We start from the raw sequence: 144179 nt of genomic DNA on the forward strand, positions 1-144179 counted from the left end.
TTTGAAAATTCATCTCAATTGCAGCATCTGATGTTAGTGAGTTCTTACAACAGGATTAGCCACGATGCTTCTCAGGGGGAACTCAGGACATGTATGAAAGTGTCCATGTAGTGGATCTCTAGTGTGTTTCAACATCTGCTCACTGGGGGTTCAGAGGGCTTACACTGAAGGGTCTGTGAGGTTAAATAAGTTTTAACCCCCTCGCAATTGGAAAGCTAGTAGAATTCAGATATAAAATTGTCATAATTTGGAAAGTGAGTGGAGATAATTTTCCTACTTGGAAAACTCAAATATCATTACCATAAATAATTTTAAAACTAAAATTCCTATATAACAAATACTTTCCAAACTAAAAGTTCATAATCTGGTATTTTATCTACTTTATTAACACATTAACATAAGAAACAAACACCTATCAGGCACATATACATATATATGCTTACATATATGTTTATTATATGCATATATATATATTTGTGCCTATATGTGTGTATGTATATATAGATATGATATACATACTATATGTATATGTTATATATGTACACATATATATATATCTCCTAAACTGTATCATATCAATACAATTTAAGTGGAAAATCTTAGGTTACAGAAATTAATTCCATCCAGCAGCTTTAAAGGGAACTGCTTGACTAAGGAGACGTTTGCTTTAGGTTTTGAAACATGATAATGTGGAGAGAGAGCAAAAAAGATACGAGAGATACATGGAGAGAATACAATATATAGTAGATTACAGAATAGTTAAAAAAACAAAAGCAAAAACCTTTCAGCAATGTATTGATGCCAATATCATTGAAGCATTTAATGACCAGGTCAAAAACCTTGTACTTTATTCTCTATGCAGAGAACATTTTTTTTTCCATAAGGAATTAATATGATCAGAAGTACTCTGCAAGAATACTGTTGTGAAAGGATCTTGTAATTAGATTAACGTTATTAATATAATAAGAAAGAGGAAAGAAATGGATTCATAGAGATCAGTTAAAGGAGTTGAAAGGTTTAAAGGACTTGGCTTGAGTAATAGTTTTGAGTGGTGATAATGAGTTAGATTTTTAACAAGATGGAATGGCTTAAAATGGGAAACCTGGGTGTTGTTAGGGGCAAGAGTAATGAGTAAATCTCAGTTATTTGGAAAGCTAAATGGAACAATAAAAGAAGCAGAGCAAGGGTGAGGTCAGCTTGCAAGGGCATACCATCAGCAACATGCATGTAATGAATTTAAAGTACTGATGGGACAAGTTGAAAGTGGAATGCTGAAATTCAGGGTGGATTCGATTTTTGTTATCTGTTTTGATTTTGTTTTCTTGCTGTTGTTCAGGTGCCCAGTCATGTCCGACTCTTTTTGACCCCATGGACTGTAATACGCCAGGCCTCCCTGTCTCTTATCATCTTCCCAAGTTTGCACTAGTCCATGTCCATCGCATTGGTGACTTTGTTTACATGATGGTAATTGCTGAGTCCTTGGTTTTGCCACACTGCGAAAGGCAGGTTTAAAAGCTCAGTTTTTAAGACTGAACGAATATGAGGCAGCAAATGAGATGGATAAAGCTGATCAAAAAAGTAGGGAAGAAAAAAAGGGGAACCAGGATCAATGGGACAAAGTAAGAGACAGATTCTAATATCAAGATGATAGTATACAAGAAAAAGTTCTGAAGTTATAATCAGGAAGAGTTATAGTACAAGCAGACATTAGATTTCAGAAGTCATAGACAAACTGCACTAATGTTTTGCCTGGATCTGTGAAGTCAAAAGATAGTTGACAGAAAATTGACCTATTTATAGGTTAAAAAAAAAGGAGTGTAAAATATAATTTTAAGAAGTTTGTTGGGAGAAGATTTCTTGAAAATGAAAAAGAATAAATGAAATAATTCTACGAATGAGATTTTGTGAGCTTTTAAAATTTGTTGTTTTTCTTCATTTTATCAATAATGATTGTAAAAATTATTTTAATGCTGTGTCATTCAGGAGATATTTATATATACATTTATAATAATATACATTTCGCAAAGATCAGAAACCACAGCAGAATGAAGTAGCTGATATTAAATGTATTGTGGGTTAGAAAAATATAAAAAATATTTTAAAGGATGTTATTCGGGTCAATTGACAAAATTGTAATAAAATGGTAAATTAGGTAAATATCATGTCAATTTTAACTGTTATTGAAACTGATAAGTATATTGTGTAATGTAAGAGTAATTTCTTATTCTTAAGAAATACCTCAGAAATAGTTAGGGGTAAATAAGGGTGGCTCAGTGGTAAAGAATTCGCCTGCCATGCAAGAGACTTGGGTTCAACCCCTGGGTCAGGAATACCAGTTGGAGAAAGAAATAGCAACATGCTCCAGTATCTTTGCCTTGAAAATGCCATGGACAGAGGGAGCCTGGCAGGCTACAGTCCATGGGGTCCCAAAAGAGTTGAACACAACTTAGTGACTAAAGAATGACAACAAAAGGGGCACGATGTATAGAATTTTACTCCAACATGTCTCTGAAAGAAAAACATTTTATATTTTATATATTTTACATATTTATTCCATGTATTTATTTCATTTGAGAGAGAAAGAGAGGGAGATTGAGAGCAAATAAATTAAGAGATGCTTGCTCCTTGGAAGAAAGCTATGACAAACCTAGACAAGTATTAGAAAGCAGAGATATAACTTTGCCAACAAAATGTCTGTCTAGTCAAAGCTATGGGTTTTTCTAGTAGTCATGTACAGATATTGAGAGTTGGACCATAAAGAAGGCTGAGCACTGAAGAATTGATGCTTTCAAACTGTGGTGCTAGAGAAGACTTTTGAGAGTCCTTTGGACAGCAAGGAGAATGAATCAGTCAATCCTAAAGGAAATCAACCCTGAATATCCATTGCAAGGACTGATGCTGAAGCTGGAGCTCCAATATTTTGGCCACCTGAGTCGAAGAGCTGACTCATTGGAAAAGACCTTGATGCTGGAAAAGATTGAAGGCAGGAGGAGAAGGGGATGACAGAGGATGAGGTGATTGGATGGCATCACTGATTCAATGGACATGAATTTGAGCAAATAGGAGATGGAGAAGGACAGGGAAGCCTGGTGTGCTGCAATTCATGGGGTTGCAAAGAGTTGGACATGGCTAAGTGACTGAACAACAAAGTAGAGCAAATGGAGTAAAATATTTATAATAGGTCATTAGTAAAGGTCTTCTTTGTACTTTTTTTATTCTTGCACTTTTGCTGCAAATTGAAATTATTTTCAAATGAAATAATAAAACATACAAAAGAACCCAAATTGTGTAGTTGAAATTCAAGACTCAAAGCTGAAGTGATATAGAAGTGATCTCTTGTGTCCTTAAAACACTTCTTCTTTCAGGCAGTACTGCTAAATGGTTCATTCTTCCTCAAAAAGTCATTTGTTCCTGAAAAATCACTTGAATAACATATACTTTTAAGTAAACAATGTCATTATAATTTTTACAATGAAGACAGTTTTTAATATGTTCTGGAATTTACAAATTGACATCCATTATAGTAAGGGACATACATGAGAGCAACTTGGCAATTAATAAGAGTTATAGTATTTTAATGAAGTCATTTTTTTCTAATTAATTTTGTTATGTCTCTTTATCAGTTCTCTTAAAACTTGTTATTGTTTATTGCACATAAATTTGATTGACAAGTTAACATAATAAAGGATATGATGCCATCTATTACCGCTGCTGCAAAAATTGCAATTCATGAGTTCTCTAAGGTAATTGAATGCAATATATGCAGCTACTCTAGAGTAAGGCAACTATATTGTGACTCTAGATTCAAGGAGTTCAATTGCTCCATTAGGTGTGATGAAATTCCCAGTAGGAAGTGCAAGTGATATATGGAAATTCTTGTTAAGTCAGATTCTTTTTACTCCAGTAGATATGCTGTGGAATCTGACTATATGCATTTATTTTCATGTTCTAAAATAATTTACATTAATACATCCAGTGTATTTTCCAAAAGCAAGATAAAGAAGATATCAATTTACTATGAGTATATATGAACATATCCCATGTTAATTTTGAAAACAAGAAAAATAACAAGGAATGGCCTCATCAGGTAAAATGTTTTTCTTTTTTCTTTGTTCATCTCACTTTCTTATTAATAATGGTTAGAACATATGTTTTCAATTGTTTCTCACAGGTTTTCCCTTACACATTAGCTGTGAGCTACCCAGTTTACTTAAAAATGGATGAGTGAGGTAAAGTGTGAGAACATTTAGTGTATAATCTTATAAAACAAATTAACTGCAATTTATGATAATAAAATCATTAACACTACATAATTTATGTGTTTCTATATGAATGAGTACTTTTGACTCACAGACTCAGAATGCAAAGTGGTTAGAATGTAGAGTGTACTCTTGTACATTTCTAACAACTCACTGATTCAGAAGGCAAAATATGTTCTTATTGTATAACTGAATGATCTTGCAGGTTTACCTAACAATCAAAATATTTCTGATTGTAACTTCCCCAATTGCATTTAATTTTACACTTAAGATTTACTTAAAGTTATTCTACTCAATCATCCACTTGTCAAAGTCTTACATATTTCATTACAACTTTTTAGTTCAGTTCATTTCAGTTGCTCAGTTGTGTCTGACTCTTTGAGACCCCATGAATCGGAGCACGCCAGGCCTCCCTGTCCATCACCAAGACCTGGAGTTCTCTCAGACTCACGTCCATCGAGTCCGTGATGCCATCCAGCCATCTCATCCTCTGTCGTCCCCTTCTCCTCCTGCCCCTAATCCCTCCCAGCATCAGACTCTTTTCCAATGAGTCAACTCTTCGCATGAGGTGGCCAAAGTGCTGGAGGTTCAGCTTTAGCATCATTCCTTCCAAAGAAATCCCAGGGCTGATATCCTTCAGAATGGACTAGTTGGATCTCCTTGCAGTCCAAGGGACTCTCAAGAGTCTTCTCCAACACCACAGTTCAAAGGCATCAATTCTTTGGCACTCAGCTTTCTTCACAGTCCAACTCTCACATCCATACATAACCACTGGAAAAACCATAGCCTTGACTAGACGCACCTTTGTTGGCAAAATAATGTCTCTGATTTTCAATATGCTATCTAGGTTGGTCATAACTTTTCTTCCAAGGAGTAAGCATCTCTTAATTTCATGGCTGCAGTCACCATCTGCAGTGATTTTGAAGCGCAAAAAATAAAGTCTGACACTGTTTCCACTGTTTCCCCATCTATTTCCTATGAAGTGATGGGACCAGATGCCATGATCTTCGTTTTCTGAATGTTGAGCTTTAAGCCAACCTTTTCACTCTCCTCTTTCACTTTCATCAAGAGGCTTTTTAGTTCCTCTTCATTTTCTGCCATAAGGGTGGTGTCATCTGCATATCTGAGGTTTTTTATATTTCTCACAGCAATCTTGATTCCAGCTTGTGCTTCTTCCAGCCCAGCATTTCTCATGATGTACTCTCCATATAAGTTAAATAAGCAGGGTGACAATATACAGCCTTGATGTACTCCTTTTCCTATTTGGAACCAGTCTTTTGTTTCATGTCCAGTTTTAACTGTTGCTTCTTGACCTGCATACAGATTTCTCAAGAGGCAGGTCAGATGGTCTGGTATTCCCATCTCTTTCAGAATTTTCCACAGTTTATTGTGATCCACACAGTCAAAGGCTTTGGCATGGTCAATAAAGCAGAAATAAATGTTTTTTTCTGGAACTCTCTTGCTTTTTCCATGATCCAGCAGATGTTGGCAATTTGATCTCTGGTTCCTCTGCCTTTTCTAAACCAGCTTGAACATCTGGAAGTTCACAGTTCACGTATTGCTGAAGCCTGGCTTGGAGAACTTAGCATTTACCAGCATCTTTTTTTTTTTTCCAATTTAGAGTAATTATTGTATAAACTATAATAAATTTAATTTAGACATATTTATGAAATATTTCAGATCTATAGAAAAGTTCAAAAAATTTAATGAATACTTGTATAGCTACCATCTAGATTTAACAAATGTTACATATTCTTACACATGGACATCACCAGATGACAGATGGTCAATACAGAAATCAGGTTGATTATATTCTTTGCAGCAAAAGATGGAGAAGCTCTATACAGTCAACAAGAACAAGACCAGGAGCTGACTGTGGCTCATATCATGAACTCCTTATTGCCAAATTCAGACTTAATTTAAGAAAGTAGGGAAAACCACTAGACCATTCAGGTATGACCTAAATCAAATCCCTTATGGTTACACAGAAAGTGAGAAATAGATTTAAGGCCCTAGATCTGATAGATAGAGTGCCTGATGAACTATGGACTGAGGTTTGTGACACTGTACAGGAGACAGGGATCAAGACCATCCCCATGGAAAAGAAATGCAAAAAAGCAAAATGGCTGTCTGGGGAGGCCTTACACATAGCTATGAAAAGAAGAGAAGTGAAACAAACTGGTTTCAAATAGGGAAAGGAGTACGTCAAGGCTGTATATTGTCACCCTGCTTATTTAACCTATACGCAGAGTACATCATGAGAAACGCTGGGCTAGAAGAAGCACAAGCTGGAAACAAGATTGCCGGGAGAAATATCAATAACCTCAGATATGCAGATGACACCACCCTTATGGCAGAAAGTGAAGAGGAACTAAAAAGCCTCTTGATGAAAGTGAAAGAGGAGAGTGAAAAAGTTGGCTTAAAGCTCAACATTCAGAAAACGAAGATCATGGCATCTGGTCCCATCACTCCATAGGAAATAGATGGGGTAAAAGTAGAAACAGTGTCAGACTTTATTTTGGGGGGCTTCAAAATCACTGCAGATGGTGACTGCAGCCATGAAATTAAGAGACATTTACTCCTTGGAAGAAAAGTTATGACCAACCTAGATAGCATATTGAAAAGTAGAGACATTACTTTGCCAACAAAGGTCTGTCTAGTCAAGGCTATGGTTTTTCCAGTAGTCATGTATGGATGTGAGAGTTGGACTGTGAAGAAGGCTGAGCACTGAAGAATTGATGGTTTTGAAGTGTGGTGTTGGAGAAGACTCTTGAGAGTCCCTTGGACTGCAAGGAGATCCAGCCAGTGCATTCTGAAGGAGATCAACCCTGGGATTTCTTTGGAGGGAATGATGCTAAAGCTGAACCTCCAGTACTTTGGCCACCTCATGCGAAGAGTTGACTCATTGGAAAAGAGTCTGATGCTGGGAGGGATTGGGGCAGGTGCAGAAGGGGACGACCGAGGATGAGATGGCTGGATGGCATCACAGACTCGATGGACGTGAGTCTGAGTGAACTCCAGGAGTTGGTGATGGACAGGGCAGCCTGGCATCCTGCAATTCATGGGGTCGCAAAGAGTCAGACACGACTGAGCGAGTGAATTGAACGAACTGAACTGAACTGAAATGTTCTTATGTTCTTCTGAAAATGAAACAACACAGTATAAGAGAAGCCCCTTTTTAACCTTTTCTAATTCTATTGTCTTTCTTCTCTCCTTTGCTACATGAGGTAATCACTATCCTTCTGTGTTGTTAAGCTTTTACCACACACACTTAGGTCTATATATAGTAAACGATACCTATGTTGTCTTAGCTAATATTTTTAGTTCCCCTCGTATCATTGGACCATTGACAAAGTTTTCTTTCTCATCTTTCTTTTTCAGATTCTTCTTTTAAAATGGACATGTTGATGCAGGGAGAAAGGGAAACATGGGAGGAATTGGGAGATTGGGATATATACGTGCATGTGTATATATATATATATATATACACACATATATATATACGTACATATATATGTGATTCATATACACTACCATGTGTAAAATAGATAGCTAGTGGGAAGAAAGCTGCTATAAATCACAGTAAGCTCAGTGCATTGCTGTGTGATGACCTAGAAGGGTGGGATGAGGGTGAGGTGAGAGGGAGGTCCAAGAGGGAGGGGTTATATTATGCATATGACTGATTCACTTGATTGTACAGCAGAAACTAACACAACATTGTAAAGCAATTATATTCCAATTTAAAAAATGGAATTTCTTCTCAATTTTGTCAGATGCAATATAAACCTTAATAACAAAAAATGATGATTACCAATGACTAGGTTCTATCCATGCCTGTGTATCTATATGCCTATTTCTCCATGGAAAGTGTTTTGTTGAGTGTACTGAATGGCAGGGAGTGACTCATTTATTTCTGTCTCTTTTATTTAACACAGATTAGGTAGTTTGAAATGTTGATTTGAAGTGCAATTTATAGTACAACCTTTGCTGTACTAAGAACTGATCTAAGGTCCAGTACTATTTGTCACAGTAAACTGCAAACATAATTTCTTTGTATAGTGGAGAAAGACTACAGTCTAATGCTAAAGATAATTCAAAAATCTGATATGGAATGAAAGGAATTTGGTCTTTTCTGTGTTTGTTCCGTAGTGGTGTCTACTTTGGTAACTGGATGTGTAGGCTACTCTTTAACAAACAGCAGCGGCTTCCACATTTAGACATTAGATTGCATGTGAACCCCTTTGACAATGGCTAGCTGATGCAAGTGTCATATCTGACATTTGTGGCAGATATCCATTTCTCTTCCATTTGATTTGTTCAGTTTTCATAATATACCTCATGTTAAAATTTATGTAAAATATTAATTATAGGTCTGGCAAGGAAGGTAGAGAAAAGAATCATGTGTAAAGAAGATAAGTCAGGATGAGAAAAAGAGGAAATGGATAAGGTAATGAGGACAAAATTTAATAAAAAAGAGGACTGATATTTCTCTGGAAAATTGGTCTGAGCCAGTTTCGTAAAAAGTCTTGTGAAGTTTGCTGGGCTGCCTCTGTCCTTCTTTAGAGGGTAACTACCTTTCATTTTTTATTTAATTGTTCAGAACATAGCAGTGTGATAAAACTTTTTTATGGAAATTTCTCACAGCAACACAATCAATCATATTTCCAACTCATGTGCTGTCTTGAGCCCCTGAGCCTCAAAGACTTTTTTTTTTTCTGGGGAGCTTACTTGTTAAATTAGCACTGATCAAAGGCTAAAACATTTATCATGCTTATTAGTGAATAAACCTAGCAGCAGGTATCCCAAGTGAGGAAGCAAATCCTCATTTCCTGCAAGAATGAATTGGAAATTATCCAAACTGCTTGCAAACATTTTTCAGGAGTGACGAATTGTCAAAAAGAAAGCAGCTGCTAGATGTGGCAGCAACCAGGGTTAAGGGGAAAAAAAGAGCGTCTTTCCAAGGTATCTTCAAACCAGCCCAAGGGGATGTTCTGCGGTTTGATTTACTCTAATTGCCTTTGAAATCCTGCATCAGCTGACCTTACCAATGAGCTCCAAAATAACACTCCAACTAAGGCAATTTTGAAATCGCAATTTTTTCACCTTTGCTCTTCTTACTCCTTGTTGTTGTTATTGTTGTTCACGAGAACACAAACTGACAAGTACCAAATTGATAGACTTTTGTTTCTGTTTATTGCAAAATGATGCCCAGTGCTGGTTTTACAGGGACTACTATCTTATTAGTATAATTTAATCCATTGTCATATGTAACAAGGAAAAGAAATATGCACTACAGATCCTTTTCTCCAGGTTTCAACTTTGTTAATGAAAGCTAAAACTTATTAAAATCATTGGCACACTCAGCCGTTACATCATAATTTGACAAGTTGTATGTTGATTGCTCAGCTGTGTCTGACTCTTTGCGACACATGGACTCCTCTGTCCATAGAATTCTCCAGGCAAGAATACTGGAGTGAGTAGCCATACCCTTCTCCAGGGAATCTTCCAGACTCAGGTATCGAACTTGGGTCTCCTGCATTGCAGGCAGATTCTTTACTGTCTGAGCCTACCCGGAATGAATTGTATGGTATTGTGAAGATTACCCAAGAATAAGATTGAATTTTTCCTTTATAAATACAACCAGATTGCATTTAGGAAAGGAGGTAGTACCTTATAATGTATTTTTGACAGACAAAATATCAGATCTAATATGACTATTTTGAGTCAGGTAAATGTGATGATAACATGGATTGGTATCATACTGTAACTACATGATAGGAAACAATGTGGAATGGTGAGGAGACACTTAAAAAGAATTATAAATGATCAGGTACCATTTACACTTGCTTGATTTAAGTTGCAGTGAAAAGGAAATTTATTGCTTCCCACACTTTTTCTTCCAATGAAACAGTCTAACCATCCTTTGACTAATTATAGGCAACCCAGTTTACAAAGGGCATGTACCTCAGTTTTTCATCTGCTTGGAAAAGCCAATTAGAGCCTTCTGTTAATCCTAGAGCCTGTGATCCCTTTTCAGTCTGGATTCAGGCACACTGTGTGTCTTTCTTTCCCTGTTTGGTTATAATTGCACTCATAATATTAAAACTAGTTGGAAGCAAAGAGGAGTGAGAAAATAAACTAGTTCTATTCCTGGTCCAGAGAACTCCCTTTCTTTCCCCCCTCTAAACAGGATTTCACATTTCACAGCTAAGAAAAATACCCAGAACTATTTATCTGATTTTCTTATGAATTAATACATTATCATTTTCCCCAGAGTTTTAGACTAAGGTCATAAAAAAGACTTTCTAGTGAAGATAAAAGCTTATTCTACAAGCATAAGCTCTACGCCCTTTGTAGAAAGTCTCTTGATCCTGTTAAGTGTCTCTCAGATTTACCCTCTCTTTTCTATATCTACTGCTGCCCTTCTAATCTAGGTCTTCCTTGCTTTATACCTGCATTCCTGTTGTAGCCTTTCTGGTGTTTATTCCATATCTAGTTTCTCCCCTCTGGGATAATATTACTAAATAATTTTTAATGTAAGATCTAATTTAGGAACACAAGAGGGTTTTCTCTTTCTGCTGCTTATGCATCTGTAAGTTCATTTTCACCTCTCATGATCTAGGTCACATCTGTTTTTCCTCATCATGGGTTCTATGTTCCAGCCTTAAATTATTCCCTCCCTCTCCTCTGAACGTGTCCCTTGACTCATTTAGCAAGTACACACTGAGCACACACTACATGTATATCTATGCAGTTGTTTACTTACACTGTTTCCCTTTCAGATCTTCTATATCCCTTAAATCAAAACTCTTACCCAATATGAGGCATCTCCATTTACTGCAGACCGTCAAAATTTCTCTCTTCACTAATATTCTTTCATCTCTCAAGTCAGTACATTTGGCTGAAGCAAATATTTTTAACTGCTTGCTTAATATATTATTCTCTAAAACTTAAATGAAAACTATGAAATGGTAAGGGTTATATATAGGCAGATAATTTTGAGATATTTTGTTGATGTTTATGTATCTGTTATTATTTTTCACTTTGCTAAGTGCCCAGGTGCTCAATAAAGTCATGCTAATTTATTCATCACCAATAATTTATGGCATCACTGACTCAATGGACATGAGTTTGAGTAAACTCCAGGAGTTGGTGATGGACAGGGAGGCCTGGCATGCTGCAGTCCAGGTGGTGGCAAAGAGTCAGACACAACTGAGTGACTGAACTGAACTGAACTGAACTGAATTTATTTATGAATATGAAGACTATCAAAAAGTCCACTGAACATATTACGCTTAGAATCACTCATTAATATAGCTGGAAGAAATATTAAGGTTGTCTAGTCTATATTCTCATCGAATTCTTGAATTCTTGAATAACACCTCTGAATAGCCATGCAACTTATCGTTTTCATCTATATAAGCTGTGAAGTTCCAAATCTCCATTAATGGTAATACTGGCATTTTTCTCTCTGTCTTCTTCATCCCTATTCTGTTTCTCAGCTGGTACAAAACAAAGGCCAAAGTGGAAGTACTGTTAATTTGACCCCTCAAATCTGGAAATTACCTACCTTTGAGAATTTACATTAACAACAGAAGTACTAAGTACAATAGGATTTTAAATCCTGTATTTTATAAAGCCTGTGGTTATACTACTTTTACATGTATTCATTAGACCCAAGCATTTTGTGGTTCTCACAGTAATAGCTATAATAAATTAAGGATTGCATTTGAAATGCAACAACTATTGGTTTTTCCAGTAAAAATGTGACAATGTAAGACAAATAATGTTTACATTTGTTTCCCATATACACTTAGTGTTCAGCTCTTCTTTGACTATGAAATAAAATTGTAGATTATTAGGTTTGGATATAGCTTAATTTATTCAAAAGTCACTGTTTTGACTCACTATAGTTTGCACATTAAAAATGGAGACAAGAGCAAGGTCATACAGGATAAGTATGTCCTCTGAAATCAGAACAAGGAAAATAAATCAAATGCATTTACCCTCTCCCCAAGTCTGAGTGTCCACCTGGGTATTCTCATTGTGCTTAGTGTTTATGCCTGGGAAGTAACTTCTAATGCTATATTTTAATTGTCTGTTGTATATTGGAATAAGACGTTTTAATGGTTAGAAATCTGCAATATTCCTTTTCATCTGTAACTGGTCAAGCCCTTGGAAGTCATCAATATGTAATTATTCAATTGGTTAATGTGTATTTGAAAATTCTATGATGGTGCAGGAGTATCTTTCCTCAAACAAATGTGTTTCCTTTCCTGAGCTCTTGAGCACTCAAACTTTTGCTATTTCTTCTGCTCAACTGCTCAAGCCCTTAGTTTTATAGCTGGAAGGTTGAGAGGTCCTTAGTATCTGGACTAACTTTCATTTTTACAGATATGAAAATGTGAAACAGGAGCTGTTTAGTAATTGAATGAAAGCTAAACAAATTGGCACATGGTATAGAACGGCTAAGATGCCATATAATAGTGGATAATAGCAAGGTCTCCACATCAGACTGGACTTCCCTGGTGGCTCAGATGGTAAAGTATCTGCCTACAATGTGGGAGACCCGGGTTCAATCCCTGGGTTGGGAAGATCTCCTAGAGAAGGAAATGGCAACCCACTCCAGTATTCTTGCCTGGAAAATTCCATGGACAGAGAAACCTGGTAGTCTACAGTCCATGGGGTTGCAAAGAGTCGGACACGACTGAGCGACTTCACTTTCCTTTCACTTTCCACATCAGACTATGTTCAAATCCCAGGGTTTCTACTTATTAACTATGTGCTTCCCAGCATCTCAGTTCCCTGAATATAAAATATATATGATGTCAGCATCAAATAATTTAATGTACATACAAGAAACCATTCTAGAATGGTATGTGGTATTTACATAGTAAATACCAGTAAGTAATCACTCAGATTACACATATTAAATGAAGAAGATTATCCTTGGATAACTGATTTTTCAAGATAAAAGTCAGATAGGATTTACACACTATTGATTTACAATTTTCTTTATCATTCAAAGAAGATCTATAATATACTTTGAGACATTTCACATGTAGATATGTACATATTTAAATTTTTCAAAGGAACCTTTGGGAGGCCTTTTTTCTTTCCTGTAATAATAAAAATAATCAAATTAATGTTTTCTGTTAATAATAATATTATGTGTCCAAAACATAATAAATATCAAAAATTTAGCAATAGAAACAAGCAGTGGATTTAAAATACAGGATGTGAAATACAGTAAAAATGAAGAAAATGCATTTCTTAAATTTAATTAAATCCTTTCTCTGTGTGAAGTTAAGTAAGATGTTTGAGGTTAGCGTTTGGATATAAGCTGAAAGCTGACATTGGTACAAGGAAGGAGTGGTAGGCGGGAAGAAAGTCAGTCTCCATGAAAGAAAGGCCATTTCCTGGCTGCCAAGTTGGTCCACTGGTGACCTCTTTAAAGAGCTTGTTCTCGATAATTAAATTCCCATTGAAGATGAACTATCTTTCCTGCTGTAAAATCTCTCTCTCACATACACACAGTCCTTGAGAATTTTTGCAATCTTGGTTGTGGTTTAGCTATTTTAGCAATTTCTTCATTTGCTACATTTTCTTATAACCAAGGGTACCAACACTGGGGAACTTGAATTTTTTTTTTTTTACAATATTTTTATTGAGAAATATTTTTAACCAAATTCATCCTAATGCAGACTTTGAGTTATCAAACACATAGGTCTAAGAGTGAAAAGACAGCAGTGATATGCATGTTAAAGCATATTTACCAAGTGAGTTTTATTTATATTTATGTTATTTTTCTTTAAAATTTCATTCTAAATCCTTTATGCCTAAAAGAAAAGCTCTTTCCTTTTTATTAAAAAAAGTGGCAAGAGCCATCCATTTAGTCTATCCCTGGCCCAACATGAAGTGTTGTACCACATGCAGCATATGCTGAAGAGAAACACACCATGATGTCCATCCCAGTTATTTACTGCCAGAGAATTATCCCTGAACTGAGAGACAAACAAACAAAGGCATTAAAAGTCCAAGTCAAGTGGTGGTCGGGAAATGAAAGTGATTTGGTAAGTATAGTGAATTTGTCATGTGGATAGATACATTGATTTGAAATACTAATAACTAAAATACAAGTGTTCTGTTTAATGCTAGTGTCTAGTAAGCTCTCCACTTTGGCATATTTATTCCTTCCCTACAGTTTCAAATACTGGTAAAAAATATATATATAACATATTATCTCTACAGTCTCTTTTGAGTGGTAATAAACACATGAGCTATCCTCCAGTTTCACTGATCACTTAGTTTAAATACAAGGAACTAGAATAAAGTAATTTTTTAAAGTATAGGATAACTTTAAATAAACTCAAGCTGTGAACTAAATTACTTAAGTGGCAAAAGTGGCCAAATTTTAGATTATGTCTCATTCATTGCCTGGTCCCATATTTGATTCCACAAAACTAAATCTAAAACACCACTAATTGGAAATCTCACCATTATTTCATATACCGCTAACAAAGGAGAACAACCACTAATTAGATTTCACATAGTACTTTCTTATAACGCAGATTTTTTACTTTATACTAAGTGAAGGAATCATTTTATATTAAATTTGACTTAGGTATTTATTTTGGGTGTATATAAAAGAGGTGAGCAAAATAAATTGGTTAAGGAATTTAACTTCACATTTAGAATCTCTTTTCTGTTGAGAATTCTGCTGTCCACTTTTTTCCATATAATGTAGTCTTCTGTCCCATCAAGGTCCTTTTCGGAAATATTTCAGAAAGAACTAAGTGCCATCATGGCATGACTTAAACCAACTTTGTAGTTATCTAAAACTGGGTAACTTTCAAGTCCATCTTCATCATTAATGACAAATACCTCTGATTCACCCATTGCCAACCCTCTCTCCCAACTGTCTTATTTCTAGGGGATAAAACAGTGTTTCATATTGTCTCTGAGATTTTCTTTTAAGTCACTGACATTTATTCTGCCAATTTTGAAGTGGCTATTTTTATTTTTACTGAAGGACAATGACAGTCAATAATACCAATGGTACGTTATGTCCAGATATTAGAAACATTAAAATGTTAAAAAGAGATGTAGCTTAGAATTAATGGGTGTATGGGTATGTTCCAGTTGAAAATGACTGTAGTTAGTGGGATGTGAAGGTAAAACCTCATAAAGCATTTATTCCTTGGCCAACTGGATATGATATAATAAGTTCAGGATATGCCATCATTATTTCATCTAATCAAGAACCATTTAATGATCACCTGCTATATTTCTATGTTATGAAAGAGATAATAAAAGTCAAAGTCTCTCTTCTTGAAGAGTTCCATCATAGTGGTGGAGAAAGACAATATTAACAAAATCACAACTCAAAGAATAAACACTTTTCCAGGAAAATTCAGATTTATTATGATCGCCACTTTGAGTGACATCTAATCCAGCCTGTGGAGAAGAGGGTCAGAGGAAATTAATAAAAATTTCTTCATTAATCAAAAGGTGAGGAATCTGTGAATTGAGCTGTTTAAGAAGAAACATCAGCATGTATGAACATATATAAAGGTATGAAGATGAATAAAAAGCTTGGTGAGTTCCAGGAATTATAAGTACAGTAGCTTGAACAGGTTGGAGAGTGTGTCCTTTGTGAGGCTTGATGGATATTAAGGTTAGAAAGGCAGGACCCAGGTCACAACATGTCTTTTTGCTTTGCCATGGAGTATAAATTTTACCAAAGGGTAACTAAAATAACCAAAGTAGTTTCTGAAAGATTTTAAAGAGAAATTTGATTTAAATTTTCTAAAAATTCACTTCATAAGCCCACTAGGTTAACAAAGTAACGGAGATAACAAATGATGTCAAGAATTTGCTAATGTTCCCAGGTTCCTTAGCCTCAGTTTTACTCAATTAGTTCACTATTTTCCAGCTTGTATATCAAAATGTTGCCTTGTACATAACTATGATTTTGCCTGATTAGAGAACTAGAGAACATTCACACCCACTAGTTAAGGAAACTTTTCCTAAGCGTGGTGATTTTCAAACTCACTGGACTAGATTCATTATTCGAGTGAAATCCTACCTAAAGGCAAATATGTTAATACAATTTTGGTTTTGGTTTTGAGTTTAAAGCTTGATATCATAGTTGTTGTAGAGGTGAAAATCTCAAACCTAGCTATTCAAGAGAGTTTTTGCACCAGTTTGAAAACTGCTGCTCCAACCATTATTGCAACTCATGTGTGTATGTGTGTGTTTATGTGTGTGTGTTAGTTGCTCAGTCATGTCTGGCTCTTTGCAACCCCATGGACTGTAGCCCACCAGGTTTCTCTGTCCATGGAATTCTCCAGGTAAGAATACTAGAGTGGGTAGCCATACCCTTCTCCAGGGGATCTTCCTGACCTGAGGATCAAAGCCAAGTTTCCCTCCTTACAGGCAGATTCTTTAACATCTGAGTCACCAGCGAAGCCCTGTTCCAACTCTTACTGGTAAGAAAATTGAAAATCAAAATGGTCAGTGGGTTCAGATGATATTTGAGGGCTAACACCAGTGTTTAAATCCCATCTTCAAATCCTGGATTTAGCCTGCTCTCTCTTCACCAGAGATTTGTTCAGGCCTGCTGGAGTTCATGTCTATATTTGAAAATCTAAATGAAAGAATCTCACAACGTGTTTCTCCTGAAAATGAAATCCTTGAGATTCTTCCTGTGTAAATGCAGAATACAGGCTTTCCAGGTGGCTCAGTGGGTAAAGAATCCACCTGAAATCCAAGACACAGAAGATGTGGGTTTGATCGCTGGGTTGGGAACCTCTCCTGGAGGCAGGATGGCCGCCCGCTCGAGTATTCTCGCCTGGAGAATCCTTCGGACGGAGGAGCCTGGTGGGCTGAAGGGTCGACATGACTGAAGCGGCCGAGCCCAAATGCAGAATGCATCAACCCTGTTACTGTTTCGGTTTTGCTTTTGTTTCTAGTGACTTTCTGGGTTTTAGTCTACTGCTCAAATAATTGGAATTTGCTTTTTTGTATCTCATCTTTCCCTGGATGTAATGAAGGAGAGTGTTTACAAGACACAGAAAAGGGCTGTCAAATTTGCCCCTTTCTCTGTGTGTTTGTTCATGTACACATGTTTGGTTGCTGAATGGGAACGGTGGTAAGAGGTATTGATGGATGATGAGGAGATTAAAGAAAGCTAGTCTATTTTTCCCAAATCACCTAGGAAATTGCACTAACATGGCTGTATTCATGATCCCCAGTGTAATGGCTCAACTAAATGAAAAAGCCCAACTGTACCCATGTCTAATCCATTTGGTTTAGACACAATAAACATCTACTTATTTGAATATTGGCAGAAAAAAATTTATTTTATTTATCCAGATATGTTCTAATTAAAGCAGTTAAATATTAACATTAAAAGCCAATTGAACACTTTTTTTTTCTTTTTTAAAAAGTAAGCCCCACTGAAAATTACTTGGTTTATATGAAGTTTACCCTAGTGCTAAAGGGATTCTTTTAAATATAGTTAAGTAAAATAGAATTATGGTTGAAGATAAGCTGGAGGCAAAGAATTAATGAAAAAACTATCCTGTTCTGAGACCTAGAAAATCAGGAGCTATAATATGGGTATTATATTTAGCAGTATTAAAAATTATTTAGGGTTTGTGGGCTTGGGGATTTCCATAGGTCTTAATATATCTAGCTTAGTATTAACCTTGAAAATCAATGCACAAGAATGAAAAAAGCACATATTTTAAAATTAAATAGTGCATGTGAAAATATCTAGTAAAGTTTTAGTGTGTGTCATAGAGACTAATTTTAGTAATAATTGTATCTTATGTCATGGCCTTTTAAGCAGAAACTTTTTAGAATGGAAAACTTAAGAACACATGTTACTGAAAACACTCCGTGAAGTGGGAAGATAAGCCTGAAGAATTTGACTTTAAAAATATCAGATAACATGCTAAATTCAGTAGCTTTCTATTTTCACTCATTTGTGCTTAGTGTTTTCTGGGTAAAAACACACCGTTCCCTAAAGACACAGACAATTCCATTGGTATTTCAATATATTCAATTTTAACTATCTTGGAGGTGAGATTAGACTGATTTTCAGTGCTGCTGCTACACGAAACCGGAAGCACTGCTTCCCGAGTTGATAGTAGTACTCAGGAGAAGATAGAGGTTGCCTGCTTCTAGAGCTCTCAGCTCTAACACCTGTCAGCTTAGGACTCAAAAACGACCATTGAAGAAACTTTCGAATATTTTTTCTGACTACAGTAACTGAATATAACCCAACTGTTACGTTTATGATCCATGCATAAACAGGACATTATGCAGCTGTAAAAAAAGTGTTTGAAGACACTCTTCAAGATACATAATTATGTGAAGAAAGCAAGCTGATGAATGAAGTCAAAACAATCCTATACGTAGAAAATGAAAGTAAAATAGTTCATATTGTATTTACTCCTAGTGTATTAAATATTCTGTGAAAGATGCATGGAGGAATTGCAAACACTCTGCTCCCCCAGCCCAAACCTTAAAGGAGGATGGATGCTGGGTGACAGGAACAGAGGGGAACTCTTTACTTTATACTCTTTTACACTTAAAAACAATTTTAAAAATACCATTCTAATATCACTGTAAATAACTAATGGCCCATAATTAATGAAAAAATGACTTTAAGCTTAATTATGATGGTTTGCATGGACACTTGCTTTCCCTGGGGATAACTGTCATAGCTTACTTAAGGAACTCTGACTGCTAAGTAATCAGGCAGGTCATTGTATATTTAAAATAGAAGGTCTTAGTTGTACTAAGAATGGTGGTATCTTACCAGCAGCAAATGATGACCATGACAATGATAGTGATTAAAGGTGTTGATCTGAGAAAGAAGTGAGGAGGTCTCAAAGTTACACATAAAGAAGTCAGCCTGACAGCAGAAGAAAGAAGGGCTAGGGAAAAAACTAAGATAATGAGTGTACTGTTAAAGGATTGGAGAACCAGTGACAAGAGTCGCAAAGGATGGAAAATAAGACTAGTAAGAGAAAAAGTGATTCAGGATTCCGTGTATCTATACTATATGAGTCTAACAAGGACATTAAAAGCATAACAAAACAAAAACTAGTATGAGCCATGTATTTTGTATATTATTAGATTTATCCCTCAGACCAATTCCTTTGAGGTTATGCATTGTTTCCTTTGCAGGTATTTTAATGAAAAAGTTTGATAAGCAGTTTTCTACATTATCATGCCAGGTTAAAACAAACAAATAAACACTTCACCCTTTTTCTTAACCCTTGTGTTGCCATGAGCAAGATGTGACTAAGGCTTTCATCTTACTGTTTATTATTGAATTCATAGCATTTATCTGGCATATTTAGCAAGTGGTTAATACACATTTATTTAATAAACAAATGGCATTATATTTGTGTCCACTTTCTCCTAAACCTTCTTTTCTGATTTACTACCATCAAAATTAGCTTTTGAAAATACAGTTCTAACCAGGGCATTTCTATGCATTAAAGCCATGTTACATATACTAACTTTGTGCTGGGAAATGTGTTAGATGATCTAGCTGTCTTTATCTCACTTAAATATCACACTTATTTTTGGAGATATATACTATGGTGAGAGCCTAAGAGAAAGCCTGTGAGAGATTATTTTTACCAAATTCACATGCCTAATGGCAAACAAAAGGTCAGTTCTCATTCCAATCCTAAAGAAAGGCAATGACAAGGAATGTTCAAACTACCGCATGATTGTACTTATCTCACACAATAGCAAAGTAATGCTCAAAATTCTCCAGGCAGTCTTCAACAGACATGAACCATGAACTTCCAGATGTTCAAGCTGGATGTAGAAAAGGCAGAGGAACCAGAGATCAAATTGCCAATATCCATTGGATCATAGAAAAAGCAAGAGAGTTCCTGAAAAACATCTACTTCTGCTTTATTGACTACGCAAAAGCCTTTGACTGTGTGTATCACAACAAACTGGAAAATTCTTCAAGAGATGGGAATACCAGACCACCTGACCTGCCTCCTAAGAAATCTGTATGCAGGTCAAGAAGCAACAGTTAGAACTGGATGTGCAACAGCCTGGTTCCAAATTGGGAAAGGAGTATGTAAAGACTGCATATTGTCACCCTGCTTATTTAACTTATATGCAGAGTTTGTCATGTGAAATGCCAGGCTGGATGAAGCACAAGCTGGAATCAAGATTACAGGGAGAAATGTCAATAACCTCAAATATGCAGATGACACCACCCTTATGGCAGAAAGCCAGGTTAAACAAGAACTAAAGAGCCTCTTGATGAAAGTGAAAGAGGAGAGTGAAAAAGTTGGCTTAAAACTCAACATTCAGAAAACTAAGATCCTGGCATCTGGGCCTATCACTTCATGGCAAATAGATGGGGAAACAGTGGAAACAGTAGCACACTTTATTTGGGGGCTCCAAAATCACTGCAGATGTTGACTGCAGCCATGAAATTAAAAGACGCTTGTTCCTTGGAAAAAAAGTTATGACCAACCTAGACAGCATATTAAAAAGCAGAGACATTGCTTTGCCAGCAAAGATCTGTCTAGTCAAGACTTGTTTTTCCAGTGGTCATGTATGGATGTGAGAGTTGGACTGTAAAGAAAGATGAGCACCAAAGAATTGATGCTTTAGAACTGTGGTGTTGGAGAAGACTCTGGAGAGTCCTTTGGACTGCAAGGAGTTCCAAGCAGTCCATCCTAAAGGAAATCAGTCCTGAGTATTCATTGGAAGGGCTGATGCTGAAGCTGAAGCTCCAATACTTTGGCCACCTGATGCAAACTGACTCACTAGAAAAGACCATGATGCTGGGAAAGATCGAAGCAGGAGGAGAAGGGGACAACAGGATGAGATGGTTGGATGGCATCACTGACTCAATGGACATGAGTTTGAGTAAGCTCTGGGAGTTGGTGATGGAGAGGGAATCCTGGTGTGCTCAGTCCATGGGGTTGCCAAGAGTTGGACATGACTGAGCAACTGAACTGAACTGAATGGAAAGATGGGGCTTCCAGGTGGCTCAGTGGTAAAGAATCCACCTGCCAGTGCAGGAGATGCAGCAGATGTGGGTTCAGTCCCTGGGCTGGAGAAGGATGGCAACCCACTCCAATATTCTCACCTGGGAAACCTCATGGACAAAGGAACCTGATGGTCTACAGTCTATAGATTTGCAAAAAATTTGTCACTACTTAGCAACAAAATAACTACAGCATCAGTTCAGCTCAGTTCAGCTCAGTCATGTCCGACTCTACATTTCTTTGACTAAAGCTGATTCATTCCTCTGATTTGCAAGTCTTCCTTTTATTTTTAAAGCTACCATTTGAAGAGTGCAAGTTGTGATAAAGACTCTCACTGTGCTAGGCACTTTTCATATGCAATATCCTTTAAACCTTGCAATATGCTTTTATTCTATGATGAAAGATGATAGCATTCACCTGGTTAGATAATTTGCCTATGTTTACGTAGCTAATAATAATTTGCCCTTGTTTACATAAGCTTTGACTGTGTGGATCACAATAAACTGTGGAAAATTCTGAAGGAGATGGGAATACTATATCACCTGACCTGCCTCTTGAGAAACCAGTATGCAGGTCAGAAAGCAACAGTTAGAACTGGACATGGAACAACAGACTGGTTCCAAATAGGAAAAGGAGTACGTCAAGGCTGTATATTGTCACCCTACTTATTTAATGTATATGCAGAGTACATCATGAAAAATGCTTGGCTGGAGGAAGCACAAAGTGGAATCAAGATTGCTGGGAATAATATCAATAACCTCAGATACACAGATGATACCACCCATATGGCAGAAAGTGAAGAAGAACTAAAGAGCCTCTTGATGAAAGTGAAAGAGGAGAGTGAAAAAGTTGGCTTAAAGCTCAACATTCAGAAAACTAAGATCATGGCATTTGGTCCCATCACTTCATGGCAAATAGATGGGGAAACAGTGTCAGACTTTATTTTGGGAGGCTCCAAAATCACTGCAGCCATGAAATTAAAGACGCTTACTCCTTGGAAGGAAAGTTATGACCAACCTATGCAACATATTAAAAAGAAGAGACATTACTTTGTCAACAAAGGGCCATCTAGTCAAGGCTATGGTTTTTCCAGTGGTCATGTATGGATGTAAGAGTTGGACTGTAAAGAACGTTGAGTGAGATAATTGATGCTTTTGAACTGTGGTGTTGGAGAAGACTCTTGAGAGTCCCTTGGACTGCAAGGAGATCCAACCAGTCCATCCTAAGGGATATCAGTCCTGGGTGTCATTGGAGGGACTGATGATGCTGAAACTCCAATACTTTGGCCACCTCATACAAAGAGCTGACTCATTTGAAAAGACACTGATGCTGGGAAAGATTGAGGGCAGGAGGAGAAGGGGACAACAGAGGATAAGATGGTTGGATGGCATCACCAACTCAGTGGACATGGGTTAGGGTAGACTCCGGCAGTTGATGATGGACAGGGAGGCTTGGTGTGCTGCGGTTCATTGAGTTGCAGTGTTGGACACGACTGAGGAACTGAACTAACTGACTGACATAGCTAATAAGTGATCAGAGTCACATAGATCTGACCCTTTATTTTATTGTATTTTAAAGTGATTTTAAAGTGATTTATTATTTTATCACTTTATTGTAGCAATAATAGTTGGTGAAAAATAAATGGATGGGTATATGACTGAATGTCAGATTGTCTATTTTTACAAACGCCTACTAGCCAAAAGCACTGTGTCCTCCTTAGTGGAGAAGTCAGAGAGAGGAAAACAAAGGGAGTGTGTATAAGTCCTGTAGCTGTGCCAGGTGGAAAAGAAAGAAAGATATGCAGAATCAGACATTTCCTCCAAGTCCTTTAAGCTCACCAATGTGTATTTGTCAAGAGGATCCCTCAGTAAGAGAAGGAGAGCCATATCACCAGAGAGGTTAGTTTTCTTGACTTTAGTCTCTTGAATAAACTTTGGAGACTTTGAATCAGTATTCCTAACTTCTCGGCTACTATGATTTGTTTTTTCTCTGTAACCCTTTAACTTGAAGAATTCAGAGATGGGGGCACAGAGCTAGGTTTTAGTGGAACTTTAGGTTCGTTTTAATTTTGTTCAGCCCAGTATATCCAATACAATCTCAGGGCACAGAGTTTGCTTATGGTTGGAGGTTCTTTTTTCTTGAAGTAAAAAGAATAAACAGACTCAGAGAGTATTTAAATATATATCCATATGGGAAGGTCCAATGGCTTTCTATAAATTTTGGCCCAACAACGTTGAATACATTCTTAAGTCATTCCAGAAAGTGAAAATATCTCTTCCTTGCTTTTTTATAATCAGAAAATCAAGGAGAGATTTTAAATAAGCTTTAGGCATATTATTTACATATTGTATTTTCTGTAATTCTTCAGTTAGATCCCAACATTAAAGGACTTTATGCAGGTGAGGGTACAGTACCTGCTGACAGGTAGATGTCACAATATTGTAGCTTTCATATGCAAATTGGAACTACTGAGCTGGTTTCTCATCAACGATTCACAACCTGAAATGCACACTTAGAAGAAATTAAAATGTTTTAACAATAAAATATGAGAATATTAATATCCAGTTCACTTTGATGTGATAGATATAAAATCAGCAGCAATTTCCCTAATAGGGCTGTTGCTCCCCCTTTTCCCAATAATTGATTTTAATGTCAAATAAAAGATCAACATTTTGTCAGCCAGGACTTGAGGCTGGATATTGCACTTGAGCATGTTTTGAGCTAAGGTGTAAATCTTAGATTGGGTTGAATGGTCATGTTTTCCAGATAGTCATGGACTGCAAGTCAGATGCTTCACTTAGAAAAAGATTTATTTGAACCATGTAGCAAGTAGACATTGATAAATAAACTTATCTTCCTAAGGGAGAATAATTGCTAGGAACATGAGTTTCCACATGAGGCATGAGCTCAATTACTGCATTTATTTATGTAATCAGGGAAAGTTCTTGATGTATTCCAGCTAGAGACAGCATATATATACTAACTGTGTGCTTTACTATCCCTCAATGGCAACAGAGGGGTTTTAAATAAGTGTTGATGAACAAAGTTGATATATATATATATATATGTATATATGTACTTTTTTTTGCATCAAGCTTTCATCTAAGATTGTGTATTAGTCTCTAGTCCTTTCCATAATTCAGAAAGTAGGATTAGTCAAGACCCTCTCATCCTGAACAGAAAATTTGGTCTTATGAAATCATTCAAAAGCAAACTTACTCTTCAGAAACTTGAATGTATATTTAGGTGAGAGAGAGGTGCTATCCTAACTCTATCACTTGCTGTGTGAAGCTCGGAAAATTACTTGTGATTTCTCAGTATCTCATTTTCACCACTTAAGAAAATTGAGATAATAATAGGATCCACCTCATAAATTAATTGTGGTGATTAAATATGTTAATCTTAGAATCTTTCTGGCACATGATAGGTACTATTGGTGTATATTGTCTTTATTTACCCAATAGTATATTTAAAAGAAAGTAGATTTCTGAGTTATAAGTTCTCTCTGAAAAGTAAAACTTTTAGAATTAAGATTAAAAATTTACAAATTGACTTTTGAAAATAATCAAATCTGACATACAAGGGATTGGTAGTTATTCACTCGTCAATTATTGATATGTACTGAACTATCAGTGAATAAATATAGATCTACAGTTTATAAATAAATCAAAAATTGAAAAAGCTAAAATACTTGGATATTAACAAACATTTTATCATCAAATGATAATTTTTGATATAAAGAAAGTTAGTTTAGTTATAATTCAAGCCTAAATTAATAATTAACAAAAATACTAGAAGCTTCAAATATGCAAACTAAATTTCCAGGATTTAAAATTCCAGAAATAGTGTTCTGGTCCATGATCCTAAGCCTTGAGTTTTTAAATCAACTTAACTTCCCCAACGTTACTGCCATGGACTGGGGAGTAGGGAGAGGGCTGTTGTACAGTGCTTTTTGAAATTGAGGTATCTCGCAGTTGAACAATGTTTTATTACTAAGGAGGGATGTGGTGGACTTGGTCAGCCCCCCAGGATGGTAGAATGTGCCTTTGCAAATGGCTCCCCCCGCGATGGTGGGCACCGAGGGGATACTGGACCACCAGTATATATTCACTGAGAGGTGGGGTGGGACGCTGAGCACTGATCCTGACAAAACCACCTCTTGAGAGGGGAAAGGGTCACCTTCTTGGCATTTAGGCTAAGTGTGTGGAACCTAAACCACTCACAGAGGAAGAAAAGCCTAAAACCATCTTTCACAGCATCAAGTTGAATGTGGCCTAATGCCATTCCACCCTCAAACATTTGTCATTGGGCCCGCAAGGCACCGTGCTCAACTGCCATCCTAGAAGGAAGGCTGAGGCTCATGTGGGGGACCCCCAGGGCCGTGGGCAGTGGAACCCCTGGAATCTCCGGGGTCCTGGGGAGGAAGAGGAGGTTGTGGGTCTGAAGTGTGATGGATGTGAACATGGATCTACTCAGGATTCCCTGCTGAGCCAGAAGGGTCAGTGACGCGGCAAGTAGTGTAATGCACTCTGGGTACAGAAATCAGACATTCATAGTACCAGACACAGCGAGCCAGGAGGGCAGTCTTCCACTTACACTCAGCACTCCTAAGCCACATGTTTCTCTGTGGCTTCCACCAAATCCCACGTCTGAGAGACCTGTGACTCCAATACCTCTCCTGGTCTCCAAACAGCACAGCCAAGTTCACGGTCTTGGCTGTTTCAAATACAGGAAAACTGGACCATACAGGGAAGGTTGATAAAAACCTCAGGATACTGAATACACCACTGAGATGAGCTAGTTTACAGTGTGACTCAAGGAACAAAAAGGGCAATCAAAAAAAAAAAACCACACAAAAAAAACCCTCTAAAATATAAGTTATAGACATTCAGTGCCTTCTAGCAGAGTCTAAATCAAATTGGAAAAAAAAAAGGCAAAAACTGCTAAAATGTTAGGAAAAAATTTATTAAGGAGTGGAGACAGTTATCTTATACTTCTTTGAAAAAGTGTTTTTTTCCTCTCTTATATTAAAAAGCAAAAGGTCAGCTTTATATTCTTAAAAGTCTCCTTTCCTGATTTGGGGAGACAGATAGGTGTGTTTCTAAGGCAGCTGCCCCCTGACACCCAGGGGTATCATAAAGGCAGCAGCTCAATGCCCTGAAGGTGAACAAGAACAAAGTCCAGTGCAGAAGCTGTCCATCTGATGCAGTTTGGAGAATCCATGGCAGGGCAGCTGGGGAGGAGTGGGGCGTGATAGGGTCAGGAAGACTGGGGGCAGAGGTGGAGGGCAGTAGGGGGACCACAGGGTGAAGGACAGAGAGCGTCAAGTCACTTCAGATCTCAGCTGCCTGAACATTTCACAACATCAGTTTGTACAATCTGCACACCTGAAAATGGAGTCTTTTAAAGCCCCCTCACTGAGAAAAGGAAGTGAAGCATCTTCCCTCTTTCCCAAACACTCAGCTTTCCTGACACGCCCAGTTTAATGCACACACGCCCACGAGGGGGCATGCATGCATGCACCAGGGGAGTATGTGTGTGCACGTGTGTGTAACACTTCAGGAGCCACAGAGCTGCCCGTGCACACACATGCACACACACACTGAGAAAAAGCACTTAAGTTTCCAGGGGGCATTTATAATGAGGTCCACAGTGTTTAGAACTTAAATTCCTTTTCTTTGTTTGCGACAGTGCTGTGTGGGATTTTTTCCTTCTTCTTTGAGCGTTCTCTTTTCTTTACCTCTTTCTTTTGTTTTTTTTCAATCTGGAAGTCTTAAAGCATATTGGATTTCAGAAACATGAGTTTGTTCATATCTTCTGGACTGAGCAGTCGCCTCCTTTTCATGAGAAGCGCTTGTTCACACATATTTACACACCTGCTCCTGGCCCCCACGGCCGGCACCGCGAGGAGCCAGAAGGCGAGCTTGGCCAGTTTTGTGTGCTTTTGGGTCACGCACGACCAGTACTGGAAGAGATCGGGGATGGCCTGGAAGAGGGGCTCCTGCAGGTAATCGTACACTTCGTTCTTCCCGAGCTGGTCATCCTCCTGGGTGGCAGGGTTTTCTCCGGGGACTGTGGGACTCTACAGCTCAAGGCAGAGTCTGCCTTGCTGACTTGGACACAGTTTGCCAGAAGTGTGTGTTTCCCAGGACAGAAGGGGCCTTGCTGCTGACATGCACGGACCCCAGCGAGGATGCGGAGAAAACACACGTCCACTCTGCAGGGTTTCCTGCCTCCTCTGAGGCCAGTCAGCTTCGCCACCAAAGCCCAAGCCAAGGACCATAGCTTCATGGATGGTGCCACAGGTGTGGAGTAGCCGAGGGGTCTCTGCTTCACCAAGAGCAGGCGTGCCATCCCAGTTGTCATGAACGGATGCCTGGACTTGTGCCAACATTGTTCTTCCCTCTGCCCAGGTCCACCAGCCAGGCCTCCCTCCAGATGGTAGCTAGAAACCAGGAAACAGAGGGGCCGTCAGATGAAGCTCCTTGTGGCTACTCTTTATTTCAGGGTTCATGGCATAGAAAACCACCTCCTGTGTCTGTGAGCGAGGACACTGCCATCACCCAGCCTGGCAGCTTCATGGTTGGCATCCAGGCTTCGGCTCTTAGCTGGGAAAAGGGTGCTGAGGTTTCCTGGTGAGGAGAGAGCAGTCCAGTGATGCAGTTGAGAAGCTATACATCTCCCGATTTCTGGGAAGGACTCTCTCAGATGTCAGCTCTATAGCCTGGTGAGCCTTCTGTCCTTCAGCTTGCTCTTTTCTCTCCTGCACTTTCAAGATGCACCAGAGAAAAACTCTGCAAGGCATGTTTTCCGCCGTGAAGCTGACCCTCTGCCCTTAGGGGTCACCCAGGCTTGTGCTTGAACTTGGACTAAACTCCCTGGAAAGTGGGCACCTGAAGAGCTGTCGGGGATGCTGCAGGCACTCTGGGAGGCCACAGCTTCACAGGGAAGGTTTGGAACGAACCTGGGCTGCTAACGGAAAAGGGAGGTCCCGTGAGGAATGACCCAGAAGGGGACAGTACTGGGATGTTGCCATGACGACGGGTGTGCTGGCAAAGATGGAGTGAGGAGCATCCAGGGCACAGCTGGAAGTCTCCTTCTGCCCCCATGGAGCTGGGGCAAGTTCATAGCTCTGCCCTTGCCTGGGGAAAAGCGGCAGCACCTCTGTGGCTGGGATGTACCTAGAGGAGGGCTTCTAGAAAGGTTGCTGGCTTAGATGAAACCAAGAGGCTAAGGAAGGCTCAGGCTGTCCCCTGGAGACAGTAGGTGGGGAGGGGGGCTCCTGTCTGGGCCCTGCCGGCCCCGCCTCAGCCCCCTCTATCCAGTCGGGAAGGGGCCTGCCCCCTCGTCACTGTGGCTAATGTTTGCTCGGCCAGTTATGGTGAACCAATGATACAGTGTTTTCCCTCTTGCATTTCCCCTCCCAGTTCTCCCTTCTCGGGGTTTTCTGGAGGACCTTGTTGAGTTGTTGTTTTCCTTCCTCTCTCTCTTGGGTTTGAGGATCGTAGTCCATGGAGCCCCATCGTTCTCTAGAGGGGCCCTGTGGTTCTGTGCAAAGAGGCACCTGCTCCCGCTTTGATGAGGGTGAAGGGCATCGGGTTGCTGTTTGTATATTCATGGCCCCACCGCCGCCGCCACCATGGGCGTTGCTTTAAAGATTCGACTCCGGTACTGAGAAGGATGTGCTAGGTCTGCAGTTGGGTGTCTGCATCAGGACCCACCGGGGGCTTCCCCACCCACACGTCTCACCGGGCACCTTCGTCTCTTTGAACCAAAGTTCCTTTTAAGGGAACAGCCCAGCCTTGTCCGCAACCTCAGGGGCCTGGGATCCCTGTGGCGCTTCCTGAAGTCCAGATTGGCAGAGACCATGGAGTCTGAGGCCAACCAGAAGGGGGGCTCCTCCCACAACCCAGGTGCCAGCTGGTCCCCTACTAGTACCCTTCCCTCTCACCCAAACAGGGTCCCAGACGGGGTAGCCGGGTTCCAAAGCAGTCAGTGAGCTCGTGGACTGGCACAGGGCTGGAACTCGCCAGCCAGGAGACAGAGGGCCCCACGGGGCTGGAACCTCCCAGACCCACTGGGCAGTATGTCCAGGGCCATTCAGACTCCAAGCATCAGGAGGTCATTTTGTACAACCACCTGAAGCAGAGAGATTTTTAAAAGAGCATAAATTATTTTCGGTTGTTCTCTGATGACCCTACCTTCCCCCCCCACCCCCCCCGACCCCAATAACTTCATGTCGGTGATTCTTTCACATCAGGTAAATCTTATGAAAGCCTCCCTCCCAGGCCCCACTCAGTAACCACATGTGTGCACCCCCATCCTTTCTCAGTAGTTAAAGACATTCTAGGCAATACCATGGGCACATCTGACTGTGTCTCTCTCTTAGAGTGCAAGAAACTCAAGTCATCTTAAAAAAAAAAAATTTACAAAAAAAAAGAAACACACAAAAAAATATCTTTTTTAGGCCAGAGTTTTCTACAGGTATTAATTAATATTTTTCTTAATCCTTATAAGTTTTATGTGTTTAATATTTCTTAATACGGTAGCATTAATTTACACTTTTGTAGCAACACAATATTTTTATAAGCAGCCAGTTGCTTGGCTCAAGTCTCCACAAAGGGTTTCTGCAGGGTTTTCCTGGGACCCTGTGTACCATGTACTGTATTAAAAAAAAAAAAAAAGTTACCTAGTGTCACCCTTGCTGTGTTAATTAACAAAAGATGTTGTTTGCGGTCTCCTGTGTCGTTGATGTGAATCCAGCAGCTCTACAAGGAGTCACGTTGCATGGGGGTTGAGTTGATGGTTCTTGTGATTTGTAAACCCCCGAGACCAAACATGAGGGTTTATTTAGGGTTTTCTGTTTGTCCTCTGGGTTTTCGGTTTCATTTTGGTTTGGGTACCGTTTCTCCATTTATAGCCAAATCAGTTTTGTGGTGTTTAAAACTTTTAATGATGTCAAATGGAGGAAAGGAACAGAAAAAAAAAAATTTTTTTACAAAGTAATAAAATTTAAAACTGAAAAAAAAATTCCAGAAATATTAAGTATTTCAAGTGTGCATAGTTTTCAAATTCATTTTTATTGAAATATAGTTGACTTACAGTATTGCGTTAGCTTCATGTGTACAGTAAATGATTCAGTTATACATATTTGTATACATAGATATGTATTCTATCTATGTATCTACCTATGAAAGAGGGATAAATTAGGACTTTGGGATTAAAGCATATATACTACTATATATAAAATAGATAACCAAAGGACCTACTATATATCACAGAGAACTATACTCAATATCTTATAATAATTTATAATGGCAGAGAAATCAAGTGTGCATAGTTTTAATTCAAGTTTTTTGTCTTCTTTACCTCTTGTTCTTCAGGAAACCAACTTTATTTAACACAGAATAAGTTTCAGAAATTGAGATAAAATTTTTTACCTAGGTTATCCAAGCTAATTATCACAAAACCCTATAAAGTAAACATTATCTTTTTTATCATATAGGTAAGGACGGGCTTCCCTGGGGGCCTGCACTGCAGGAGCTGCAAGAGACTTGGGTTCGATCTCTGGATGGGGAAGACCCTCTGGAAGAGTACAAGACTACCCATTCCAGAATTCTTGCCTGGAGAATCCCCTGGATAGAGGAGCCTGGCAGGCTACAGTCCATGGGGTGACAAAGAGTCAGACATGACTGAAGTGACTTTACAGGCACAGGCAGGCAGGTAAGGACATTGAGAATTGAGAAGATTAAGTAGTTTCCAAAATGTATAGAGTTTAGTAAGTGGTGGATTTGAGGCATGCTTCAAACCCATTTTCTTTGCAGACACCACTTTGCATATTAAGGAGATAATAGGAGTAGAAAGAAATGGTTATTTTTCTAGTCCAGTCAAATCCAGGCAGGTTCTAGGAAGCAATAGGGGTAATTCTTAGAAAACTAGGATGTGTGAAACATCGTGATTTAAAAGTCAGCTCTTTACTAAATGGGATTAGTTATCACATTCAGCCAGTATATAAGGTTTGCAGTCATCCATGTGTATGCTTAGCTATCTTTGTGTGTGCAGGTAGCAGGGATTGTTGTAAAAGTAGATCTAAGGGAAGACCTGTTTTGCTCTAGAAAGCAACAGCCAAATATAGCCCTCACTTCTGCCTAGAATACGGAAAGGATTCAGAGTGAGGTTTACTGACGTGGTCATTCCCATAACCTAGAACAAAATAGTTGACCAGTGTTTTCCTTAGAAAGGGCAACATACTTGCTAACAGAAATAAACTGTCAGTGGCTTGAAAATGGAAGGGAGGTAAATTCTTTATTATTACCATCAAATTCATTGGAATTACTGCAGATGAATACTTTGGAAGGTGTGTATGGTATATGGACATATTGATTTAGCCTTCAACAAGATTTGTTCAGATACTAAGAATTAAAACTATACATGTGAACCTTATTGTCTATCATTATAATTTTATAAATTTTGGCTTAGAGGTTGTCTAAAGATTTATTGGTTTTTCTTTCTAAAGAACTTTACCTAGTAATTTTATAGGGAGATTCAAAGAATCTTATCTGCTTATGGCTGTCAGATTGTTGCTCAGAGTGGGAAAACACCCTTGTAAAATGCTGGGAATATTTTTTTCCCCCTTCAGTTGTTTGTTTGTTTTTTCTTCATTCAGATATAGTTTTGCCTAGGTGTTCTGTGTCTTAAAATTAAGTCTACTTAATTTGGGTCATAACTAATTGATGAAATTTCTTTTATGTTATACTCAACGCAATTCTCATTATGGAAAGACGTCAAGGTAAATGAAGGAATTCCATCTCTACTTTCCTCAGAAATAGTTGAAATGAAAAATAACAGACAAATTTAGAGGAGGTTTGTATAAATATTGAACTCTCTAGTTTGACCTCATTTGCTACCACTTTTAAAGATAGTTGTAGGTGTAATTCTAAATGCAAACATAGCCAAAATGAATGCATAGTCAAAGATCGCTTTATTTTGACTGTGATGCACATTTCTGAGAATTTTATGAGCCGTCATGACACGAGATGCGCTTCTCTAATCCATCACTAAAATAAATAAAGAATCCGGATCTGATCACTTGAATAGAAGTCAGGACACAGAAAACTGGTTGCAAAGATTGGCCCTAATATAGAAGTTGGATAGTATTCAAAAGAATATCTGCAATCTATATGTTTCCTTTCACTTGAGAGCTGATGGGTCATTTGAAAGTAACATGAAAGCTTATCATCTGGCCATCGAAGTTTAAATTTTAGATGAGAATTTTAGTATCTCATAGTTGATCATAAAGTCAAGATCCACAGAAGTATTTACTCCTTGTTTTGTACAAGTTAAATACCAAGAGATAGTTGTCTCATTTTAGGATGAATGATTAGAATATAGAAGAATGGGATCTATGGTGGCTCAGATGGTAAAGACTCTGCTCGCAGTGCAGGAGACCTGGGTTCAATCCCTGGAGAAGGAAGATCCCTGGAAAAGGAAATGGCAACCCATTCCAGTATTCTTGCATGGAAAATTCCATGGATGGAGGAGTCTGGCAGGCTACAGTCCATGGTGTCACAAAGAGTCAGACATCACTGAGCGACTTCATTTTAATTCTTCATGGAAAAAGTACAATATAAAAGATGTGAATAAATGTAGCAGTCAAAATATAAGGAACAGAAATGTTCAAATAGGATTTGTTATATATAAATGAGGTTTTTCAGATGGTGTTATGCATTTTGTTTTCTTAATTAAGTTAAACAAAAGACAAAGTAGATTATAGGATGAAACTAAAAGGGATCATCAGGAAGAGTTTAAGAAAGAGCCTAGAGAAATGGCAACCCACTCCAGTGTTCTTGCCTAGAGAATCCCAGGGACTTGCCGTCTATGGGATCACAGAGTTGGACACGACTGAAGCGACTTAGCAGCAGCAGAGAAATAGGTATAACCACACTAGAATTAGGAGGACGTTACTCAAAATTAAGAATTTGCATTGAAGAAAACTGAGTCAGAGAGTAGGGACCAAGCAAGAAGTTATTCCAAAATGTAAAGCTGACAGAGAGACTAAAACCTAACACCCAACGAAAAAACAAATACATCTAATGTTATACCTAACAATGTTCCTAGAACAATTGGACATGAATCCATGATTAGTTATAATGGGAGAAAACGTTTCTGTCTTACAGAATAATAGAACTGCCTGTAAAATAGGTTCCTGGTGATCAGAGAAGAGATAAACAAGTGATAAATACTATGACATAACCTAATGATAAATTTGAATTTAAAGAATGAATTAAAAATTCCTTAAACATTCAGAGGAAAATGGAACAACAGTGTTTAAAAAAGAGTAAGAAGAGACAGCTTTGTACCTAGTAACAAATAATGAGTGAACTTTACAGAATTTGAACAAAACCAAGATGGTAATTTTGAAATATTTTACTTATGAAAGTTGATGATTCTCATTTGACTCTCATATATGTAAAGAACATAGCCTAGGTAATTAAAAATATATTTCATTCAAGGGAAAAGAGAGTACAAATTAAAGTTAAAATGAAGAATTATATGAAAGATAGAAAAATTGTAAAAGAAACAGAGAGAAACATTTAAATATGGAATAAAATGGAAATAACTTATACATGTAAGTAACAAAACAATAAAAATGTCAACAATAATTTCTGGAAATTAAGGTGTGCCAGGAGCCAGCCTGAGGAATCCTACCCATGACAAGGTCATGCGGAGAGGCCTGATGGGCAAGGTGAGTCAGGCCTCAGGGTGTCTGCCTAAAATTTCCTAAGCATGTACCCCAAAACCCAAAATCTGCCAGCCTTATTGTTCTGTGCTTTTCCACTCTTCTGACACTCTCTGGAAAAAGTTAATTTAGGGCTTTAGTCTTCTGCATTTAAAAGAAATGTTTCAGTTCAAACCCCCTCTGATAACTCCCTAACTTGCCTAACAGGTTCCCCCGAAATTTTTACAGCTTGTGAATTGCTTACAGCCCCCCAGCTGCAAAAGGCACAAAGCTTAAAGCATCTTAAAGATACAGAGCCTTTTCTAAAGAGCTAAAAATCATATTGGTGACGGATTTCACTGTTGACTCAATGATTGCTGCCAGGCCTCCATATTCTTTATTTTTAGACACCTGGGAGGATATTAATCAATGTAATTGGGATATGGAAAAAGGTATATAGTAGTTTTGATGTTAGCAACACTAGAATTTTGAGTTAATTACTTTTCTTTTGTTATAAATCACTGTACTCCTTTTACTTGTTATAAATTGCTCTATCTTTGCTATGTAAAAATGTAACTTTACTTAATGTTTTTCTGAGAGTGGCACCAGACTTTGGGAAGATCAACACAAATAAGTCTTCTGGTTGACAAACCCTTATCAGAAAAAGGGCTGTAAAATGTTAATTGGCCCTTTTGGTTGGAAGATGATGTAAATCACCTAAGACTTGTGTATACAACTAGGTATGCAGAAAAAAAAAAAGCCTGGTTTTGATAAGAGTCTGGGCTGTTAACACTGCATAATTTTGTATTACCCATTGATCTCTACTTACAATCCTAAAGGTATAAAAGGCCTTTCTAGACAATAGAGGCCGGGCCAGTCCTGAGAAGACTGGTTGGTTCCCCGTGTCTTACTCCTTTTCTGGCTAAATTCCCATCTGGGGCGTGGAGGCTCGCCATGTCTATTTACTTGCCCCGGCTTCTAAGATCCATGAGAGAGAGAGCCCAAGGCAGGACACTCTCCAATATTCAAACAGACGCCACTGGCCTAACGTAGATGGTGCAAGTTCCTTGTCTGGAACTTTATTAGTTCTCCACATAAACCAAGTTATTCAGCCTCTTTTCTCCACTCATTTTCCTACTACACTATATTTTCCTGATCTAATCATGTATTTCTAATTAAAAATTAGACTCTGTCCACTGTTCAAATTACCCTACATCCACCAGAGCAAAACCCCAACAAAGATGTATATAAACAATAATTTAACAATAAAATTGAAGATAAAAGTATGAGATATATCAATAAAAACTACGCAGTCAAGGTTAAAAAGTAAGAGGAAAACAACAGGATGGGAAAGACTAGAGATCCCTTCAAGAAAATTAGAGATACCAAGGGAACATTTCATGCAAAGATGGGCTTGATAAAGGACAGAAATGTTCTGGACCTAACAGAAGCAGAAGATATTAAGAAGTGGCAAGAATACATGGAAGAACTGTACCAAAAAAGATCTTCACGACCCAGATAATCATGATGATGTGATCACTAAGCTAGAGCCAGACATCTTGGAATGTGAAGTCAAGTGGGCCTTAGAAAGTATCACTATGAACAAAGCTAATGGAGGTGATGGAATTCCAGTTGAGCTATTTCAAATCCTGAAAGATGATGCTGTGAAACTGCTGCACTCAATATGCCAGCAAATTGGGAAAACTCAGCAGTGGCCACAGGACTGGAAAAGTTCAGTTTTCATTCCAATTCCAAAGAAAGGCAATGCAAAAGAATGCTCAAACTACTGCACAATTGCAGTCATCTCACATGCTAGTAAAGTAATGCTCAAAATTCTCCAAGCCAGACTTCAGCAATACGTGAACCATGAACTCCCTGATGTTCAAGCTAGTTTTAGAAAGGCAGAGGAATGAGAGATCAAATTGCCAACATCCGCTGGATCATCGAAAAAGCAAGAGAGTTCCAGAAAAACATCTATTTCTGCTTGATTAACTATGCCAAAGCCTTTGACTGTGTGCATAACAATAAACTGTGAAAAATTCTGAAAGAGATGGGAATACCAGACCACCTAACCTGACTCTTGAGAAATCTGTATACAGGTCAGAAAGCATCAGTTAGAATTGGACATGGAACAACAGACTGGTTCCAAATAGGAAAAGGAGTACGTCAAGGCTGTATATTGTCACCCTGCTTATCTAACTTATATGAAGAGTTCATCATGAGAATCGCTGGACTGGAAGAAACACAGGCTGGAATCAAGATTGCTGGGAGAAACATCAATAACCTCAGATATGCAGATGACACCACCTTTATGGCAAAAAGTGAAGAAAAGCTATAAAGCCTCTTGATGAAAGTGAAAGAGGAGAGTGAAAAAGTTGACTTAAAGCTCAACATTCAGAAAATGAAGATCATGGTATCCGGTCCCATCACGTCATGGGAAATAGATGGGGAAACAGTGGAAACAGTGTCAGACTTAATTTTTTGGGCTCCAAAATCACTGCAGATGGTGACTGCAGTCATGAAATTAAAAGACACTTACTCCTTGGAAGAAAAGTTATGAGCAACCTAGATAGCATATTCAAAAGCAGAGACATTATTTTGCTGACTAAGGTCCATCTAGTCAAGGCTATGGTTTTTCCTGTGGTCATGTATGGATGTGAGAGTTGGACTGTGAAGAAGGCTGAGTGCCGAAGAATTTATACTTTTGAACTGTGGTGCTGGAGAAGACTCTTGAGGGTCACTTGGACTGCAAGGAGATCCAACCAGTCCATTCTGAAGGAGATCAACCCTGGGATTTCTTTGGAAGAAATGATGCTAAAGCTGAAGCTCCAGTACTTTGGCCACCTCATGCGAAGAGTTGACTCATTGGAAAAGACTCCGATGCTGGGAGAGATTGGGGGCCGGAGGAGAAGGGGACGACAGAGGATGAGATGGCTGGATGGCATTACTGACTCGATGGACGTGAGTCTGAGTGAACTTCGGGAGATGGCGATGGACAGGGAGGCCTGGCGTGCTGCGATTCATAGGGTCGCAAAGAGTCGGACACGACTGAGCAACTGAACTGAACTGAACTGAAAAGTGATTTACTTGCCTAACTTTGCATAGACCAGCATTGAAAGCAGTTTACTTGACATTTATGTTGATGAAAATAGAACAATTTTAGTCCAGTGATTCTGTTTTTTAAATTTACAAGTCTTTATTACTAGAATTTAAAGTATGTTGCATACCTTGCAAATGACTTGCTTAAGAACAGAAAACCAGAGTTTGTGTTGCACAACATAAAAAGCATAGGAAAAAGTTGAAGCAAAAGAAAATATGTGTATATATATATATATATATATATATATATATATATATAAAGATAGATACATGATAACCGTCAAAAGAGAATGATAAAAATAAAACTAGTGTATTCAATGTAACAATACAAAAATGAACTTGCTTTTCTGAAAGGCTAAGAATATCAAATTGGGTCAGAAATAATATCCAGCTCTACCAATTAGAGGATAGTTACTTAAAATTAAGGTTAAGAATTTTTTTAAAGTGTGGACAAAAATATTGGATAAAGGAAAACAAGATTGGTAATGTTAATATCAGAGAAAGATTATAAGCAAAAGCCTTGTATCAAGAATAAATAACATGAGATTTTTATAATAACATGCAGATTTTATCTATCCTAAAATATGCATACATTTTAAAGAAGCAGTTTTATTTCTAATAATGTGCCCTTTTGAGTTCTATATCCATTTAGAACAATAAATGGTGAATATGTATGTCTGTGTATATCATCATACATTTATAATTTTAAAAAAATGTTACTGTTATAAATACCTAACAGTAGAGAATTGATTGGAGAAGGCAATGGCACTCCACTCCAGTACTCTTGACTGGAAAATCCCATGGATGGAGGAGCCTGGTAGGCTGCAGTCCATGGGGTTGCTAAGAGTCGGGCACGACTGAGTGACTTCACTTTCGCTTTTCACTTTCATGCATTGGAGAAGGAAATGGCAACCCACTCCAGTGTTCTTGCCTGGAGACTCCCAGAGACAGTGGGCCCCCGTCTATGGGGTTGCACAGAGTCAGACACGACTGAAGCGACTTAGCAGCAGCAGCAGCAGCATTGTTACTGAAAATGTGAGAAAGGAAATATTTAATGTTGCTTTACATTTTTATTACTTATTTTTAATACAGTAAAGAATCTGCCTGTAATGTGGGAGACCCAAGTTTGATCCCTGGGTCAGGAAGATCCCCTGGTGAAGGGAATGGCAACCCACTGCAGTATTCTTGCCTGGAGAATTCAGTGGACAGAGGAGCCTGGTGGGCTACAGTTCATGAGGTCACAAAGAATCGTACAAAACTGAGTGACTAACACACAAGCAATCAAGACACCAAGCAGTATATACATATATACATGTGTGTGTGTGTGTGTGTGTGTGTGTACACATAGCCATGTGTATTTTAAAATAGACTGGGAGCATAGAATATACTATAAATACTGTAAGTACTGTAAGTGATAAGAACCATGTGTGAAGCTGATTGGTCAGACTTGGGTAACATATTCTACCCCTGAAGTGGAGAACTGAGCCCCACGTGTAACATGAGTTAACTGTTGGAAAAATTTGCCCCCTCTACACATACTCTGAAGTTGGTAAAAATAAAAGTAGACAAGAATGTTAAAAGGCAAAGAAATAGAATACTCTATCTTATCTAATTTAATTTGTTCCTTGGTGATGTTTTTCAGTGTTTTTTAAAATGTTTCACTATAAAACTATATTAAAAATACATATTATAGAATATTTTCATGTGTATAATATCTTGTTAACTCTTGTTTAGTTCTAGAGGTTGTATCTTAAGGAAACAGTTTAAAAGAAAGGAAAATCTTTTATGGCAGTAGATATTCATTTCAACTGTATTTATACTGTTTGTAAAAAAAATACATTTAAATGTAAAATAAATAATGGGAAAATCAAAATCAGTTTCAGTAAGCTGTTCAGCTGTATGTTGTGCAGCTACATAGGTAAATTATTGTAAAAACTAGTAACTGAATGAAATATATTTGTAATATAGTATCATACTAAAAATAACAATATAAATATATATCAGACTACATTTTACTGACTTTGTAAAAATATTGGGATAATTATTATAAGTGAACATGTAAAGGCAAGTATGATTATCATGCTAGAGTGTTATTTTTGTCTAAGTTATAAACCTTTAAACAAAAAAGTAAAAAATAATTGAAGATGTTATTTGATGGTTTAAAAATTATAGAAGCTTCAGAAGAGATTAGGCTTTTTGTATGTATTTAGCATTCTGATGTAGCAAGCACTATAGCCTCTAATAATGAAACAAATCACAATGAAAGGGAACCACTATCGTTTTTCCTTCCTATGTGTTAGAATGTTTGGCTAGTTCCCTAAAATAACAATATCCTTAAAGAAATAAACACTCCCAATTTTAGCTTTTACAAATTCAGAATCTTATCCATCCTGAGGGTGTGGAGAAAAGGGAACCCTCTTGCACTACTGGTGGTAATGTAAATTTATACAACTGCTATGGAAGATGGTATGGAGATTCCTTAAAAAACTAGGAATAAAACCACAATATGACCCAGCAATTCCATTTCTAGGCATTTACCCTTAGGAAACCAAAAGTGAAACATTCACATATACCCCAATGTTCATTGCAGTGCTATTTCCAATAACTAGGACATGGAAGCAACCTAAATGTCCACTGACAGATGAGTGAATAAAGAAGCTGTGGTACATATATATATAAAACAATGGAATACTACTCAGTCATAACCTATTATACAGAGCGAAGTAAGTCAGAAAGAGAAAAGCAAGTATTGTATAATAGCACGTATATGGAGAAGGAAATGGCAAACTACTTCAGTATTCTTGCCTGAAAAATCCCATGGACCGAGGAGCCTGGCACGCTACAATCCATGGGGTCACAAGAGATGGACACAACTTAGCAACTAAACCACCACAACACATATGTATGGAATCTAGAAGATGGTACTGATGGACCTATTTGCAGGGCAGCAATGGAGATGCTGATATAGACAACAGAGTAAGGACAAGGCTGGAGGAAAGGGAGGAGAAGGTGAGCAAATGGAGAGAGTAGCATGAAAGCATATACACTTCCTTGTGAAAAACAGATAGCCAATGGAAATTTGCTGTATGACTTAGGGAACTCAAACCTGGGCTCTATAACAACCTAGAGGGGTGGGAAAGGGTGGGAAGTGGGAAGGAGCTTTAAGAGGGAGGCACATATGTACACCTATGGCTAATTCATACTGATGTATGACAGAAATCAAACCAATATTATAAAGCAATCATCAATCAATTAAAAATAAATATAGCTAAAATAATGTTATCCATCCATTTTATTCATTGTATATAATCCTAGAATTATGGGTAGAAAACTCTTTAATTAGCTGTTGAGTTTTTTTTTTTTTTATTCTATATTCCTATCAATGAAAAAGACCTGTATTATGCTAGGCAGTAAGAGGTTCTAAACTGTCTCCACTATTTTCTGTTGATACAGCCTTGGGAAAGTTTCTAAATTTCTTTGCAAGTCAGATTCAACATCTGTAACATGCTACATTTTCCTACCTTGCTAGGCATTGTGTATATAAAATAAGTTGTTGTTCAATTGCTAAGTTGTGTCCAACTTTTTGCAACCCCATGGACCACAGCATGCCAGGCTTCCTTGTCCTTCACTATCTCCCAGAGTTTTCTCAAACTCATGTCCACTGAGGCAGTGATGCCATCCAACCATCTCATTCTCTGTAGTCCCCTTCTCCTCCTTTTCTCAATCTTTCCCAGCATCAGGATCTTTTCCAATGAGTTGGCTCTTCCCATCAGGTGGCCAAAGTATTTGAGTTTCAGCTTTAGCATCAGTCCTTTCAATGAATATTCAGGGTTGATTTCTTTTTGGACTGACTGGTTTGATCTCCTTGTAGTCCAAGGGACTCTCAAGAGTCTTCTCCAGCACCACAGTTCAAAAGCATCAATTTTTTGGTGTTTAGCCTTCTTTTGGGGCTTCTCTGGTGGCTCAGACGGTAAAGCCCCTGCCTGCAATGCAGGAAACCTGGGTTCGATTCCTGGGTCGGGAAGATCCCCTGGAGAAGGAAATGGCAATCCACTCCAGCACTTTGCCTGGAGAATCCCATGGACGGAGGAGCCTGATAGGCTACAGTTCATGGGGTCGCAAAGAGTCGGACACGACTGAGTGACTTCACTTCACTTCGCTTCATTTAGCCTTCTTTATGGTCCAGCTCTCACATCCATACATGATGTTCATCTTCTGTGAGAACACCAAAATCGCCACTAACTGCTGAACAACCGTTGATAGGAGGATGTTGGAACCGACCAAAGAAAGATACCATATATCTAAGAACAAAGGAAAAGCTGCAACAAAATGGTAGGATGGGCACAATCATGTTAAAATCAAATCCCACACCCACCAGAGACTCTTGGAGGGCAAAAACAAAATCTTCTTCACACCAGGACCCAGGGGAAAGTAGCAGTGACCCCCACAAGAGACTGAGCCAGACCTGCTTGTGAAAGTTTAAGGGTCTCCTGAGGAGGTGTGGGTCATCAGTGGCCAGCCACAGGGACAGGGGCACTTACAGCAGCAAACTGGGAGGTGCAGCTTGTGGCGTTAAGTCTTCTTGAAGGCGGTCACCATTAGCTCTACCATAGAGCCTATAGCCTTACCATAGAGCTGCTGCAACTGGAGAACAATCATATCAAAGAAGTTACCACATTGTTGTGAAGGTTCTTGGCCCCATATAAGATTTCCCTACCTGGAGATCTGGAAACTGACTGGGAATCCCCAGAGAATATGACTCTGAAGGTCATCAAGATTTGAATACAGAACTTCCACAGGACTGAGGGAGGCAGAGATACTTGGAGGGCATAAAAAAACCTTGTGCACACCAAGGTAAAGGAGCAGTGACTCCACAAGAGACTGAGCTAGACCTTCCCATGAGTGTTTGGGGGTCTCCTGTGTAGGCATGGGTCAACAGTTGCCTGCCTGCTGTGGGGTCAGGGACACTGGCAGCAGCAGTCTAGGGAGGCACAGCTTGTTGGCATAAGTCCTCGTAGAGGAGGTCACCATTAGCCCTACCATAGATACTGAAGACTCCAGAACTGGGCCACTTCAGGCCAAACAACTAACAGGGAGGGAGCACAGCCTCACCCATTCACAGAAAATTTGATTACAGATTTGCTGAGCATGGCCCTGCCCACCAGAGCAAGGCTCAGTTTTCTTCACAGCTAGTCCCTCCCATCAGGAAGCTTGCACAAGCTTCTTATCCTCATCCATCCTCATCCTTGCACAAGCTTCTTATCCTCATCCATCAGAGGGCAGACAGAAGAAGCAAGAACTACAATCTCACGGCCTCCAGAATGAAAATCACAATCACAGAAAACTAACCAAAATGATCTTACGGATCATAGCCTTGTGTAACTCAATGAAGCTATGAACCAGGCCATGTGGGGCCACCCAAGATGGATGGGTCGTGGTGGAGAGTTCTGTCAAAGCACAGTCCGCTGGAGAAGGGAGTGACAAACCTCTGCAATATTCTTGCCTTGAGAACCCCATGAACAGTATGAAAAGACAAAAAGATATGACACCGGAGGATAAGCCTCCCAGGTCTGTAGGTGTCTAATATGCTACTGGGGAAGAGCAGAGAAATATAAAATAAGTACTTTATGTAAAAGTGTCTAGTATGCTGCAGGATCCATGATAGTTCCTTTGAAACATTAACAGCTTTAATGGTCAAACGTAAGCGAATGCTGCAAACAGTTATCTTTCGCTGTCGCTTTTTACTTTTTCCATTAAACTGTATGGGAATCAGTTGAGTCCTTGCCCCTCTGACAATATAGAAATGGCTGAGGTGGGAGATCATTTCTGGGAACAGACATATTTCCCTGCTGGGATAAACTGACAAGGAGGATGAAAGGTCATTCTAGAAAAATGATCCAAGTGAGTTTTTACTACCTAAGATGTCCCAAAAGGATTCTATAGGAAATGAAAGTAAAAGTGACAGAAAGAACAATGATGTTAATATGTTTCTAAAGTAAAAGGCATATGCAATTCCTAATGTGTGCAAAATGGATACTTGGTATGTAATGTCTAGCCCTCTGGTGGCATTCAATCAGTGCTCAATAATGGCAAAGATAATGTGATTATATTTCCCACTCTGCCCTTTCAAGAGCCCTCTGAAGTAAGAGCAGTCTATAATCTATTAATACCTCCAGGTGACTGTGTCAAGTAGCATTACCTGGACTAAAGAAAGACATGCTAGCAAGATCAAGGTCACGGATGGTTATCATTTATGCTTAGGTATTTTGTCCTACAATTTCTGAATGCAGCGAGGTCTCTTGTCACACAGTCATCTAGAGAAAAAGGCACTGGAGAAATACAAGTGAGCAATTAAAATTCCATTTGCTGCCCTAGGCTTGTTTTGAGTTCATTGTTCAACATATGAGTTAGTTCAAGAGTTTCACTTTCAGCAGTTCATTTGATTGAACTTGGGGCCAATAAAAGCAAGAGGCCAGATAAAACAGTAGGAAATATCTGTGGCTTGAGAATGTAGCTAAGACTGGTAATGATAGAAAATACGAAGCAACAGCTATTAGACTGCTTTATTTTCAAATTTTTTATATTGTAGTAAGGTAATGTTTAACTTTATCCCCTCTTCATTACCTGAACTATTTTAATGAGTAAGTTCTCAGAACATGGTAGTCCCAAGAGTCAGCACTGTCTTTTTTTTATATTCTTTCAATGAGTGGTCCTGATAAATTGTCCCTAGATGAGTATTCTGAAAATCCTTCGTGTTTGATTTTGTACCCAATAAACATGGTGATCTCCTAACTTTCAGATGTGCCATTTATTTAAAAAAAGGAATAAATAAATCTGATTAGAGATAGTTATAAAGGACTAAGACACATAGAAATCACACTTGTGATCATCACTTTATGATAGTTAAGAAGACCTATCTATAGTGCTTAAAATTTGGTGAGATAGAAAATATGGAAGACTATGTATATAAAAGAGAAGAAAACTTTAGCTATTTCTATTTTCATGCTATTGGGTGAGTTTTTGACAATAGATATCCTTGTTAGATAGCATTTTACTATGATTCCTGACTTCGTTTCTTGATTTCTTATACTAATACGTTCTTTAAGTAGGGTGTATGAATTTACTTTAAGTATAAAGGATGGCTATGGCAGCCAACTTTGTGAATATCCCCAGTGATGCTTCACTTCTTGGCATTCCCATCTTAATAAACTCCCTTCCCACAATTAATAGGGATGACCTGCATGACCACCAGAATTTTAAAGAAATGACAATACATGACTTCCAAATTTTGTCTTTCTTGAGTCATTCACTCTTGGGGGAGCTAGCTGCCATGTGATCAGGACACTTAAGCAGTCCAAGGCAGAGGTCCATGTCAAGAGATTGAGGCATCCTGATAACAAGTGAGTAGATCAATTGGAAGTATATCCTCTAGTCCCAGTCAAGCTTTGAAGAGCATAGCGCCAGCCAACATCTTGACAGCAACCTTCTGAGAGATCCTCACCTCAAAAAACCCAACTAAGCCTCTCTAAAATTCCTGACCTGCAGGAAAAGTGAAGCAATAAACATTTATTGCTTCAAGCTAGTAGTTTCTGGATTACACAGAAACAGATAAATACAGTTGCTAATAGGAATTATACTATCATCTACTGAGAATAATTGTAATCTTAGTTACTTAAAAATACTTACATGCATTCAAGTGTCCTAGATTTATTTTTAATATGCTCTATACTTTATACTTTTTTTTTCAAGATCCCTTTTCCTGCTGTTCCTTTCTCCAGGGATGCTCTTGCATCCTTTTTACTTGTCAAAATTCTGCCTATCCTTCTAAGCTTGCTGAAATTCCAAAAGTTCCTTCTCCATGTAACCATCTGCTCCATTCAGAAGCAAACTCATTCCTCAGAACTGGCACAATACTTCATTTTTATATATCTTATAACACATCACGCATTACAGTGGTCTTCCTTCTTGTCCTAACAATATCCAGGTTAATATTCTTGAGGCCTTGAGCTTATATCTTTTTGGTCTTTTATGCATCATGGTCACTAGTCTTAAGACTGTCATAGGTAAAGCCTAGACTCTGAGATGAGAACAAGTCAAGAAAAGTAGAATTAAAATCCTTATTTACATCTTGAAATGTGATTTGCTTCACCTATGGAATGAGAATGAGTGTAAGAACGATGAGGTCTCAGAGTCATCATGAAGACATAAAAGCGTAATTTAGAAAAAGTACCAGGAATAGCATTAGCATAATGCTCAAAATAATTATAACATGATGCCATTTTTATTTTCTGTTCACATAGTATATAATAATACTATTCCTTACGTGTCCATCTGTGTTTTAAGCTTTTCATATTGGTTACCTTATAAAATCCTCCTGTAGACCTTATGCACTGTCACACTCCTAAGTGAAGAAACTGAAGCACAGAGAAGATGGAAAGCTTACCTAGTGTCGTAAAACTGGTTAAGTGGCAGTCTGGATTAGTAATAACTCTTCTCAGCCTAGAGTTCAGTGCCAAACCAATTTAATATATTTCTTTGTCCATAAATATGAGTTGAATATGTGAACTTAGTGGATACATCCAGGAAGTATGATTTACGTGGATATTTTTGTGTGTGTGAATCTTTTACACTCCATATGAAAACAAAACACATGAGGATGGGGTATAGACACCTCTTATGCATTTCTCTTCAGATAGCTCACCCCTTTGAACATTTAAAGCAGACAGAGACAGGGAACAAGGATGGTCCTTGATTATGTAGAAAATTGATACTTATTACAAAGTATGAAACTACACCATCTACTTTATCAATGGAACTCATCAGAAATGGAGTTGAGAGGTGTGCCACAGCAATTAATGGCATGTGAGAAAATTGTGTTGAGAACCCATTTGTAAAACAAGAATACTAATAACAACCCTATACGGATTGTTTTAAAGAATAATTGACTAATCTTTCAAAAACTTCTAGCACATTCCTATGAAAGTGAAAGTTTTAGTCACTCAGTCATGTCTGACTCTTTGTAACCCCATGGCCTGTAGCCCACCTGGCTCCTCTGTCCATGGGATTCTCTAGGCAAGAACACTGGAGCAGGTTGCCATTTCCTACTCCAGGGGATCTTCCCAACCCAAGGATTGAACTTGAGTCTCCTGCATTGCAGGTGGATTCTTTACAGTCTGAGCCACCAAGGAAACACATTCCTAGGCTCACTCAGTAAATGTTAATCCTCTTATTTCCACAGCACCAATGGGCTTAGTCAGCATAGGGTAGGTTATGCTTTCCTAACAAGAAACTCCAAAAGCCCAGTGACATAAAAATGATAAAGGCTTTTTTTTGCTTCCCACAAAGTCCCTTACAAATTTAAGTGATTTACTAAGTCAGCTGTCTATATGATGATTTAGTGTTGACCTTCCTATCAATATATGCTTTCAAGATTTCTAGGCTAAAAGAAGTGAAGTCTAAGACTAACAATGAAATGCGTCCACATGACACCTTCCATGTGTCACTTTCACTTTAATTCTATTAGTCAAAACAAGGCATATGACCATAGTTCACTTACAAGGATCAGGCATCCTTGAAAGTACAATACTTTCAAGTACCATGAAGGAAGAGAACCAAAAATAATGGTAAGCAGCTTTATCACTACCATATAATTATTGTTTTATTTGTATTTTTAGGATGATTTGCTTTATCATTGACTCAAGATCATATGATTAAGCTCTAGCTAATACTGATTTAAGTCATTAAATCATTTTTTACCATATAGAAGAAAAATAATTGTTGATTGTGTATTTTGTTAATTAGAATGTGGATCATTTACTATGTTATTGGTTTCATGAGTGAAAATTTACTTTTAGGTTGTGTGTAAATATGTGTGTGTGCATGCACACGTGCAATTCTTTTTTATTTCATAAAGAAAAATGTCAAATTGATACATGAGCTTCTAAGGTCTCTGCTTCTAGCTCCATAGTATTAATAGCTGTCCTTTCAGAAAAAGAAAAATCTTTCAAAGTTATACAGAGATTTTCTTGCCAAATATTCATGGAAATCAGTTGAGATATCACAGATACTCCTTTTACATTGGACCAAATCTTTGCTCTTCTGTTTTGCTTTATTGTATGAGACTAGCTGGAGAAGAAATTTGATACATTATGTAATTGTCATATAAAATAAAAATGAAAACATGATCTTCCATAGAGTTTAAACTTTCAAACACAAGTTGGCTTCATTATGGCTTAAAATAAACAAACATATAAACTACATATTAATAAACTGACATATTTAGAGCAGGGCTTCATGGGATCTTTCATATCTTATTTTACTTCTAAGAGCCAAAGGTTGCATTGGAATACAGGGAAAGAATATCATATAACCAACTAGTATATCCCCAACTAGTACAATATGTAAGATGATTTGAGTCTTTTGGACTCTGTGGGAGAGGGAGAGGGTGGGATGATTTGGAGGAATGGCATGGAAACATGTATAATATCATATAAGAAATGAATCACCAGTCCAGGTTAGATGCAGGATCCTTGCGGCTGGTGCACTTGGATGACCCAGAGGGATGGTGGAGGAGGGAGGTGGGAGGTGGGTTCAGGATGGGGAACACATGTAGGCCCGTGGCAGATTTATGTTGATGTGTGGCAGAACCAATACAATATTGTAAAGTAATTAGCCTCCAATTAAAATAAATTTAAATAAAAAAAGATGATTTGAATGTGTTTATATATCTAGATAAAAAATCATATTTTATTTAGCTATATTTTTTCTTTAAATAATATTAATGTCTTTTAAGAAGTCCAAGGAAATGTATTTTTTCATTTTTTAAGTAATAAGTATAGTAAATAGCTGTGGATATATTATATATTATGTATTTTCACATATTAGTAATTATATCAAATAATGACCTTATTAAAAACACACAGTGGATAAATTATAGCTATAAAAGAGATCAGTATACTGTACATCCATTATGCACAAATTACTAGCTTCTAAGTAATATATAGTCATTAGCAGCAATGTGAAAACTTGACAAGTTAAACTCTACTAATAGATATTAATGGCAATGCATTGTGAGTCACTGATGCTAATTTTAAAATGTTGCGGCTTTGGAACAGATTTTTTTAAAAGAATATTTTCAACACCCTGGTGTAAAGCTTCTGTGGGGTTATTTGACAGATGTCCTGTGAGTTCCTTCGAAGCAGGGGATAAAAGTATAGTGCTCCAAACAAGAAAGTGTGAGCAGAATGGCTTTTGGGCATGTGGGTGGAGAGGCTGGCACATTCTCAGTTCAATTAAATGGAATTTTAAATTGTGAATTTGCACAGAGCTGAAAAAAGACAGCCATGTGGAAGTTTGTTTTCATTCTTAAAGTGAATCCTCCTGTGCCCTTGATACACTCGTGGAGTGCTCAGAACTGCTAATGTCAAGTCTTCCTGTAATGTGAGATGTTGGGACACATATGTTTACGTGGAGGAAACTGAGGTATAGAGTAGCTAAAACCAATTTGTTTTAGCATGATAGGCTTGACTTTCTAAAATGCATGAATTTTCTCATGTTGCAAGATAATTCAATATAAATGGTCATAACTGATTATTTTAATTCTAGACAAGATGGAGTAAGCACATTCCACCAGCTCACTTCCACTAATTGCAGCTAAAACTGAACACAATGCATAAATCAACTCTCAGAAGACTCTACTTGGTGGAAAGGAGAAAATGGACGGGGTGCTGTAGTGAAGAGTGCCTAAGGAAGGACATATATGTCCTGGTCTGGATACTAAAGCAGACCACAATTTAGAAATGTCAGTGAGCATAGACTAGAACAAAATAAAACAGTCCTAAGAAAAGCCCAGTCTCTCTGGCCTGAGGACTAAAAACAGGATAGTCCTGAAAAGAACTTTTTGACTATATAGCTATTCTGGGGAAAAGTTGGGCAGTTCCATATGAAACTAAACGTACTTCTATTATATAGTTATGCATTATTACTTCTAAACATTTACTCTAAAGTAGTGAAGGCTGTTCATACATCAAAAAACTCAACACTAACCAAATACTTTACTTTACCAAATACTTTGGTAACTTTATTTGTAATCAGTAAAAAATACCTACCTATAGCTAAAAATATAAATGGTTCTATGATGTTAATTCATGCGGTTTTACATTTTATATTTTGCCTTTACTTTTTCATGGATCATTGGCTACAACCACTGGATGCATCTGAAATCTCATAGAAGATGATTTTATTTTGCTGGCATTTTAATAAGGAACATAATTAGAAAATCAGTGCTCAAGCCACTAACTAAAAATGAGGGAAGGAAAACATTGAAACTAAGATATTAGAATGTAACTAAAGTTAAATCCATCTTTTATATTTAGGCCATCGATATCAATGTCCAGGATTAAACTTTGGATGATGATATAAAATGAATGATACCATAAAAATGTATTTTTTCACATATATCGTTTTAATGGAGTTCAGGGAATATGCCAACTTAAAAGGCTAATTGTAAGTTGTTTATCCAAAGCTTCAATACTAGCAGCTTTATCGAAACCCTGGCAAAAACATGGCTAAAAGAAACTCAGCCATAAGGAACATTGTTACAAGGAATTCTTTCTTTATAAAATAGCACTTAAATGTTTTCTAAAAGTATCAGCTAACTATTTATAAAATAATATCACCTCTTTCATTTTCTCAGTGTTGCTGGTTTTGCACTGATAAGATCATTTAGTTACTATATCAAAGGGATGAGTCTAGGTCCTTCCAGACATACTAAAAAATAACAGCTACTCTTGGGTAGGTAGTTGCTCAAGGATTCTTGCATTTTGAATGGATAGATTAGCCCCTACTAAAATTATTAGTACTAACCAAATTCTTAAGTGTGTTAGTCACTCAGTTGTGTCCGACTCTTTGTGACCCCATAGACTGTAGTCCACCAGGGTCCTCTGTCCATGGAATTTTTCAGACAAGAATACTGGAGTGGGTAGCCATTCCTTCTCTAGGGGATCTTTCCAACTCAGGGATCGAACCCAGGTCTCCTGCATTGCAGGTTGATTCTTTACCATCTGAGCCAGCAGGGAAGCTAGGATCAAATGCTTATATATATATATATAATTTACCTTATTTTTTTAAGCATTTAGTAAGAAGTTTGGTGCATTGTAGTTGTTCAACATGAATTTTTAACTGTACTATAAAAGCAGGGTGGTCCCATAATTAAAACAACTATATCAAGGAAGAATTGGATTATTTTAGAGTGTTAAATAATAAAAACATTGCAATCAAAGATATTTTAAAAGGGGCTTCCCAGGTGGCACCAGTGGGAACCATCTGCCTACCAATGTACAAGATGCAAGAGACATGGGTTCAATCCCTGGGTCAGAAAGATCCCCTGGAGTAGGAAGTGGTAACCCACTCCAGTATTCTTACCTAGAAAACCCGATGAACAACACAACAAAGAAAAATGATACTTTGGGGGGAATAGTTTTGAAACCTTTAATTTTGAACATTTTAATGACACCGTCTCTTGTGTTTGAGAAAATAAATATATTATTTTAAAGAGAGAATTCTTTGAAACGAATGTCCTAATATGTCATTTCTATATTAAAAGGTCAACTTTCTTTGTAATACATCAAAATAAATGCATTTCTTGTATTTGGAGGACTAATCTGTGGTAGCATAAATGGTTTTTAATTGATAGATGCTTTTCACCCAGCAAGACCATTTTCCTTCATTTCAAAACATTTTACACTTTGCAACATAGAAAATGAAGTGTGGTTTAACTATGTCTAGATTTTTATATTATGATCTCTCTTAATTGTCTTTTCTCAACAGATTAATTTCCCTGGCCTCAAGGGTCACTTCCATATGATTAACAAGAAGATATATTGCAATTTCTCTTTCAAGTCCCACTTCCAACTTTTCACCTTCACATAGGATATTTCCAATCAGTATTCCCACCTCTGCCTCAGATTTAGTATTTATTTTTCTTCTTTGTCAAATCAGCACAAACTGTTCTCATAATTTCTACTAATAACAACTGTTAGTCATTAGTGATCTAAGACTGAAAACTTGAAACAACTTTTCCTCCATCTCTGATCGCTCTGAATTCCTTGTTGATCTTCCCTACCCTTTGTTTTTCAGGCTGATTTCTTACTTTCTAATCTAAGGGCTATCAGGTCACTCTGATTCCTCAACCCGTATCAGAATTTCATACTATCATTTCTATTATCTATCTATACATCACTACGGTATTAAAATCCTCTGTCTTATGTTCCATTCCACATGAAGAAACTTTTGAGGAACCCCATAACTTAATGGGAAGAAACCAAATACTTTACTTTGGAAGTTATAGCCTGTGTGTCCCTTACACACACTTCCCACATTATCTCTTATTTCTCTCTACTGACAAACTTTCTACCACAAGGAAGGCTGATTTTCTCACTGTCTCCTAGTTTTGCTAACCACTACATAGTTTCCACCATTTCTCTTTTTCTTTTCATCTATTTCCACCCTACTTTCCAATAAGAATAGAAGTATGTAAATTATGTTAATATTCTTTTAAAAAATCACCGTGTTATTTTGTTCTTGATTTACAAATTTTATCCTGGTAATAGGGCTTCCCTGGTGGCTCAGACAACAAGGAATCTGCCTGTAATGTAGGAGATCCGGGTTAGATCCCTAGGTTGGGAAGATCCCCTGGAGAAGGGACTGGCTACCCACTCCAGTATTCTTACCTGGAGAATTCCATGGACAGAAGAGGCTGGAGAGCTACAATCCAGGCAGTTGCAAAGAATCGGGCATGACTGAGCAACACTTTCATTTTTTATCCAGTAATAAATAATAACTACTTTCAGCATTTCACTTAATTAGATTCTAGGAGATAAGAGATATTTATCCATTTTATATATAAAAACAAATGAAGATCAATGATGTTCAGTAAATTTCCCAAAGTCACAAACCAGGAAACATTTCTTTACCTCATGGCTCATTCTTTTCAAATATGTTCCCACTATCATATCAGTTACCTTTAAAAACATTCATATCTGTCGTTATTTGGGGGTGTGTATGGGTTCAGTCACTCAGTCGTATCCGACTCTTTGTGACCCCATGGACTGCAGCACACCAGGCTTCCCTGTCCTTCACAACTTAACTGGTGTGGGACAGGAGAAATGTGTTTTTCCATACAACTAATTTAGAAAAGAATTCACACAGAATTGTGGTTAAGAACTAAGGTTTTGGTACAAAATAGTCCTGGATTTAAATCTCAGCTTTATCTACTCACCAGGTAAACAGGTAAGTTACTCAATATTGTGAAGCTTTGATTTCTTTGTCTTTAAAATGGTCATGGTGATGGTGTGTACTTCATAGCACTGACTACATATGAAAGCACTTATTGTAGTGTTTGCCATTTAACAACTACTATTTTTATTACTGTTTTCATCTGGCAATGGGGATAGTGATTCAGAGAGTGAAATATATTCTCAAGAGATATCTGTGATCCAGAGACATTTAGATTTTTAAAACCACATATGATGTCTAATACAGTGGAACAAATACATAATGATGAAATTTTAGTCACTCTGGTCAACCAGGGTGGCAAGTTTTGATAAAGCTGTCTTTTTGTTAGCTTTAAATTCTATCTGAGTTAAGTGTATTATGCTAACTGAGTTAACCATACTTTCATTGTATATACCCAGTTAGGCCCCGTGTGATGGTTTGTTTTATGTGTCAGCTTGATTGTGCCATAAATTGATGTGAATGATGTGATATTGTCAGATATTATGCTGGGTGTGACTCTGAGGATGTTTCTGAATGACGTTAACATTTGAATGAGTAAACTGAGTAAAGGAGATTGTTTCTCCCTAATGTGAGTAGGCCTCATCCTGTGACAGATGACCTAAACTGAAAACCTGCATACAGCAAGTGAAGACAGAAACAAAAAGTTTGAGTAAGAGGGAGCTTTGCCTGCCTGCCTGTTTGAACCAAGACGTTGGTCTCCTGTCCTCAAATTGCAATTCACATTGCCAGCTTTCCTGGGTCTCCAACTTGCCAATTGCAGATCTGGGAACTTCTTCAGCCTCCATAATTGTGTGAACCAATTCTTTCCCTCCTCTTTCTCTATTTCATATTAGACATAGCACTAAGTATTACTGAAAAAGAATCTGTAGGAGAGTATGTGAACCTAAGATATACCTATCACATATGAGGTACTGAAAAGACTCTGATGCTGGGAGGGATTGGGGGCAGGAGGAGAAGGGGGTGACAGAGGATGAAATGGTTTGATGGCATCACTGACGTGATAGTCGTGAGTCTGAGTGAACTTCGGGAGTTGGTGATGGACAGGGAGGCCTGGCGTGCTGCGATTCATGGGGTTGCAAAGAGTCGGACACAACTGAGTGACTGAACTGAACTGACTACATTAATACGTTCTGTTACATGCAAAACGGCCTCACATGAGCAGATACTAAAATAGAAACAAAACACCTGAGCACCAAGAACAGAGCCACTTTCTGAATCATCAGTACCAGAGGTGAAAGTATAGGAAAAAAACAAGACCAAAACTGTGGCTCAACACAGAAGTCCAGATGACTCTTTTTTGATGTTTGGAGCCTTCATCCATATGACAACTATAGGAGAAAAGAACTATAATAGGAAAAGGAAAGGGGACATTTTGAAACTCTAAAAATCATTCTCTGCTTTGAATGATTATTTTTCTAAAGGCATCTCTTGTTACAGCTCTATCATGAACTTCTTTAGAAATGGCTCATGTGTCAAAATGAACTCTTTTATTTCTTGGTTATTTTGTATTTTTATTTAATATTAACTTCATTTCATAAATTCTATAGGTTCAAATAAAATATGACTTTCAAAACTCATGAAAACATGGCCTAAATATCAGCATTTTCCGAAAGTAATGGGCAATTAGTAAGAGCACTTAGCTTGAAATCTTAAGTTTTGATATAAGGTCTGTTTATAGGATATCTATTTTTGAGTGGATTCACTTAAAACTTTTCCTCTTAACCTCCAGAAGGGAAAGCTTCAGTTCCGAAGGTTAAAATAATGCAAAGAGTATTCTCTTGATATTTCCAAGGAAATATTGGGTTATTCTGATGTCACTTTGGAGTTGTGTATGAATACTCCATTGAGCAATTCATGAAGTGATCCTAAATCCAGATAAATCAGTTCAGGCAACCTGCCTGCCAGATGCTTAAGTAGCTTATGTGGCCTTGACTTGTCTATCCAATCAGAAGAAAAACAGCAACAAAGTGGTCAAAATCCTATCTCAAAACAGCCAAGAACATTCCATTCATTAGAGGCCAAAACTTGGGAGGCCTTTTGTTTTAGTACTTGTAAATTGTCTTACAGTGCTGAGGTCATTTTTTTTTTTTTTTCGGTTTAGCTGTTCAGGACACTGCGCTTGTTTTATCTCATTTTAAAATAAACAAGTGACCCTGTCTTAACATAATAAAGAACAAAATTCTAAGAGATTTTTGTGTTGGTATTGCCTTTTCACATTGTGCCTTTATAAACTTTTATTGGCCAAGTAAATTCATCTAAGCTCACTTATTTCCTATATATCAAATATTATTACTGTATCTTATGTGCATGTGACCCTTGGGGTTTGCTTTCTTTGGATTCAAAATGAATCGTTAATTTTGGACACCTTTCCTCCTTATATTAATATTTCCTATGAATACCTTTAGAAAACTAAGAAGTGGTTCTCAACCTTCCCAGCCCCAATGCAGAAAACATTTTTATTAGGGACAGATTTTTAATGGCAGCATTGGCAGACTTTGAAAGTTTCTTCTGGATTTATATAGAAACCATAGGAAGGTGGATGCTCTCCTAAACACTCATGAGGTCATTCCTTTCAAATAACTTATATACTGACTTTTCAACCAAGAATTAAAAAGAAAAAAAATATGTATATATACATATATGTGTATGTGTATGTATGCACACACACACACACATAACTATTTTATAGCTGATTTTAATGCATTAAAAGTATATGAGAAATCTTGGGAATAGTTTCTAAAATGATAATGGTAGGAATAAGAAGATGAACTGTAAGTGTGTGCTCTAGACCCTAACTATGTTCTTGTGACAAGATTAAGTATTTTCCTTATAACTGGACATTTTCTTCTTTCATGATGACTTGTTCCAGATAAAAATACAAAGGTCTATAATCAGAAAAGAGTAATTAAGTCAGTTTATTACTTTTTCTCTGGAAGTAGGATGTCTTCTTTATATACAAGCAGATAATGAAGTGGAAAAGGAAGAGTGAAATTATGAGTAAGAATTTTCAGTCAGTAGCTCTTTAGAAAGGCACAGTTTTAAGGAAACAATTCCATTCACCATTGCAACAAAAAGAATAAAATACTTAGGAATATATCTACCTAAAGGAACAAAAGACATATATATAGAAAACTATAAAACACTGATGAAAGAAATCAAAGAGGATACAAATAGATGGAGAAATATACTGGGGTCCAGCCCCAGTGGATCCAGGGTAATTTGAAGTGGGGGCGGTGTGGCAAGAGAGAGATATAGATTTAGGGATATAAAGAGAGATTAGGAAAGAATAGTGTAGTGGGAAATTTAGAGGAGGAAAGAAGCTGTATTCCTTGGTTTACGTAGATAGCCAATAAAGCCCTGAGACAAGGAACTTGAACTATCTACGTAGGGCCACAGGCGCCCACTTGAATAGTGGAGGGTGCCCTGCCTTGGGCTCCCTCTCGCGTGGGTCTTAGAAGCCCAGGCAAATAAGTAGACATGGATAGCCTTTATGCGCCAGACGGGAATCAGCCAGAAAATAGAGTAAGAAAGAAAGGAAGACACGGGGGAACCAGTCTTTCTTTCCAGGAACTGGCCCGAGAAACTGGTCCATCCTTTATTGTCCAGGAAAGCTTTTTATACTTTTGGTTGTACATAGACATCAATGGATAATACAAAGTTATGCAGCGTCAGCAGCCCTGACTCTTATCGAGACCAGGCTTTCTCTCTGCATACCTAGCTGTATACACAAGTCTTAGGTGATTTACATCATCTTCTGGCCAGGAGGCCTATTAGCATTTTACGGCCCTTTTCTGATAAGGGTCCATCAACCAGAAAACTTATTTGCCTTAAAAGTATTGTTCTTACTAAAGTCTGATGCCACTCTCAGAAAGCACTAATTAAGGTTACGTTCTTATATAGCAAGGACACAACAATTTATAACAAGGAAAGAGGAGTACAGTGATTTATAACAAAGAGAAAGTTCACTAACTCAAAAGTCTAGTGTTGCTAACATGAAAACTACCATATTCCTTTTTCTATATCCCAATTACATTGATTAATATCCTCCAGATGCCTAAAAGATAAAGAATATGGAGGCCTGGCAGCAGCCATTGACTCAACAGTGAAACCCATCACCAATATAACTTTTAGCTTTTTAGAAAAGGCTCTATATCTTTAAGATGTTTTAAGCTTCGTGCCTCTCGCAGTTGGGGGGCTGTAAACAATCACAAGTTGTAAAAGTCTCTGTCAGGCAAGTTAGAGAGCCATCAGAGGGATTTAAGCTGAGACACTCCATTCATATGCAGGAGACCAGTTGGAGCTCTAAGTTAACTTTTTCCAGAGAAAGGTGGAAGGGGATAGCCCCTTGTAATGTCAGAAGAGTATAGTAGAGCAGACAGTAAACAGACAGATTTTGGTTTTGGAGTAGGTGCTCAGGCAGATGCCCCCTTGAGACCTGACTCACCTTGCCCCATCAGGTCTCTCCGCATGACCTTGTCATGGGTGGGATCTCCTGTGCTGGCTCGTGACAGAAATATACCATGTTCACGGATTGGAAGAATCAATATAGTGAAAATGAGTATACTACACAAAGAAATCTTTGATTCAATGCAATCCCTATCAAGCTACCAACAGTATTTTTCACAGAACTAGAACAAATAATTTCACAATTCGTATGGAAATTAAAAAAAAAAAAAACTTGATTAGCCAAAACAATCTTGAGAAAGAATGGAACTAGAGGAATCAACCTGCCTGACTTCAAGCTATACTACAAAGCTTCAGTCATCAAGACAGTGTGGTACTGGCACAAAGACATAAATATAGATCAATCGAACAAAATAGAAACCCCAGAGATAAATCCATGCACCTGTGGACACCTTATCTTTGACAAAGGAGGCAAGAATATACAATGGAGAAAAGACAATCTCTTTAACAAGTGGTTCTTTGAAAACTGGTCAACCACTTGCAAAAGAATGAAACTAGAACAGTTTCTAACACCATACACAATAATAAACTCAAAATGGATTAAAAATCTAAATGTAAGACCAGAAACTATAAAACTCCTAGAGGAAAAAAAAAGGCAAAACATTCTCTGACATAAATCATAGCAGGATCCCCTATGACCCACTTCCCAGATTAATGGAAATAAAAGCAAAAATAAACAAATGGGATATAATTAAACTTAGAAACTTTTGCACAATGAAGGAAACTATAAGCAAGGTGAAAAGACAGCCTTCAGAATGGGAAAAAATAATAGCAAATGAAGCAACTGACACAAAATTAATCTCAAAAATATACAAGCAACTCCTGCAGCTCAATTCCAGAAAAATAAATGACCCAATCAAAAAATGGGCCAAAAAACTAAACAGACATTTCTCCAAAGAAGACATACAGATGACTAACAAACACATGAAAAAATGCTCAACATCACTCATTATCAGAGAAACACAAATCAAAACCACAATGAGGTACCATTTTACACAAGTCAGAATGGCTGTTATCCAAAAGTCTACAAGCAATAAATGCTGGAGAGGGTGTGGGGAAAAGGGAACCCCATTGCACTGTTGGTGGGAATGCAAACTAGTACAGCACTATGGAGAACAGTGTGGAGATTCCTTAAAAAAACAGAAAATAGAACTGCCATATGACCCGTCAATCCCACTGCTGGGCATACATACCGAGGAAACCAGAATTGAAAGAGACACGTGTACCCCAATGTTCATTGCAGCACTGTTTATAATAGCCAGGACATGGAAGCAACCTAGATGTCCATCAGCAGATGAATGGATAAGAAAGCTGTGGTACATATACACAATGGTATATTACACAGCCATTAAAAAGAATCCATTTGAATCAGTTCTAACGAGGTGGATGTAAATGGAGCCTATTATACAGAGTGAAGTGAGCCAGAAAGAAAAATACCAATACAGTATGCTGCTGCTGCTGCTAAGTCACTTCAGTCATGTCCGACTCTGTATGACCCCATAGACGGCAGCTCACCAGGCTCCCTAATCCCTGGGATTCTCCAGGCAAGAACACTGGAGTGGGTTGCCATTTCCTTCTACAATGTAGGAAAGTGAAAAGCGAAAGAAGTCGCTCAGTTGTGTCTGACTCTTAGTGACCCCATGGACTGCAGCCTGCCAAGCTCCTCCAACCATGGGATTTTCCAGGCAAGAGTACTGGACTGGGGTGCCATTGCCGCCTCCCCCAACACAGTATGCTGCTGCTGCTAAGTCGCTTCAGTCATGTCCAACTCTGTAAGACCCCAGAGACGGCAGCCCATCAGGCTCCCCCGTCCCTGGGGTTCTCCAGGCAAGAACACTGGAGTGGGTTGCCATTTCCTTCTCCAATGTAGGAAAGTGAAAAGTGAAAGTGAAGTCGCTCAGTCGTGTCTGACTCCTAGTGACCCCATGGACTGCAGCCCACCAGGCTCCTCTGTTCATGGGATTTTCCAGGCAAGAGTACTGGAGTCGGGTGCCATTGTGCCTTCTCCCCAACACAGTATACTAATGCATATATATGGAATTTAGAAAGATGGTAACAATGACCCTATATCAGTTCAGTTCAGTCACTCAGTCGTGTCTGATTCTTTGCGACCCCATGAATCGCAGCACGCCAGGCCTCCCTGTCCATCATCAACTCCCAGAGTTCACTCAGACTCACGTCCATCATGTCAGTGATGCCATCCAGCCGTCTAATCATCTGTCGTCTCCATCTCCTCCTGCCCCCAATCCCTCCCAGCATCAGAGTCTTTTCCAATGAGTCAAATGTTTGCATGAGGTAGCCAAAGTACTGGAGTTTCAGCTTTAGCATCATTCCTTCCAAAGAACACCCAGGGCTGATCTCCTTCAGAATGGACTGGCTGGATCTCCTTGCAGTCCAACGGACTCTCAAGAGTCTTCTCCAACACCACAGTTCTAAAGCATCAATTCTTCAGCACTCGGCTTTCTTCACAGTCCAATTCTCACATCCATACATGACCACAGGAAAAACCATAGCCTTGACTAGATGGACCTTTGTTGGCAAAGTAATGTCTCTGCTTTTCAATATGCTATCTAGGTTGGACATAACTTTTCTTCCAAGGAGTAAGCGTCTCTTAATTTCATGGCTGCAGTCACCATCTGCAGTGATTTTGGAGCCCCAGAAAATAAAGTCTGACACTGTTTCCACTGTTTCCCCATCTATTTCCCATGAAGTGATGGGACTGGATGCCATGATCTTCGTTTTCTGAATGTTGAGCTTTAAGCCAACTTTTTCACTCTCCACTTTCACTTTCATCAAGAGGCTTTTTAGTTCCTCTTCACTTTCTGCCATAAGGGTGGTGTCATCTGCATATCTGAGGTTATTGATATTTCTCCTGTCAATCTTGATTCCAGCTTGTGTTTCTTCCAGCCCAGCATTTCTCATGATGTACTCTGCATATAAGTTAAATAAGCAGGATGACAATATACAGCCTTGATGTACTCCTTTCCTATTTGAAACCAGTATGTTTTTCCATGTCCAGTTCTAACTGTTGCTTCCTGACTTGCATACAAATTTCTCAAGAGGCAGGTCAGATGGTCTGGTATTCCCATCTCTTTCAGAATTTTCCACAGTTTATGTGATCCACACAGTCAAAGGCTTTGGCATAGTCAATCAAGATTAAATAGATGTTTTTCTGGAACTCTCTTGCTTTTTCGATGATCCAGCGGATGTTGGCAATTTGATCTCTTGTTCCTCTGCCTTTTCTAAACCAGCTTGAACATCTGGAAGTTCACAGTTCACGTATTGCTGCAGCCTGGCTTGGATAATTTTGAGCATTACTTTACTATGCAAGACAGCAAAAGAGACACGGATGTATAGAACTGTCTTTTGGACTCTGTGGGAGAGGGCGAGGGGGGGATGATTTGGGAAAATGACATTGAAACATGTATATTATCACATGTGAAATGAATTGCCAGTCCAGGTTCGATGCATGAGACAGGGTGCTCAGGGCTAGTGCACTGGGATGACCCAGAGGGATGGGATGGGGAGGGATGTGGGAGGGGATGGAAAACACATGTACACCTGTGGATGATTCATGTCAATATATGGTAAAACCACTAAAATATTGTAAAGTAATTAGCCTCCAATTAAAATAAATAAATTTAGAAAAAGAAAATTTAAAAAAAAAGGTGCAGTTTGGTAACCCAATGAAGTATCATAGCATTATTCATCTGATAAATATATATTGGGAAATCAGTATGTGTTGGTATTGAGAATACAAACATAGTTCTTTCAAGTCCTATTTTAGGTATGGGTTTCAGACAACCTAACATAATAGTAACTTAAGATAGCTCTTTCTTCTATTTCATGTAAAAATCTCAGCTTCTTCTATCTTGCTATTCTTTTATTCTCAGTATATGACTCCTGGCAAAGGCTTCACCCAGGATAGTAGTATTTTGTCCAGCATGAAGAAGGGAAAAATGAAGGAAGGACAACCCTCCTCCCCTACCCTAATCTTTAGGAACACCTTTCATATACAAAGAGTTCAGCAGTAACAAGTCTAAGGAGAGCTGGGTAATGTTGTCATTTCTGAGTGTTTTTGTTTATAGCTAGTATTTTATAAAACCTTTGAAGAGGTCACACTTTCACAGATACTTGTGTAAATAAGGCAAATCATTTTGTTGATATATGAGCAAGAAATCTAAAGAGAAAAGAGAACACTGGCTGACTATTGTATATTTTGGCAATTGAGAAGTAATTGTAAGAGAATGAGTGATGCTAACACAGTAGCATTCTCTTTCCAGCTGTTCATCTTCGGGAGCTTATATTTTCTCTGCCTAAAACTGGGTGAATTTTTGGAGGTGTAAATTTAGTTGGAAAGCATATTTTTGACTGATGATAACATCATGCTCCACAAAAAGACTGAGGTGAATATATGCAAGAAGGGAGATCTAAGAAGCTTACTGACATAGAGATAGATCAGTTAGCTAAACAGAATAGGGCTTCCAGTGCTTTTAGTCTACACATTGGAGATTTTTTTGATGTAGCTAGCTAGTACTTCAGGTCGTACTAAGTAATATTCCATCTCTTGTATTTCAAAATGGGTATGAATTAAAGATACACAAAATTAGGAGTTCTAAGTTGAGATATTATTTACATAAATCACAATTTAAAACCAAGTTCAAATGTGTCTTGGTAGGTCGGGAACCTTGCCATTTAAAAATGAAACCAGCCCCACTTAAGTGATAATGTATATATAGAAATATCAAAGTTCTGGTACATATTTAAATTTTTATTTCACATTTTCTCCAGGTGAACAGAGAAAATATTTTTTACTCATCAAATCTGTATTTAAATAACATTAAATGTTACAGAATATTAAAGAAATATTGCAGAATTTAAACACTGTTTTACCTAGCTATATGAATATGGTACATTGAGAGTTACAGGCATAAGTAGAAATAAACCATACACTCTGCCCTAACAAAGCTTACAATTAAGTTGAACAGAAGGTAAGATCCAGGAAACTAATAATATAATGCACTACAAGTTAAAAGCTAAACTAATGAAATATATAATGAATGAGGTCTGTAGGAATCCAGAGGAACAAAAATGAAACTGAGGTAGTGGAGCTTCAGACAGAAAGTTTACCTCATAGAATTAAAATAATTTTTTTAAAGTATGTGATCATTTGAAAGCAGAAAAAAATCATTTTTTAAGCGCTTTGGATTTAATTATTCTCTAAGTACTATACTTGAAATCATGTTTATTTCTGAAGTGAATTTACATTCTGAATCTTTTGCAAGTATATAATGATGTGGAAGTTATAAAACTCAGGATCAATTGAATGTACAGTTTCCATTTGACTGTTGCTGCAACAAAGGGCTCAGGTTATTATCCCCATAAAGAGACCATGGTTTGTGGGTATATGATACACTGGGGGTGTCTTTATCACTGCGCCAGGTTCTTAGTACTGAGTGCATAATATCTAGCAAACATTTTTGGGTCAAAGTTTTATTATGAAGCTTAATTATTAGAAAAGAAGATATAAGAAATAATAAATCACTGGCTAAATTAATGGAACTGGAAAATGCACCTGATGAACTGAGATCCGTAAATCTACGAGATTCCTATTGTTTTACCCTCTGTCTTACCTCGCTCAAACTGGCTGAATATAGCCTGGTTTATTTCTTCTGGACCTACTGCAAGAAAATGAAGATATTCTGCTTACTATCCGTGCAGTCTGTAACCTGTTCTTTAGTCTCAGCAGTGATCCCAGATGCGTGTTTTTCTCTTTGGATTACTTTTGCTGCATGTTGATCATAGGTAGAAGAACAAGAACAACTTTTTCAAATAGAATTTCTTACTTTTGATCCCATGCTGTTGTCCTATCTCTTCATCTCAAGCCCTATTAAAATCTCTTATTCTATAATTAAACCATGAAACTCCAGTACTTTGGCTACCACATGCAAAGAGTTGACTCATTGGAAAAGACTTTGATGCTGGGAGGGATTGGGGGCAGGAGGCGAAGGGGATGACAGAGGATGAGATGGCTGGGTAGCATCACCGACTAGATGGACAAGAGTTTGAGTGAACTCCGGGAGATGGTGATGGACAGGGAGGTGCTGCGATTCATGGGGTCACAAAGAGTCAGACACGACTGAGTGACTGAACTGAACTGAACTGAAGCTTCCCTTTATAGTACTTATGGTGTCACATTAAGTCTACATGATCAGTTCTACCATGATTAAATTGTGTGCTGAGTCATACCAAGTATATAAATATTATCTACTAAGAAACCAAATTAAAATTTTAAGGCTTTTCGTTGTTAGATCCTAGATAAGCAGAGATCGCTTTCTATAGTAATAAATTTGGTCTAGGCAAAAATTTTACGTTTTCACAATTAGCACACCTGATTTGCCAAAATGGAGCGATTCTTATTGATCAGGAAAATGAAAGGTATTTTGTTTTGTTTTCCTTTTTACTTAGAAACATACATACTGTCGTTATGCAGTAATTTCAGCATGTGAAATGTCAAATTACATGGAAATATCCAATAACAAATAGACTAAAGATTACTGTGGGAGGCTTAATACAGTTCTTAATATATAAAATTAAAATAATTATGTTAAATTCATAAGTGAGTTCTGATATAACTTTATTTTGACCACTCAACCTGGTGCATATATCTTCAGAGCATAAAATCTTCTTAGTGATCACAAGCAAAGCATTGAAATAAACAAGACCTTTTTCTAACTGTGTATTCACTTTTAACAAAGCAAAGTTTATATAATTAACTACTGAAATGAAGAAACAAGCTAATATTTGAAGTATGAAACTTGAATGTTGAATTATGCATTTGTATTTTGAAATTCTCATAATTCATTTTATTCATTTTACCAGCAGAATCATCTCTTTTACTTTCAACTTCTGACTGACCTTATCAGTCATCTTAATTTAAATTTTAACTTCAGTTTGTTATTAATGATAATGAAGAAGGGGAGAAAAAAGTGAAGTTGCAAAACACCCCAGGATCTAAAACAGCATGTGCATTTTCATGGCTTGGTAAAAACTAAGTTATGAAGATATTTACATATACCTCATTGCATATGGTTGAATTTGTGAACTGACTGGGTACTTGATCTGTAAGTAGCAGACTGAGATTTAGGCTTCTACTGTGTAAAAGAAGTAAATGGCAACCCACTTCATTTTTTCTTTTTTTCTCCTGGGAGATTCCATGGACAGAGGAGTTTGGCGGGTTATAGTCCACAGGGTCGCAAGGAGTCAAACCTTCCCATCATGCTATTGTGGGTTAATATTTTAGTTTTATGTTTTACATTAAGCATATAGAATAAAGTTATCAATACTTTCATAATCAATATTTAATTACTTTAAATAATAATTACATATTCATAGAAAAATGTACTGGTATTGATGAGGAGTTAAAAATTATTCTAAAATCTTAAAATTTTATAAGGGGAAGTAGAAAAATAGCTATGCATGGTAAATAATCTATGAGAGAATAGTTACAGAAACAAATAATAAATTTATAAAAGAATAACAATACTTTGGAAGTTTCAGATTTCACTAAAAATAACTAGTAAGGGATCACTATAAGACAAACATTCTGGAGCCCCCAACTTTCCTGAAAGTGACTTACAATTTGACTTTACATGTAAATTTCTGACAACTGTAAAACCATGTGTAGAATAATGGATAAGACTTATAAGCATATGTAGACATAAAATAAACCTAATATCTTTGAATTGCTAAGATTAATCATAGGAAAAAACAAAGGAATCAACAAGAAGTCAGTAAAAAACAAAAGCATGGAGAAATATGATAGAAGTTGTCAGTTATGATAATAAACATAATTGGTTTAAACTTATCTACTAAAACAGAATGTCTTGCCAATTGTCTTATAAGACAAAATCTAATTACATGCTGATTGCAATAGATACCTAAAACAAAATGAAGTTGAAATTTAAAACTAGGCAAAAAAAAATAGTTGAAAATTAAACACTAGGCAAAATTACATTGGGCAAAGTAAAACATCCTGAAATGGAATATGAATATTAGTTGAAGTTAAAACAAAACAGCCTTAAATAATATAAAAAAGTATCATCATATATTAATACAACTTATAATTCCTAATAAAGGTATGGTAGATTTTCATGTTAGAGACACCACTTTATTTTTGACACCAGGAGTATAAAATGTATAAGCTTCACAAGTCCTTGCTCTTAATCAAAATAATATTCTAATAAAAAGGATAAAATTTAATAATCAATACATAATTAAATTTTTCTGTAAGATAATATCTATAAGCAGAATAAAACATGTGAGTCAAGGACAAAATGAAGGGGGATACTGAATTAGGAAAGATAATCAGATGGCCTCTCTGAGAAAGTCCCATTTTTGGTGAGATCTAAGCAATGAGATTCCAGTTGAGCTATTTCAAATCCTAAAAGATAATGCTGTGAAAGTGTTGAACTTAATATGCCAGCAATTTGGAAAACTCAGCAGTGGCCACAGGACTGGAAAAGGTCAGTTTTCATTCCAATCACAAAGTAAGGCAATGCCAAAGAATGCTGAAACTATTGTACAATTGCTCTCATCTCACGTGCTAGCAAAGTAATGCTCAAAATTCTCCAAGCCAGGCTTCAACAGTACTTGAACTGTGAACTTCCTGATGTTCAAGCTGGATTTAGAAAAGGCAGAGGAACTAGAGATCAAATTGTCAATATCTGTTGGAGAGTTCCAGGAAAACATCTACTTCTGCTTTATTGACTATGCCAAAGCTTTTGACTGTGTATATCACAACAAACTGTGGAAAATTCTTCGAGAGATGGGAATATCAAACCACTTGACCTGAGCCTCCTGAGAAATCTGTATGCATGTCAAGAAGCAACAATTAGAACTGGACATGGAATAATAGCCTGGTTCCGAATCGGGAAAGGAGTATGTCAAGGCTGTATACTGTCACCCTGCTTATTTAACTTATATGCAGAGTACATCATGACAAATGCTGGACTGGATGAAGCACAAGCTGGAATCAAGATTGCTGGGAGAAATGTCAATAACCTCAGATATGCAGATGACACCACCCTTATGGCAGAAAGTGAACTAAAGAGTCTCTTGAAAGTGAAAAAGGAGAGTGAAAAAGTTGACTTAAAACTCAATGTTCAGAAAACTAAGATCGTGTCATCTGGTCCCATCACTTCATGGCAAATAGGTAGGGAAACAATGGAAACAGTAAAATACTTTGTTTTGGGGGGCTCCAAAATCACTGCCGATAGTGATTGCAGCCATGAAATTAAAAGACACTTGCTTCTTGGAAGAAAAGTTATGACCAACCTAGCCAGCGTATTAAAAAGCAGAGACATTACCTTGCCAACAAAGGTCCATCTAATTAAAACTATGGTTTTCCCAATAGCCATGTATGGATGTGAGAGTTGGACTATAAAGAAAGCTAAGCACCGAAGAATTGATCCTTTTGAACTGTGGTGTTGGAGAAGACTCTTGAGAGTCCCTTGTTCTGCAAGGTGATACAACCAGTCATCCTACAGGAAATCAGTCCTGAATGTTCATTAGAAGGACTGAGGCTGAAGTGGAATACTTTGGCCACCTGCTGTGAAGAACTGACTCATTTGAAAAGACCCTGATGCTGGGAAAGATTGAAGGTGGAAGGAGACGGGGATGACAGAGGATGAGATGGTTGTATGGCATCAGCAACTCAATGGATATAAGTTTGGGTATGCTCTGGGAGTTGGTGATAGACAGGGAGGCCTGGCATGCTGCAGTCCATGGGGTCACAAAGAGTCGCACAGTACTGAGCAACTGAGCTGAACTGAACTGAACTGAAGTAATGAGAGGGGATTTCCCTGGTAAAGAACTCACCTACCAGTGCAAGAGATAGTGGTTTGATCTCTAGGGTAAGAAGATCCCCTGGTGAAGGAACTGGCAATCTACTCAAGTATTCTTTCCTAGGAAATCCCATGGCACATGGGCTTGACAGGCTTCAGTCCATGGGGTCACGAAGAGTCAGATAGGACTGAGCAACTAAACACATGAAGAAAAGAAAGCAATTGTGCAAAGATTAGGGAAAGAATTGTCAGAGTGGGAAGGTTAAAAAGTGAAAACTCCCTACGAGAGAATAAAGGTGGGAGTGCTAAAAGATAACACAAAATGAATAAACAGGTTCTAGAAATAACACGAGTGTGTGTGTTAGTCAATCAGTCCTGTCCTGCTCTTTGCTGCCCCATGGACTGTAGCTCACCAGACTCCTCTATCCATGTAACTCTCTAGGCAAGAATACTGGAGTGGGTTGCCATTCCCATCTCCAGGGGATCTTCTCAACCCAGGGATTGAATGCCAGTTTCCCGCATTGGTAGGCAGATTCTTTAACCTCTAAGTCACCAAAGAAGACCAGATATAACACAGGACAAGACAAAACATTAGGTTGTATACTAAATGTAATGGGAAACCGTTGAAGGGTGTTTGGTAGAAGTGGTGTATAAAACATAAAAAAAAATCTAAATGAAGGAAAACTGGGATATCATATAGGAGGATTTTTCAGAGGTGCTGGAGAGAGAGAATGGTGACTTGGTTCAAGTTAACTTACTGTAATGGCTGAAAAAGGAATATTAGAGAAAGGTATATTCTGAAAGCTGGGAATATTATCTGGTGATAGAACTGACAGTGTAATGTTGATTCACAGAATGTAGATGGTGAAAAAAGATGGGGAAAAAGGACAGGAATTTAAAATGACATTTAAGTTGAATGAAGAAGGATTCTCTTCTCAACATGTACATTGAAGTTTGCTGATTGATAATCCCAATAAAGATGTCAAATAGATTTGAGAGGCTCAGTGAAGAGATCAAGACCAAAGATAAAAATGTTGTGGTCATATCCATACTGATTTTAGCAATTCAGGTAGGAACAGAGTGTGAGAGAGCAAGAGAGAGACAGAAAAAAACAGGACTTAACCATGAAATAAATATGAAGAGATTTGGCTAAAGAGAATACGTTGCAATGAGTTTATCAAGAAAGAAATTAATACATAGTTGGAAAAAATCAATAATATCAATAAAATAAATTGTGCTTGTGGCACACAATAGCCAGAAAATGCCTAGAGAAAAATTATAATTTTGTGTGAAAGTGGACAGAACTAATTGTCCATGTCATTTTCTGTGATCATAATCATTGCTTAGCTACAGATGTAGCAACAAAATATAAGCAAATTGGCTAAAAATACAAATAATCCCAAATAAATTCTACTGGTTGACTAAAATTATTGTTTTAGCTCATAAAAAGTGAAATAATCCAACTTATCAGAATTCAAGGACTACCACAAAAGGTGTACTTAAGAGGTGTTTACATTTTGTACAGACTCTTTTATGAAATAGAATGAATAAAAATGTAGACTTATGCTTTTAATTAAATGACAAAAAAACAAAGAGAGCAAAAGTGAAATATGCATATATTTAATGGTGCTGAAGCTAAAAAATATCAAAAATCAGTCCATTATGTGACTTTTAAAAATATCAATAACAAAACTATATTAGATAACATTCTGGAATCTATTCTTAAAAAATTAAAAACTTTTATAAACATAATTTATATTAAAATATTTGGGAAATAGTAAGTGGTTATTTGAAATATGAAGAGAACACTTATTATAAATAGCTGAATAAAATAGATTAAGCATAATATGTAAAACTCATTTATTAAATATATAAATATTGTTAATGATGGTATTTAGCATTCTTAAGGCAAGTTCTCTCAAAATATTGATAGTCATGTGAATAAATAAGGTTTTTCTGGACTATAACTTTATAATATATACAAAAACTCTACATTTTTAATGTGATAAGCTTTGATTCAAAAATCTTATTTATCTAGGCAACAGAAATATTCAAATAAGTCTATTACCATTATTGTATCATTCATCATGCTGACACACTAAAACACCACTTAAAGTTACCACAGTTAAGTGATTAATTTCACTATGCTATATCTGTATTATTAGTTAACAAAAAGTTTTGAAAACTATTTAAATAAATAAGCTATAAAAACATAGCATTGTTTTATAATATTGTTTTAGCTAAGTGAAAATAACTTATAGGATATTCTACATCAAATATTAACTGAGTCATGTAAAGTTCATAGACCATGCATATATTAATAGTACACCAATACTCAAATCTTCATATGTCCTAATTAGAAGGAAATAGGCCAAAAATTCAGTGATTGTTTTCTCTGCATAATAAGTTTGTGGGTAATATTTATGTAGTTCTTTTTATCCCTCTATATTTTCTAAACATTTCACAAAAAGTGTACCTTTAAATTCAGGAATGCATAACAAACATAATGTTTAAAGGTTTTCAACAGAAGAGATATGAGTTGGATTTTGGAAGAGTGAACTAGTATGTGAAGTTCAATAACTTTATGAGGGAGAAAATGAATTTAATGTGATTTCAGTAAGGTTTTAAATGGGTTGAAGCTCATTTCAGTGAATCTTTGAAGGTAAAATGTTGGAGCAGTGTTTTAACATTTTCTCCCACGACACTGGTAATGATCTCACAAAGTTGTTTATAATCATTTTATTGCATTCATCAGCTGAGACTAATTATAACTCAGATGAAAATCATCCTTGCAGAGTGCATTCTAAATATTAATAAACATAAATAATGCAAGTTTACTATTAAAGCAATTCAAAACAACAAACAGAACCCACAGGGAGTTCCTTAAAATTAATCTGGTTCCACATAAATTCTGTCTTAAAATGTTCAAAGCAACAATATCCCATATAACAGGATATATTAGCTTTCTCCTTTCTTTTTGTTCTGTTTTCTAATTTTATAGGACAAAGTAATAGATGTGAGTTCAAGAAAATTTTAGTGCTAACTTCTAATAAGGAAAATGGAGCTAATGGAACTAATTTAAATATGAATTGGCTAAGAAAAATAAAACTGAGAATCAGCTGATCCTGATATTAGTTTCATAAAATTCTAGAATATTGTTCTTACCCTTTTTCTTTATTTTTTGGACTGTCAAAAATTGACAAGTATCAAGGATATGAAACATATTTGTAACTTCAAATATCTACTTGAAATGAATGGTTTTCAAATCTCAGATAAACTGACATGTTCATGTTTAAAACTTGGACCTCCTATTATATTTTAAGCATCTTCATTTTGATTGGTTTGGAGTTGAAAATATTATGTCACACAACCAAAATGATTGGGTTGACTTTGGAAAATTAATGACTTTGGGAAAATTAATTAACATTTTAGAGTCCCCATCTGGTAATTGGTGATAAGTTTTTCTCCCTCACAGTTATTATTAGCATGAAGGGAGATATGATATATAAAGCACAGGACACAAACTTTATTAATATCTATTCCTATTATTGGGGCTTCCCCTGGTGGCTCATCGGTAGTGAATCCGCCTGCAACGCAGGAGCCACAGCAGATGCGGATTTGATCCCTGGGTTGGGAAGATCCCCTGGTGGAGAAAAATGGCAACCCACTCCAGTATTCTTTTCTGGAGACTCTCATGGAAGAGGAGGCTGGTGGGCTACAGTCCATAGTTTTGAAAAGAGTTGTACAAGACTGAAGTGACTTAGCAGCAGCAGCAGCATTCCTATTATTACTGTCATATTCCTTTCTGACTCTGCATGCCATTATAGTGCATTACCATTGCTTACAGTCTTATAGAAATCATTGAATTCGAAGAAACGTGATGATAATACCAGTCTAAACTCTGCCACTTAATATGTGATTTACCTTTCTCAATCTTACTCTCTTCATTTGTTGAAAACCATTAGAAATACTTGATATGACATGTATCAATAGTTATAGATAGCTACTACAGATATATTGTAGAGGATCAAGTAAAACAAAGAAAATGAAAATCATAGAAAACTCTCAAGTAGTATTCAAAGGATAACTCAGATTATAATTTCTATATGTTCATGTTACTATCAAAGTTATAAAATGTCAAATCAGTTACAGTCTGACATGCAACGAGCAAATTTCTAAACATCTGAATAGCACAGTATTTACTGTTGCTTCCACATATTATAAAGATAATATCTTAGAATTTTATAGCACTTAATTGTAATTACATTAAAAAAGCACAAACTGAAAAAAATCATGATAACTTTCTCAAAGTTTCTTTTTTGTCATCTAGAAAATGTTGATGTTATTTTTCCTTGGATAATGTCAAAAAGTTTATTTTTATTAAGAAAATTCTAACCAACAAAATACCAGAAATATTAACACTCTCTACGTTGCCACAAACCTTTTTATTCTAGTTTCTAACATGACTTAAGGAAAAATCTTTCATTTCTTCTCTTCTCTAAAAAGAAGTATGTTTTATATTAAAAGGAAAATAACTTTAATAAATATACTAAAATTAATACCATGTGAAAGTTAAAAACATTTCAAGTTCAGTAAAGGTGGTGGGTGAAGAAAATCTCAAAGCAGAAAGTTTGACTTAAAACCATTAATGCATATATACGGAATTTAGAAAGATGGTAACGATGACCCTATATGCAAGACAGCAAAAGAGACACAGATGTAAAGAACAGACTTTTAGATTCTGTGGGAGAAGGTGAGGGTGGGATGATTTGAAAGAATAGCATTAAAACATGTATATTATCAAATGTGAAATAGATCGCCAGTCCAGGTTTGATGCATGAGACAGAGTGCTCAGGGCTGGTGCACTGGAATGACCCAGAGGGATGGGATGGGGAGGGAAGTGGGAGGGGGGTTCAGGATGGGGAACACATGTACACCCATGGCTGATTCATGTGAATGTATGGCAAAAACCACCACAATATTGTAAAGTAATTAGCCTCCAATTAAAATTAAAAATAAATAAATAAATAATTTTTTTTAAATTAAAAAAATAAAGCAAACTAGACTGAAAAAAAAAAAACTTTGCTGCATTTTAATGCCTTAGATTAAAGACTGCATGTGCCTAACTCTTAGAAAACTTCAAAATCACAATGCTGGTGAGAACTAAATTACTAAACAAGGTGATATTTCAAGTGAAAAAAATTAACTAAATTCAATGTTTATATATTTGGTTAAATCTTTTGTAACTCCCACTAGTGTTTGCATAATGAAAAGCATAAGCATAACCAAATATATGATTTTATTTAATCATTAGTACTACTAAAATTCTTGATTATGTTCTATTTTATTTTTGCAGATTTTTCTACTGACTGCCAGGTTCAATAAGGTAGAATGAATGGCACCTATAACCAGTCTATATTGAGAACAGGTCTTTGGTAAGTGAAGAAATTGAAAAGTTTTGTTGTTTGTCTTCTCAGATCCAAGAACTTATATAGGTGAATTATACTAAAACTTAATGGAGCAGATGAACTCTGTTCTATGCAGACTCTTCCATGAAATAGAAAGCTTATAAATTCTTTTTTTAAAATTATGTAACTTGCTTTATTTTTTTTTTCTTTTCTTTTTTTTTTTCTTTTTACTTTACAATACTGTATTGGTTTTGCCATACATCAACATGAATCCGCCAGGGGTGTACATAAGTGCCCACTCCTGAACCCCCCTCCCACTTCCCTCCCCATCCCATCCCTCTGGGTTATCCCAGTGCACCAGCCCCAAGCATGATCAAACTAGACAAGAATAATATGATAAAGGAAAATCAGAGTCAATCTCATTTATGAATATAATAACTAAGATCCTGAGTGATGAGAACAGTACATGGTGATAATGTAAGTTTTATCCTAGAAAAGCAAGGTTTAATTAGTTCACACCTGAACCATTCACACTTGAAATATTAGTTCACACCTGAACCATTTCTAAGAGTGTGACACTAATATTCTTCTCAACATATTGCCTGCCATCCATAAACATCACCTTTCTTTTCATCTTTCCTCCTTCTTTTCTCTTTTTTCACTTCTCTCTAACCTCAAACTCTCCTCAATGCCCTGTCAAATGTTCTGAAGTTCTCAGCCACTGTCTCAGTGTAAAGACATCTTGGAAAACATTCAGACTTACGTACTATTGATACATTCATAGGAATATTTATATTTTAGAGACCCACATAGGATTAAGTCAATAAGTAGGAAGTAAAGAGCATTGTGCAGCAGCAAGAACCATTTTGGAGGTGATGGGAGGATAATTTTCTTTGTGTCTTACAAATTCATCAAAGTGTTAACCACAATTCTTCCCATGGGAAAAGTTGCAGAGATCCTTACTTAAACACAGGCTGAATTGCTCTTTGCTGCTGGTTCTCTTTGACTCCAGAGCATGATAACGTCCCTTCTTTGACTTCTTTCATCTCATATAATGTTGGTGTGTAGTTTTCACCCCTTAGACTGTAATAGATCATTTAGCCTTATACTTTAACCTGCCCTTAGGATGTATCTTTCAATTTTTTTTCAATGCAGGAGACTTCCTGAGTACAACCCAAAGGATCATACTTATTGTACTCTGGCTTAGAATTTAAAATCAGAGATAATTTGTTCTAATAAGGGCATTTCTCTTCTCAATTTACAAAGGGATTCCAAAAACTAGACATTTTGATTACTATTATAATTATATACTAACTCTACTACACCATTCATATCTACTAGAAGTACTTACACATTAATTAAAGAAAGAGGAAGATATTTTTAAGTTTAAAAAGGAATTACTGAGGGTAGGTGCTCAGTATTTGAAACGTCTAAAATCAGGCATTGAATTTGACAGTTGAGGCAAAACAGAAACATACTACAGGATTAAATTTTCTACCCCTACCCCTACCCCTACTCCATAAATGCTGTGAATCTCTCAGCAGAGAGTTCTTTATATTTTTCTATATATAAGGGATACAGTTATACAAAAGACAGGAAGAGAGTCATAAAATAAATTTATTTCTGTTGCCCTCATCATTTAAGGGTGTCTTTTTGAAATATGGCTACAAAAGAGAATATATACAGAGTGATTTCCCTCTAGATAGAGAAAAAGATGGCATAATAATAGCATAACCATTCCTGGAGTCCCATAACTCTGTTCCACCCAACAATGAGGAAATGTCACATTAAATATACATTTTCAAATATATAATATTTTTATCTTAAATATCAACATGCAATATTTTCCTAAAGCTTTTTAACACAAAAATCATGAAACTGTAAAAACCTTGAGAGAACCAATAATTTTTCTTAGGGTTGAACTGTTCAGAACAGATAGTTATCTTTTTTGTTTTTAAGAATTTACACAGCTATCTATGACGTGGTTATATAACCTGGGTGGTCAAGAATGAGCTAACCCATTCTCAGTTAACAAAAAAAGTACAAAAATAAACCAAAAAAGGCTAAAATATCAAAATGTTCTGTTAGATAATATTTGAAACAGATTTTCGACAGAGCATTTTGTAAGTGATGGGGTGTAGATATGATGAAAGCACAATTTCCCACTGCAGTCAGATGTTATAGCATTTTGTAAGATAGCTCATAGATTTTTTTTTCTTGTCCTAAATTTGGTTAATTTATTTACTTTTTATTGAGGGATAATTGCTTTACAGAATTTTGCTGTTTTCTGTCAAACTTCGACATGAATCAGCCATAGGTATACATACATCCCCTTCCTTTTGAATCTTCCTCCCATCTCCCTCCCCATCTGACCCCTGTAGGTTGATAAGGAGCCCTTGTGTGAGTTTCCTAAACCAAACAGCAAATTTCCATTGGTTATTTTACATATGGTAACGTAAGTTTCCATGTTACTCTTTCCATACATCTTACCCTCTCCTCCCCTCTCCTCATATATATAAGTCTATTCTCTATGTCTGTTTCTGCATTGCTGTCCTGTAAATAAATTCTTCAGTACCATTTTTCTGGATTCTGTATATATGTGTTAGAGTACGATATTTATCTTTCTCTTTCTGACTCACTTTACTCTGTATAATAGGTTCTAGGTTCATCCACCTCATCAGAACTGACTCAAATGCATCCTGTTTTATGGCTGAATAATATTGCATTGTGTCTATGTACCACAACTTCTTTATCCATTCATCTGTCGATGGACATCTAGGTTGCTTCCGTGTTCTAGCTATTGTAAGTAGTGCTCCAGTGAACAATGGGATACATGTATCCTTTTCAATTTTGGTTTCCTCAGGATATATGCCTAGAAGTGGGATTGCTGGGCCATATGGTGGTTTTATTCCCAGTTTTGTAAGGAATCTCCATACTGTCTCCCATAGTGGCTGTATCAGTTTTACCTTCCCACTAGCAGCGCAAGAGCATTCCCTTTTCTCCACATCCTCTCAAGCATCTATTATTTGTAGACTTTTTGATGATGGCTATTCTGGTTGGTGAGATGATACCTCATTATAGTTTTGATTTGCATTTCTTGAATAATGAGCAATGTTGAGTGTCCTTTGATGTGTTTGTTAGCCATCTGTATGTCTTCTTTGGAGAAATATCTGTTTAGGTCTTTTTCCCACTTTTTGATTGGGTTGTTTGTTTTTCTGGTATTGAGCTGTATGAGCTGCTTGTATATTTTGGAAATTAATCCTTTGTCAGTTGTTGCACTTGCTATTATTTTCTCCCATTTTAAGGGAGAAAAGTGTATTTTTGTGTGTATTTTCACATTGCTTATAGTTTCCTTTGCTGTGCAAAAGCTTTTATGTTTAATCAGGTCCCACTTGTTTACTTTTGGTTTAATTTCTGTTACTCTAGGGGGTGGGTCATAGAGGCTCTTGCTTTGATTTATGTCATTGAGTGTTCTGCCTCTGCTTTCCTCTAAGAGTTTTATACTTTCTGATCTTACACTTAAGTCTTTAATCCATTTTGAGTTTATCTTTGTGTATGATGTTAAGAAGTATTCTAATTTCATTCTTTTACATGTAGCTGTCCAGTTTTCTCAGCACCATTTATTGAAAAGGCTGTCTTTGCCCCATTGTATATTCTTGCCTCCTTTGTCAAAAAGAAGGTACCCATAGGTGCATGGGTTTATTTCTGGGCTTCCTAACTTGTTCTATTGTTCTATATTTCTGTTTTGGTGCCAGTACCACACTGTCATGATGACTGTAGCTTTGTAGTTTAATGGAAGTCAGGAAGCTTGATTCCTCCTGCTCCATTCTTCTTTCTCAAGACTGCTTTTGGCTATTCAGGGTCTTTTGTGTTTCCATATGAATTGTGAAATTTTTTGTTCTAGTTCTGTGAAAAATGCCATTGGTAATTTGATAGGAATTGCATTGAATTTGTAGATTACATTTGGTTCAGTTCAGTTCAGTTCAGTCGCTCAGTCGTGTCCGACACTTTGCGACCCCATGAATTGCAACACGCCAGGCCTCCCTGTCCATCACCAACTCCCGGAGTTCACTCAGACTCGAGTTCACTCGAGTGACGAGTGAACTCATCCATCGAGTCAGTGATGCCATCCAGCCATCTCATCCTCGGTCGTCCCCTTTTCTTCCTGCCCCCAATCCCTCCCAGCATCAAAGTCTTTTCCAATGAGTCAGCTCTTCGCATGAGGTGGCCAAAGTACTGGAGTTTCAGCTTTAGTATCATTCCTTCCAAAGAAATCCCAGGGTTGATCTCCTTCAGAATGGACTGGTTGGATCTCCTTGCAGTCCAAGCGACTCTCAAGAGTCTTAGTCATTTTCACAATATTGATTCTTCCTACCCAGGGATATGGAATATCTCTCCATCTGTTTATGAGGTCTTTGATTTCTTCATTAATGTCTTATACTTTTCTGTGTACTGTTCTTTTGTCTCCTTAGGTAAATTGACTCATAGATATTTAATTGTTTTTATTGCAGTGGCAAATGGGATTGATACCTTAATTTCTTTTTCTGATTTTTCATTGTTAGTATGTAGAAATGCAAGTGATTTCTGTATATTGATTTTGTATTCTGCAACTTTGCTAAATTCACTGATTAACTCTAGTAATTTTTGATATTATCTTTAGAATTTTCAATGTACAATACCATGTCATCTGCAAACAATGAGAGCTTTACTTCTTTCCAATCTGGATTCCATTTATTTATTTTTCTTCTTTGATTGCTGAAGCTAGGACTTCCAGAACTATGTTAAGTAATAGTGGTGAAAGTGGACACCCTTGTCATGTTCCTGATCTTAGCGGGGGATGCTTTCAGTTTCTCACCACTAAGGATAATGTTTGCTGTAGGCTTATCATATATGGCCTGTACTATGTTGTGGTAGCTTCCTTCTATGCCCTTTTTAAAAAAAGAGTTTTAATCACAAATGGGTGCTGAATTTTGTCAAAGGCTTTTTCTGCATCTGATCATATGCTTTTTACCTTTCAATCTGGTGTATCACATTGGTAGATTCTCATATAGTGAAGAATCCTTGCATCCCTGGAATAAACCCAACTTGATCACGATGTATGAGCTTTCTGATGTGTTGCTGAATTCTGTCTGCTAAAATTTTGTTGAGAATTTTTGCATCTATGTTCATCAGTGATATTGGCCTGTAGTTTTCTTTTTTGTCTTTTTCTGGATTTGGTATCAGGGTGATGGTGGCCTCGTAGAATGAGTTTGAAAGTGTTCCTTCCTCTGCATTTTTCTTTCAAAGACTTTTAAAAGGATAGGCATTAGCTCTTGTCTAAATGTTTGATAGAATTCTCCTATGACACCATCTGATCCTGAGCTTTTGTTTTTTAGGAGATTTTTGATCACAGCTTCAGTTTCAGCGCTTGTAATTGGGTTGTTCATAATTTCTTTTTCTTCCTGGTTCAGTCTTGGATGATTACATTTTTCTAAGAATTTGTCCGTCTCTTCCAAGTTATCCATTTTATTGCCATATTGTTGTTCATAATAGTCTCTTATAATCCTTTGTATTTCTGTTTTGTCTGTTGTAACCTCTCCTTTTTAATTTCTAATTATGTTGATTTGATTCTTCTCTATTTTTTGTTGAGTCTGGCTAAAGGTTTGTCATTTTTGTTTATCTTCTCAAAGAACTGGCATTGAATATTTAAATTAAAATATTTTTCAATCATTTTCCAACCATAATTTTAAGACCATTATCCTCTGAATATGTTGTGTTAATTTATGCATTTTCTGCTTTACATTCGGAGAAACATTATTCATTACTTATAAAATTAACTAGGATTTTGACAAAAGGAATATATCACTTGTATAATCACTTATCTATCAGTGTTTTAAATCACTATGTTTTTCAAAATATTTACATTTTTCAGTATGGATAGAATAAACTAACAATGACCAAAAGCAGTACTGCTAAATTTAAGCCCCTTTTGTCTTACTTAATTTTCTTTCTTTTCTCTATTTTTTATTCATAAGAAAATTGCTTAAAACATTTTGGAACTCAGGTTTGAACAACATTAAAAATAATCATATTTACTGAGATACTTGGTACTCATATTCCAAATGGGATTCTACTTTTCAACACTTTCCAGCTTCTAATGTTTCTACAGAAAATCCATTCACATTTTTACTGGAATTTCTGATTTTTTTGCACTAGACTGGAAAGATAAATAGCAGCATTTGTTGGCTTATATGACACCTTTCCTTATATTGTAAATTTAAAACAGAACAAAGAAAATTTATTCTCATCTTTGAGAAATCTTAATGAGTAAGCTCCACATGATCCCCTAAGTCATGTCTGACTGTTTGCAACCCCATGAACTGCAGCACGTCAGGCTTCTTTGTCCATCACTATCTCCCTGAATTTGCTCAAACTCATTCCATTGAATCAGTGATGCCTTCCAACCATCTCATCCTCTGTCATCCCCTTTTACATCTGCTTTCAATCTTTCCCACCATCACTGTCTTTTCCAATGAGTCAGCTCTTTGCATCCAGTGGCCAAAGTATTGGAGCTTCAGCATCAGTCCTTCCAATGAATACTCAGGACTGATTTCCTTTAGGAATAACTGGTTTGATCTCCTTGCAGTCCAAAGGACTCTCAAGAGTCTGCTCCAGCACCACAGTTCAAAACTGTCAATTCTTCAGCACTCAGCCTTCTGTATGATCCAACTATCACATCCATACACGATTGCTGGTAACGCCATAGCATTGACTTTATGGACCTTTGTTGGCAAAGTAATGTCTCTGCTTTTTAAAACATTGTCTAGGTTTGACTTAGCTATTCTTCCAAGGAGCAAGTGCTTTTTTAATTTTGTGATTGCAATCACTGCCCACATTGATTTTGGAGCCCAAGAAAGTGAAATCTGACACTGTTTCCACATTTTCCTCATCTATTTGCCATGAAGTGATAGGACCAAATGCCAAGATCTTAGTTTTTTTTTAAATGCTGAGTTTTAAGCCAGCTTTTTTACTCACCTCTTTCACCCTTATCTAGAAACTCTTTAGTTCCTCTTCACTTTCTGCTAGCAAAGTGATATCATCTGCATATCTGAGGTTGTTGTTATTTCTCCTGGTAATCTTGATTCCAGCTTGTGATTCATCTAGCCCTGCATTTCACATGACCTACTCTTTGTAGAAGTTAAATAAGCAGTATGACAATATACAACCTTAATGTACTCCTTTCCAAATTTTGAATCACTCATTTTCCATGTCCAGTTCTAACTGTTGCTTCTTGTCCTGCCTACAGGTTTCTCAGGAGGCATGTAAAGTGGTCTGTTATACCTCTTTCTTTAAGAATATTCCACAACTTGTTATGATCCACCCAGTTAAAGGCTTTAGCATACTCAATGAAACAGAAGTAGATATTTTTGGGGGGAATCCCCTTGCTTTTTCAATGATCCAGAGTATGTTGGCAATTTGATCTCTGGTTCTTCTGCCTTTTCTAACTTCTGGTTGTCATTTCCACTTGGTTCAGCCTATTCATTCTTTCTGTATGTATATGTATCTCTTTGCAAACTTTTCCTAAAAGTAAATATTTCTTGATTCATTCTTTTCTTTGGTAATTAAATGAGCACCTAGATTATTCTTTTGGAATGATAGATAAACCTTGATTTACAAAATGTTGTCTTTTCAAGAACAGTGACTTGTATTAGTGCCAATTTCATAGAATCAGAGAACTGTTAGCTAGAAGGGAATATATAGGTATTTTGCTATAACATTTTCATTTAGTTTGGAAAGCATCATGCACAAAGTCACATGGTTGAGTACTGACAATGTGATTCTGGGAATGGTTCCTTAACCCACCAATGGGGTGATTTTTCTATTAACTTATTTACGAACATTTCCAACTGAATTAAGTTTTGACAAAAGCTCATCATAGGAGAGTTTCCTAGTTATGCATTTATGAAACCTTCAGAAGAAATCCAAACTGAATCTCCCAAGGAAAAATAAGAAATCAGATGAACAAAACAAATGAATTCTCAAGTTAACCATAAACATAACCACAAGCCAGAATTAGGGGGATAAGAGGGGAAAGGAAACTTTAAACTTCTGCCTCATTTTTCTTTGAAGAGGACTGAATTTTCCACAGAAAAATAAGAGTGTAATAGACTTTTTTTTTTTAAGTGCAGTATACCCTTGGTTCTGCTGTGAATTCTCAGTGATGTATAAAATCAAATTTTTTTTTTGAAGCTAACTTTCCATCATCTGTAAAATTAGTGTGGGAATCAAATTAGCCACAAGATCCCTTTCAACTCTAAAAACCTTAGTTATAAAATAAACAACAAAAACAAAACAAAAAGCCACTTTTTTGTTATAGTTTCTCAAATATTTGCCAAATGAGTAGCCACAAAATGTCACTTCTCAGATATTATAACAATGATTGCTTTGAGGAACATATCATGTCTGACTCTCTGTGACCCCATGCATTGTAGACTACCAGGCATCTCTGTCCATGGGATTCTTCAGTCAAGAATACTGGAGTAGGTAGCCATTCCCTTCTCCAGGGGTCTTCCTGACACAGGGATTGAACTCAGATCTGTACGTTGCAGATGGATTCTTTACCATCTGAGCCATCATGGTTGCCCATATAAAGTATAGGAAGTTACATGAAACAAATGCTAGCACTACTTAATATTGAAGATAAAGCCTTCATTAAACCAAAAATAGATTTTGGTAATCAGTTGACTTTTAGATCTCAATCTCTCATAAATTTATTTCTGAAATTATCCCCATCATTGACATTTTTTTCTCTGTAAAATAAATACCTAATTAGAAATTTGACTATGCTCAGTAAACTTTGGCAAGCCTCATTAAAATATCAGAGCTTATTACTATGTTCAGTATTCTTTACTAACTTTGAGATGTCAATGGATCTTACTAAAGAGATAAGAACCTGGACAAAGTTTCAGAGCAAAAATATGGTTGCAATCTTGTTCTCTTAGCATACATTCCTCTAAATAATTATTTAAGTTCTAGAAACTGCCTTTCAGATTTCAGTCAAACTTTGCATTGAAAATGAAAATGAATTTACTGTAATTTACTGAGCCAGTACTGGACAACTAGATGGATGGATAAGTGAGGGATAAAAACTGAAGAATTCATTCTATTGGTATAGAAGGCTCTTCTTGTGTGAGTTTCAGTAAAAAAGAATGAAAAACAAGTAGATTTGAAAAATGGTGCCATTTAATATAAGATTTTATTTTCATTCAAATTTCTGTTTGGCAACCTGGACACTACTAGTTTAAGTGAAAAAAGGAAAGAAAGCAGGGCAACTTTTTTCCTTCTAACTGCAGTCTTCTTTATTATTTTCTGGGTGCCTTAAAAACCTCTACTAACACCAATTTTTTACCTTAGTTTCCTTACATAGGTTTTCTAGGTTGGATTTTACTAATTTATTTCCCATTAATTTTTACCTACTAATAAGCTGGCAGAATGACAGAATAAGCATGGAAAGAAGATAGCATGCCAAAATGGTATTTTCATTTCATCCTGAAGCATAAAAAGAAGGAAGATACCAGTTTCATCATTTTGATATGAATACTTTTTTCACTCTTGGAATGAAAGAGTATATCTTGCTTTATTTGAAAAGTGTTTCCCTTAGGAATAAAAGAATTGTAAATAAAGGAAAACATATTATACTCTCTAATACTTTTACCTAGACCACCTGGCTACCTCTTCTTATAAAACCAGTCTTCTGAAAAGATGAAATAAATTTACTGTCAGGTATGGTTATACTTTTGGTACAGAAAATTTATTCAGTTTATTAATTTTTTCTCACTTTGTTAATTAGTAATTTTGCCAACAAATGCCAGAAATAAAGAATCTCCCTTCCCCACTTTCTTAAATTTATTGATAAACAGAGAATTGGATCATGTGATTATGGAGGTTGAAAGAGGATATATGCATGCATATAGGAATTTTATACATATATAGGAATTATATGTATTTATATGAATCACGCAATTATATATGTGTGTGTGTGTGTGTATGAATTAGCTTACACCACTAGAATGACTGTAGAGTTCTAAAATCTGCCATCTGCAAGCTGAAGATCCAGGAGAACCATTGGTATAGTTTCAGTTCACATCCTAAAGGCCTGAGAAGCAGGAAAACTGATGGTTTAAGTTCCAGTCTGAGTGGAGGAGCAAACCAATGTACTAGTTATAAAACAGTGTGAAAGGAGGAGCAAACACAATAGCCCAGACAGAGAAGTGAATTCTCCCCTACTTTGACTTTTGTTCTATTCACGTCTCCTACAGATTGTACAGGACCTACTCATAATGAGGATGACAATCTGCTTTACTTAGCCTCCCAGTTCAGTTAGTTCAGTTCAGTTGCTTAGTCATGTCTGACTACTTGCGACCCCATGAACTGCAGCATGCCAGGCCTCCATCACCAAGCCCTGGAGCTTACCCAGCTCATGTCCATTGAATCGGTGATGACATCCAACCACCTCATCCTCTATCATCCCCTTCTCTTCTCACCTTCAATCTTTTCCAGCATCAGGGTCTTTTCCAGTGAGTCAGTTCTTTGCATCAAGTGGCCAAAGTACTGAAGTTTCAGCTTCAGCATCAGTCCTTTCAATGAATATTCAGGACTGATTTCCTTTATGATGGACTGGTTGGATCTCCTTGCAGTCCAAGGGACTGTCAAAAGTCTTCTCCAGCATCACAGTTGAAAAGCATCAATTCTTTGACACTCAGCTTTCTTTATAGTCCAACTCTCACATCCATACATGACTACTGGAAAAACTGTAGCTTTGACTAGACAGACTTTTGTTGGCAAAGTAATGTCTCTGCTTTTTCATATGCTGTCTAGGTTGGTCAGAGCTTTTCTTCCAAGGAGCAAGCATCTTTTAATTTCATTTTTTTTAATTAAAAATGATATTAAAAGGGAACATCTAGTCTTGCTTTTTTTTTTTTTGCTGCATATTCTACTGATATCTGGAGATAAATTCAGTTGTCATGGCTAAAGATACCACTGGAATCTGGTAAGCAGAAGCCAGAGATACTGCTAAACATCATATAACACATAGAACAGTACCCCCCTCCCTCCATAGTAAATACTTATCTGGGCCCAATAACACCAGTGCTTAGGTTGAGAAAACTTGCTTTAAACTATCAAAGAGTGTGATACACTTTACCTTGCATTCAGATCTCAAGCCAGAGAAATCTAGATTTTTCCTTCCTTCTCTAGTCTTCTTCAACCAGTTTGTACTTGCTCATAGGAAATATTATAGAGGCTAAGACTGACAGAGTGTCTGGGTCTACCAGCTGATGCTGAAAAAAAAATCACAATCTAATTATAAATGTCAACTGGATTGGCTTACTTCTAAACCTGTCACATGGCAATTATAAGGCACTCCCACTCTCTATCACAATCTATCTGATTGTCCAAAAGGTACCAAGATAAAACATGATCAGTTATAACACCTTATGAAAACTTCCCTCTCTACATAGGAGGCACTTAAGTTATGAAAGTTCATATTCATATGCTTTCATCTAGAGAAATGACAAAATTCAATTCTCCAGGGTAGAAAGAAATGAGTAGTCTGAAACAGTTCTCTTATAGGGTGAGGGGTAAGAAGATATTCTTATAAAGACACATTTGCTAATCTGTAGGATTAGCAAATCCTAGACCAATAGCAAATGTAGACCAATATTTTGGTCTAGAACCAAGATATTTTCTTAATATTAGCTATATTATCCACCCTTCAACCGTCCCTAGTCACTACCTATTTGTTGTCTTAGAGGCCCCTCAAATATTGGACCTGACATAACCCGTTTTATGAACTCAATTGTCTTCCCCATCCAAATTCATATGTAGAAACCCTTAATGCCTGAGGTGACTGTATCTTGGCACGGGGCCTATAAAGAGGTATTAAGGTTAAGTGAAGACATAAGGAAGGGTGGGGCCCTAACCCAACAGGACTGGTAGCCATAGAAAAAGAGGAAAGCTACCAGGGTCCCAGTGGCACAGAGAAAACACCATGTGACACCATGTGAGGCCACAGTGAGAAGGTCTACAAGTCAAGGAGGGGAAATCAAAGCCACTGATGCCTTGATCTTGGACTTGCTGCCTCTAGAACTGTGAGAAATAAATTTTTGTTGTTTGAGCCACCCAGTGTGTGATGTTTTGTTATGGCAGCCTCAGCAGACTAACATAACCTCTTAGATTTATAGTGGCTTGATTCTTTATATACTGTAGTATCCTCTATTATAAAAATAAAATCCCATGTCATTGCATTATTTATACCTGTAGTTTTAAAACAGCATGATATGCCATAAGTAATATGAAAAAGTGATATAAAAATACTATAGAATTTCAATGTCTGTTTTACTGAGTGGAAATGACAGAAATTTTTTTGAAATAATAAAATTTAAATAAGTAATTAAAAGTGGAATTTTTTACAGCAAAACATAGCCAGGGTTTTTAAATGATGATGTAGAGATTTGTTCCTAATGAGACCAAATGTTCAATATAAGCATGCAAGTTTTCTTCCTATTATATTTTTGTTTTTGAGCCTATTTCTAATTTCCAGTCTCCTCTTAGATGGTTTCCATCTAAGTCTATTTACTGAAGTTTCCTAATCCATAGTTTCAAATGTAAGTAATTTTCAATGAAGCCACTTCAGAGCATTGTTTTTGGAGTGTTGGAGCTATCGTCATTATTTAAACCAGTATTGTTCTTTGAAATTATCTAGTCATTCTCATACACTCTCAAATTTCAAATAGCACTCTGCAAACATACGTGGAGTGCTTTCTACCCGTTCATTTCTCCCTAATAATTATGGTCAACATACTCTATTAGGTTCAAAGTTTATGAGGCTATGATGTAACTTTGCCAAAATGTCTTACTGATTGTCTAGATATTTCCCATTTACTTTCTGTTGTTTTACAGATATCCAAGTAACTTTTTCATTAAACTCAATAAGATGAAAAGGCTCATGCTTAAGTTAACATTTCATATTCTGATACATCAGCTCTTTCCAAATGCATCTGGCAATTTAGGTTTGCATCAGTCTCCACAGTCCACTATAATTCCTGTGCAAAGTTTCTGGCAGTGCTTGACTTTTCCTTCTATAAAAACAATTTTAGACAAGCATTGCCATTGCTGAGTCCTAACCAAAGAAGTAGCTCAGGATAGAGCCCATTTCAGATTCAAGTCTCTAACATGATCAAAATAATCTGTCTTGTTAGAAGTCAATTACAGAGGCCCCAGAGGTCCTCTTATCCTTGTGAGGACTACATGGGGCCCAAATAATGAAATTTTTATGTTTAGTCTCTTCTCATGACTGGTTACATAACCCACTATAAATTAATTAGACTAAGTCCCTAAATCTGAGCCTGCTCTGTCTCTTTTGTGGCCTTTCAGAGCAGAAAAGTAAAACATGTTTAGTAATTTGAATTCAATTCCCCTCTGCCTACTCTGGGATATTGCTCTATCAATGCCCTCTCTTTAAAATGGACATTTCCCTCTCTCTTGCTCTTTTTTATAATATTAACATGTTCAAGTTCCATGGTCTTAACACTATATAAAGGAATTTTCCCTCAGCCTAATTTAAAGGAACTTTCCCTCAGACAGGGATATTCCTCATCCCTAGATATCTCTCCTTACTCTTCTCAATGCAGATAAATGTCTATAATATCATCTTCCCATTAACATTTGGTTTATTTTTCCCTTTGATTAAAAGAACAATTTAGATATAATGAAATATTAAGTGTAAAGTTTGAGTTTTCACAAGTGCATGCAACTGTATTAACCCACACCTCTATCAAAACACAGAACAATTCCATCCTTGGAAATTTCCCTTTTCAGTTGATCCTTCACAGCCTCAGAAGTAACACTATTCTTATTTCTGTCATGATCATTTGGTTTCCCTATTATAAAAATTCACATAAATGGAATCACACAATAGCTGTTCTTTTGCATTGACTATTTCTACTTCATATATTTTTGAAATTTAGCCAGTTGTTGAATGTATCAGTACTCTGTTCTTTTTAATTGCTGAGTACTATTCTGTCATACAAATATGCCACAGTTTGTTTCTCCAGTTGACTGAAACCTGGGTTGTGTCTGGTTTTAGCTATTAAAAATAAAGTTACTAATGAGCAATCATGATCACAGTTTTTTAATGGAAATATATATTTTTTTGACAAACAAGAATGAAATTACTCAGACATAGGGTAGAAAATCTATGTTAAACTTTGTAAGAAATTTCCTAATTTACTTTGTATTAACTTTTACATTTTTATAACCTACATAATCCTTTTTTACTGAATCATATCGAACAACATACTTACAAAACAGCAAAAAACACTCTATAAGACAACTTCAAAGTGTCTTTCCCTATACTGTTCATCTTCATGGTAAGATTACTAATAATAATCTCTAGTTGTCTCTTTTAGTGGATCATTTAAAGAACTCATTGTCTTTTAATTCCATATGCCCCTATGAACATTTCTTGAAATTTTATCTTGGGCTTCTGGGACAATTTTTCTCCTTCCCATCTTCAGTCTCCTCAGAATTGTCCTTATTGCTTTACATATTCCTTCAAAGCCTAAATTACACAGGCCTATCCTTAGTGTCTGTCTGTCTTTCTGTCTAGCCGGTCTCTCTTCTTTTTCTGGTTATATCCTTGGACAGTCTCAAGCACAACCCTGGCTTTATTGCTATCTATATGCACTGATTCCCAGATTGAAATCAAACACTTTGATGTTTTGAGCTTCATATTTATATTTTTATTATCAAATGCTCATTTTCATGTGGATATAATATGCTTATTCCATGGAGGATACCACGTTCATCTTAATATTCTGTTCATAGTTTTCAACGGATTTTTACCTCTAAAATATATTAAATATAGTTAGTACAAGAAAACTAAAAGCCTGGTTCTTTGATCATGAGACATGTGGGTCATAGTCAGTGATTCTGATGGTTCAAAAGGTTGCTTTGTTTGACTCTGATTTATAGTTTTATGTAACTGAAAGGATTTCACTCAGAATTTCTCATTATTTATTCATTGGTCAAAGAAAACTTGTAATTCAATTTAATCTCAGATAGATAATGAGCAAGATGGGCAAGAGTGGGAGGCAAAAGCAGCAACTGGCTAAACTGATATTTTAGGGGGGAACAATCCATCCATGTTTCTAACTTTTTCTGCAGAAGATTCCCAGTATCATTTTAGATGGGGATGGTGCCATTTTTCTATTGACAAACATTGTTTGAAGTACTGAAGTATCAAAGTAAGATTTTAGAAAGGAAGATGCCACACTTGTTTGTGTGTCAGATTGTGTGGGTATATGTGTGTAGGTGAGGAGGCTTAAAATAGGCTAAGCAGACTATTTCAGGACTGATCCAATGCATACACTTACTTAAGCTAGGAAGTCTTTTTTGTTTTTTTTTTTTCAGTCATTCCCCTTTTCTCCTAGAGGTGATCAATTTTGTTTGCCATTTCTAAGCTTTTCCTATCCAGTGAAGTCGATTTTATCTGTAAAATATCTGTTGACTCTATTTTATATACTTTGTTTCCATTCTTAATTACTTATATAACATATGTAGTATGTCTTATCTATAATATTAAAATAAATAAATTAAATGCTCTACATCATGAAACCAGGTGCTTTGTTCTGAGGTCCATAACACATAACTGTTTGGAGTGTAAATTCTTTTTAACATAATTCTTATTATGTTGCTACAGCATAAACCCATCTTTGCCAGTTGTTGTCACCTAGCTTTAAAGATAGTGTCATTTCCTGAATAGGATGCTAAGCTGAATTTGACAGTGGCTATATCTCTGTGCCCCTTTTATTTACTCACCAAATGTTTACAGCTTCCATCACTGTTCCTGTTGTTGTTCAGTCAGCCAGTCAGGTCAGACTTTTTGCAAACCCATGGACTGCAGCACACCAGGCCTCCCTTTCCCTCCCATCTCTCAAAGTTTGCTGAAGTTCATCTCCATTGCATTGGTGATGCTATCCATTCATCTCATTCTCTAATGCCCTCTTCTCCTTCTGCCTTCAATCTTTCCCAGCATCAGGACTTTTCCAATGAGTTGTCTGTTTGCATCAGATGACCAAATATAGGAGTTTCAGCTTCATTAACAATTCTTACAAGTATTCAGTGTTGATTTCCCTTAAGACTGACCAATTTGATCTTCTTGCTGTCCAAGGGACTCTCAGGATTCTTCTCCAGCACCACAATTTGAAATCATCAATTCTTCAGTGTTCCACCTTCTTTACAGTCCAGCTCTCACAACCATATGTGACCACTGACCATAACCTTGACTATATGGACCTTTGTCAGAAAAGTAATGTCTCCGTTTTTCAACACACTGTCTAGGCTTGTCATAACTTTCCTGCCAAGTAGCAAACATCTTCTGACTTCATGACTGCAGTCACCATTCACTGTGATTTTGGAGCCCAAGAAGAGGAAACCTGTCACTACTTCCACCTTTTCCTTTCTACTTGCCATGAAGTAATAGGGCCTGATGCCATGAACTCAGTTTTTTTTCTTTTTTTAATGTTTAGTTTTAAGTCAGCTCTTGCACTCAACCTCCTTCACCCTCCTCAAGAGGCTCTTTAGTTCCTTTGTGCTTTCTGTCAGTAGAGATATCATCCACATATCTGAGGTTGTTGTTATTCTCCTTCCTATCCTGATTCTAGCTTGTAATTCATCCTGCCCAGCATTTCTCATGATGTGCTCAGCATATAGATTAAACAAACAAGATGATAGCAGAGAGCCCTGCCTTACTCCTTACCCAATCTTGAACCAATCATTTGTTCCATACAGGGTTCTAACTGTTGCTTCTTGACCCCCATACAGGTTTCTCAGGAGACAGGTAAGATGCTCTGGTATTCCCACCTCTCTAAGAGCTTTCCACAGTTTATTATGATCCGCACAGTCAAAGGCTTTGGTGTAGATGATGAAACAGGTAGATTTTCCTGGAATTCCCTAGTTTACTCTAAGATCCAGTGAATGTTGGCAATTTGATCTCTTGTTCCTCTGCCTTTTCTAAACCCAGCTTGGACATCTGATAGTTTGGTTCACACAATGCTGAAGCCTAGCCTGCAAAATTTTAAGCATGACCTTACCAGTGATAGCTTACAGTGAATGTTGTCAGATTTATGATCTCTGAAGAAGATGATTTAGCTGTGGGGCCGTGACCAGGCTTGATCACTCAAAAGCTTTTGCATAGCAGAGGTTTATTACAGTGAAAAGGGACAGAGAAAGCTTCTGACACAGACATCAGAAGAGGGATGGAGAGTGTCCACCTTGCTAGTGTTAGTAAGGGAATTATATACTTTTTAAGTTATTTATTACAATAAATCAAAAGAATGTCTCATGGTTGTAAAGATCTTACTAGACCCACTTATATGCAGAGTACATCATGAGAAACACTGGGCTCGATGTAGCACAAGCTGGAGTCAAGATTGCCAGGAGAAATATCAATAACCTCAGATATGCAGATGACACCACCCTTATGGTAGAAAGTGAAGAAGAACTAAAGAGCCCCTTGATGAAAATGAAAGAGGAGAGTGAAAACATAGGCTTAAACCTCAACATTCAAAAAACTAAGATCATGGCATTCAGTCCCATCACTTCATGGCAAATAGACGGGGAAATAGTGGAAAGAGTGTCAGACTTTTTTAGGGGGGGCTCCAAAATCACGGCAGATGGTGACTGCAGCCATGAAACAAAAGATGCTTGCTCCTTGGAAGAAAAGTTATAGCCAATCTAGACAGTATATTAAAATGCAGAGACATTACTTTGCCAACAAAGGTCCATTTAGTCTAGGTTATGTTTTTTCCAGTAGTCATGTATGGATGTGAGAGTTGGACTATAAAGAAAGCTGAGTGCTGATGAATTGATGCTTTTGAACTGTGGTGTTGGAGAAGACTCTTGAGAGTCCCTTGGACTGCAAAGAGATCCAACCAGTCCATCCTCAAGGAAATCAGTCCTGAATATTCACTGGAAGGACTGGTACTGATGCTGAAACTCCAGTACTTTGGCCACTGGATTCAAAAAGCTGACTCATTTGAAAAGACCCTGATGCTGAGAAAGGTTGAAGGCAGGAGGAGAAGGTGACAGCAGAGGATGAGATGGTTGGATGGCATCACCGACTCGATGGACATGAGTTTGAGCAAACTCTGGGAGTTGGTGTTGGACAAGGAAGCCTGGCATGTTGCAGCCCATGGGGTCACAAAAAGTTGGACATGACTGAGCGACTGAACTGACTGAACTGAGTTGTTCCCTTGGGGAACAAAATTGCCCCCAGTTGAGAACTACCACTCTAAAGGAAAGGTGAGAAATTGAATGGCATCATGAAAGGGTTATAATGTCCTGTGAGGCTTTCTTTTTTTCAAGTGGGTGTGCTTTGCTTTAGGATGGAAGATGTTTAGGTATATTTGAAGTTAGTAACTTCTAGTTATCAATTATCTCCTTGTTCTCCTTAAACCTCACTTAAATGAGAGTAATAGATAGTAAAGGCTCAAAAGTGATACAACTGAAAAAGACAAAGGAAATAGTGACATAGACAAGACCAGATGAACAATTTAATTTTTTTTAAGCCAAAAAGGAAATGGAGTGATTATTGAATTAGTAGATAAGAGGAAGCCATAACAAGTTTCCACAAAGGTATTAACAGCTTACTACCAAAATAACCTAAAAGGCCAAAGATATCTCAGAAGATATGTATGATACACAGAGATAAATGTCAGAGAATTGATTGAAAGTGTGTATTTGGAGTGGCTGGGTTTCCAGGCCTCCTCTCTACTTTTACTCAATTAGAAGGCTACTTACCAAATTCCAAACAAGAGATTAGAGTCCTTCCTCAACTCCTCCCAAAGCAAATTAAACAACTGTAACAGCTCTATACTTTAACATATGAGGCTTAGCAGCAGGCTTATATTTGCAAACATAGGAATTCATAATAATATTTATGCTCTATGTTCATCTGACACAAGAATACTTTGTTTAGCATTCATCTCCTTAAGGCAGAAATTTGGACAGCTTTGATACCTATTTCTTTAGTCAGGTTGTTGTAAAATTAGACTGAAAAATCATACGATTGTTCAAAAACAATAAAAGTTATTTCCCACTTATGTAAATGGTTCAAAAGAGTCTGAGGTCAGTGGTCTGCTCTGTTCTACACAGTAAATCCCAAAGATATAATGTAAATGTATAAATGTAAAAAGGAAAGTATCATGTGACTATTGGAATAAGGAGAAGCTCAGAAAGAAGGGAGAACAGGTTTAGAATCTTTGAAGTGGAAACAAGAATGATGTTTTCAAGCGAGCAAACAGTGAGAGGCAGAGACATGAGTGGTTATTGAAGTAGGCAAGGGATGTTTTCTACCAATCATAAGGAGTTTGTTTTAGCTTAAATATGGTAGAGAAACATGAATGGCTTTGAACAGTGTTGTAAAATAATCTGGTCTCTCTCTTAAAGGATGATTATGGCTACTACAATGGGGTAAATGTAGAAAAAGTAGGAATAAATAAGAATTTGGCAGTAATCTAAATGGAAGCTAACAGAGATTTGGATTAAAGTCATGGTGAACATGTTAAGAAAAGTTTAGAAAAGGTATTTACTTTGGAAAGCAGAGCTGAGAGGATTTGCTATGGGATATGAAGAAGAAAGAGAAGAATTAAGAGTGTACAGGTTAGGTTTGGCCTGAACTTCTGGTAGAAGAGAAACATATTTTACTGAAATGAAGCAGATTAACCTAGGGAAAGTTATCCCTTTTTGGGAAAATGAGAATTTGGTTAAGACTAGAGATACACAGTTGGGAGTCTCTAGCACAATGATAGTTTGTGAAACCATAGATCTAGGTACATTGACAACGAAGATATGTACTTTGAGAAAAACAAAAACTTATTTGGAACACTTTGATATTCATTGGTCCAGACATGATGGAGGAACCTGCAATGTAGACTTCAGGGAAGAGACTAGAGGCAGGAAGAAAACTAGAAGCATCTCAGAATCTAAGCTAAGAAAAATGTGTCATAAAGGAAGAAGTTTTCAACTGTGTAACAATTTGTGTAAGTTGTAGATAGACAATGTTTAAGATTTGGCAGTGTTTTACTATAAAGAGTTCAATGGAAAGAGGTAGCTGGAAGGATATGCGGTATAAACAAAGGGTCTATTCAAGAGAAGAAGGATCCAGGGGGAAGAACTAATTTTATGTAGGAATGGAGACAAATCATGTAGTGTCAAGTAACTGTGAGAAGATGGTTTTACTTCCTTTTTTACATATATTTTGCCCTCAGGTGAATAGATGGACTAATCATCAGTACTGGTTTATGCTGTACTTTCACTGTCGGTCCATGTGTAACCATCTTTTAATTTTTGTTGTTGTTAAATAATTAATTAAGACGATTGAGAGGAGGAGATTGCAAACAGACTTGCAAACAGTGTCTGAGGATATTTCCAGACTTAGAGAAGCTAAAGTCTAGTTTGAAGCAGAAAGAAGACTCTAAGAAAACTTGCCATGGGAAAATGAAATTGATAAATCATCTGATATATTTGCATGTCTTTTAGACTATTCTCATTGTACTTAGTACACTGAATGCCCTCCCATTGTACTTAGTGCGTTTTGTTTGCATTTCAAAGCAAGAGAACAGTTTACCTCTGTTAGGAAGTTTGGATTCTGAATGATATGTCTCCATCTCCTGATGAATTATATTTTTAACTCCTTGTCAGGTGAAGATATCTTTAGGAAATGCTTTTGGGGTAAACAGAGGTCTGTATGTAATGTTTAGATGCCAAATAATCGTACTGCATTTGTTAATGTGCCATGGATGATTCCCTGATATAATTCATCCCCAATTTAGTATGAGAGCCTCAGAGGAAAAGTGAGCTTATTTAAGAATGTATTTTCATAGGTGAATTGGCTTAGTTGCAATTAAAACAGTTACATAAAGATATATTAAAAAGACATCCAGAGATCAAAAGAGTTTCCAACAACACATTGGTGAGGGATTCTGAAAAATAAATCAAATGTAGGAGTTTAGGATGTGGCTAAAAAAAATACACTGATGACATATAATTTAGAAACACTCGGAAAGCTTAGAGGTGATTATAGCTTTTGTTACTGGTGGAATTCTTACATGTATGTTCAGAAATGTAAATTTATACTGAAATTTTGTCACAAAAATAAAGCAGAATGCTCAAAATTTAATAAATCCCTTTTCTCAGTCTCTAAATGTATTGCCACCAAGTGCTGAGCCAAGCCAAATTATAACTGAAGGTACTTGAGCTAAAAGATCTTTTAAATGAAACTCATGTATTCTGGTAGCATTTTATTTTAAGAACTCAGAAAATTACAAATAATGTTTAGAATCCCTATTGTATTATTTATTCTGTAAACAAAAACTCTAAGTTTCTCTTATAATAATGTTGATGTGAGGTAAATAATAACAATAAAAATACACTTTTTTTGAGTCTCTAGATATTTAGCATCATGTAAATGGAGGTAGACCTCAGAAGAATAGAATAGGGAAGCATTACATTGAGTTTTGCTCATCTGTTTTAAATAATTTATAATTTCATCTAATTTAACCAGAACAATAGTTCAGTCTTGTCATTAGCGACAAAAGGAGAAAACAACACAGAATGTCATCTATATAATTCTATACAATGGTTAAGAAACATACTTAAAATTCTTAACTGTATAAAATTAAGGTTATAGAAATAATGGAAATCACAACGAGGTAATACATGTGAAAATGATTTTTCAAATCTCTTCACTTTGCTGATATTTCAGTGTGTGTCACAGTGTTCTCTCCAAGCCCTCGCTCTCTGTCTCAGAAATGTGACTCCAGTGTATTTACCTTTTAATAACTGTTGCCTTTGCTTTCACTCTATTGAACTGGGGCTGCGTTTTTTTTGTGTGTGTGAACCTACAACATACATACATCTGGGGGGTTAATAGTAATGTGTCAATTGTCTGTAGTTTAAAAAAAATTGACACTTTATAATTATATTTGTAATACTATAAAATTAATATCATATTTAAGTTTCTAAAGGTGTTAGCTATAATGCTATACAAATAAAATTATAATCTAAGAACAATAAACATGTAACAACACATTTTATGTATAGTTTTATTTTTTGAGGAATGAGGTGAGACTTATTTTTGAAAACTTAAATAAATAGTATATTTCGTGTAGTACTGGTATATCATTCAAAACAATACATTTGGAAGATGTGTTTAAGGCATCTACTAACAAGCAAATATGAAATAATGGTAGGTGGCAGTGTCTTCTTTTGTAAAAAATATTTCTTGTCTTTTATTTGTAAAATGTTGGTTCATTAAACAATATATTAAAATTTTCACTAGTAGGTTCAGTTCAGTTCAGTCACTCAGTTTTGTCTGACTCTTTGCGACCCCATGAATCGCAGCACGCCAGGCCTCCCTGTCCATCACCAACTGTCAGAGTTCACTTAAACTCATGTCCATTGAGTTGGTGATGCCATCCAGCCATCTCATCCTCTGTCTTCCCCTTCTCCTCCTGCCCCCAACCCTTCCCAGCATCAGAGTCTTTTCCAATGAGTCAACTCTTCGCATGAGGTGGCCAAAGTATTGGAGTTTCAGCTTCAGCATCAGTCCTTCCAATGAACACCCAGGACTGATCTCCTTTAGGATGGACTGGTTGGATCTCCTTGCAGTCCAAGGGACTCTCAAGAGTCTTCTCCAACACCACAGTTCAAAAGCATCACTAGTAAAACAGGCTATTAAAGACAGATAAAAATAAATATGATCTCTTCTTTGGGATTCATCCACCTTTCAAATTTATTTTAATGCAACAGATGTAGCTAACTGTTCTCAGAAAAATGATCTTAATTGATCTTCCCCTTCATATTTGCCATAGAAAATATTCAGCTATTTGGAGATGCTTGTGGCAAGAAGAGCGTCTCTGTAAACTCTATTGAGCTGGCAGGCTTCAGGTGGTCAGTGCAGAGATAAATATGAACGGTTCTCAATGTTGGCTGCACATTAGAACTGGCTGTACCTAGTGTGATTTGTAAAATCCAGTTGCCTGGGTTCCACCCCCACGGATTTCTGATTTAACTGAACTGGGAGCTGACTAAGACAAATATGCCTTGAGTGCTGGCTTAGTCACTGGCAAACTACTTTTAATAAGCCCACATTTTCAAAAAAAAAGAGGATAAAAAAGAAAGAATCCTAAATGATCGAGAACTGGGGGATGCACAACCCGGTTTAACAAAAGTGAACAGAATTTAGTACACAAGTCTGATCTTTTTTGTTTAGATTAATATGTAAATTGCTAATAAGAAAGCCTTATATATTCTCATTTATACTGTTTGTGAAAATGATCACATCTAAGGTTTTATTATATGTAAGCAATTTTTATGTAGACATCAAATTAAAAACTTTGCAAATAACCCTTTTCAAAGATGGGGTCAAATTATGATTTTATTTGCTTCCTTAAATACTTTACCTGTTCTGAAAGCCAACTACTTGAGCTGACCCAGTTCTCTTGCCATAATTTTACCTTTCTCCATGTAAAGTTATCTTTAAAGTTTATTATAGAGATGAGTGCTAGAAGGCCTACTGAACTGTTTCCCCACTTTGCCCATCAAATGAGGTCCAGTTACACTCAACAGGAGCAATAAGTGTGTGTGTGGTTTGTTACCCAAACAAACAATACAACATCAAATGATCCCTTGGCTTGGGCAAATAGTGAGCAAAAGTATGCAAAAGAGCAATCAGCTTCAGTGAAATGAGAGATCTTAAATTTGCTCTATCACCTTGTCATTTACCTCTTTTGGGGATCACTAGATGGAGAAGGCAATGGCACCCTACTAGAGTACTCTTGCCTGGAAAATCCCATGGATGAAGGAGCCTGGTAGGCTGCAGTCCATGGGGTCGCTAAGAGTTGGACATAACTGAGCAACTCCACTTTGACTTTTCACTTTCATGCATTGGGAGAAGGCAATGGCAACCCACTCCAGTGTTCTTGCCTAGAGAATCCCAGGGATGGGGAAGCCTGGTGGGCTGCCATCTATGGGGTTGCACAGAGTCGTACATGACTGAAGCGACTTAGCAGCAGCAGCAGCAGCAGATGATGGTAATGTGTTTAAAGAGACATGCCTCTAACCTTTCTGTCTAAATCACAGATTCTCAACAAGGTAGAGGCAGAGGTTCATCTATCAGAATCACTTACGGATATTTTTTTTAAAATGCTAATTCTGCTGTCCCCTTTAATGAACACTTGTTGTTGTTTAGTCACTAAGTTGTGTCTGACATTTTTTGCGACCCCATGGATTATAGCCCTGCAGGCTCCTCTCTCCATGAGATTTCCCAGGCAAGAATACCAGAGTAGGTTGCCCTTTCCTTCTCCAGAGAATCTTCCCAACCCACAGATTGAAACTTCATCTACTGCATTGGCAGGCAGATTCTTTACCTCTGAGTGACCAGGGAAGTCCCAATGAACACCTGGTTTATATTTAAATATGTCATCCTTGTTTCCTAGAAAGCTAACTTGTAAGGGGTAAGAAGATAATTAACAGCTCTATTACAACACTAAGATCACTCGATGAATTCTGGTGAACAGCTTTGGAATGTGAACACTGAAAGCATTTTCCTTGTATAAAATATCAGATTGGGAGTTAGATAAGAACTGTAGTCTTTCTAATAATGCTATGACCTCCATGAACCCCTGTTCTTTATTTCATTAATGGAGAGAACAGTGTCTATATTTTTAGTAATATTTTAATAACTGAGTAAATACCGTGTATAAAATGTTAGTTCCAATACGACTATTTAGCATGTATTAGTTTTCCTCTCTCTTCTGTGCATGCATGCTTAGTTGCTTCAGTTGTATCTGCAACCCTATGGACTGAAGCCCACCAGGTTCCTCTGTCCATGGGATTCTCCAAGCGAGAATACTGGAGTGGGTTGCTATGCCCTCTTCTGTGGGATCTTCCTGACCCAGGGATTGAACTTGCATCTCTTGTGTCTCCTGCATTGCAGGTGGATTCTTTACCTACTGAGCCACTTGCAAAGCCCTCTCCTTTCTTTTACTTCCTGCCGAATTCCAGAGAAATTTATAGGGAAGACCCCAAACCTGGCAAGAGTGGAAAAGGATCTACCATAGAGGCTACTGAATCTTATAGAAAAGCAGAATGTTACAGGATGGAAGAACTGCTTTAGGGATCATTGGCCATTAGTCCCACTTCCTAGAGTAGAAGGAAAAGAGGGTAGTTTGAATGAGAGCTCAGGCCTGTTGTTTATTATACTGCTTAGAAAGAGTGGTATTGACACTGATATACGTTACTTTTTAAATAAATTTTAGTATGTCTATTGAGTTGTAGGAAAAGTATTATCATGTCTGAGTCTACCATCTCACTTACATTAAGCCAAAACTTTACACTAGAGAGTAGATCTGGACATAGGTTGGTACAAAGACGTTTTTGTGACCATAGATTCAAGATGTGACTAACGTTTGGAGGCTTCCCAGGTGGCTCAGATGGTAAAGGATCTGCCTGCCATACAGTAGACAAGAGTTCAATCTCTGGGTTGGGAAGATCCACTGGAGAAGGAAATGGCACCCCACTCCAGTATTCTTGCCCAGAGATTTCCATGGACAAAGAAGCCTGTAGCTGGCTACAGTCCATGGGGGTCACCAAGTGTCAAGCATGATTGAGCGACTAGCACTTTAACCTGTGGTTGGTTCTTTTTACTGCTGGTGACTTTTTTTTAAAGTCTAATGGAGAAAAAAAGATTGCATAGAAATAATAGCATTACTCAAAATTATATGAAAACTTTACTTTTTTTCAGAATTACAGACAAAAAATGAAAAATATAACAAGCATATATCCCTATGATCAATAATTAACTACCATATTTATATAATTTTTTCTCCTTTTAATGGATACTTAGATTCATAGACATAAATATATCTAAAGCTCACTTTACAACCAATATAAATCCAAACTTTCTTCCCTTTTACCAAGGAATTCTTACCATGAGCATCAGTTCAGTTCAGTCACTCAGTCATGTCCGAATCATTGCAACCCCTTGAATCGCAGCACGCCAGGCCTCCCTGTCCATCACCAACTCCCAGAGTTCACTCAGACTCATGTTCATCAAGTTGGTGATGCCATGCAGCTATCTCATCCTCTGTCGTCCCCTTCTCCTCCTGCCCCCAATCCCTCCCAGCATCAGAGTCTTTTCCAATGAGTCAACTCTTCGCATGAGGTGGCCAAAGTACTGGAGTTTCAGCTTTAGCATCATTCCTTCCAAAGAAATCCCAGGACTGATCTCCTTCAGAATGGACTGGATGGATCTCCTTGCAGTCCAAAGGACTCTCAAGAGTCTTCTCCAACACCACAGTTCAAAAGCATCAATTCTTCGGTGCTCAGCCTTCTTCACAGTCCAACTCTCACATCCATACATGACCACAGGAAAAACCGTAGCCTTGACTAGAGAGACCTTAGTCAGCAAAGTAATGTCTCTGCTTTTCGGTATGCTATCTAGGTTGGTCATAACTTTTCTTCCAAGGAGTAAGCGTCTTTTAATTTCATGGCTGCAGTCACCACCTGCAGTGATTTTGGAGCCCCCCCAAAAAATAAAGTTTGACACTGTTTCCACCATTTCCCCATCTATTTCCCATGAAGTGATGGGACTGGATGCCATGATCTTCGTTTTCTGAATGTTGAGCTTTAAGCCAACCTTTTCACTCTCCTCTTTCACTCTCATCAAGAGGCTTTTGACTTTCTCTTCACTTTCTGCCATAAGGGTGGTGTCATCTGCATATCTGAGATTATTGATATTTCTCCCGGCAATCTTGATTCCAGCTTGTGTTTCTTCCAGTCCAGCGTTTCTCATGATGTACTCTGCATATAAGTTAGATAAGCAGGGTGACAATATAGAGCCTTGATGCACTCCTTTTCCTATTTGGAACAAGTCTGTTGTTCCATGTCCAGTTCTAACTGCTGCTTCCTGACCTGCATACAAATTTCTCAAGAAGCAGGTTAGGTGGTCTGGTATTCCCATCTCTCTCAGAATTTTCCACAGTTTATTGTGATCCACATAGTCAAAGGCTTTGGCATAGTCAATAAAGCAGAAATAGATGTTTTTCTGGAACTCTTTTGCTTTTTCCATGATCCAGCGGATGTTGGCAATTTGATCTCTGGTTCCTCTGCCTTTTCTAAAACCCCCTTGAACATCAGGAAGTTCATGGTTCACATATTGCTGAAGCCTGGCTTGGAGAATTTAGAGCATTACTTTACTAGCATGTGAGATGAGTGCAATTGTGCAGTAGTTTGAGCATTCTTTGGCATTGCCTTTCTTTGAGACTGGAATGAAAACACCTTTTCCAGTCCTGTGGCCACTGCTGAGTTTTCCAAATTTGCTGGCATATTGAGTGCAGCACTCTCACAGCCTCATCTTTCAGGATTTGAAATAGCTCAATTGGAATTCCATCACCTCCACTAGCTTTGTTCGTAGTGATGCTTTCTAAGGCCCCCTTGACTTCACATTCCAGGATGTCTGGCTCTAGATGAGTGATTACACCATCGTGATTATCCGGGTCATGAAGATATTTTTTTGTACAGTTCTTCTGTGTATTCCAATCAATTTTTAAGTGTTAGATACATATGTACTTTATGTGTATATTATATGTGTATACTTATAATTTTATTGTTTTGTGTGTTTGCATGCCCATATTACATAAAAGAGCTTCAATGTTCATATCGCAACAGCACAATGTAGTTTTACATTGCCCAATGTCTATATCCTGTCAACCATTGCAGACTGTTGTTTTATTTTAAATGCCATGTATTTTTCTATTTTTCTTTCCTTAGTTTTAAAATAAGTTGATAGAGAAACAAATTTTTTTTTACTTTATTTTACTTTACAGTTCAGCTGGTAGAGTGGAGGACTGTAAACTTGATGAAAGTGGAGAAACAATTTTTTTATGAGTTGAGAAATTGTAGGATAGAAAATTAAGTGAAAATTTAGAGGATTCTCTAAGTGATGAAAAAAATAAGCATAAAGTATACTAAAGAAGCATATGGGCCTCCCTGGTGTTCACATGGTAAAGAAGATCCCCTTGACAAGGGAATGGTTACTCACTCCATGGAAAGAGAAGCCTGGCAGGCTATAGCGCATGGGGTCACAAGAGTCAGACATAACTGTGCGACTAACACTTTCACTTTTCAGAGAAGCACATAAAGGATGGAAACTTAAATAGTGAAGACAGTAAGAGAATATGAGACTAGAGTTTCAAAGGATAACCATTTCTTACAGAAAAAGCCACATACTGGAAGATAATGGATATAAAGATAGCTTGAAAAATAAAAAGCAATAACTTTCTGTAGGTTAGTATTATGACAATCACCAAATTCTGCTTTTAAGTAAGAAATATATACCCATCTTTCCCTTAAACAACATATTAGAGCCAGTCCTAGGCTTTAAATGTATCAAATTCTGTACTTGGTTCTTAATACTCTTCCTTCTTCATTTTTGAATATACAAGACTTTGGCTTCCAGTTTTCCTTCCTAGTACAAAGATGCTGATTGGTAGAATTAAATGAGGAAATATATAGGAACTTAACACAATATATAAAGATAATTCACTTGACATATACTTGTTTGACACATACACACACACATAGTTACTTATTCAAGTTGGCTATTATAACTATAACCTTGTAAATTATGTCATGGAATGATAAGGTCAGTATAATGAAGTCATATGAGCAGAAGATGGTAATTTGGAAAAACTTGGGTTGCCATGATATATTTTCATTACTTTAGGCAAGTTACTGAATTCAGGGGAGGGATGATTAATTACTTCATATGTGATATTAATATGTTATTCTAAAAATGTGACCTATAAACAGAGAACCTATAAACTTTATCATACCTAAAGATAGCTTCATTTTTTACACTCAGAATGTTTAATTTTTAAATTAACCTGCAATTAAAAAAAATAAGTAATTTCACACAGATTCAAAATTTCTTTCTATCAAAGAATTAAATGAGCCGGCCGCAAAGAGCTGGCATTTCTCTATGGCAACAAGTAACTAGAGGCTGCCCCTTCAGAAGAGGTGTGAACTCTTCTGTTGGCCATACTCTCTGCTTTACCATATTATAGGACATGTTGTCTCACACTTACCTGCTATTTACATCTGGGCCCTCTATCTCTTAAATTTGCTTCTCTTGGTCGTAATGATGTCTGAAGTTTCTAGGAATGCTAGCAGTTTTGCATAATGACTATCTACTCAAATGGCTATTTCAAATATTTGGTTATTAAAGTCTCTGAATAATATTAAATTTATGATTTTAATGCTTTATTTTTACCATTCAAGCAAGAAAAAGACATTGTTCTTATAAAGTTGATGAGATACTATGGCAAAAAAGTAGCTGAAGAATTGAAACTACGTTGAATCGTAAGTTTACCAGCATATTAAGAGCATGATGATTTTCAAAATATTTTGCAAGTTGCATTATATGCAGTTGTGACAAGGTTGTTTAATACCACCTGACAGAGTAGCCATTATGGATAAGATGGGCTTTCTATCTGGATCTTACATGTCAACAAAGGTCCTACCAAGGCAAGAAATTAATAAATGTATCAGCTGCAGACTTTGCCACCAGCACCCAGTCATCAGCAGAGACATAAGACGACGTCAAAGAATCCAGATAATATGCCAGATTTGGATGGTTGATGTGCTATTTGCAAGGGAAAGTAGTAAGGTAATGTGCTTTCAGCCTTGCAAATAATCAGTCTAGAAAAACCCATTATGATGTTAACTCTTAAGAATTCTGTTGTATGACATATAAACAAATGAGAAAATTGTCAGTGAATACTAGATTTTGGTGATAGAAGGAAAGAGACAAATGATTAAATCATTAAATTTAGCACACAAACAACCAACATTCATTTTAGCACTAAAATATAAGGTCATAGAATTTCCATACCTTTCTTTGAATGGAAAAGTGTATATTATACTAGTGCCTTTTGAGTTTATGTTCTTTTTACATGTATATATAATTTATGAAGTATTTTATTTAGACTAGAGGCAGACAACCTCTGAGGAATTACATTCATATTTGTTCATATCAATAAATGAAATTAGAACACTAAAAAAAGGGTAGCAAACACATATGAGGCTTTTGATCAGCGTATACCCATGAGGATATGTTGGTTTTGTTTTAAAATCGTATTTTATGGTCTTTATTCATCCAGGTAAAAGATAGAAGAAACAACTGTCCTGCTGAGTCAGGGACAAAGTGAAAATCAAGGTCGTTTTTCAACCTGTATTTACTAGAATGTCAATTACTCTTCTACTTTGACACAAAGCAGTCAGAGCTTTGGTACATAGCCTGGGATCATGGACACCCACTCAGCAATAACCTCCAGGCTGCTGTCTGGAAAGCAGTCTCTCTTTACCATGTTTGCAGTCAATATAACCCCTGAGCAATTTTTAATTAAAAAATGAAATAGTTAAATCTAAATCACTCTCAGATGCTTTTATTATGCCCAAAATGATTTCTTTAAAAGTCTGGAAATAAAAAAGGCACATTTTTATCCTCTCCAAAAGTTAGGATTTATTTATAAATAAATATCGTCCTGGATCTTTATTTGCAGACACTAGCACTATTACTTTAAGGCCAGATAATAGTAGTAATTATGAGCATCTCTTGAGTATTTGTTATGTGTCAGGCTCTATTTTAAGAACTTAAAAAATATATATGTATATATAATTATTTTAATATAATACGCTTATTGATGTATGTATAACTTATCTTCCAAAAAAGGCTTAGATGTTAGTCACATTTAACATATCCATTTTGCATATCAGAGTAGCAAATAATAGAGAAGTTACCATAACTTGCTCAAGTACTAGAGCTGCTAAATGGTGGAGTTAACCTGCCCATCTTGTCAGGTTGGTAGCAAACCTTCCCCACTACACCACATTGCCTCATATCCCCAGGAACAAAAAAAATACTGAAACACTAATTAATGAGCTCAGGTGAGCAGTATAAAGAACAGCCCAAAGCCACCTTTGGGAATAATATGTTACATTTAGGATGCCCCAACAGTTTGCTTTTCCTTTTTTTCTTTTTTTTTTCCAGAGAAAAAGTCACTAGTAAATTCTTCCTAGCAGCATGCTGTTGCCTTTCAGGCCACAGTGCACAGTGTACCACAGAGATAAAAAGTCAAGTCCAAATTTTCAATTATTGCATTTAAATATATCTGTTCTGAATTACACTGGAATCTCTGCCTAGTAGTGAATTATGGGGGAGCTTTTTCCTAAAGGGGGAAAATCCATCTCAAACTGAATTAGTACACTGCTTCTTGTTCAGTTATTTTGTGTGTGGGGGGTGGGGTAGGGGGGCTGATTCACAGTAGGATACATCAGGGAAACGAATGTTTTGTCCCACTCCATTTCCATTCAAAACTTCTAACAGCATGATAACACCAAAGTTTAGTGATTCTGAAATCAAGTTACCATTAAGAGAGACTGGTGCTGCTGTTGCTTAGTTGCTTCAGTTGTGTCTGACTATGCAAACTCATGGACCCCTTCCAGGCTCCTTTGTCCACAGGTACACTCCAGGCAAGAATACTGTAGTGGGTGCCATGCCTCCTCCAGGGGATCTTCCGAAGCCAGGGATTGAACCCAAGTCTGCCGCATTGCAAGTGGATTCTTTACCAGCTGAGCCACCAGGGAAGACCTAAAAGGGATTTTAGTGGCTCAAAGCACAGATTTGTAAAGATTACTTAGGTTAAGACTTTGCTTAACTCCCCCAGGTGCCTCACTTACACCAGACTGTGTAATGTTTCTATGCCTCAGTTTCCTCATCTGTAAGACAGTAGTAATAGTGTTTGCCCCTGATGGTTCTTGGGAGCTAATCCATGTATAGTATTCTAGTAGTTAGTGCCTTACTATTGTTCATTACTGTTATCAACATCAATATTATCATCATCACCATCAAGTTCTTTTTCCTCCCTTTATATTCCTATTACCCTTCTTCCATGGAGAAGGCAATGGCACCCCACTCCAGTACTCTTGCCTGGAAAATTCCATGGACACAGACTGAGTGATTTCACTTTCACTTTTCACTTTCCTGCATTGGAGAAGGAAATGGCAAACCACTCCAGTGTTCTTGCCTGGAGAATCCCAGGGACAGGGGAGCCTGGTGGGCAGCCGTCTATGGGGTCGCACAGAGTCAGACACGACTGAAACGACTTAGCAGCAGCAGCAACAGCAGCATCTTTCTTTCAAAATCAGAAACTAGCCTAAAAAATTATTGTATTCAGCCTGTTTAATATGGAAGAATGGTTTCATGCCGGAAGCCAGTGTGAGGAATCCCGCCCGTGACAAGGTCATGAGAAAGGAAGCTGACATACGCAAGGCGTGCTCAGACTTCAGGGGCCCCTCTGGAAATTCCTAAGCATGTACCCCAACAAAAATCTGCCGGCTTTTGTGCTCTGCTTTTCCACTCTTCTGACATTTTCTGGAAAAAGTCATTTCAGGGCTTTAGTCTTCTGCATTTGAAAGAGTGTTTCAATCCAAAAAACCCTCTGATGGCTTTCTAGCCTGCCTGCAGGACTCCTACAGATGCGCATGTGATTGTTTGAGGCCTCCTGACCGCAGGAGGCACAGGAAGCTTAAAACATCCTAGGAATGTAGGAGCTTCCGAGGAGTCAAAATCTTTAGAATAGGACTGATTAAAGGTTTCATTTGTTGAGTCAATATTTGCTGCCAAATTTTCACATCCTTTAGTTGTAGATATAGTTAGAAAAACAAGTAGTAGACCTTGTGTTAGCAACATTAGATCTTTGAGTTAAGTACCTTCTTTGTTATATCCCACTGCACCTTTGTTCTATAGAGATGTAACTTTAATGTTAATGCTTTAAGGAGATGTAGATTAAAGAAAAACACTTCAGGGGAAACAAGATTAACATTCATTAAGGAAGAGAGCCAAAAAGTGTTAACAAGCCTCTTGGCCAGAAGATAATGTAAATCACCTGAGACCTTTTGTATACCAAATGATGTATAGAAAGAGCCTGAGCTGTGAAGCTACATAATCTTGTGTTACCCATTGATCTCTGTGTTTTATCAAAAGTATAAAAGGCCTTCTGAACAATAAAGGATGGAGCCAGCTTCTGGGGCCAGCTTCTTGGACCAGCTTCTCTAACTAGTCTCCCGGCCTGGTTTCTTGGGACTCTGGCTCCCCCCGTGTCTCTCTCTCTCTTTCTTCTTCTCTCTCTTTCCCTCTCTCTGCTCTTTACTTTAACTTCGGGCTGAATCTCCACCTGGAGCGCGGAGGCTCGCCAGGTCTACTTACTTGCCCTGGCTGTTAAGACCCGCGAGAAAGGGAGCTTAAGGTGAGGCACCCTTAGATATTCAAGCGGGCGCCGGTGGCCCAACGTAGATGGTGCAAATTCCTTGTCTGGAATTTTATTGGCCTTCCGGGTAAACCAAGCTATTCAGCCCTCTTCCTCCACTTAATCTTCTTACTACACTATAGTTTCTTAATCTAATCTTATATTAATAAATAAACAAGTCTTTCCACGCCGACGCCGTCCACCCTTCGAATTCCCTGGATCCACCAGGGCTGGACCCCGGCAGTTTCATATTAAATTTCTATTATTTTTCAATTTTTTTCCAAAAATATAATATTCATTTACAAAATCTTTAACACTGATAGTCAACTTACAGGATACCCTTGCCTTTGAATTTAGGAATTAAATCTGTCCTCCAAATTGATTATGAAGTTTTTGAAATGCAGAGTGAATGCTGTATAGCACTGGAAATTCTACTCAGTGCTCTGTGGTAACCTAAATGGAAGGAAATCCAAAAAATAAAGGATATATATTATATGTATACATATAGCTGATTCACTTTGCTGTAAAGCAAAAACTAACACTACATTATAAAGCAACTATACTCTAATAAAAATTAATTAAAAATAAAAATGAAATTGCAGAGTGGGTATCATTCATTATAACTCATTTTATTCTTAACACAAATATATTTCCTAGAAGAAAGCATATCTACTATAATGTCCATAATTTGAGGGATTTTAACTGCATTAATGAGAGCTGTGATCCACACAGTCAAAGGCTTTGGCATAGTCAATAAAGCAGAAATAGATGTTTTTCTGGAACTCTCTTGCTTTTTCCATGATCCAGCGGATATTGGCAAATTAATCACTGGTTCCTCTGCCTTTTCTAAAACCAGTTTGAACATCTGGAAGTTCATGGTTCACATAATGCTGAAGCCTGGCTTAGAGAATTTTGAGCGTTACTTTACTAGCATCTGAGATGAGTGCAATTGTGCAGTAGTTTGAGCATTCTTTGGCATTGCCTTTCTTTAAAACTGACCTTTGCCAGTCCTGTGGCCACTGCTGACTTTTCCAAATTTGCTGCCATACTGAGTGCAGCACTTTCACAGCATCATCTTTCAGGATTTGAAATAGCTTAGCTGGAATTCCATCACCTCCAGTAGCTTTGTTCGTAGTGATGCTTTCTAAGGCCCCCTTGACTTCACATTCCAGGATGTCTGGCTCTCGATTAGAGATCACACCATCGTGATTATCTGGATCATGAAGATCTTTTTTTGTACAGTTCTTCTGTGTATTCTTGCCACCTCTTCTTAATATCTTTTGCTTCTGTTAGGTCCATACCATTTCTGTCCTTTATTGAGCCCATCTTTGCATGAAATGTTCCCTTGGTATCTCTAATTTTCTTGAAGAGATCTCTAGTCTTTCCCATTCTGTTGGTTTCCTCTATTTCTTTGCATTGATCACTGAAGAAGGCTTTCTTAACTCTTCTTGCTATTCTCTGGAACTCTGCATTCAGATGGTTGTATCTTTCCTTTTCTCCTTTGCTTTTCGCCTCTCTTCTTTTCACAGTTATTTGTAAGGCCTCCCCAGACAGCCATTTTGCTTTTTTGCATTTCTTTTCCATGGCTCTTGAGAAATCTGTATGCAGGTCAGTAAGCAACAGTTGGAACTGGACATGGACAATAGACTGGTTTCAAATAGGAAAAGGAGTAGGTCAAGGCTGTATATTGTCACCTTGCTTATTTAACTTATATGCAGAGTACATCATGAGAAATGCTGGGCTGGAAGAAACACAAGCTGGAATCAAGATTACCAGGAGAAATATCAATAACCTCAGATATGCAGATGACACCACCCTTATGGCAGAAAGTGAAGAGGAGCTAAAAAGCCTCTTGATGAAAGTAAAAGAGGAGAGTGAAAAAGTTGGCTTAAAGTTCAACATTCAGAAAACGAAGATCATGGCATCTTGTCCCATCACTTCATGGGAAATAGATGGGGAAACAGTGGAAACAGTGTCAGACTTTATTCTTTTGGGCTCCAAAATCACTGCAGGTGGTGACTGCAGCCATGAAATTAAAAGATGCTTACTCCTTGGAAGAAAAGTTATGAGCAACCCAGATAGCATATTCAAAAGCAGAGACATTACTTTGCCGACTAAGGTCTGTCTAGTCAAGGCTATGGTTTTCCCAGTAGTCATGTATGGATGCGAGAGTTGGACTATGAAGAAGGCTGAGCGCAGAAGAATTGATGCTTTAGAACTGTGGTGTTGGAGAAGACTCTTGAGAATCCCTTGGACTGCAAGGAGATCCAACCAGTCCATTCTGAAGGAGATGAGTCCTGGGATTTCTTTGGATGGAATGATGCTAAAGCTGAAACTCCAGTACTTTGGCCACCTCATGCGAAGAGTTGACTCATTGGAAAAGACTCTGATGCTGGGAGGGATTAGGGGCAGGAGGAGAAGGGGACAACAGAGGATGAGATGGCTGTATGGCATCACCGACTCGATGGACGTGAGTCTGAGTGAACTCCGGGAGATGGTGATGGACAGGGAGGCCTGGCATGTTGCGATTCATGGGGTCGCAAAGAGTCGGACATGACTGAGCTACTGAACGGCACTGAACTGAACTGAATGAGAGCTGACATATTAATTAATTCAAATCTTAACTCTTTTTTTTTAACTTCTAGAGTACAAAGCTTAAGACATAAGTTGGTTTCTAAGATACCAGTCCTATTTAAGAATCCTTTGTTTAACTCGGGCATCATCTTCCAGTCAAAGCTCAGGCACTATCTCTGGATATTTTATGTTTGGATGATATCAGGCTGGTGAACTACTGATAGGATTGTAGGCTTGGTCAGATGCCAAACCATGATAAGCCACTTGCTTGTTACCCTTTGTGCAAATGTAATGTGTTAAGTAATTTCTCGTGTTTTAAAGTTGATTAATTTCATTTCTTACAAGATAAATTAGAGAAATAAATTAGATTAATATTGAGTTAATATTTAAAAATGCATTTTTGACCCTATTTGACATTTGACATTAAAAAAAAGACAATAAGAGAAAAGGAATCTGGTGGATAGACTTTTTACACATATCTTAGAGAATGGTAGCACCATTCATTTATGTTACCAAATCAGAAGATATCTACTTTTCCCTCACTAATTCATCAATAAGTTCTAAGAATTTTACATCCTTTATATTCATAATTTCACCTTCTTTTCATAGGCACTAGTACCATCTTGCTTCATAGCATTGTCACCTCACACCTGGACCCTTGTGAAAGCCCCCTGAAGGCCTCCCCACAGTTACTGTTGTCCCTCCTCATCATTTCTATCTAGGGTAGCCAGTTATCTTGACAGAACACAACTGTTTATAGTACTCCCAGCTCCATTCATTTCTCCTCAGACCCATCTCCCATGCTGTTCCTATCCCTGCATAAAACCCATTAGCAGTGCCTTGAAATGCTCCATACCCTCATTTTCCTTGCCTTCTCTACTCCAACTTGATTGCCTATCGGGTCCTTTGAGGTTTTTTACAATGTGCTGCTTCCTTTCACAGGGTCCTAGTGCAAGCTGGTTTCTTTACCAGGAGCACCCTCTCGCCTCCCTGTCTAGTCAACTTCTAGCTACTCATTAGACCTAAGCTCCATCATCACTTCCTCAAGGATGCCCTCCCTGACCAGTTTTGATGAGATTAATCCCATTGTTAAATGTTCTTCCAGAATCATGAGTTTCTACATTAGATTATTTAACATAGTTATGAGTATTCATTGAATTAACCATTTCAATAACATAATCTTTGACTAGACTGATTATTATTTGAAGGTGAAAACAAGGGTATTATTTATGCTTTTTGTTCACCTCTTTTCCCATTGTTCCTTATATAGTACCTAATACAAAATAGAAATTCAAAGACTATGTTGTAATTGAATGAATAAATTTTAAAATGATTTTAACTATATGTAGCTTTTAGATTAGACATGTTAGCATAAGAAATAATAATTTACCCACATCTTTATTATTGGAGAATGTTGACAATACTTATCTTTATGCTTATTCCACTTAGGAAGGAGTCTACACTTTATTAATCTTTGAATCTTACCACTTAGAGTAGTGCCTCTTATATGGTAGACACTGAAGATATCTTATAGGTGAATAGCAATCAAGCGTTGCATGAACTTCATAATTTAAAAGGAAAATATCAAAATTGTACTTTATAACTGTTTATACCAGCTATTGAAGGATTGTACTAATTCTTCTGCTGTTTGGGTTATGTCTAAGAGAAGCCCTGATCAAATTCTGCGAAGGTCTGCCCTCCAGGAGCTATTATCCTAATTTCAGGGAAGGGAGCCATGTGAAACAATGGCTTAAATCCAAATTGGATCACATAATCAGTCAACTATGTAACCATGAAGGCATGCCATGCTTCTAAATCTGTGATTGCAATGTATTCATTGTGATTGGCTCTAGAGGAAATTGCAATTGCAGTGCTGTGTGTTGAGAGGCAGAAGGTATGAGAAAAACTACTTAAAACATTCTTTAATGAATATGCTTAGTTTATGAATGTTCTAAAGTTTAATTCTCAATCAAATTTAGTATAATCATAAGAAGGAAAGGTACAAGCAGAAGCATGATCAGAAATGAGGTAGACCTTCATCCTGAAGGCAATGCAGAGTCATGGAAGGAGAAAACAGGAGTGAGGTATGCCCACAATTACCCTTTGGAGAAACATTCCAGATGCCACAGTGAAGAAGGTATCAGAAGATACTCATGATAATTAATATTTTTCAAATGTCCACACTTCCCAAAGTTATCTACAGATTTAATATAATCCCTTTCAGAATTCAAATGTCATTTTTCACAAAAATAGAAAAAAAAAAAGAGTCTTAAAATGTTTAGGAAACCACAAAGGACCTTGAATAGCCAAAGCACTCTTGAGGAACAACATAGCTTGAAACATCCCACTTACTCATTTCAAATCATAATTCAAAACTATAGTAATCAAAGAGGTGTGGTATTAACATAAAAAAGCTCAGAAATAAACATATGTATATATGCTCAATACACTTTTGACAAAGGAGCCAAGAACATACAATGAGAAAAGGACAGTCTCTTCAATAGTGTTGGGAAAACTGAATAGCCATGCAAAAGAATGAAACTGGATACTTATACCATGCACAAAATTCAAGTCAAAAATGGATTAAAGATTCGAACATAAAATTTAAACTCCTACAAATGTGACACTCCTAGAAGAAAACAGGGGGTAAGCTCCCTGACACTCATTTCACGATGTTTGTTTTTGACATCAAAAGCAAAGCAACAGTGATGGCCAGTCCTGGTGTCTGAGTGATTCCCTGGGCCCAGCAAAGGGACCAAGTTTCCACAGCCTTGAAGACAAGGGATAACACCCTAAAATATGGACTCATTTTCCACTCTACATTCATTGGCCGAGCAGCTGCCAAGAACAAAGGTCGCATCTCCTGATACCTGGCAAACAAATGCAGTATTGCCTCACGAATCGATTGCTTCTCTGAAGTGCCCACCAGTGTTTTTTGGGAGAAGCTTCGAGAACAAGTTGAGGAGTGGCTGTCCTTCTATGAGATTGGAGAGATTCCCTGGAAGAATCTGGATGTCATGAAGGAGGCAATGGTTCAGGCAGAAGAAGCAGCTGCTGAGATTACAACAAAGCTTGAAAAACAGAAAGAAATGCTTGAAGAAGGAAAAGCAAAAGCTGGCTGCAATTGCCCTGGCTTCTTCAGAAAATAGCAGTGCCCCAGAGGAGTGTGAGGAGACAAGTAAAAGACCCAAAAAGAAGAAAAAGCAAAAGCCCCAGGAGGCTCTTCAGGAGAATGGAATGGAAGACCCATCTGTCTCTTTCCAAACCCAAGAAAAAGAAATCTTTTCCCAAGGAAGAGCTAATTAGTAGTGATTTTGAAGAGACAGCTGGTACTGGAAGTCTTCCCAAGAGGAAGAAATCTTTTCGCAAAGAGGAACCAGTTACTGACCCTGATGAGTCAGAAAACAAGAGGGTCCCCAAGAAAAAGCGGAAATCGTCTTCCAAGGAGGACCCATTTAGCAGTGGACCTTAAGAGGCTGCTGCCAGCAAGAGCAGCAGCTCCAAGATAAAGAAAAAGCTCCGAAAGCTATCCCAGGAAAGTTAGAATGGACATCTTCCTAGTGGGGCATAAGTTAACAGAGGCATTTCCCATCCCAATCCCTAAAGCCCAATTAAAAAAAAAAAAAAAAGGCAGCAAAGCAACAAAAGCAAAATGAAACCAAAAATAAATGAGGCAATATCAAATGAAAAAACTTCTACACATCAAAGGAAACAAACAACAAAATGAAAAGTCAGCCTAGGAAATGGAAGAAGGTATTTGTATAGATATGGAGTTAATTTTTAAAAATATACAAGGATCTCACACAACTCAATAACAAACAAACAAACAAACAAACAAAAAAACCCCAAAACTACAAACGTTAAAAAATGAGCAGGGGTCTTGAATAGACATTTTCTAAAGAAGACACAAGTGGCCATTGGGAACATGAAAAGTGCTCAGCATCTCTAACTGTCAGGAAATAGAAAATCAAAACTGCAACCTCACACCTATTAGGATGTCTATTATCTAAATCAAGATATAACAATGTTGGAGAGAATGTGGTAAAAAGGAAACCCTTGTGCACTCTTGGTGGAAATATAAACTTAAATAGTCACTGTGAAAAACAATATGGAGGTTCCTCAAGAAACTGAAAGTAAAACTACTGTATGAACCAACAAACTTGCTTCTGGATTTATATCCAAAGGAAACAAAGCTATTATCTGAAAGAGAGATCTGTACTCCCATGCTGATTGCCACATTAGATGATAGGCGAGGTGTAGGTACAACCCAAGTGTATATCAACAAATAAATGGATAAAGAAAATACCAATATTATGTAATTATAATATGTAACTGAATATTATTTAGTCTTAAAAAAGGGAAGTTCTGTCATTTACAAATTGGATGAATGAGAAGGAAATATTAACTGAAATAAGCCAGACAGAAAGGCCGATACTACATAACTTACAACTGGAATCTGAAAAATAAATGTCAAACTCATAGAAATAAAGTAGAAAAGTGGTTACCAGGACCTGGGGGTGGGGGAAATAGAGAGAGGTGGGTAAAAGGGTACAGACTTTCAGCTTTAAGGTAAAAAGGTATGAAGATCTAATGTATAACATGATGACTACAGCTAATTCCCTAAGAGTAGAATGTAAATATTCTCATAAAAAAAAGTAAATATATAAGGTAATAGATGTATCCATTAACCTGATGGTGGGAATCCTTTCACAGTATATACCTATATCAAATCATCATGTTGTATACTTTCAACATTTTATGATTCTATTTGTCAATTATAAAGCCAGAGGAAAAGAAGCTTAATTTGAAGAAGGTAGATAACTGTATTTTATTATTCAAGGAAAAAATGATGAGGACCAGAATTAAGGACTTTTTGAGTTGATGAGTGCAGTAAAGTAATCTTTAAGTGATGTGATTGATAAAACATGATTTGTTATTGGATGTGTAGCTTTCTGCTTTGGGTGGACTGTGGTACCCTTCACTTGAATGTAAACTGAAGAGAAAGAAAACTTGAATAATATGTGTGGTTTGGGATGTGTTCTGCTTGAGATGTCTGTATAAGGATGGACTTGTGTGTACCTCCATCAGCTCATGTTTATTCACCTTATAGCAATGCCTACTTTTTATTGCAACTAATAATTACAATTATTTTTTCATTAATTAGTCTTTTCACTAAACTGAATTCTTTGAAGAACTTAACTCCTTGTTTTCCAAGTGTATAGTATACTTCCTCACATTCAGTAGGCATTCAGTAAATATTTCTTTAAAGGACTGAATGAATGCCATTCTTTGAATGAATGATATAGCATGCAGAAGTGAAATTATGAAGTTTAATAGAGAGGCTGGGGCTAGAAAGAGTTTATTGTTCTTGTCTATTGTTCTAAATCATCTATAGATAATTGATTCTTTAGAAGCAATTATGAAAGTTCAGGAAATTTTTCATGGAAAAGGAAATATTTGAGTTGGAGGATTAAAGAGAAAAAAACAATTGGTGAAACTTGGATTGAAACTGTTAATTGGAACAGTCAGCCAAAAAGGACAATCATAAGTTTATAGCCACTTCAAACTCCATATTTTAATTTAAAAATAGAGCTTTTGAAGTAGGGCCAAGGCTTTTTATTCTGAATCTTTCTTTTTCTCACCTAAACTATGCTTATAAAGACAGTGTTTATCATTTCCAAATTTGATTTTTTTTAAGTAAGGAAATTTAAATATCCTGAAGCAGTCTGACTGGAAAGTTAACAATTCTCTATACTCTCCCACAAGTTTCATCACAGTTCTTGTCCTTACCCATTTTGATATATTGGGGTTTTTGTGTTGTTGTTTTTCTGTCTACCTTATTTCTCAAAGCATGTATCATTGATACACACACACATGATCATCAGTTTTTGAAGTATTATTTAATAAAATTATGTAATTACTAAGACAAATGCCATTAATTTAAACTGATTACAAACACAACTGAAGCTTTAGGAAACATTCAGCCCAATTCACAGGAACAGAAATGGGCAAGTGGGTTAGAAACTTGCTGACTTGTCTGCTAGCAGTAAGATCCATTTGTATTAACAAAATGGAAAATGTGGATAATTCAGGTCACTTAAGCAGATATTGTTTAAAAGATCTTCTACAATATTGTTAAGGTGTTATTTAATTGGCCTGAGATGATTGGAATTGAAATTAAAACATGCTTTTGGCGGAGAGGAAAGGAAATCAGTAGCTATAGAAAGATGACAGAAGGGAAAAAAAATTAATGAGCCATTCAATGGGCTCTTCTTAATGCAGAGCAGACCATTCAAATAACATGATCTGTTAGCTTTTTATTCTGTTTATGGACAAAAATTCTAAAAATTCAAAATAATGTTTTAAAAATTAAAACTCTTCTTCCTCCTCCCCATATCCCATTTCCCAGAGCTCACTAATTTTTTTTTTAATTTTAATTTTTACTTTATTTTGCTTTACAATACTGTATTGGTTTTACCATACATTGACATGAATCCTCCACAGGTGTACATGAGTTCCCAAACATGAACCCCCCTCCCACCTGCTACCCCATATCATGGGATCTAATTAAAATTAAAAGCTTCTGCACAACAAAGGAAAATATAAGCAAGGTGAAAAGACAGCCTTCTGAATGGGAGAAAATAATAGCAAATGAAGCAACTGACAAACAACTAATTTTTTTTAATCTTTTTGGAAATGCTTTCTTGCATAAGGCTATATGTATGTGTATCTATGTCTCTTTATATCTCTGTATATCTCTTTTTCAATCAAAGTTTTATATAAGCAATCTCTATGAAGATAGATAAATTGTTATTGATACATGATAGTAAACACTTCTGTGTTCCATGGACAGTTCTGGTTTATGTGTGGTATCCTTGCATTATTGCAAACAGCTCTTTCATGAATTCTTAGAATTATCCCAGTTCAGATGATAAATTGTCTGGTCACCCACCTACAAATAAACATTTAGTTTATTTCCATTTTTATTCCCCACATTATTGAAATAGAAATATTTGTACAGAAATCTTTCACACTTGTGGGGCTATTTCTGAGTGTAAAGAATTAGAATTGCTGATTCAGAGTCTGTGTCCTTTTAATTTTGATAAATATTACCAAATGATCCTTTGAGTAGTTTCTACCAGTGTATACTTCTTCTAAGAGCAAACTCTTTAGTTCTTCTTCACTTTTAGCCATAAGGGTGGTGTCATCTGCATAATTGAGGTTATTAATATTTCTCCTGGCAATCTTGATTCCAGCTTGTGCTTCATCCAGCCTGGCATTTCTCATGATGTACTCTGCATATAAGTTAAATAAGCAGGGTGACAATATACAGCCTTGACCTACTCCTTTTCCAGTCTGGAACCAGTCTGTTGTTCCATGTCCAGTTCTAACTGTTGTTTCCTGACCTGTATACAGATTTCTCAAAGAGGTAGGTCAGGTGGTCTGGCATTCCCATCTCTTGAAGAATTTTCCACAGTTTGTTGTGATCCACACAGTAAAAGGCTTTGGCATAGTCAATGAAGCAGAAATAGATGTTTTTCTGGAACTGTCTTGCTTTATCAATGATCCAACAGATGTTGAAATTTGATCTCTGGTTCCTCTGCTTTTTCTAAATCCAATTTGAACCTCTGGAAGTTCATGGTTCCTTATGGCAGAAAGCAAAGAAGAACTAAAGAGCCTCTTGCTGAAAGTGAAAGAAGAGAGTGAAAATGTTGGCTTAAAACTCACATTCAGAAAACTAAGATCATGGCATCTGATCCCATTACATCATGGCAAATAGATGGGGAAACAATGGAAACAGTGAGAGACTTTATTTTGGGGGCTCCAAAATCACTGCAGATGGTGACTGCAGCCATGAAATTGAAAGATACTTGCTCCTTGGAAGAAAAGCTATGACCAACCTAGACAGCATATTAAAAAGCAGAGATATCACTTTGCCAAGAAAGGTCTGTCTAGTCAAAGCTATGGTTTTTCCAGTAGTCATGCATGGATGTGAGAGTTGTACTATAAAGAAAGCTGAGTGCCGAAGAGTTGATGCTTTTGAACTGTGGTGTTGGAGAAGGGACTCTTGAGAGTCCCCTGGACTGCAAGGAGACCCAACCAGTCCAATCTATAGGAAATAAGTCCTGAATATTCATTGAAAGGGCTGATGTTGAAGCTGAAACTCTAGTACTTTGGCCACCTGATGCAAAGAACTGACTTATTGGAAAAGACCCTGATGCTGGGAAAGATTGAAGGTGGGAGGAGAAGGGGACAACAGAGGATGAGATTTTTGGATGGCATCACCAACTCAATGGACATGAGTTTGAGTAAATTCTGGGAGTTGGTGATGGACAAGGAAGCCTTGTGTGCTGCAGTCCATGGGGTCACAAGGAGTTGGACATGCCTGAGTGACTGAACTGAACTGAAGAGCAAACTTATAAATCCCAGAAGAATCTGAATTAAATACGTTTATTGTCATTCCCTTCCTGACTTGGCCTTTGCTATTTCTCTACTCTCATAAATACTGTTATTCCATTATCCATTTTACTATAACCACACTATTGTCATAGGCCAAAAATACTACTACCTCAGGATATTTGTACTTGCTGTCTTAATTGCCTGGGATATTCTGCCATATAGTCTTACATAACTTTCTCCCTTATTTCATTAGGCTTCTGTTTCACAGAGATATGCCCTGACCATCTTATGAGAACATACTGCTCTGTTAATTACTATCTATCCTTTGACTTAGATTAGTTTCTTTTTATCAATATCTGACATGTTGTTATGTGTTTGTTTTCCTTCTCTCTTCTAAAGTGTTAACTTTTAGAGTAAGAGACATCACCTAGTTTGGTTCCTGCTCACACTGCCTAGAAATATGCCTGGCATATGAAGGCAACTTAGTAAATACGTGTTATCAAAAGAATGAATTGAAAGGATAAGAGAATGCTTGTTTCACACACCAAGTGTCATCAAGCGTTATCTTCTCCTGCCAATTTAATAACAATAGCATCTTATAATTTTAACTTTCTTATCTTTAATTATGAATAGATTATACAATTTAGTATATTATTAGCAAATTTTAATTTAATTTGTTCAGTGAATATTCTCTACATGTCTGTTGTTAGCCAGTCCATTTGAGTTAGTGATCAAAATTTTAAATGGGACCAATAAGCTTGGTTGTGTGTTTTCTCCATCGTGTTAATTGTCTGGGTATGGGAATGCAGTAGATACTGTTGGATATAACCTGGTAAACAAATGCAAGTACAATGGTGTAAGTGAACCCAGTGTGGTGACCGTGATGATGAACATATTTTCTAGGTAAAGGCACAAGTGAGAAATTTGGAGGTGAGGAGCTGCAACACAGAAAAGTTGTAACATCAATTGATTCTAGGTTTCAATAGAGTCAAATAATTGTTCTAATTTTTTCAAAGGTTCTGCTGAGAAATCAAATAAAGCCATCATGATACTTCTATTAAAAATTGCCAGTATAAAGATTCAACTTTACTGATGGGTGGTGTGATTTTGAAGAAGTTCAAACAGTCTAAAGATTAATCTGGAACTACTGAATAAAATAAATATTCATAACCTCTATGATCTAGTAGCTAGCTCTATTTTAGAGTAAAATGTTCATCATAAGTTGTGGTGGCAGGTAGTTGGGGACAATCTGAGAGAGTGAATAGGTAAATTCAAAAGTGAAATATGGTGGATGCATAGCAAGGTGTATTTTATGTGCTAGTTAATAGCAATAGTTTACAAGTATTGTGCTGTTATATACCTCATCCTTCAACTTGACATTCATTCTACAGTTTTTTCTGTAATACCACAGCTAGGATGCTACAAACTGCTCTTCCTTGAAAGATATCTTTCTATCTTAGATTCTGACAAAAGGAGACACTAGAAGAAATTATTGGGCTTTCCAAGTGGCTCAGTGGGTAAAGGATCTTCCTGCAACGCAGGAGACTCAGGAGATGAGGGTCCGACCCCTGAGTCAGGAAGATTCCCTGGAGAAGGGCATGGCAATCCACTCCAATATTCTTGCCTGGACAGCTCCATGAACAGAGGAGCCTGGAGGGCTACAGTACATAGGGTCCCACAGAATCAAACATGACAGAAGTGACTGAGGATGAGCAGGAGAAGAAGTGATTAGGCAGGGATAAAAGGAAGACAGTATTCCCTGATCCTGGTTTCTTGATCTTCCTGTATGTGTCATAGTTACTGCAACAAGCCTTCTTGGGTCAGCCTCCAGCTTCTTACAGCATCCTCAGTACCTGAGCCCTTCTACAGATTTTAGCAGTGGCTGGGTGGGCTCCCCAGTCTTCCCTGTAGCTTAAACGGTAAAGAAACAGACTGCAATGCAGAAGACTCGGGATTGATCCCTGGATCAGGAAAATGTTCTGGAGAAGGGAGTGGCAATCCACTCCCATATTCTTGCCTGGAGAATCCCATGGACAAAGGAGCCTGGCGTGCTACAGTCCGCGGGATCGCAGAGTCGGACACTACCTAGCGACCAGCACTACTACTACTAGGTGGCCGCCGCCACCGGAGAAGTCTGAGCACCAGCTTCATGAAATCTTTTCCTCTAAGCTCCTTGTTTTCTTTCCCCTTTTATTGCTCTAGCCCTAAGATTCATCTTCTTACATATGAGTTACCTTTTAGATAGATGGGTCTTATGCATGGATAACCTCTTTTTTGTCTCTCTGTGTGTTTTGGTCCTTCAGAAGTGTTGAAGCTAACTCTTTCTATATCCCTGCTACATGAAATGACTCCTATAGTATTTAGTGAAATAAATGTATACTCAAAACAGTGTTTACTCTGAATTTGACTACTGTGGATACCTCATATAAGTGGAATCATACAATAGCAATGTGAACATACTCAGTGGCACTGAATTGTATGCTTAAAAGGGGTTAAAGTGGTAAGTTTTATGTTGTGTATATTTTCACACATGCTCAGTTGTGTTCTACTCTTTGCAACTCCATGAACTGTAGTCTGCCAGATTCCTCTGTCTATGGGGTTTTCCCAGCAAAAATACTGAGATGAGTTGCCATTTCCTCCTCCAGGGGACCTTCTTGACCCTGGATCAGGAACCCACATCCTCTGTATCTCCAGCATTGGCAGGCAGATTCTTTTTCCACTGGGCCACTAGGGAAGCTTTCTCTCTCTCTATGTGCATATATATATATATATATATATATATATATATATATACACTTTTTTTTTACCACAATATTAAAAAACAATGCTGAGTGGGGAAAAACTGAAATCCAAAAATAATATATTTCTCTAAGTTAGAAATATAAATAACTATGAAAACTAACTCTACATAACTCCTTAAGCCTTCACATTAGGGCAGTTTCTAAGCCATAGCACTCCTGACATTTGGGCCAGATAATTTGTTGTTGTGAAGGGCTAGGGGGATATCCTGTGCTTTACTGGCGGTTTAGCAGCAGGCCAACCTCTACCTGCTCAGTATGCCAGTAGCACCTCCACCCAGTGTGACAACCAAAAAATGTTTCCAAACATTGTTGAATGTCTTCTGGTGGTTAAAGTCGCCCCCTTTTACCAATGATTTGAAAGTACTGCATTAGGGAATGACAAAAGAAATTGTCTAATACGTGAGTTTGGGAAAAATGTGGTCGCTTCTACCTTTTCTTCTTTGGGATCTGTTTGCTTTTAGACAGTATGTGCATTGGACCATTCTTAAAGTCATGATAAATTAAACGTAGCAAATCTTTCCTTCAAAGTCTGCGGATTCTGTGCTAGCTAAGGGTCAATATTAGGTAGTTTATCATTTGTACATACTTGAGCAATACTCCCCAACTCTCTCAGATGCTTTTATTTCAATATGTCTGACTCTTCTGCCTCTCAGTATTATTTGCTAGCTCCTTCAAGCCTCAGCTAGTTCACTGGCCTGGGCAACATGAGCTATGAACCAGATGTGGATTGAGATGTTTCTGCTCCATTGCTGAATGATCTTTTTCAGTGTAGCCTGTTAATGATAAAGTGTCCTGGAGGTCTTGATCGGTCCTATTATTTTCTGTCTTTGTTGCTTTCATGTTCTCATCTGAGCTCACACCTTTAAATGCCATCTCTTTAGTGAGTCCCGTTATTTCTCTGGCGAACTCTTATTATCTATTAAAAATATTTACTTGGCTATCTAACAGGTACATCAGGTACTGCATCTCTGAAATTGCATCTGATTTTCACCCCATCAGCTCCATCACCCAACCTGCTCTTCTAGCAGTATGCCCTGTTGTAGAAAATGGAAGTGCTACTTTCTTCACTGCCTAGGTTAGAATTTTAATTCTTCTCTCCTTTTCATCATCCACAGCAGAGTATTAGAATATTCTACTCACTTATCTTTGAAATAGACCCAGAAATTGTACCACTTTTCATCACCCTTACTATGAATATATTGATCCAAGCCCCCAAATCCCTCGCATACCTCTAACTATTCCTATACTTACCTCATCACAACCTTTTTTCCAAACCAAAGTCAGTACAGTTCACTTAAAATGCAAGTTTCACTATGACATTTATATGTTCAAACTTTCTAATAGCTTCTCATTTTAGCTTCACTCCAAGTAACAGCAGAAGCCCTCAGGGGGGTCTGCACAGCTCTGTGTGATTCACCTTCTCTCCACCTCTTCATTCTCAGCTCCTTTTAGTCACTCCCCTCCAGACATTCACTCTGGGCCTTTGTACTTTCTGTTTCCTGTGCTATGAATGAACCCTTCCCAGACAAACACAGGGTACTCTCTCTTTCTTCCTTCAAGTCTCTGTGCAAATGTCGCTCCATCAAAGAAATCTTCCTTGAATGATTTATCGTTCAGTAACTTTCCTGCTTTCTCCCTCTCTCCCATTCCCCTCTTTTTGTCCCACTAATCACAGCCTAACATACTGTACATTTACATCTTTATAGGTATGTTCTGTTTTTCTCCTACAACATACACGTTTCAAGAAGGCAGGAATGATGTTTTATTTACTGTTTAATGTCTTGTACTCTAACAGTGCCTGCCATGGGCTCCCAGTTCATATTTGGTAAAATAGTAAATAAATAGACCTCTCAAAATGTGTTGAACAGCATAGATAGACTTAATTTGAGATGGGAAATAGATTAGGGAATAGAAGTTCAGCCTAGGGTAGAGTGGCCTTGTTGTTAATTTAATAAAAGTGCTCTTTTGACCTATTTCCAAGCCATCCAGCAGCAAAATCAAACTTATTCGATAGTGAGACCCAAGAGTATACATACGGAAACAATGGTTGGGATTATAACAACAGTATGATGAAATAGTTACAGGACTGCACTAATAAGCAGCTGACTTCCTCCCCAACTGGTAAAGCCAAACTTTTGGTTAGCCATAGTCCTAAGAAGTAAAACAAATATAAAGCTGAAGAAATTAGGAATGGGGAACCCACTTTCTTCTGGCTTTATGCTTCCAAGTAGAAACTAACTCTCTTTGTTGTTTTCAGCTTCCTTACCCTCAGTTCTCCAGGGGAGAAGATGTGAATGATCTGATGAGTGTAACTTAGATGATTTTCTGCTGCTTTCTCTTTGGGAACTTATTAATAAGAGCCCGAGCTTTTACCTGCTTTCTAGACCTTTTGGTAAGTCTAGCAGTAAAAGTTCCACCCTTGCCTGGAAAGGACTGTGTTTTTCTGAGGGCAGACATGTCTTTGTCAGGAAAGTACTATTAGAAAGTCCATATGAATAACAATCCTTAAGCCATGTGTTCAAATTAGCCATAGTCAGTAATAAAGGTGCCACTTGGATTTCTGTTCACATGTTTGAACATGTGTCATTCTCAGTGTAGAAATCAGACAAGAGGCAGAGCTGTGTGATGCATTACTTCCTTCATTTCAGTTGCTTCATATTTTAGCCTCTTTAGAAATTCATTAACTGTGTATATCTTGCAAGCTTGTTAAAAAAAATTTAAGTTGATATATGTAGGACTTCTCAAAACTTGCCTGAGCATTTTCCTTAGAGAAAGTTAAGAATATTTCCTTTTCAGTCTGGGTGTGCCACATCAGCTCAGATGTACTGTAGCAGAGTAACAATGTCTAGTCTTCATCTCTGAGAGCCTTCCATCCACAAGTTTTGATGATGCCTACAAATTTCTCTGATGCCCAGTTCTCATTATACAGAGTTTTAAAATGCATGAATGTAGATTATTTCCCTAAAAGTAAAAATATAACTTTGAACACTGAGGTCATTTAATTGATAATAAATTACTTTTATTAGCTAATAGACTTCATCAGAATAAATGTGACACTGTTATCACAACAGTAAGGAGACACTTCACTATGTCTGTAGGTTAAGTAATTGTGGACTTTTCAAAAGTTTGGGGGAAAAAAGGGAAAAAATATTAGTTGAAAAAGCTATTACTTTAAGATGAATGGGGGGGTAATTTTGTATAATTATTTGTTTGTTAAGTAAATGATTTCTACTATGAGGGAGTAAAACCAATAGGGATAGGTATTATAATTAATTATAAATGCAAAAACAAGGACATAACTAGCAACATGACCCAACAATCTCACCCAAGAAAAATACAAACCTATGTCCACATAAAGTTGTGTGTTTGAATGTTCACACCAGCTTTATTCTTAAAAATACAAACCTGGAAAGAACTCAAGTGTTCCTCAGTTGGTGAATGGACAAACAAATTGTGATATACTCTACAATAAAGTAGTACAAAATACGGTTACATTAAACAACTTAGATAAATCTGAAAAATATTTTCTAAGTGAAGTCAAACATAAAATACTATATTCTTTCTAAGTACAGATGTATGACCGTCTAGAAAAGGTGGCAGAAAGATCAGAAATTAGGTGATGGGCTCAGTTCAGACACTAAGCTGCAGAGAGGCACAAGGAAAAATTTTAGGGTATTAAAAATATTTGTGACTTAATTATGATGAAGGTTACATGATCACATACAGTTGTTAAAATTCACCCATAATGGGAAATTTATTATATGTAAAATTTGCCTCAAATGTGTAAAAATATATAGAAGGTACAAAAAAGGAAGAGAAATGCTTAAAGAATAAGAATAGACATTTTTGTTGAAGACACAGAGCACAGTGGAGTGTAAATAAAATTTTTTTTTTATTTTTTTTTTGACTCCTGCCTTCAAATATGTACACTCAGTGGTCCCTCACTCTCTCTTTACTTATGTAATGAGCCCATCCTTTACTTACTTTTAGGCTCTTCTGATCATAGAATTCTCCAGGCAAGAATACTGGAGTGGGCAGCCATGCCTTCCTCCAGGGGATCTTCCTGACCCAGGGATTGTATGCATTGCAGGCAGATTCTTTACCCACTGAGCCACCTAATATTAATGCATTTTAAATGTTAAATACCCAGGATTTTCGAATTTAATTCTAAATTTCACATTCAGTTCAACTCTTTCTCCTCTCCTTATGCTTAGGTTTGACATGTGGCTAAGAGACCCATAACAGGGAAGGGTTTAAAAGCCGTGTTTAACTCTCTTTTCCTTCCACAGTCTTCTGCTTTTCTCTTCTTTCTTTGATATATTGAAGTTAAGGAGAAGAAATAGGAGAAAAATGGCAAAATGGTGTATCATTTGACTGCTGGTCTCTTTTATGTGGAGCACCTTAAATGATCAACTGAAGGTTTTCTAATAGGTCACACATCACTGATATGTGCAATGTGTTTTCTGCCTGATATATTGGTACAACCTCAGCTTCTGTTCCCAGAGATCTATCCATTACTCTGTACTACTGGTATCCCCTCACCTACGGGTTACCTTCAAAGCAAAATTCTTTTACAATGGCTCACAGCCTGCTTACCTCTATGACCTCCATTCAGACCCATGGGAAATTCACTCATCTTTGCCATGTGAATGCTGTGTGTACGTTTTGCTTATCACTGGTTTCCCTAGTCTTTCTGCTGTTGCTCAACCAACATTCTACCTTCAGATTCTGTTGGGAAGCAGGCATATGCCAAGGGTTAAGGAAGAGGGCCAAACACACCAGTTTTTTAATTAATAAATTCTCTAACTTCACTTTCTTCAGTGAAATGGCAGACCCAGCACTTCCTGTCTGGTTTGACTGCTCGGCAAGCATTGAGCCAGGGTGTGAGGTGCTTATGCAGTTAAGTGCACCTCCAGTAAGCACTCTTCAAGTGGATGTAGTGGGGTGGGGGAGGGATCAAGCACTTACCTTTTTCCTCTATTAGGAAGAGAAAAAGCATTTTCTCTCTAACTCTATAATTAGCTTTCTAAAGGCTCAAGACCACTGATGAGTTGGTCATCTCAGGAACATCTTATCTACCTTTGAGAGCCCTATAAGGCTTATTAAGCTCCGAAGCCTGGAAACTCCTTAGCTGCTTTGTAGGACTGTCTGCTGTCAAGTCAATATCCTCCCATCTCCTGTCTTTTATATTCACCCTTGGGTTTGAAGGAAGAAATCCGGGAAGCATATTTCCCAGAATCCTTTTTCAGCACAGTGTGAGTTTGACTCTGCCAATACTCACAGAAGGTTAGGAAAACTGGAGAGAGAGAAAGCCATTGTTCTCTGGCAAGAGCTTTAATGTAGGTATGTGGGTCTTGGCAGTTGACAGATGAGAGTTTTCCTAGCACCTTCAGGCATCCTCCTCCTCCTTTTGGTGCTGTAGGTAGATGGAGTCTCTGACGGCCTTTTCCTTGTAATACTTGTCCTTCCAAATTTGTTGAAAATTAGTAGTGACTTTCTTGAATATTATTCTCCCAGCCATTCTGATAGTTGTGAAATCTGAAAAATCTTAAATTTCCTCCCATTCTGAATCCCTGGAGTGACTTTTTCTTTCCTGCACTATACTGATTGATGCCACAACACTCTTTAAATGTAGAAGCATCTAATCTCCTATTTTTCTCTGTCTAAGAACTTAACCTGAAATTCTCAGACAAATGGCATCTGGTTTCATAGCCAGGGAAAATCAAAACTTTATAATCCTGGTTGTCAGTTACAGGTAACAAAGTATATGGATGAAAAGCATCACTAGAATTAAGCCAGTGTCCTACTGTGGGCTCTGGCCAGAATATATCACAATAATAGAACCTTTTGTTTAGGGTTATGAAGACTGATTAAAAATTCTTGGGCACACATTGGTATTCCCCACTTTAACTCAGTTGAGTTATGTATGTTAATAATACTATTTTCTCACTTTTGTGGGGCTTCTCTGGTGGCTCAGATGGTAAAGAATCTGCCTGCAATGCAGGAGACCTGGGTTCAGTCCCTGTGTGGGGAAGATCCTCTGGAGAAGGGACTGGAAGCCCACTTTGGTGTTCTTGCCTGGAGAATTCCATGGACAGAGGAACCTGGTATGCTACAATCCATGATGTCACAAAGAGTCGGATATGACTGAGTGACTAACACTTTCACTTTCACTTTATTCCTCTGTAGTCATAACTAGACAGCCTAGGTAATAGGAGCTAACTTTGGGATAAATAAGAAAGTGAAGGAAGCGTTTTTTTCAGAGGGTGTCATGAGAAACAGGAGCATCCTTTAGAACATCTGCACAATCAGCTAGTTAGGAACTGGAAAGAACTGGAATGTCATTCAGGGCACATATCACTCTGGTAGTCCAATAGCAGGCTAATGGCCCAGCATTCATATCTGTAGTTGCCTCTTCAGAAGTAGGCTGCTGTTCTAACTGACAGAGTCTGGTTCTTTTTGGCTCTCTTTTCCCATATCTATCTCATTTTCTCTTTATTCTCCTCTTTTCATCACGTCTTTTGCCTTCCTTTTTTTTCCCCTGCTGTATGCTGAGTGTTTCCACAGAGTTTCTTTCTCTTCAGCCAAAAAAAGAAAAAAAGGAGATATTTTTGGTTCAGTTGGTAACTTTGTATAAAGCGCTGGGAGCAGATCATGTCTTATCACGTAGTAGGCCAGCTGTTGGCTGGCCTAGACTTAGTTGCTTTCAGTCATTCATCTGGCCTCATCTATTTATACAGCAACCTAGGGTATGAAGCAATCTTGGATTATTCAGAAGGGTACCTTGGGTATGACTAACTAGAAGATGAAAGCCAATAAATTCTCTAAGATAGAAAGCAATTACTTCTCTAAAGTATGTCCTATGACAAGATTATTTAACTAGTAATCATAGAAACCTACAAGCCATAGTTCCTGATACTCAGAAAACATCAATTGCATGATGTTCATTTATTTTAAAAGAGCCTTTTAGGAAAAAAAAAAAGAAAAGAAAATGGCTAGTGAGTTTATTTGGCATTATACATTGCCTGATTTCAGAAATATAAACATATTAAAAAATAGAGGTCTTAGGATTGGATAGACATGATTATTCTGTTCTGAATTTGGACCTATATCAATCTGAACAAAAAGAAGAGACCTTATGGAAAACTTGCTCACTGTTCTTTCCACTACTGCTCCACCGATCAAGTCACTGGTTCTACTGGATCCAATGAGCTTGTTCAGTCGCTAAGTTGTGTCCTACTCTTTGCGATCCCATGGACTGCAGCATGCCAGGCTCCTCTGTTTTCTGGCATTCTGAGGGGAGTGAGAAAAATATCATGGATATTGTAAAGTATAAATCAGTTAACGTTTTTACAATGAATGGAAACAATACTATAATAGCAGATTCTGTGTAGTAATTCTGAAAACTGAAGAAAAAGGTGCATGGTCATAGTAAACAAATTATTGCTGATTATAGAGGACATGAAAGAACATCCTCCAGTCCAGCTCAGCTTATGTTTTTCTGTACTAATTTTTCTACACAAGTAGAAAGAATCTAAATATAAGAGGACATAAACTTCTCTAAATATTATTAAATATAAGAAAAATACAATATTGAACTAATTTAAAGGTTATAAAATAATGTCACTCCAACAAAAGCTTGTTTTTCTTTTTGCATATTCACTATTGTAACATAAGCACATAATGGTAATCTGGTGAAAGATTCTGAAATGGCTTTAAAGACCATAAGGAGCCTAGGGAAGTTTTTGTCTCCTGCCACTTGAAAAGGTGATTGTTAGTAGGTGTAACCCCTCTCTGCTGGAGCCCAGTATAAGCTTTCTGTCTGTAGTTAGAATGACCACACTTGTTCCACACTTTCACTTTTCAACTTTTGTCTCTTCTCTTCCTTGGCAATAAAAACAGAAAGAAACCTAGAGAAAGTTTTATTTATGCCTTTATACTTCTATCCATTAAAGAATATATATTTTTATAAGAAACCAATGCTGCATATATAAGTAATTACTAATAGTTTTCATATAAAGTGATTCATATTGTGACAAGCTTTATATCACCTCCTTTGCCATGAAGTCACTTCAGTCGTGTACAACTCTGTGCAAACCCATAGACAGCGGCCCACCAGGCTCCCCCGTCCCTGGGGATTCTCCAGGCAAGAACACTGGAGTGGGTTGCCATTTCCTTCTCCAATGCATGAATGTGAAAAGTGAAAGTGAAGTCGCTCAGTCGTGCCTGACTCTTCGCGACCCCACGGGCTGCAGCCTACCAGGCTCCTCTATCCATGGGATTTTCCAGGCAAGAGTGCTGGAGCGGGGTGCCATTGCCTTCTCCGATCACTTCCTTTAAAACTCTTCTTATTTATATTTTGGGTCTAATGATTAAAGATTGCTTTTCAATAAGGATAGCAACATTAATATAAATAACATGGAGTACTTTTTATATGACACACTGTGTTTAAAAATTTAGAAGTATTATTCTTTTTCCTAGAAGAGGGAGTTAAGACTGAGCGATATATGTAAATTGCAGTGATCAACAGATAATAAGTGAGAGATCTATATTCTGAATATCAAAAAAAGACTGACTCTAAGGTGGGTTTCTGTATCATATACACTTTTCTAACAAAGTAACAGATTTGGTTATTTTGGTTCATTGCTTGTATATCTTGGTGAAAGTTATGACTATTTGTAGGTACTCATATTTGGAAAATATCTGAACCAAATATGTCCAATTTTTATAATAGTTCCACTTTAAAATATTATTCATCATTTTTAGGTTAACTAAATGTAAATTACTTATTGAGACTCTTTTCTGGTTTTATTTAAAAGTAGAGCACAAAATATTGAGTATTCATTCATTTTTTATTTCCAAAGCACATATTAAATATATTATATAAGAAACATTAGCTGCACATCATTCCTTTCATAACATAATTTCTGTTTTTGCATATAGTAGATTCTCAAGATTTTTTTAATTAAAATTCCATTTTTTTTTCCTGCTGGTCTCAAATTTATGAATAAAGTTGTCAGTGATGATTCAGATATCATTATTGTAACAATAATTTTAACAATCTACATTCTTTGATTCCTTAGAAGACACATGCATTATCTGTTTCAATTAAAATATTTATCAACAAACCTCTCTTCAATTGTCTCCCCTTCCCCTGTGCTTTCCTGACATAAAATATGATTTCTATTATTTTTAAATTTTCTTATGTTTTATCTTTTTTGGGCTCATTGAGACTAACAATTTGGAATCTAAACAATCTGGAATCATATTTATAAATAATAATAGGAGCATAGTGCCCGTATCGTGCTTTTTACTATATATGTTCTAAGATTAAAGAAACTGAAAAACTATTTAAATGCATATTATTTTTTCATTTGTAAACATTTATTTCATTTTATTTTGAGATAGTTTAGGTCTACAGAATAGTTGATAAATAACATAATAAAACACTTCTTAAACAGTTTTATCAGTTCATAACACCTTGTCACAGTTACTCCCATCTTTTGATCTTTCTCTTTCTTTCCCTTTACTTTATCTCCCTCTTTCTTTCTTGCTCTTTAGTTTTCTTTCTTTCTCTCTTTTTTCTTCCTCTCCTCCCATCCTCATTCCCTTTCCTCCCTTTTTCCCCCCTCACCTCTCTGCCAAAAGGCAGTAGTAGGCTGAGGCATTATAACTCTTCACATTTAAAAACCTTATCTTCTTAAAGCAAGGTCATTCTCCTACAAAACCATATCAGTACTACCTAAGAAAACCAACACTAATTTAATGGCATTGACCAAATGATCATTCTCAAATGTGCTCAGTTGTTCCCAAGATGTCCTTTATAGGGAGCGGTTGTCTCAATTTAGGGACCAGGCAAGGTTTACATAGTACTTTTGGCTGCTATCTGTCTTATCACCTCCTTCATCTCTTCATTGTATTTACATGCTTAGTTTTGGCTGACACTTTGTGACCCCATGGACTATAACTCACCAGGCTTCTCTGTCCATGGGATTCTCCAGGCAAGAATTCTGGAGTGGGTTGCCATTTCCTTCTTCAGCAGATCTTCCTGACCCAAGGTTTGAACCCGAGTCTCCAGCAGCTCCTCCACTGGCAGGTGGATTCTTAACAACTGAGCCATCAGGAAAGCTCCACACTTATTTGAATGGTCTAGTCAAACTGTCCTGCAGATCATCCTGTAGTCCAAATTCTTCTGACCACTTTTTTAGGATAAAACTCAGGTGAAATTTAATGAAAGCCATTCCACCCCACAAAGATTATGATGTGCTCTTGGGAGGGGGCTATCAAGTGAGGCCATCTCTCCATGGCAGTGCCAACTTTAACCACTTGACTAAGATACGGACAGTCAGACCTCCCTATTTTAAAAACATATTTTCTGATTCAATCCTTCTTTGATAACCATTCACCCAATGGCTTTCACACTCACTGTTGGTAAATTCTGCATCATTAGCCAGGGAGGTAGTTCTCACTATTCTCTTTGTTTTTGCTACCTGGCATTCTTACTTAAAAGAGACTTTTTTTTTTTTCCATGAAAGTGTTCCACATTCACTCTGAACTTTCCTTGTCTTACCTATGAAATCCTCCATTTTCCCCATGACATCTGACCTCTATATAGAGAGAAATGGCTTTTGTATTGAGAGTTAAATGGGTCTTTGCTTCTGAAATCTCACAATTTCTGTGTATTTTCAATGTACAGGGCAAGAAAATGTGTGTGTGGTGTTTGCTTGTTAAGGTCCTTTAGCATGGGTGCCTGGATGCTCCATCATGTCTGGCTCTTTGCAGTCCCTTAGACTGTTGGCCCCCAGGCTCCTCTGTCCATGAGATTTTCCAAGCAATAATACTTAAATGGGTTGCCATTTCCTTCTCCAGGGGATCTTCCCGACCCAGGAATTGAACCCCAGTCTCTTACATCTCTTGCACTGGACAGGTGGAGTCTTCACCAAAGGTACTACCTGGGAAAGCCCGAGACCCTTTACCTTTCCTTTAAAAAAAATATATTAAGTATTATGTGAGAACAATATCACATTATTTACACAAAGCTTTTTAGAAGTTCCTTTACAAAGATGGTTCAGTTCTGTTGCTCAGTAATGTCTGACTCTTTGCGATACCAGGTACTACAGCACGCCAGGCTTCCCTGTTCATCACCAACTCCCAGGGCTTGCTCAAACTCATGTCTTTCGAATTGGTGATGCCATCCAACCATCTCATCCTCTGTTATCCCATTCTCCTCCTGCGTTCAATCTTTCCCAGTATCAGTGTCTTTTCCAATGAGTCAGTTTTTTGCATCAGTTGGCCAAAGTATTGAAGCTTCAGCATCAGTCCTTCCAATAAATATTCAGGACTGATTCCTTTTAGGATTAACTGGTTTGATCTCCTTGCAGTCCAAGGGACCTTCAAGAGGCTTCTCCAACACCACAGTTCAAAAGCATCAGTTCTTCTGCGTTCATCTTTCTCTATGAGCCAACTCTCACATCCAAATGTGACTACTGGAAAAACCATAGCTTTGACTAGATGAACATTTAACTATATGGACAAAGATGGTACACTTAAGGAAATATCTTCCCTGATATGTTGTTAATTGTCTAATAACATTAAAAAAAGATAAATCCATGGAGATAACTGAATCCAAATGCTAACATTGTCCATTTGAACTTGAAATGTCTAGCATTTCTTGTCAGTAACAATTGATTTCACATACAATATTAAATGTGTCCTTCTATTAAGCATTTGTCTTTAAAAGCAAATTCATGAACACCCCATCATCTCTCATTCTCTGCTCTAATTTAAATCAGACTACATATGATTATTGTGAACAAAAATTTCTTAACAATTTTGTTCTAAATCCCATATGGTAATGATTAAAACTTGAAAGCTTTAAAATAAAAAAAATGCAAAAGGAAATATTTTAAATAAGTTTAAGAAGCCAGCCACTTTGGGCTCTGATTGTCTCTTATACTCCATCAAGCCCCCATGCAAAGTTCCCCAATGGACTCATTTCCTTCTCAATGAGTGAAAGATTCTTTTTATTCCCTTCAGCTCCTTTTGAAAAGAAAGGCTTTATTTAAAGTAATTGATTTATTTTTGAGGCCACAAATGCTGATGTTTAGATACTCATTCAACACAAGCAGTGTATTATTCTTAACTCATATTTCACTCATTTATAAACTGATAGGTTTTGAATCTTTCTAATTCTCATTTCACCTTTACTCTGTTGCTTCATATTCTAATATGAAATCTTTCAAGATGCGAGGACTGAAACTGCAAGGAACATTTACCACAAAAAATTAAAAATTACAACTTATAACTTATTGATTCAGTTTATTTTCAGAAATTGTACTCTTTATGAAACTGCCTCAGAGCATAAACTCAGCATTAAAATATCAATTATAAAATCCCCAAACTGGGTAAAACCAAAACACCCTGGTTGAAAATATTTATACATATCCATTTCCCCTGGAAAAGCACAGAAAGTGAAAAAAACAAAGGAGTAAAAATAATCTGTTTTAAAGAATTAATTTTTCAGAATGAAATTCAACTACTTACTCTTTTAAAGCATATATCTCCCACAAAACAGAAAGGAAAATGGTGAAATACAAAAATGGATAGAAACCTTGCTGCCCATCCTGATGGTTTCTGTAACAATTGAAGTCTTCCTACAAGGAATTTGAATTTTCTCACTTCAGAGTTGCAAGGAATGACCGTGATCTTAAAGGAATTATAAGCTGTTTCCATTTTAAAACACTGCTAGATAGCTAGGGAAAATTATAGTTGTATTAGGGCTTCCCTAGCAGTGCTACTGGTAAAGAAACTGCTTGCCAATGCAGGAGTCTTAAGAGACACAGATTTGATCCCTTGGAACAGGGCATGGCAACCCACTCCAGTATTTTTGCCTGGAGAATCCCATGGACAGAGGAGCCTGGCGGGCTTTAGTCCATAGGGCCGCAAAGAGTTGGACCCAACTGAAGTGATTTAGCATGCACACACACACAGTTGTACTACTGTGCAAGTGTTACTATGCTCTGGCTTTAATGTTGGGTGCAAATATTTCAGGATCCAGTGATTGGTAACTACTTGGTTTGAATTCCAAATTTGTAAATGAGAAGTTTTGATTGTGTCAAAACTTACAAATTATTTTTAATTGGAAAGTTTAAATCATGTTTATTTTTAAAATTAAAGTAACAGATACACTCTTTTGTTAGAATAATTTTTCTAACTATATATTACTCTACAAATATTAACATTTTGTGGAAAATTATTGTTATAAAATGAATAAAATTAGTGCTAGGTATCATGAAGTTAACAAATAGTTTCAAGTTTTATGAAAATGTTTATTTTTAAATATACTGCACTAATTTATCATTTTCTCCTTTTACTATTAAAATCTAGTTAAATAATATTACTATACATTTTGTGCTGGAGTCCAGCCCCAGTGGATCCAGGGTAATTTGAAGTGGGGATGGTGTGGTGAGGAAAAACTTCTTTATTTAGAAATATAAAAGAAAGATTAGGAAAGAATAGTGTAGTAGGAAAATTTAGTGGGGAAAAGAGGCTGAATAACTTGGTTTACGTGGAGAATTAATAAAATCTCAGGACAAGAGATTTGCACCATCTACGTTAGGCCACGAGTGTTCATTTGAATAGTGGAGAGTGCCCTGCATTGGGCTCCCTCTCTCATGGATCTTAGAAGCCAGGGCAAGCAAGTACATGTGGTGAGCCTCCCCACTCCAGATGGGAATTCAGCTAGAAAATAGAGTGAGAAAAGACACGGGGGAAACCAGTCTTTCCAGTGACTGGCCCCTCCTCTATTGTCCGGAGAGGCCTTATATACTCTAGATTTTACATAGAGATCAATGGATAATACAAAATTATGCAGCGTCAGCAGCCCTGACTCTTATCGAGACCAGGCTTTCTCTCTGCATACCTAGTTGTATACACAAGTCTTAGGTGATTTACATCATCTTCTGGCCAGAAGGCCAATTAACATTTTATGGCCCTTTTCTGTTAGGGGTTTGTCAACCAGAAGACTTAATTATCTTAAAAGTGTTGTTCTTCCCAAAGTCTGGTGCCACTCTCAGAAAGCACTAAGTAAAGTTACATTCTTACATAGCAAGGATACAACAATTTATAACAATGAAAGAAGTACAGTGATTTATAACAAAGAGAAAAGTAATTAACTCAAAAGTCTAGTGTTGCTAACATCAAAACTACTATATTCCTATTTCTGCATCCCACTTACATTGATTAATATCCTCCCAGGTGCCTAAAAGATAAAGGATATGGAGGCCTGGTGGCAAACATTAACTCAACAAACTCTTCACTAAACTAATTCTTAGCTCCAAAAGGCTCTATATCTTTAAGATGTTTTAAGCTTCATGCCTCTCACGGTTGGGGGCTGTAAACAATCCACAAATTGTAAAGTTGGGCAGACCGATCAGATAAGTTAGAAAGCCATCAAAGTGGTTTAAGCTGAGACATTCTTTTTATATGCAGGAGACTGTTAACTGGAGCCCTAAGTTAATTCCTTTTAGAGGCAGAAGAGTGGAAAGCACAGTACAATAAGGCAGGCAGACTCTGGTTTTGGGGGGTAGATGTTCAGGAAAACCCAGGGGGAACCCCTGAAGCCTGACTCACCTTGCCCATCAGACCTCTCCGCATGACCTTGTCATGGGTGGGATCTCCCGTGCTGGCTCCCGACAATATTGTTGTGGTTGAGTTGCTAAGTCGATGGTGACTTTTTGTGACTGCATGAATTGCAAGCACACCAGGCTTCCCTGTACTTCACTCCCAGAGTCTCCCAGAGACTGCTCAAGCACATGTCCATTGAGTCAGTGATGCCATCCAACCATCTCATCCTCTGATGCTGTCTTTTCCACTTGCCCTCAATCTTACCCAGCATCAGGTCTTTTCCAATGAGTCAGTGCTTCACATTAGGTAGCCAAAATATTGGACAATACTTTTCTATGTATTTAATTTAATTTATTTATTTATATTTATTTAGTTTATTTTATATAACTATAAATATAGCATATATCTTTTTTAGCTTTGAAGTTTAAAGTTTTACTTGTCTCATATTTGCAAATGATCAGTTTTGTAAATATTTGATAAATATTTGAAAATAAAATTTTCCTAAATTTTCAGAAAATATATTTCAAAGCATGACTATTAGTATAACATTACTAATTTCATTATTTATGGAATTTTACATTTTGTCAGTTTAATCTCTCATGGTATGAGTTATAAGTATCTATTTCTAAAAACTTTGAGTTTCAGCTTCACTAGATTGGAATTCTTAACTCCATTCTTATAATAAAAAAAAACTCAAATTAAAAATCAATCATTTTTTGACCCATCACTGAACAAAGGTCACAAGGCAAGCTGAAACCCCCAAATGTAGAGAAACAGTCACATCCAGAAAGACTGAGCTCCAGAGATGCGCTTACCTGTAGAAGAACATACAAGAATCCTTAATCTGGTGGAGCCATCTAAATGGTAATCTTGAGGAACTGCTGGAGGCTAGTGCAGTTTAGCTTGAAAGTGAAGAACTCTTGGGGATTTACAGTCAAAAGAGGGCCCCCACAGTTATTCATACTTTCACTCCAGGAACCCACCAATTTCTGCTAATGAGAATATGAGAATGATTCTTCATGGTGCTAGTTGGGCAATAGGGATAACAGTCATCCTGAAACCCATTCAGCATCTTAATGAATTCCTAATCTCTAGGGGAAAAGGATTCACAAGGAGATAATTCTGAAAACTTTTCCCAGTTGAACAAAGGGAATATGGAGTCATGGAAGATGCAAGATGAGTTATTTGGTGTTTTTTCATGCCAAAATATAAAACAGTACTCAGAAAATAAATAAATAATAGTGGGAATGTGTCAAAGGGTCACAGGAACCAACTGAAAAAAACTCTCAATGGTTTTCAACTGGAACAATTTGAGCAATAAAATAAATATGGTAGCTTTGGATTTTAGCTCAAAGCGTAAAATAAATACCCATGTGCCAGACTGATATAAATAAATGAGTACATAAAAAGATACAATGAGAGCAGACCAATCCCCCATGCAGAAGAATTACAAATAAATTAGGTAGTTAATGTCCCCTCAAGGAGGTGGAGGATAAAGTCTCACTCCTTATGTGAGCCAGATCAATACGGGTGTGAACTGCACAGTTCCAATTATATGTGGATTTTTTTTCAATAATAAATACTGTGATACTACATGATCTGAAGTTGGTTGAATTCTTGGATGCAGAACCTCAGATAATGAGGAACTACTAATATGGAAGAACCACAAATACAGAGGGCCAACTGTAAGTTATAGACAGATTTCTGACTATACTAAGGACCAGCAGCTCTTATCCCCATGTTCTTCAACAGTTAGCTTTAGTAACTTCTACTAATGAGTATATTATGGAAAGAAAGAAGAAAACTTTCAAAAGTTTTGAAAGAAACAAAACAAAACACTAACACATACTACATCTGCCAGGAGAAAAAGATTAAAATCATCGGGGATAAAGTCATGCTAATAACATGTACCCTTGATATGACGTGATAAAAATGGCAGTTTACATCTGTGGTCTTCCTTATCAAATCCATAAACAATGGAACCACGAGAAAAACATAAAACAAGCCCAAATTGAAGGACATTCCATGGCATGCTTGATGACTACTCCTCAAAACTGTCAAAAAAATCAAATAAAAAAGGAAAGTCTAAGAAACTCATAATCTAGAGAAGCCTGAGGAAACTAAATACAGTGTGATGTCCTGGATGCAGCCATGGAACAGAGAAAGCACAGGAGGCAAAAACTAAAGCAATTTGAATGAAATATCAACCGTAGTTAATAATAATGGTTCATTAGTTGTGATAAATATAATGGTAATTTCAATGATAGAGAAGTGTGAGGTATACAGGGAGGCTAATATTTATGCAACTTCTAAGCTTTCCTAAAACAAAAAATAAATATTTAAAAATTGTTTCTGATTTTATTTCCTGTGTTTTTTTTAAACACTCTCCTAGTCGCTGTATAAATATTTTCAGTGTAGATTCTAACCTGTATCAACTAAAATTTCCTAATTTGTGCTTATTGATATTGATGATATTGAATTTAAACTTGTCTTTATTCTTTGTTTATTTGACTTAAGTCTTACAGAATTTCTTTAAGTTTAATGTCCACTCAATATTTCACAACAATGATATTTTTTAAAGTCCCTTGTCCAGCAAGGAGATCAAACCAGTCAGTCCTAAAGGAAATTAACCCTAAGCATTCACTGGAAAGACTGATGCTAAAGCTGAAGCTCCAATACTTTGGCCACTTGATGTGAAGAGCTGACTGATTGGAAAAGACCATTATGCTGGGAAAGACTGAGGGCAAGAGGAGAAGGGGGCAACAAGGATGAGATGCTTGGATGGCATCCCCAACTCAATGAACATGAGTTTGAGCAAATTCCTGGAGATAATGGACAGAGAAGTCTGGCATGCTGCAGTCCATGGAGTCACAAAGAGTCGGACGTGACTTAGCGACTAACAACCTCAAACATAATAGACATTGTACAAAAGGGAAACTCTGCCCCTTGGTAGAATTGTTAATAGCAATTTTCCAACTGAAAACAATAAGGGTTTAAATTGTTTTTTGTTTTTTGTTTTTTTTATTTTTATTTTTTTTTAAATTTTAAAATCTTTAATTCTTACATGCATTGTTTTAGAAAATCTTTTATATTAAGATGAACATTAAGTACATATAATTACATGAAATAGCTATATGAAAGCCTTATGTACCCTTAAGAAATAATTTTTTTTTTTTTATGTTCAAAGTTAGTTTTGGGAGTCCTAGTCTGTTCTTAACCTGAAAGAACTGTTCCTAAATTCCTTAATTTTCTAATGATATTTTTTATCCTAAAGTTTTTGTGATTAGATAGTATCTTCATTCCATGGACCTACCATGTTCTAAGTAGTTTCACATTATTGTGACAAGAAGACTAGCACCTATTTTTTTTTTTTCAGGAAAACAAAATGTACCTAGAAACTAGACTAGTATTGAAATCACCAAATTCAAAATTATGCAAAGCATAACAAAATATCAATTGCTCTAGCTATAAATGCCACATGCTATGGCTGTAAATAGTCGGTTAAACCAAATTAAAGTTATTCTTGAAAAACATATGAGGTGTTTTTGGAGTTCCTGAGCAAATCTGATCCACTATATCCTGTGGGCTTGCATAGCATCTTATCTTGAACTCGATATCCACTTGCTTCATGTGTGCTTCCTCACTACTTAGCCAAATAATACAGAGTGGGTTTGATAGCCACATTTAAAAAAATTCTCAAATTATAAACGTATATTCAGTATAGATTTGAAAAATAGTTGTGAGGCTGAATTCAAGAGTAATCATAATATTACATAAATTACATATCACTTTTATTTCTAAAATGCTGTTACTTGCTAGTATCAGAGCTACTAATGAAAATTTTAAAGTGATTGCAGTGAATTTATGATACTTTCCTTTCCTACACAAACTCTGGTAAATTTATTAATGAGCCAAAAAGCAGATCTTCCAAAAGACAAGTAGCAGGCAAAACCTGGATAATCTGCAAACTAGATAAATAGTTGTAAGTAAATGTATATAAATCCATAGCACTTGACTGTAATAATTCCAACCCTTTATTAAAATATCTTTTAAATTATCAATTTATGTTGTCTGAGACTATGTGGAAATACATACCTGGTACTAAGATAAATTTCCAACTATTAATAGCTGTCTTCCCAAAAGCCAGTCTGCATACTGCTTCCACATTGCTGAAAAAACCTTGCATTATCAATGACCATAAATCAATTGAGAGATAGCCATGCTCAAGCAGGGTTTAAAGGAAATAAAAAAGGTGTGTTAGTATATAGTTCTTGGGTGGCTCAGAAGCTAAAGAATCTGCCTGCAGTGCAGTAGTCCCAGGTTTGATCCCTGGGTCAGAAAATTCCCTTGGAAAAGGGAATGGCTACCCACTCCATCATTTCATGGCAAATAGATGGGAAAACAATGAAAACAATGAGAGACTTTTATTTGGGGGGGCTCCAAAATCATAGCAGATGGTGACTGCAACAATTAAATTAAACGATGCTTGCTCCTTGGAAGAAAAGCTATGACCAAACTAGACAGCATATTAAAAAGCAGAGACATTACTTTGCCAACAAAGGTCCATCTAGTCAAAGCTATGTTTTTTCCAGTAGTCATGTATGGATGTGAGAGTTGGACTATAAAGAAAGCTGAGCACCAAAGAATTGATGCTTTTGAACTATGGTGTTGGAGAAGACTCTTGAGAGTCCCTTGGACTGCAAATAGATCCAACCAGTCCATCCTAAAGTAAATCAGTCCTGAATATTCTTTGGAAGGAACTGATGTTGAAGCTGAAACTCCAATACTTTGGCCACCTGATGTGAAGAACTGACTCATTGGAAAATACCCTGATGCTGGGACAGATTGAAGGCAGGAGGAGAAGGGGATGACAGAGAATGAGATGGCATTATTGACGAGATGGACATGAGTTTGAGTAGGCTTTGGGTGTTGGTGATGGACAGGGAAGCCTTGTGTGCTGCAGTCCATGGAGTCGCAAAGAGTCGGACACAACTCAGTGACTGAACTGACTGATTGACCCACTCCATTATTCTTGCCCAGAGAATTCTATGGACTGAGAAGCTTGCAGCTACAGTCTATGTGTCTCAAAGAGTTAGACATGACTGAATGATTATCACTTTCACTTTCACGAAACATAAAGTTCTTGACATTGTGAAACTTTTAGCAAATGAAATGGAAAATTCTTAAATAAACAAATAACTGTAAAATACAGTTTTGGGTGGAGATAAATTCTAAGAGAAAACTAAAATCAGACAAACAACTAGATATTAAATACAAATGGGGGACTGTTTTTGAAAGAGAAATTAAGGAGACCTGTCTAAATGATACCTAAATAAAATGAAGAAACAAAGCAATGGTCACATGTGTATGAGGACTATTTCAGGAAGAACTAATAAGATGCAATGACTGAGATAGAAACAGGTTTAGTGCGGTATATTCTTGCTTGAGGAACAAAATGGCGAGTCAAGACAGCAGGAATGAAATGAATGAAAGCAGGGAGAGTGAGAGATGAACCTGGAGTCATGACCAGAGCCAGCTTATTCTTGTATGAGAGTCATGATTAGGGATTTGGATCTTACTTTAAATGTACTAAAAGAATCACAGGAGAGCTTTAAGAAGAAACAATTTCATGATTTCACTTTAAGATAATTATAGCTGATATATATAGTGCAAGCTATAGGTAGTGTGTGTCACCTGGAATTCAAAGGAGACCAAAATGTCACCCTCAATTTGACTACTGTATGGAGAGCTTAATAAAAAGACTGTTTATTAAAAAGCAACAGATTAGCAAACTATTTGAGAAGGCGATGGCACCCTACTGCAGTACTCTTGCCTGGAAAATCCCATGGAAGGAGGAGTCTGGTGGGCTGCAGTCCACAGGGTCACGAAGAGTTGGACATGACTGAGCGACTTCCCTTTCACTTTTCACTTTCATGCACTGGAGAAGGAAATGGCAACCCACTCCAGTGTTCTTGCCTGGAGAATCCCAGGGATGGGGAAGCCTGGTGGGCTGCCATCTATGAGGTCTCACAGAGTCAGACACTACTGAAGCGACTTAGCAGCAGCAGCAGCAGTGCAATAAAAAAAGTCCAATATTTGGGAGGTTTTACCACTACTGGGCCCAAAAGCACAGAAGAATGGAGAGTTAGTGAAATGGGGAAAGAAAGAGCTGTGTGAAGAGGCGTGTCTGATACAAACTGAGGCCTTAAATTCAAGTAAACCTGAGGGCAATCTGCATCTTGTTTCTCACTCTTGCTGATGCCTCACTCACCCATTCACCACTGGCCAAAACCAAATGCAACCTAGAGTACAAGGAGCCTGATGAGTCAGTCTGTGCAGATCAAGTTAGAGAGTTAGAGAATGGTGGTGATGGAAGCTTTTCAGTACTGACACAGGATTGAAAGAAGACGACCTCATTACAAAATCTTGATGAGTTCTAGGTAAGATATTTTTGTGGCTTCGATAAAAACAGTAAGGAAACAAATGGTAAGAAATGGCGACACAGTGTGATGGTCACAAACAGAACTTACTGATGGTAAATGTGAAAGAGGAGTCAAAGTTTTCCATCTGAACTACTGGGTAAATTGTATGCTATTTAGTGATATGGGAAGAAAGAAGGTATAGGAATGTACTTTGATAAGAGAGGCAAAGAGAGGATCTCCTTTGAATATTTTAATTTTAAATTAGACATCCAAATGGAGGTTCTGAGCAGGTGGTCGAATATTTTAGTCCATAGCTCAGCAGAGAGATTGGAGTTAGATATGTAAATCTTGGAGTCACAAGTACATAGATAGTATTTAAAACTATCACAATGAGTATAAATAAAGAAGATAAAAGAGTCCAAGGTTGAGACATTACAAGAATTAGGGATTGAGATGAAGTTAAAAAAAAATAAAATATATATATATATATATATATATATATATATATATATATATATAGTTTGAAAAAGAAACTGAAAAAGAATATACATGATATGGGAGGAAAATTAGGTCCCAGAGCCGGAAAGTAAAGAGCTTCAAGAAAGAAAGAACTGTTTTTAAAGTAAAGAGTACAGTTCCTAAAATACAGTTGGCATGACAGAAAAAAAAAAGTCACCTACTATCATTAACACAAAGCTCACACTTTGGATATAGCTAAATTATTTTGAACCCAATTTCTGGTCTTTAGTATATGCTTAACCTGAGTCTATTTCATAACCATCAGTTTCTTCAGTAGCAGCATACTGAAGGCCTGGATGTAAATTACTTCCTCTTGGATTTTAGCGAAGTATAAATAAAATGATGTTTGTAAATACATCAGATAAGTTTTATAAAATTTATTCCAAAGAATTCAGAAAAAGTGCAACTTATTTCTGATTTGGGAACTGAGAAAAAATTTGTCATGGAAGTTGCCTTTGAGATGAAAAATGAATAGACTTTTGCTAAGCAGTGGGGAAAAGAAAGAACTTTGAACACAGGAAGAAAATGAGCAAAGACCCAGCAATTACGAAGTATGGATCTTATTTGGAAGAATAGCAAGTTGTGATGCTTTCTGGAAATTATGTGTGAATAGTGAATAAGCCTGAGGCCATCTGTTGGGAAAAATCATAAATGACAGGCTACGGGATTTGATTTGGATTTTGTTTTGCAGACTATAGGAAAACTATGCATGGATATTAAGTAGGTGATTACTGGCCAGACTGGGCTTCAAAGATAAATATAGCTGTCATGAGTAAGGAATAGTAGAATAAGGAATGGTAGGTATTTTGTTGGATTTACAGTTAAAGTTTTAAATGTTTTATTCATTTATTTTGAAAAAGAAAAGTGACAATGCTTAGCACATTTCACGGGGCATATGAGTGCATGTGAAATATACAGCCTCAATTTTTATGTAAACAAGCTGCTGCTAAGTCACTTCAGTCGGGTCTGACTCTGAGCGACCCCACAGACGGCAGCCCACCAGGCTCCCCTGTCCCTGGGATTCTCCAGGCAAGAACCCTGGAGTGGGTTGCCATTTCCTTCTTCAATGCATGAAAGTTAAAAGTGAAGTGAAGTCGCTCAGTCGTGTCTGACCCTCAGTGACCCCATGGACTGCAGCCTTTCAGGCTCCTCCGTCCATGGGATTTTCCAGGCAAGAGTACTGGAGTGGGGTGCCATTGCCTTCTCTTATGTAAACAAGAAAAGATCTCAATTCCAGGCCTTTTCCAGCCTTTGTTATGAAAATTTCTCCTTAATTGATGAAATTAGAATCCTAGAGATTGCCTATATTCTTGTATGCCTGACAAGGTATTCAGGAAAAAGTTTATCTCATCTGCTTGACATTGGTTAAGCCAGCATATGATAATGTATTAATATGTGGTAAGAGGTGAAATAACTCATTTTGCAGAGAGTGGTGATCAAGTTGCTAATTGTCCATAAACGTAAAGGTCTACAAATCTAACTAAGCCCTTGTCTTTGGTATAAATCTGATACAATGGAATAAACCATCTATTTGAAAGCAGTTTTTGTGCTTCCATAGATTAAGAATGCTAAGAAAATTGTTTATCTTAATATCGGCTCATTTGCTCATCTATAGAGAATGAATTAGCTTAATCTCTTTATTATAGACTCTCAATACAAAATGCTACATTTGCTTTTATGTGCTTTTCAGTCTTAACCATGAATCCTTTTAAAATACAAAATCTTGAATGTTTTTTGGCTCTCTGTGCTGCAGTTGATGAGGTTACAAAAAGTCGGATACAACTTAGAGACTGAACAACAATACTGCAAATGCATTTTATGAAATGTTGCTCTAGATATTTGTCAAGGCCAGATGGTTGGGTCTTATAATGATTTTATATCTTCACTCTACCATTTTATCAAGTAATTAACTGTGACCTCCTGACTTAATCTATATGACATTCTATTTGCTCATCTCTAATATGTTGATTAATATTATCCATTCTGCAAGGCTGTCTTAAAAATCAGACTTAATATACCAAAATCACTGTCTGATAGTCACATAGTCATTGTAACAAGCAGTCAGTAAAGGGCAGCTATTTTTTTATTGTTATTGTTATTATATTTTTATTATATTTAGTCAAGATTAAGTACACTGCTTTCAAACACAATATGGAGGATTAAATATCTGTCCATGAATTTTTTATCCCTTCATTGAAATGCAATTCATGTATCACAAAATGCACCATTCAAGGGATATTGTTTCATAGGTTTAGCATTGTCATAGTTTTAGACAAAAATCACTACATCTAAGTTTTGAACATCTTCATTATTCCAGAAAGAAACCTTGTGTCTTTTAGCAGACACTACTCACATTGTCACCACCCACATTGTCACCCTGCTTATTTAACTTCTATGCAGAGTACATCATGAGAAACGCTGGACTGGAAGAAACACAAGCTGGAATCAAGATTGCCGGGAGAAATATCAATAACCTCAGATATGCAGATGACACCACCCTTATGGCAGAAAGTGAAGAGGAAATAAAAAGCCTCTTGATGAAAGTAAAAGAGGAGAGTGAAAAAGTTGGCCTAAAGCTCAACATTCAGAAAACGAAGACCATGGCATCCGGTCCCATCACTTCATGGGAAATAGATGGGGAAACAGTGGAAACAGTGTCAGACTTTATTTTTGGGGACTCCAAAATCACTGCAGATGGTGACTGCAGCCATGAAATTAACAGATGCTTACTCCTTGGAAGAAAAGTTATGACCAACCTAGATAGCATATTCAAAAGCAGAGATATTACTTTGCCAACTAAGGTCCATCTAGTCAAGGCTATGGTTTTTCCAGTAGTCATGTATGGATGTGAGAGTTGGACTGTGAAGAAGGCTGAGCGCCGAAGGATTGATACTTTTAAACTGTGGTGTTGGAGAAGACTCTTGAAAGTCCCTTGGACTGCAAGGAGATCCAACCAGTCCATTGTGAAGGAGATCAGCCCTGGGATTTCTTTGGAAGGAATGATGCTAAAGCTGAAGCTCCAGTACTTTTGCAACCTCATGCGAAGGGTTGACTCATTCGAAAAGACTCTGATGCTGGGAGGGATTGGGGGCAGGAGGCAAAGGGGACGACAGAGGATGAGATGACTCAATGGACATGAGCCTGAGTGAACTCTGGGAGTTGGTGATGGACAGGGAGGCCTGGCGTGCTGCAATTCATCGGGTTGCAAAGAGTCGGACACGACTGAGTGACTGAACTGAACTGAACTGAACTGAATCCACTTCCTCCCAATACCCTAGTGCTGGTCAACTACTAGT

At 37.1% G+C, this 144179-nt stretch overlaps 1 pseudogene; it reads left to right on the top strand.

The window, feature by feature from the left end:
* The first annotated feature begins 34025 nt into the window (after nt 1–34025).
* LOC138432357 (nucleolar protein 56 pseudogene) lies at nt 34026–111588 on the top strand (annotated as a pseudogene).
* Nucleotides 111589–144179: the final 32591 nt, after the last annotated feature.

The sequence above is a fragment of the Ovis canadensis genome, chromosome 2, assembly GCF_042477335.2.
Source record: "Ovis canadensis isolate MfBH-ARS-UI-01 breed Bighorn chromosome 2, ARS-UI_OviCan_v2, whole genome shotgun sequence".
Lineage (NCBI taxonomy): Eukaryota > Metazoa > Chordata > Mammalia > Artiodactyla > Bovidae > Ovis > Ovis canadensis.